This window comes from Leptidea sinapis, chromosome 42 (genome assembly GCF_905404315.1).
Source record: "Leptidea sinapis chromosome 42, ilLepSina1.1, whole genome shotgun sequence".
In the NCBI taxonomy this organism is placed as follows: domain Eukaryota; kingdom Metazoa; phylum Arthropoda; class Insecta; order Lepidoptera; family Pieridae; genus Leptidea; species Leptidea sinapis.
In genome coordinates this window covers 9143275-9287453 of record NC_066306.1, presented here as the reverse complement: position 1 = coordinate 9287453, position 144179 = coordinate 9143275, and the positions used below count along the sequence as shown (strand labels likewise).

General features: G+C 37.2%; 1 protein-coding gene across 1 annotated transcript; it reads right to left on the bottom strand.

The window, feature by feature from the left end:
- Nucleotides 1-23641: 23641 nt before the first annotated feature.
- Nucleotides 23642-130028, bottom strand: LOC126976875 (G-protein coupled receptor dmsr-1-like). Its single transcript, XM_050825502.1, has 7 exons — nt 129920-130028; nt 85761-86152; nt 45998-46156; nt 36940-37076; nt 35558-35660; nt 29700-30262; nt 23642-29290 (listed from the first exon to the last, which is right to left on the bottom strand). The coding sequence occupies exons 2-7, from the start codon at nt 86070-86072 to the stop codon at nt 29269-29271; spliced, it is 1296 nt and encodes a 431-aa protein (XP_050681459.1). The 5' UTR covers nt 86073-86152; nt 129920-130028; the 3' UTR covers nt 23642-29268.
- Between the last annotated feature and the right edge of the window lie 14151 nt (nt 130029-144179).

Here is a 144179-nt window from a genome sequence, read left to right as displayed (position 1 = left end):
CGGTGAAATTTGAAAATTTGTAAATTTAAAAAAAAAAATTGCTACTTTATTTTTCCAATATTTAAATTTTTCTATTTTGTCAATTTTATATTTTACTAAATTAATTTGATTTTTTTGCCCTATTTATTAATTTTGTTTCTAAAATAACTTGCGTGCCGCCGTTCCAGCAATGTCTTCATCAGCCAAATCTACACGCGCGACTAGACTTGGCGACAAAGGGTTGGTGGCCACGGCGATGGCCACAAAACGTCCATCTTCAGACCCGGGAAGAGTGCGTGCAGCAATTGGCCTAAAAATCGACACGGAGGAGGGTTCCTTCACCGGAAGTGATTTCGGTGCGGGCTCGGGAAGTAAGCCGGGTAGCAGTACCCTGGCGCAAGCGCTTCAATGGGAGGCGGGTATGGATTTCCACACTCCGCCTTCTGGAACGCTATCAGTAAGCGCCGGGGAACCCGTAAGCCCGACAGCGACCCTTCTGAAGGACGCAAATCGAAATTACCAGCGGGCTAAAGAAGAGCTTGAAAAATCTGGCAATCTCAAGGGCTCAATAAAAACGACAGTGATTGAGGGCCTCAACTTTCTTTACGAGGCCACTCTTCAAGTAAACAGTGCGCGGCGCGATCTCCAGCTAGAGATCGCAAATATCAAGAGGGGACACGCAGAGGACATCTCAAGAAGGGAGTCAAGCCACGCGGAGCAGATTCTGCTGTTAACACAACGGGTGGAGAAAGCAGATGTGGGCGGGCAGACGGCGGAGTTGCGGAAGGAGTTGGAGGCACTCCGCCGTGTTGTTGAATTCGATGTAATTCAACATATTAACACGAGGCTGCCTGCTCATCCACCCGATGTGGAGCTGGGCTCCCTTCTAGGAGAACTTAAGTCCATGCGACGGGAGGCTATGGATATGCTTAGTGAGGTGCGAAGTCTGGGAGCTACAACAACTAAGCTCCTGGAGGAGCCTGCACAGGCCAAAGGACCACCTTCGTATGCGGCTATGACCGCTAAGGCGCCGGCTAAGTCCGGCCACTCTATCGTGGTGACTAGCAAGTCACCCGATTATTCGAGCGACAATGTTGTCGCCAAAATTAGAGTGGCCGTTGACGCCACTAAAACCGGCGCTAAGGTGGACAGTGTTCGCAAAGTGCGTAACTGGAAGGTGGTGCTCACTTGCGGCACAAGAACCGAGGTCGAGGCTGTGAAAACGCGACTCGGGGCTAATGCGGGCCTTCAAGTCCAAGAGGCGAGGGGGGAAAACCCGATGTTGATCATCCGAGATGTCCTCGCTTGCCTCAAGGATGAGGAGGTCATTGCAGCCCTAAGAGCGCAAAATAAAGAGCTCTTCACAGGCCTGCAGAAAGACCAACAAACGACGGAAACATGTTTCCGTCGGAGGTGCCGCAATCCGCACCTCACAAATGTCGTCCTGCGAGTGGCCCCTCCGCTGTGGCGTCGCATGACGTACGAGGGGTCCGTCCATCTTGACCTTAAGCGGTCGAAGGTCGAGGACTTCTCGCCCCTAATTCAGTGCTCAAAATGCCTAGCTTTCGGGCACGGACGGCGCCACTGCAAAGAGTCTTCGGACCTTTGCAGTCACTGCGGGGGACCACACGTAAGAAGCGAATGCCCCGACTATGCATATGCGTACAGGGATCGATTGGGGGGCCCATATTCTGGAACCTCCTGATCGATCCATTGCTGGGCGCCCTCGAGGGCTCCTCTCCGGAGACTATCGCGCGGACCGCTAATTCCGTCCTCCGGCGGGTATACGACTGGGGCTTGGACAACAAGCTGCGATTTGCTCCACACAAGACCAACGCCATGGTGATCACTAAGAAACTGAAACTAACACCTATTCAGATCACCATGGGCGGCGAATGTATAAAGATGGTAACTGAAACCAAAATCCTGGGCCTTACTATTGACCACAGGTTGTATTTTAAGCCACATGTCGCCGAAGTTTGCCGTAAGGCTACGGCCATTTATGGCCAACTATCTAGGGCGGCTAAGACAACCTGGGGTCTGAACCCAGAGGTGGTCAGGACCATCTACATCGCCGCTATGGAGCCAATCTTACTATACGCTTCAAGCGTCTGGGTCCCAGCCGTAGATCAAGTCGGAGTGCGGAAGCTGCTGGACGCGATTCAGCGGGGGTTCGCGCAGAAGATCAGCCGGACCTAAAAAACCGCCAGTTTGAGTGGGGCGCTGATCCTGTCAGGTATATTGCCACTCGACCTGAGGATCCGAGAGGCGGCAGAATTGTACCGATATAAAAGGGGTGAGGACATTGATGGTATGGCAGACAGGAAGGCTGAACAGCGGGTTAGCTTCCTGGATGCTCCCCATCCAGCCCTCGCTCCTGAGGTAGAATTCTTCTGTCTCGAGGAAACTCAGGCCGGGACCGACGTGGTAGAGGTGCAGGATGACCCAGGAGAAGGAGAGGGTTACCTGCAGGTCTACACCGACGGCAGCAAGATACAGGGCAGGGTTGGAGCCGGCATCTCATACAGGCGGCGAGGCTTGGAAGACAGAGCAAGGAAACTCAAATTGGAGAATTATTGCTCTGTTTTCCAAACCGAAATGTGCGCAATTTCGAAGGCTATCGAGGACATCTTGAAGATGCCCGACATGAAGGTTGAGATCCTTAGTGACTCCAGGTCGTCGCTGGAGCTGCTAAGGGATCGATCATCATTTAACCCGATAGCCTTCGAAATCAAAAACCTGATCCGGCGGGCTCGAGAAATGGGTAAAACCATTCGGTTCCGCTGGGTTCGGGCGCATGTAGGTATTGAGGGGAACGAGAGGGCTGATCACTTGGCGAAGGACGCGGCGCTCCATTCGAAATTGAGGGCTGCATACGATGGAGTACCGATTTCTACTCTCCGCCGCAAAATTAGAGCCAAGACCGTCGACGTCTGGCAGGAGCGGTACACCGCGGGTCAAACCGCAAGTGTCACAAAGGCGTTTCTGCCAGACGTCGCGGCGTCTTACAAGCTGGTTAGGGAGGAGCCCTTTTCCGCATTGATGGCCCAGGTTATAACGAGCCACGGCGGCTTCGCGGCGTATCTCCACCGGTTCGGACTAAGGGATAGCCCAGTGTGCATTTGCGATGGTCAAACTGACGAAAGCGCAATGCACCGGGTGCTCGAATGCCCCAGGTTCGGCCGGTGGAGATGCGACCTAGAGGTGGAAAGCGGGGTGGCCGTTGCTGAGGCAAACCTCCCTATTTTGAGAGCACAGGTTGTCTGCCCAGATCGGGGCCCCGTAGAGGGCCATCGACCGCACCACCCCGGCGTACAACCGGCGACACCAGGTTCGGCAGCAGCCAGCTCAGAGCTCCTGCCGCTCGCAACAGCCTGGGGACCAACTGCCGGAAGTGTTCCCGGAAGTTCCAGCGGCTGTCGAGGACGACGCCCAGGTACCGCATCGTCGACTTGACAGCGATGGAGACGCCGCCGACCACCAATCGGGATCCTACGGGAGGGGCGCGTCGGGCTCCGTGAAAACACAGAGCCTCTGTCTTTTCCAGCGCCACCTCCAGCCCCAGCCGGTGGATTCGGGCCACCACATGGGCCACTCCGGCCGTCGCCAACAGGGCCGCCTCACGGTACGTGGCGCCGCAGGACGTGACGAGGGTGTCGTCGGCGTAACACGTTACGTCGACCCCCCACAGATTGGCGCCCCGCAGCACCCAGTCGTAGCCGATGTTCCTCAGGAGCAGCCCAAGAACCGATCCCTGTGGAACATCGCACGTCACGACCCGGTGGACCCACCCGTCGCGCGTCTGGTACACCACTTCCCGCTCGGAGAAGTAGTCGAAAAGGAGACGTTGAAGTTGGCGTTGAAGTCCCCGGCGACTAGCACCGGGATTGGGTGACTCGCCGACCAGAGCACCGACCTCAAGCAGGAATTGCTCGAATGCGGCCAGGCTCCGATTCGGCGAGAAGTACACGCCGACGATCGTCACACCCATAAGGGTGACCGCAACGCATCCGTGGCCCTTGACTGTTTTGTCGAAGGGCGGGGAGCCGGCGGCCGTGTGCGCGACGATCGCCACCGTGTCCCCCCGGTCACCAACCCAGTTGTCCCTGGCGGGGACGAGGTAAGGTTCCGCCACCATCGCCACATGGATCAACCACTCGGCCAGGCTCTGATACAAGAGGTCTTGAGCTCTGGCACAGTGGTTGATATTCGCTTGGACGAAGCGGAGAGATGAAGACATTTTAGGTATCCATACTCTCTCCCGCCAACCTAATCTAACCTAACCTAACCTAACCTAACCTAACCTAACCTAACCTAACCTAACCTAACCAGTCTCATTCGGATCGCGGAAGAATCAGCAGTGAAACTACCTAGCTCCGCAGTCTAAAAATCATAAAATTGGTATATTTTTCGCGTATACACCATTGCCATATATCTCTAGAAGCGTCTCGCGACGGCGATACTAGTGATATATTTTTTGGAAAAATCGGTGGAAAAAAAGTGGGAAAAAGTGCGAAAAAACAGTGTTTAGTGTTAAAATCTTGTGTTCAAGTGCGAACGCTGCCTAAGTAAGATCTATTCCCCATTTGTTTTTTGGTTGTGCACGGTGCAACTCGGCGAGCTGCACACTTTGAGACCTTTTCCGGATTTTTCTGACCACGGGTTCGGGAGATATCCGGGAGAGAGTGAATTAGGGCGTGGTACCTAACACCAGAAAGCGCAGTCGCCCCATCAAGTGCTATATACCATCGGATGCGCCGCGCAAAGACCAATTAAACGGCGTATCGCAACTAAGAATCGGAACAGGGGAAAAAAGGTTATTCGTGGAAAACCGCTATAACCTCTAAAAGGCAGCATTCAAACGCAATTTACTTCAAATTTAAATCGGTGACAGGTGATTTAAGGTAAATTGGGCGATAGGTCTCGCCGAGACAAATCTCGCGATACCCCATTTTGATTTTTCCCGCCACCCGTGGTGATTTTTTTGGCAAAAATCACCAAAACCACGTGGCACGAGGTCGGGGATCCTGTTGGAGTAGCTATTAGTGCGACACATCTTTGGAAAGCTCCCAACGCAAGGATCAAAACGCCGCTTCGAACTATCGAATCAGATATCACCACGCGGAGCCAGACCGTCGGGAAGATCAGAAGAGAAAAACCGGGATATCTCGGGAACGGTGCGTCCTATCTCAATTCTGACCCTAGACTTGATATATCACAGATATATCGGTTTTTCCTTTTATCCATATCTGTCCATTTCAATCCTAAAAGATTTAAATTTAAATATTTTCAAAATTCTAAAACCTTAACTTGTAAATTTTTAAATATTATAGTTAGACTGGAAAGCGCATAACGTTGCTTTTGCTCTTATTTTTCATTGGCCTTTTACTCTGACTAACATTTCAATAATAAATACGCTGATAAGGGACCCTTAATCCCTTATCTCTAACTTCCCCCCAACAGCCAAATAAGAGTGGCCGTTGATGCCACTAAAACTGGCGCCAAGGTGGACAGCGTCCGCAAAGTGCGCAATAAGAAGGTGGTGCTCACTTACGGCACCAAAAGTGAGGTGGAGGCTGTAAAGACCCGGCTCGGGGCCAACTCTAGCCTCCAAGTTCAAGAGGCGAGGGGTAAGAACCCGATGGTAATCATCAGGGACGTACTCGCTTGCCTCAAGGACGAGGAGGTCATCGGAGCCCTAAGAGCACAGAATCGGGAGCTCTTTACAAGCCTCCAAAAAGACCACGTAACGGTAGAAACATGTTTTCGCCGTAGGTGCCGCAACCCGCACCTCACTCATGTTGTCCTGCGTGTGGCCCCTCCACTCTGGCGCCGCCTGACGGACGAGGGATCTGTCCACCTGGACCTTAAGCGGTCTAAGGTGGAGGACTTCTCGCCCGTCATACAGTGTTGGAAATGCTTAGCATTCGGACACGGTTGGCGTCACTGCAAAGAGTCTTCGGACCTTTGCAGCCACTGCGGGGGGCCACACGTAAGGTCCGAATGCCCCGATTATGTCACGGGGTAGCCGCTCAGCTGCGTAAACTGCAGACATGCAAAGCTGGATAAGACCGACCACGGTGCGCTTAGCAGGGACTGTCCGGTGAGACGGAAATGGGATGCCATTGCCCGCCTTGGCGTGTGTTACGGCTAAGGGCACCGCGGTTGTGTTTCCAGGCGGTCGTGGGCTCGGGGATGCTGCTTCAAGGCACATGATACAGGTAAACCTGCAGCGGAAGCGATTGGCAACCGACGAGCTGATGGCTGAAGCTGTCAGCCAGAAGGTGAGCATGGCAATGCTGCAGGAACCCTACACAAGTAATCAAGCTGCCTTAAAGCGGTATCCGGGGTTCCGCGTCTATCAGATGGACCAGGGGACAAGTAGAATCAATCCCGCAAAGGCCGTTATAGCGGTCTTTGACAAAGACCTCCAGGTTAGGTGTGACCCGAGCCTCCAGTCGGAGAACATAGTGGCAATCACCATTGAGTTCTCCGACTGGACACTTGGGATAGTGTCCGCCTACCTGGAAGGGGATAAGCCCCTGGACCCATACCTGGAACGTCTATCCAGCGTCCGATCCAAATTGGGAACCTTGAGTGTTGTGATCGGAGGTGACTTTAATGCGTGGAGCCCCTGGTGGGGTAGCACGCTTGAGGACCACCGGGGAACCGAATTGGCAGGGTACTTTGATGACAACGAGCTGCACATCCTTAACACTGGGACCGAACTCACATTTCAGGTGGTTCGGGAAGGTCGGCTCTGCACAAGCAGAGTCGACATCACGGTGTGCAGCCAAAGTATCCTGTCAAGTTACAAAACGGCCTAATCCGAGTGGATAAAGTGTCGGCCATAACTGCCCCCTAGGACATCGAACACGTTGTCCTCGAATATTAGGAGGCGGTTCGTCAAGCGTGCGAGGCCGCTATCCCAAAGCTGTAGCGAACATTGAAGTATGAACCACCTTGGATGACCTCCGAACTTCTGGCCCTGAAGCGCGACGCGATTGCCAAAAAGAATCGCGTGCGCTGCGCGGCCCCAACAAGGAGGGAATTCGTCGTCCGCCAGTACCTGGATGCCCGGGAAAAGTATGAGTTTGCCGCACAAGCGGCTCAAACCCATAGCTGGAAGGAGTACTGCACAGCGCAAACGGGCGAGAGCTTGTGGGACGGTATTTACAGAGTCCTCCGTCAAACCTCAAAAAAACAAGAAGATAAACTTCTTGTGAGGGACGGAGTGACTCTGGATCCCAAGCAAAGTACAGAGCTCCTTGCAGCTACATTCTTCCCGGACGACAGTTTGGAGGACGACAGTCCCGTACATTCCGCAATAAGGAGGGAGGCGGACCACCCCCTGTGTGTGTTAGCTTGCGCAGAGGATGATCCGCCTTTCACCCTTGCGGAACTCAGGGAGGCGGTTCACAATTTCAGTGCTCGTAAAGCTCCTGGATCGGATGCGTTCTCTGCAGACATCAGTGCCAAGAGCATTGTGGCAGATGAGCGGCTCTTCCTAGAGATCGCCAACAGGTGCCTCGCTGTGGGGTACTTCCCGAAGCCATGGAAGCGTGCGGAAGTCGTGATACTTTCCAAGCCGGGAAAGTCCGACTACCATCATCCAAAGTCTTACCGTCCGATTGGACTTCTGTCCGTCCACGGTAAGCTGAGGTCAGGGCAAAGAGGGTAGTCCTAATGGTGTCTCTAGACATAGAGCCACCAGGCGCTATCGAATGCCCCATTCGATAGCGCCAGCCAGGAAATGCCCCGGGAACCTGTACTCCGCCGTATGCAGTTACCTTAGTGATCGTGAGATCACTATTCGTTATGCGGGCGCCGAGTGCGTGAGGCCCACGACCAAGGGGTGCGTTCAGGGATCGATTGGGGGGCCCATATTCTGGAACCTCCTGATCGATCCATTGCTGGGCGCCCTCGAGGAAGAGGGCCTACGCGTGCAAGCCTTCGCCGACGACGTAGTGCTCGTCTTCTCGGGCTCCTCTCTGGAGACTATCGCGCGGACCGCTAATTCCGTCCTCCGGCGGGTCTACGACTGGGGTTTGGACAACAAGCTGCGATTTGCTTCACACAAGACCAACGCCATGGTGATCACTAAGAAACTGAAACTAACACCTATTCAGATCACCATGGGCGGCGAATGTATAAAGATGGTAACTGAAACCAAAATCCTGGGCCTTACTAGTGACCACAGGTTGTCTTTTAAGCCACATGTCACCGAAGTTTGCCGTAAGGCAACGGCCATTTATGGACAACTATCAAGAGCGGCAAAGACAACCTGGGGTCTGAACCCAGAGGTGGTCAGGACCATCTACATCGGCGCTGTGGAGCCAATCGTACTATACGCTTCAAGCGTCTGGGTCCCAGCCGTAGATCAAGTCGGAGTGCGGAAGCTGCTGGACGCGGTTCAGCGGGGGTTCGCGCGGAAGATCAGCCGGACCTACAAAACCGCCAGTTTGAGTGCGGCGCTGATCCTGTCAGGTATATTGCCCCTCGACCTGAGAATCCGAGAGGCGGCAGAATTGTACCGATATAAAAGGGGTGAGGACATTGATGGTATGGCAGACAGGAAGGCTGAACAGCGGGTTAGCTTCCTGGATGCTCCCCATCCAGCCCTCGCTCCTGAGGTAGAATTCTGTTGTCTCGAGGAAACTCAGGCCGAGACCGACGTGGTAGAGGTACAGGATGACCCTGGAGAAGTAGAGGGTTACCTGCAGGTCTACACCGACGGCACCAAGATACAGGGCAGGGTTGGAGCCGGCATCTCGTACAGGCGGCGAGGCTTGGAAGTCAGAGCAAGGAAACTCAAGTTAGAGGACTATTTCTCTGTCTTTCAATCCGAAATGTGCACAATTTCGAAGGCTATTGAGGACATCTTGAAGATGCCCGACATGAAGGTCGAGATCCTTAGTGACTCCAGGTCGTCGCTGGAGCTGCTAAGCGATCGATCATCATTCAACCCGATAGCCTTCGAAATCAAAAACCATATCCGGCGGGCTCGAGAAATGGGTAAGACCATTCGATTCCGCTGGGTACGGGCGCACGTAGGCATTGAGGGGAACGAGAGGGCTGATCACTTGGCGAAGGACGCGGCGCTCCATTCGAAATAGAGGGCCGCATACGACGGAGTGCCGGTTTCAACTCTTCGCCGCGCTATAAAAGCCAGGACCCTCGACGTCTGGCAGGAGCGCTACACTGCGGGTCGAACCGCAAGCGTCACAAAGGCGTTCCTGCCAGACGTCGAGGGTCCTGGCTTTTATAGCGCGGCGAAGAGTTGAAACCGGCACTCCGTCGTATGCGGCCCTCTATTTCGAATGGAGCGAAAGAGTTTGAGGCATTCTGCCTCAAGATATTGGTGGACGTGCTTCCGAAGAACGGCAGCAATATAAATGTAAAAAAGATAAAAATTAATTAGAATACATGTAAATAGTACGTAAATAGGATAAATGTAATAAAATTAGGACCTAACAACTAGGATAAGTATTGATGATAAAAAAAAAACAAATTAAAAATAAACTTGTAAAAGCACCCTATGGTATAGCATAGTGGCCTTTTTTACAACCTTTAGAATGTAACATTGTGTGCCTAGGTTAAGTTAGCATTAAGCCAAAATTTTTGTACTTAGATTAAGTGAAACATTGTTTAGAACCATAAAAAAAATAAGTATAAGAAAACTGTAACCTTAAAATAGCACTTAAGTAAATTCTTGTTAGTTAGTAGATATTAAGCGATCCAAAATTAATAAATAAAAGTAATCTGTTAATCACCATCCTACCCCCAATCCCTACAGCTCAATGGTAGGGAGGAAGTAGATCAGTAGCTCCTCGGCCCTGGGACGAAAGTTGCCAGGGAGGTAGGCCACTAGAAAGAAAAAAAAAAACAATAACCTAACCTAACCTAACCCTATTGTTGTCATCAAAATTTTGCGCGGCGGACATCTTGGATTTCAAAAATGATCCCAAAATCATTCTATGCACCCTCGAGAATCTCGGACACGATATCCATATTGCTGAAATCATAATTTTGTGCGGCGGCCATATTGGATTTGTAAAATGATCACAAAATCGTTCTCATCACCCTCAAGAACCTCGTATACGATACCCAAAATGATGAAATCATAATTTTGTGCAGCGGCGATTTTGGATTTGAAAAATGATCACAAAATCGTTCTCAGCACCCTCGAAAACCTCGGATTCGATACCCATGATGTAGTTATCATAGTTTTGTGCGGCGCCGATCTTGGATTTGAAAAATGATCACAAAATCGTTTTCAGCACCCTCGAAAACCTCGGATACGATACCCATAATGTAGTTATCATACTTTTGAGCGGCGGCCATCTTGGATTTGAAAAATGATCACAAAATCGTTCTCTGCCCCCTTAAGAACCTCGGATACGATATCCATATTGCTGAAATCATAATTTTGTGCGGTGGCCGTTTTCGTTTTCAAAAATGATACCAAAATCGTTCTCTGCACTGTTAACCAGTGAGAGAGTCACGATTCTGAGTCGCTCCGCAGTTGAAAAATTATTTATAAAGTATTTTTGTCGAGTTCAAAGTTGAGTGATATATCGTTGAACGCGTCTTGCAAAGACAAATCGAACGATACCTGTTACGCTAGAATAAGAGTCCAAAAAAACTGAAAAACTGTGTTTTGTGTTCAAAATTTGTGAAAAAGTGCGTACGCCGTCAAAACCAAAGCGATAACCCACCACTTTTTGGATGTGAACAGTTGCGTCTCAACGTACTGCACATTTTAAGCCCTCCTTTGGATTTTTCCAACCAGGCATTAATGAGAATATCAAGAAAAAGTGCAGTACCACGTGGCACGTGGTGCCAAAAAACGCAGTTACTCCATCAAGTGTGATACATCATTGTATGCGCGGCGCCAAGACGATCACAACAATATATCATTTTCACAAATTGGACCATTAGAATTAAATTTATAGAGGAAAAACCAAAAATACCCTTTAAAAATAACGTTTAAGGGGTTTTTCTCAAAAAGTAAAGCGACGACATACATATTAAAAATCACTAAACGATCGGCCTTATTAAAACGAACAATTAGACACCTCATACGGATTTTTCCCGCCACCCAATGCGATTTTAACATCTTTTCCCTGGAAACCACGTGGCACGTGGTTGGTGTTACCATGGGAATTTGACATCGCGCGATACCACACTGGAAAGCTCTTGAAAAAAGAAGATTGATGCCGTTTAGAAAAAAGAAATCGGACCATCCTGAGTGAAGCTAGGACGTGTGTAATATTTTAATATATGGACATTAGTTTTTAGCATATATGTACTTATTTATATAGAAATTTATTTATTTTGACCTGAGAATCTTATTCCCTATATTTTTTCAAACAAAACGAGCCCAAACTCGGCACATTTCGGACATCCATAACATTTTTAAATTATTTTTTTAATTTTCCAATATTCACAAAAATTAAAATAATCAAAAAATTCCAACGCCCTAGAGTAAAGAAAATAGCGTTAATTCCCGCAAAAATACTTATATTACCGGCAACACATTTTTGGCGATTTTTGAGTCTTTTTGCGGTTTTTGTTTACAACCCCTAAATTTAAAAAAATTAAATTGAATACAATTTCAATTCAAACTCAAAATTCTACATCGGCTACGAAACTTCGTCTAATTCTTAAGTTAAAATAGATTTTTCCACATTTTTATATAACACAAATATCTTATAATAAATTTTTCAAAAATATATGTTTTTGAAACCAACCGCACAAAAACTTGTTTTGGTCATAACTCAAAAAGTAGGGATGCTAGAGCAAAAATAACAAAATTTTACCCCTCCCCCCCTATCAACCCCCTCATGGCTGCACTTAGGTGAACCCCTTCGGACCCTCCCCGATCATTTCGGCATATTCTCAGCCCCCTACCCCCAAAATTCCCTTTGGACAAATTTCTGATACTTTAGGAACATATAATTAATTATAACTCCGGAGTTTCGTAACCGATTTTGACGGGGATTTAAAATTAGGAATAAGCTTCGGATATAGCACCTAACGCCCCCCCCCTTTTTTTTTTTTCTTTTCCGGGGCCTTTAAATAGGGACTAAGATTGAAAATTTGAGTTTAACGACGTATATAGCTAGATCTATTTATTATTAATTGTATCCACATTAAAATTTTTATTTGTATTTAGTATTAGAGATTATATTGTAAACTGTTATTTACGCGCTCAACGTTCTTGGGCAAGATTCTACATTCAAATATACAAAGTGTCTTCTGCACTATATATATGTTATAAATATATGCACAATTAAATATTATTATTATTACGCGCTCAAAGCTGTTGGGCAAGACAGTATCTCTTTTAATTCAACGTAAATAGGGTCTTTTGCCCTATATACAAATTTTATATTTTATTTTACTGATAAGTTTATAAGGTTATATATTTTATACAATTAGACACTCTCCTTCAACATGTTCGGCATCAGAACCCCCCCCCAAAAAGTCTGACAACGCCAAATCGCCACCCAGTGCAAAACAATCGAGTTCGATTGTAAGAAGAAGTATTGGGAAATGGGAGGCTTCCACAGCCACCACGACTGAAGACACCACAACAAAGCATGTGGATACTTCTAAAAAACAACCTACAGAACAGATAGGTGCGAACCCACAAAGGATTTCCCCAGGCCCATCCAAATCGGGAGACAGATTGTCACAAGCGCGGATCTGGGTTCAAAAAGCAAAAACATGCGTAAACCAATCACGAAATTTGAAGTCCGACCTAAAACAAGGTATTATAACGGCGATAGACAACCTATACCTACTGTTGATAGAGACGGCATTAGTGTAATCAGGAGCGGCAGGAATCCCGGAAACACGTATTGCCGAAAAGACAGTAACGACCCTCCTGTCTGCACATAGTGAACTTATCACAAAAAGCATGGCGCAAATAGAAGAGCTAAAGGAGAAGCTGGGAGACCACCAAGTAGCACTCGGCAGGACTACGTACGCAAGTGTAGTTGCCGGAGGGAAAAAAGAGAAACTCCAAACACCAGTGCGCATGCACTCAGTGATAGTGACCTCAAACAATGAGCAACACACAGGGGAGGAAGTAATAAAAACGGATGGAATCAAAATTGATAAAATAAGGAAGGCTAAGGACAGAAAAATAATAATTGGATGTGAAGATAAGGAAGAGCTGAAAAGGGTAAGGAAAAATATAGGAGAAGAAGGGGGAGGGTTGATTGTAGAAGAAGTTAAAAACAAGGACCCACTATTGATGCTCAAGGGAGTTTTATCAATAAACACTGATGACGACATAATCAGGGCACTGAGAAGCCAAAATAAGTACCTTTTCCATAACCTTGGAAAAGAAGAAGATCGTGTGGAGGTAAGGTACAGAAAACGAGTGAGAAACCCGCACATCAGTAACGTCGTCATCAGAGTATCCCCTGCGATCTGGAGAAGGGCTACCGAGACTGGTTTCTTGCATGTAGACCTGCAAAGGGTTAAGGTGGAGGACCAAACCCCACTGGTGCAGTGCACGCGCTGCTTGGGCTTTGGCCATGGCAAGCGCTTCTGCAAGGACTCAGTAGACTTGTGTAGTCACTGTGGAGGCCCTCATCTCCGTATAGAATGCGCTGATCGCCTCGCGGGTGTCCCACCTACATGCCAAAACTGTTCAAAAGAAAAGCATGAACATACTGAACACAACGCATTTAGCTTAGACTGCCCCCTTCGCCGCAAATGGGACAAACTCGCAAGATCAACTGTTGCGTATTGCTGAGAGCACCCCAAGCGACAAAAACCCCTATAGGATCATACAGGCTAACCTACAGAGAAAGAAATTGGCTACAAATGAGCTTCTTCTGGAAGCTGCAAAACGTGGAGTTGCTGTGGCTCTCCTCCAAGAACCCTATGTTGGTGCTGAGAAGGCTATGAAAAGTCACAGAGGTGTGCGTGTCTTCCAGTGCACTGGGACTGGTGAGGGTATTGTTAAAGCGGCCATAGCGGTCTTTGACCATGACCTAAACGTCGTACAGTACCCCAAGCTCACTACGAAAAAAAATAACAGTAGTGAGAATCCAGACCAGTGCCTGGAAGATCGCTCTGGTCTCCTACTACTTCGAGCGAGACCAGCCCATACAACCCCATATAGAAAAGCTTAAAGTTATTGTGGAAGAAGTGGGACCCGGGTTCTTGGTAATTGGAGGAGATGCCAATGCCAAAAGTCCATGGTGGGGAAGCCTAAAAGAAGATCATAGGGGTGAGGAAATGTCAGGGGCTCTCGAGGAAATGGGCCTTAACGTCTTAAACCATGGGGAAATTCCGACCTTCGACACCATTAGAGGTAACCAGCGGTTCAGCAGCCACGTAGATATCACCGCATGTTCAACCGACATCTTGGACTTGGTGGACGATTGGAGGATAGACGAAGGTCTAACGAGTTCTGACCACAACGGCATCCTTTTCAACATCATGCTGAAGAGATCCATAGGCATTAAGATAAATAGAACAACAAGAATTTATAACACGCGCAAAGCCAATTGGATTGATTTTTGTAAAAAACTCACCCAATTGACACAAGAAAACGACATCACTTCAAACGCAATAGAAAATTATACCACAATAGATCAAATAGATAACTTAGTAAATAAATACACAAAATTAATTAAAGAAGCATACAACGAATCAATGCCTTTGAGGAAAGTCACTGAGGTTATAAGAATGCCGTGGTGGTCTGAGAAGCTCGAAAACCTAAAAAAGGAAGTCGCCACCAAAAAGCGAAGGATACGGTGTGCTGCACCAGTCCGCAGGTCGAAGGTTGTTGAAGAGTACCTGAAACTGAAAGAAGATTATGAACGTGAGGCAGCAAGCGCACAAGTGCACAGTTGGAAAGACTTCTGCGCAAAGCAGTACAACGAGGGGATTTGGGAGGGGATCTAGCGAGTCATTGGACGGACAAGTGAAAGGAAAGAGGACCTGCCACTGATAAGCAATGGAAAGGTGATGGACGCAAAAGACTCCGCAATACTCCTCGCGGAAACTTTCTATCCGAAGGATGACACGGATAGCGATAACACCGACCATTGCGAAACAAGGAGGAGGGCTGGCTTAGTGAACGCTGGTGAACAAAATGATCCTTGCGACCCACCGTTTACTATGCTTGAACTAACGCTTGCCGTCAGGTCATTCAATCCCAAGAAGGCCCCAGGAGCGGATGGCTTCACAGCCGACATATGTTCACATGTCATCACCAACGCGCCCAATATCACACTGTCCCTCTTCAATAAATGTTTAGAGCTCAATTACTTTCCGGTAGAGTGGAAAGAAGCTGTCGTCGTTGTTCTTCGAAAGCCCGGGAAAGGTGATTATACGACGCCGAAGGCCTACCGACCGATTGGTCTACTTCCAATATTGGGCAAGATCTTCGAGAAGATGCTAGTGGCTCGACTCAAATTCCACCTTATCCCCAGGATGAGTACTCGCCAGTACGGATTTATGCCACAGAGGAGGACCGAAGACTCCCTCTATACACTAATGCAACATATAAATGGAAAACTTAACATGAAGAAAATTATAGCGCTCGTTTCATTGGACATAGAGGGAGCCTTCGATAGTGCTTGGTGGCCAGCCATAAGAGTCCGACTGGCTGAGGAAAAGTGTCCACTGAATTTGAGAAGAGTCATCGACAGCTATTTGGAAGATAGAAGGGTCAGGGTTAGGTATGCGGGCAACGAACACATCAGAACCACTAAAAAGGCTGTGTTCAGGGATCCATAGGTGGACCCATCTTGTGGAATCTCCTGTTGGACCCTCTCCTAAAAGACCTAGAAAGTAGGGGGCACTACTGTCAGGCCTTTGCTGATGATGTCATGCTTGTCTTCGATGGCGACACAACATTGGAGCTGGAACGATCTGCCAACGCCGCACTGAACCACGTTCGGATGTGGGGTGCTAAAAACAAATTGCGGTTTGCCCCACATAAAACAAATGCAATGGTGGTTACCCGCAAACTTAAGCACGACGTCCCGCGCCTGTCCATGGGCGGAGTAGGCATCCTAATGCAAAAGGAACTCAAAATTTTGGGTGTAACCATCGACGACAAGCTGACTTTTAACTCACATGTAGCGAATGTATGCAGGAAGGCTCTGGGAGTACATAAACAACTGGCCAGAGCAGCAAAAGCCAGTTGGGGTCTCCACCCTCAGGTCATCAAAACAATCTACATTGCAACAATAGAACCTATAATCCTGTATGCCTCTAGTGTGTGGGTCACAGCGGCCAAGAAGCTCGGGGTTCGAAAATAGTTGAGAACGGTACAACGGGGTATAGCCCAAAAAATTTGCAAGGCATATCGCACCGTCTCCTTAAACTCCGCACTTCTTCTGACTGGGATGCTTCCACTGGACCTTAGGGTTAGTGAAGCAGCCTCCTTGTACGAGGCCAGAAAGGGATTGTCTTACCACAAACTCTGTGGCAGGGAGGTCGAACGGATGGTCTCAGCCGAGAAAGGTTTGCACCCAGCTCTGCATATCGACCTAAAAATCAGAAACCTGGCAAACCAAGAACAGGTTGATGGCGAGAGCGAATATAATCTTCGCATGTTTACAGACGGAAGCAAGATAGAAGGCAAGGTCGGTGCCTCCCTATCTCTTTGGAGCGCAAACCGCGAAATTAAAACTATCAAGCTTGCCCTTCCGAGCTACGGCACCGTCTATCAAGCCGAACTCCTGGCGATATGCAGAGCAACAAGGGAAATATTAGGAAACACCCGACAGTCCTTTGCAATCCTTAGCGATTCGATGGCGGCCCTGGTAGCGATCGAGAACTACAACTCTTTGCATCCCTTAGCCGCTGAAGCCAGGGAAAACTTAAGATCAGCGTCCCTCCAAGGCAAAACTGTGTCTTTGTTTTGGATAAAGGCTCATGCAGGATTAGTAGGGAACGAGAGAGCTGATGAGCTCACTAAAGATGCGGCCCTTAATTTGTAGCGGAGACCCGATTACCATTTGTGCCCAATTTCATTCGTCAAGCGTAGCCTTCGCGAAGCTACGCTTGACGAATGGAATAACAGATATAAAGTGGAAGAGACAGCCTCAACAACAAAGCTGTTTTTCCCTGACGCAGTGGAGGCGTACAGGATAATAAGGAAGCATGTACCAACGTACATTTTTTCCAAATTTTGACGGGGCACGGTGGATTTGCTGAATACTTACACCGATTTAAATGTAGAGACAGCTCATCGTGATCATCCCATATTTAATTAGAATGCCCAGTGTTTATGAAAGAGAGATACGATCTTGAACAACAGCTGGGCATAATACTAAACGTTGACACCATAAGTGAGATCATGAAAAGTACAAATAGGTATAATTTTATAGAGTACTGTGAAAAAATATGTAAGATAGTAATAAATAGGAATAAAAGTAATTAAGTAATGCTTACCTAATATTATGTAGAATATTAAGGCCAAGCAATAGAATATGGAAGAAATGTAGCAATATAATTATGTTTAAGAATTAGATGTAAATGTAAATAAAGAACCCTGAGTAGCACAGTTCATTCCCTTATGGAAATAAATAAATAAATAAGTGTAAAATAATGTAGCGTAGATAGAAATGGGTGCCCCCCCCCCCCATAAGCGGAATGCTTGGCGATGGATATAAGAAAGATATAGTATGAAGGTGCAAGATAATGATCACAAAAATATGGGTATCGTATCCGAGCTTCTCGAGAGTGCACAGAACGATTTTGTGATCATTTTTGAAATTCAAGATGGCCGCCGCTCAAAATTATAGTAACTACATTATGGGTATCGTATACGAGGTTCTTGAGGGTGCAGAGAACGATTTTGTGATCATTTTTCAAATCCAAGATGGCCGCCGCTCAAAAGTATGATAACTACATTATGGGTATCGTATACGAGGTTCTTGAGGGTGCAGAGAACGATTTTGTGATCATTTTACAAATCCAATATGGCCGCCGCACAAAATTATGATTTCAGCAATATGGATATCGTGTCCGAGATTCTCGAGAGTGCAGAGAACGATTTTGGTATCATTTTTGAAAACGAAGACGGCCACCGCACAAAATTATGATTTCAGCAATATGGATATCGTGTCCGAGATTCTCGAGGGTGCAGAGAATGATTTTGGGATCATTTTTGAAATCCAAGAGGGCTGCCGCACACAATTATGTTTTCAGCAGTATAGATATCGTATGATATCCGAGGTTTTCGAGTGTGCAGAGAAAAATTTTGGGATCATTTTTAAATCCAAGATGGCCGCGGGGCAAAATTATGATTTCAGCAATATGGATATCGTGTCCGAGATTCTCGAGAGTGCACAGAACGATTTTGTGATCATTTTTGAAATCCAAGAGGGCTGCCGCACACAATTATGTTTTCAGCAGTATGGGTATCGTATGATATCCGAGGTTTTCGAGGGTGCAGAGAAAAATTTTGGGATCATTTTTAAATCCAAGATGGCCGCGGGGCAAAATTATGATTTCAGCAATATGGATATCGTGTCCTAGGTTCTCGAGGGTGCAGAGAACAATTCTGTGATCATTTTTGAAATCCAAGATGGCTGCCACACGCAATTATGTTTTCAGCAATATGAATATCGTGTCCGAGGTTCTCGAGGGTGCAGAGAACGATTTTGGTATCATTTTTGAAAACAAAGATGGCCACCGCACAAAATTATGATTACAACATTATGGGTATCGTGTCCGTGGTTTGCGAGGGTGCAGAGAACAATTTTGGGATCATTTTTAAATCAAAGAGGGCTGCCGCACACAATTATGTTTTCAGCAATATGGATATCGTGTTCGAGGTTCTCGAGGGTGCAGAGAACAATTTTGGGATTATTTTTAAATTCAAGATGGCCGCCGCGCAAAATTATAATGACAACATTATGGGTATCGTATTCTTGGTTCTCGACGGTGCAGAGAACGATTTTGTGATCATATTTGAAATCCAAGATGGCCGCCGCACAAAATTATGATTTCAGCAATATGGATATCGTACCCGAGGTTTGCGAGGGTGCAGAGAACGATTTGGTGATCATTTTTCAAATCCAAGATGGCTGCCGCACAAAATTATGATTTTAGCAATATGGATATCGTGTCCGAGATTCTCGAGGGTGCAGAGAACAATTCTGTGATCATTTTTGAAATCCAAGAGGGCTGCCGCACACAATTATGTTTTCAGCAATATCGATATCGTGTCCGAGGTTCTCGAGGGTGCAAAGAACGATTTCGTGATCATTTTTGAAATCCAAGATGGCCGCCGCACAAAATTATGATTGAATTGATAATTGAATTTCACCTTCACTCGACACGCCACAAGTTACGGTATCATCCCCACCATATGGATGTGTGGCGTTCCTCCACAGTGCGGTTTTCAAGGAGCTTTCTTCCTCGGACTACGAAGCTGTGGAATGAGCTTCCTTGTGCGGTATTTCCGGGACGATACGACATGGGTACCTTCAAGAAAAGCGCGTAGACCTTCCTTAAAGGCCGGCAACGCTCTTGTGATTCCTCTGATGTTGCAAGAGAGTGTGGGCGGCGGTGATCTCTTAACACCAGGTGACCCGTACGCTCATTTGTCCTCCTATTCCATAAAAAAAAGGCATAAACTGCCGGTCATTTTTTAATCGGGCAAGATCTGCTGGCCGTGCCAGAATATGAGTTAGACATAAATATTAACAGACTGTCGCGTTGGCAGGCTCTGCAACAGATTAGTCAGGCTTTTAGGAAGCGGTGGTCTACTGACTACTTGCATACATTGCAACAAAGAACAAAATGGTTAACATTTAATTCAAATTTGAAAATTGGCGATTTAGTTCTACTTAAATCTCAATCTACTCAACCACTTCAGTGGTCATTGGGAAGAGTGAATCGTATTCACCCTGTTCCTGATTGTATTACTCGTGTAGTGACTGTTAAAACTAACTCTGGTTTGCTCAAAAGACCAGTAAACAAGCTTGCTCCATTACCTTACATTAATTAAATCTATAAGGAAAGTATCAGTCATTAAGTTTTAATATAATTATTCACACAAATACACTTATTTTATTTTCTAATTCTTTGTTTTCATTATTATTATTATTTTTATTAAATTTGATTTGCGGAAATCATTACAATGATTTCGGTGGTGGGTATGTTCGGTCTTTGCATTGTATATTGTTTGGTAAGGTGCCAGCTAATTTCAACTGTGGAGATCGAACTTGCTCAGGTGCCATCTGTCGCTACTGTACTTCAACCCTAAGTTGAAACCGGTAGCAAACGGTGGCGCTAGTCGCGACTTTCGCGTGACGTACGCGTGTGTGGGCGCAACTCATAGGCCTACACAAGCTCTCTTCCGCTTCGACCGCCGTACGAGAAGGTTCCGTCCGAGACGTTCTGAGCCGCCCTTCGAGCCTCGAGGCTCGAACCACGTTGGTTCCTGTAGTGCCGTGCACCGGTGGATGCTGTGTGGCGAGGAGCAGTAAAAGTAGGTGGTACATGCATTGTTCCTTTTTTCACGGTTGCTTTATTGCGCCTACCAAATAATCTACAGTCAATTCTTAATATCGAACACTTACAATTATAACAAAATAAATGTAAAATTACTACTTATACTTTTACATTTCTTGTATCTTACACTTAAATAAATAACTTATAGCACAGAGTAGGGATTATACTTAGGTAGATATTACTTATAGGATTGCATGACGTTGTATTTATTTTAATGTCTTGTAATTTATATAAATCCAAATTATAAGTGTTCAAAAATATATATCTTGTATTAGCTAAAATATGTGCTGTAAAAGTATTTATACTAAATATAATTACTGTTCATCTGTTCTCATTAGTCGTAAATTGTTTAAACTATCTTCATCGTAAATAAATACTTATGTATGTTTCTCTGAAATTTATGTTGCAAATAAACATTACGGACGCTTCGCAGAAACCTTATAGTTGAATAAATTTAATAATCAAATTAGTTATTTCTGTGAATGTTTGCGTTTGTGCCTGTGTACCACTTTGATTTTTCTTATTATTGTAAATGTGAAACATGTGTTAGGACGCATCTATATTTATATTTTGTATCTCTTTCTATATTGTTCAGTTCTTGTGATGTATTTGTTATTTTTCCTTGTAATAATAAATAAATCTCCACTCGACACCATCAATGTGAATGGAGCGACACTTTCGTCGCCGGTGCAGTCTAGTGACTTATACACATGGAGGCAAAAACGTAAGACAAGCAAAATGGAAGCCATTTTGCTAGTCTTACGTGTTTGCGAATTTAAAGTTAAAGTCATTTAATATTAGTATCACATACGTTACCCTGTATGTATAAAACTAGATTGTAAGGATAATATTATTCGAATGTGGTTGTACTTAATAAATAAATAAATAAATAAATAAAGGTTACTAACAATACAATAAATTCATTTCTAAATGATATCACAGATTTAGAATGGAGCGACCACCCGCAGGATATTTTATTAATAAATTTTACTGCAACCAGATTTAATTTATAAAAAGAAGTCCATTGAATTTCTTGCACGTGTTCTTCTCATGTCTGAGACATAAAACGTACGGGTGGTGCATTTTGACATTCACTGAGTGATTTCAAATCCTATTTGGAATATTAACATTTAAATTTGAATAATTTTTTCACGAACAAATGCGTCAGAGCATTCAAATATTTTAAAATCTGCTATGATGTTTTGGAATATCAAAGGAATAATTTTAGAAAAACTGACTTTAAATATTCTGGTGTAGAAAGATGGATTGGGCGGCAATAATAAAGTAGGTACCTACCTAAGAGTAATAAACAAGCGCTTTTATTCTCTTATTCAATTAAAAATGTACGCTCAGATATTTATCATTAATTAGTACTCTGACACAAGAATCAAACTTGTTAAAAACTAGACATTGGTAGGTAAGTGTAGGTGCTAGACAACAAATAACATATTATATACATAATACCTAACTGTCACGTTGTTTGTCCGCGATGGACTCCTAAACTACTGAACCGATTTTAATAAAATTTTGCACACTGTGCACAGTTTGATCCAACTTGAGAGTTAGGATAGTTTTTATTTAGATTCGTTACTCTTCTTTTTTTAGTGACGGTACGGTCACTAGCTAGTATATATATTTATAATTTACCCAATATGTCATATGGAGTATACTTAATGTCGTGTCAATATTCAAAGTGGACCAGTATAAATATTTGTATGCGTGTACACCTCTCTGTCAGGTCTCCAACTGGCAACAGGCCAGCTATATATTATAGCGTACACACGTCTCTTGTATAACGAGACAACTTGTATTCTAACGTTTTCCTCCTTTAATAAGGTTATATTGTGCTTCCTATAACTTATATCTGCAATGATTTTGAATATAATTCAAGCGTTGAACTTCTGGATGTATGGTTTTCATCCACAGTATTTTTAACCGACTTCAAAAAAGGATGAGGTTCTCAATTCGTCGGTTTTTTTTTATGTTTGTTACCTCAAAACTTTCGACTGGGTAAACCGATTTTGATAATTATTTTTTTATTTGAAAGCTGGTGCTTCCCGAGTGGTCTCATTGTAATTTGGTCCAGATCTGACGGTGGAATCCATGAGAAAATCATAAAAGTCTTAAATTTTGCTATACATACGTATAGCAAAGTGGATGATAAATTTACGAATAACTCAATATCGCGCCAACTTCTTTTTATTGGAAAGCATATACTTCAGAGATAGTTGCGTGAGAGTTTGGTTAGGTTCTGATTACGGAATCCATGACAAAGTAACGGAGCACTGTCTGTAATCAACTTGCATAGTACTTACGTTCATTGCTGCATTGAAAAATTTAGTATATTAGCACATATTTAGACAAATTGTTAGTTAGTGTACTTCAAATTCACTAAAAATCATAAAATAAAAAAAAATAACAAAAAAAAAACCGCCTTCAAATACACTATTCAAACTAATTAATTAATCTTATTCTAGTTACGATTATTGTAATTTTTGGAGTCGGTGTCATCCAAGATAGGTTTGTTACTACATACATAGTTATAGGTGAGATGTTGTTAGAGGTGCGAGAGGTGAGAGCGGCCGCGGAAGGACAACGATTCCAACAATAACAATAATCGTAACTAGAATTAGATTAATTAATTAGATTCTATAAAAATACGCATTTATTTTCATACTTTTTAGTGCACATTATATCTATTGTTTTGGAATAGTGTTTTTGAAGGCGGTTGTTTTTTTTTTTATATAGATGTTTTCCCCCGCATAAAGTGGAATGAATCCTTGCCTGGTGTTTCCAGGTCGATACGATATTGGTATCTTCAAAACAGATACATAAATGCACCTTAAGGCCAAGCCTCGCTTCTCTGATAACCAAAGTGCCGCAAAGTTACCAAATTCTAATAAATATTCATAAAGATATAGAATATTTTGGCTACCAGAGATTTTACTTACTCATTTGAATTTTATTACATTTTATAGCAAGGATATTAAAATATCACCTGTTACACTCAGAAATAATGAAATTTTCGATTGGTAAAGGAATTTTATAAGTCATCCAGAGGTGAGCCCGTATAAACTCACACACAAATCCACAAACCTATATCTTTATAATATCATTAATGTAGAACTGTAGACGAAAGATGAATGAAACAAAAGAATTACTGCACCATTTAATTTTATTTACATCAAACCAAGAGGTGTAACAGTGTCTTCAACTTTTGTATCACTTCAAAGTGAAACTTCACAATGGCTCAGATACTAAGTAAATATAGAAGTTATTTTGTTAGAAATATATTACAGACATTAAATTAACTTATCGCGTACAAGAGAAACATCAGCGTCATTTTTGTATCTAGGTACTAATTTTATTAACAACTTTATAATTAATTATATTTAAAAATGGACATGCAATTATATAATATTATTATAATAATAAGTCCTGCCCATTATAATATAGTTGATTGAACAAAACAATCTGATCGGTATCACGTTTCCATCGTCAGTATCGTCACTAACTACTAACTAAAGTAAATAGAAACATATTATTTTCAAAGATATTTCGTTGTTATGAGCAGAGCTTTAAGAATATATTTATTCGCAATAATAATTTTGGATCTCTGACGTTGCTTTAAGTATGTAAACATATTAAGTCACAATTACGTATCTTAACCACACATGTCAAGCCTTCGATAATTTATACGTCAATATAGAGCCTCTTGCTGCTAGACAACCGATGAAAATAGGCCAGGTTTATTACTTTAGTGTACGTGACAAGTTACGTCTTACACTCGCGATTTGTATGTCAATTTTAGTTAGTGTGCGTACATTGCTCTGAATAGAGGTTAATTGTCAAAGTCAATTATTAAAAAAAAATCATCTTTTTCACTACTGTCACAACCTATTAAATTATGTATAAAAGATCTACAAAAGGTCAAACATATAACAAAAAAAGAAACTATATTTTTTTATAAATTCGTATAAATGTAATGCATTTCCAAGAAAAATGCGTTTAATAAAATTTAATATTATGTATTCAAAGCAAATTTCATAACATATTTCAAGTTATTCTGGAATTAATGTTATTAAAGTAAGAATACGTGGATATTATCATAAATATATAAATTATTTGGTTTAAGCTTTGGTACTTACAATACATTTACACAACATACTGTCTAACATTAATTATAAGCACAGTTAATTAAAACATCAAAATATACAACCATACAATATGTATGTAATCAACGTTACCATAATAATTGCCTTCTTGTTTTGATTTTGTATATAGAAACCCTGATCTTATATAAATACTACTTTATATGTTAGGCAAAATAAGAATGATAAATGAGTGTTTATAACAAAAGTGACGAGATGGAGGGACTGTGGGGCTGAGGGCATATCGATCTAGCTGGCTCCTAATGGTAGTTATGACAAATATTGAACAAACCATGGTAGAGAAAACATGCAGAACGTGTCATCTAAAGCCACCAGGGCACTCATGATCTGCAATCGTTTGCCGGAAGGAACTGAAGGCTATCCCCCAGAATCCTTCGTGAAATATACTTATTCTTTGCTAGACCCATCATCACATACGGTTGTGTGGTGTGGGCAAATAAAAAGAAAACATCTAACGTAGCTGTGAAACTATGCCTTACAAAACTACAAAGGCTAGCATGCTTATGCGTCACAGGCGCAATGAAATCCTGCCCAACTGCAGCCATGGAGGTGATATTAGATCTACCACTTCTTCATATAGCTGTAACAACGACTGCCAGAATGGCCAAAATCAGAATAAAAATAGCGGGATTAGAACGGGCATAAATGCAACCAGCGCGATCTATAGCTGGCTGGCAAAGTGCTCACACACGTGGTTTATGCCACATGACAGAATTCCCCCAGAATTTTGCTACTACTGTGATACCACGGTAAGCCTTGATAGTCATACCATTAAGTGGTATACGGATGGCTCCAGGACTGAAGCCGGAACTGGTGATGGAGTTTACGGCCCAGCAACAAATTACCATGAAGCCTTAGGTAAGCAGCAAATATATACCAGGCGGAAGTATATGCACTGGACAGGTCTACAAATGAACCTCGACAGGAATTACCATAATGTCTGATAGCCAAGCAGCTCTCAAGGCATTGACATCCTACGCAATGACTTCACGGTTGGTGTGGGAATGCAGAAGAAAACTGGATATCCTTAGCCAGAGCAACAAAGTTACTCTGGCCTCGATACCGGGACACAAAGGTAATAAGATAGCTGACCGGCTAGCTAAGGATGGAGCCTTATCTCCCTGCATAGGACCAGAACCCTTTTGTGGAGCCGGTGAATCTCTTATCCGCAACGCCCTAAGGAATCAAGAAATGCTGGAAGCAGCCAGTCACTGGTCCTCGCTACCAGGCCAAGCTGCTCCTAGGCAACTATCAACGTAAGCGTGCCAAACAATGCATAGACTTGGACAAGAAACAACTGACAGCCCTCATGGGGTTCCTCTCAGGCCACTGTGAGTTGAACGGGCACCTAGCCAGAATGGGTCTCAGTGAATCAAACCTGTGCGAATTCTCCTGTAAAGCCACTGAAGACCATAACAACTTCCTTCTTAAATGCGAGGCCATTGCCAGAATCAGGCAGGGGTGTCTCAAAACCCTGTCACCCTCGCTCAAAGCAGAGGACGTGCCCTGCCAGGAGACCCTCTGAGGATCCTACGCTTCTTAATTTAAATCCCGGCATACGTTTCCTAGTCAGTAGCCTCGATTTTTCCACAGCTCATTGTTTTTTAGACATAAGAAGTTGAGGGTGGGTGCGCTAGCGCAAGCAGTGGGCACAATAGATCCTAGGATTTAAGTGCATCTAAATTCCCTATTCATAGTAATAAAATAAATAATAAAAATGATATATACAAAGATTGCATGATAATTTGGTCATAAAAAAAGGATAGAGAAAGAGAGGGGACGAGTAGTAAGGCTAAAAAAGTGAGAAGTGATATGTGTTAATTAATTAAAAAAATATCAATATGTTCCGTAAATAGTCTCGCGCAGTCATTAACCGGTTTCACACGCGCCGTAAAAATCACTAGTCCGTATGTTGTTATCTAATTATTTGTGTGCAACTACCCTCATTAAATAATGAATTGTGTAAAGTGTGGTAATGTGGTGGCTGATGCTGTGATCAGTGGCCTATGTGAAGGTCATCTTCACTATGGGTGTTCTGGAGTGGCGGAGTCATCCTATCGAAAGATGGGACTTGAGCAGTGCCGCACTGCCACCGCTTCTACAGGAACATCCTCGAAGGCCTGTAACTCAGACTATCACCTCTCTGATATACTCAGAGAGATTAAGAAGTTTAGAGAAGATTTTACAGTAATGAAGACGGAAATTAAAAACCTTACCTTCAAAACCTAAACGACAAACTATCTAAGATGGATTCAAAACTCGTCAATTTTGATTATCGCCTCGTCGATGTTGAAACAAAGGTCGCTGCTATATCTAGTATGCAAAAAATATTCATGATATGAAAGAAACCGTGTACCATCCAGGCTTAACAATATAGAAATATCGGAATAAAAGTGGCGAGCGGCGAGAACCTGAATAATATATTATATTCCATATGTAACAAGGTGGGAATGACGTTGGAGGACGGTGAAATGGACTCCATAGTTCGGGTACGTCGCTTCGCAAACGCTAAAGGTAAACGGGGCAGTCGGGAGTCGCAGAGATTGCCAGCCATAATCGTAAGTTCTTGCGGCACCGTGCTTAGGACAGCTTGTTGGCAGCTGCGCGCGCGTCGCGGGCTCTCCTCCGGTGATATTGGCCTGCCGGGGCCATGGTGGACCTCGGTGACCACCTTACCCCCCGAAACAAATTGTTGCTTAAACGTGTCAGGGAAGTTAAACTACAACTTGTTTTTACCTATTTGTGGGTCCGTGACTGTAACATCATGATGCGAAAAAATAATAAATCAAGAGTGGTGTATATAAAATGTGATAGTGATCTAGACAAACTGAAATGACGGTATTTATTTTGTTATTATTTTTATACTTGGTTGTGTTCAGAGTCTTTTTGTACAACTACAAACAAACTATCAAAATATTACTTTGATGCTAAAAATGAAAAGAAAGATGTAAAAATAAGAATACAGCAAATCATATTCTTTACAGTTTTATATATATATTATCACTCTTCTAATTTTTTTAATAGTTATGTGCAACTTCTTAAAATTAGATTTCAAAATCTAAAATATTTAAAATTCACTTTTGTCATCTTCATAGCAAATCAAAAAAAATGCTGCTACAACGTTCTTAATTTAAATAAATGCGTAACCATTCTCATTATTTCAAAAGTAATTCGCTCACATCTATTTACTGTAGTTATAATATTGCTTAACATTTTAATTATTTTATTTTTACACGCTTAATTGGTTATTATCAAAATGTGCGGGGCTTCAGAACTAAATCACGTGATTTCTTATCTAAGGTTTCATTGTCCAAGTATGACTTTTTATGCATCACGGAAAGTTGGTTGAATGCCGATTTTTTTGATCGTGAGTATATCGATAGCAGATGTAAGGTATTTCGATGTGATCGCTGTTCGCAGGAAAGCGGCTATGAGCGCGGTGGCGGGGTAATGATAGCCGTGCGCAACACCTTGTTGTCGCAACGCAGAGACTGGCCTACCCCTCCTGCCTCCTCTTCCGAATGGTTGTGGATACACGCGATGGATGGACTGCATATTTGTGAACTATTTAGTGAGCATTTTCAGTCAGTTTTTGAACCTAGTAGCTTAGATCCTTTATTACTAGAAAACTTAGAAATCTTGACATGGAATCCACTTGGTTATCTTGGTTGGAATGGACTTGGTGATCTCCTACGTTGGATCAAGTAGAAAAAAGGACTCAAGCAGTTGTTGTAAAGGGTTTCGCATCACAATATAAAGAAATAAGTTCAGGCGCTCCTCAAGGAACCCACCTTGGGCCGTTATTATTTCATCTCTATATAAATGATACAAGTTCTATAGCCCATAACACTAATATATTACTTTATGCGGATGATACTAAAATCTGTAGAATAATTCAAAATCCTCAAGATTGCGAATTACTACAAAATGATCTAAAAGCAGTTGAAATGTATTGTACCGATAATTAAATATTTCTAAATCTGGATAAATGTCACGTCATTAGTTATAGCAGAAAACACAACATTATTAACAACAGTTATACTTTAAGCGGTAAGGTTTTATCACGTGAAACACAGATTCGGGATTTGGGTGTCATTATAGACTCTCAATTGACATTTGTCCCACACATAGATCATATTTTAGCAAAGCTGGGATTTGTGTTGAGAGTGTCTAATTCTGCTTCTCTAATAGTGCTAAACAACCGAACAACAGATGACGTTTATTTCAAACTTTTGATCCAATTATTATTTTTATCTTTTATTATGTATTTTATCCAAATTATTAGAAAATATAAAATATTCTTACGAAATGGAACTCGAGCCCTGCCTTTCTACCGTAACTTGGCCTACTACACGATACCATGTTATGATCCTTATTGGATCTTCTGTAGAATTCACATCTATAATCTAAGAGATTCTTAGTCTCCATAGAAGTTATAGATTATTATTTTTTATTTAAAAATATTCATCATAAATAGCAGTGTAGTATTCATCAAGTAAAATTTAAAATTAGCCTTATTATTAATGAGGAACTTATATAACTAACTAACAACGATCGTAGTTTAAACAAACTGTTGCATCACATATGCGTGTTTCTCTTGTACTATCTTCTCTCAGGGAACCGATGTCTTAGCGCTGTGAAAATAACATTTGAAAATGAATTAAAAAAGACAAAAATAAAACTATCAGTTTATATGGATTATTCCTGAACTTGGATGGTAAAAACAAACTTTATTGTTAACAAATCTGGTGATAAAATGAAAATAATTACGACATTAATTCTCATTCTAACACTGGCAAAACGCTTCAAAATACGATATTTCAAAACTTTATAATCTTTAGCATGTTGAAGGAATACACAATCAAAAGTAAAATAAATATAACATTTTGATATAGCATGCAATCTGTCGGAAACGCGAAGGTATATACATATATATTATTATTAAAATATTAAAAGTATATTAAAACAGTACGTACAGGACTGCTTATGTAGGTATAATTATATGTAAAATTAAGTAAAATGTAATAAAAGTGTAAAACATACGTGTTGACGCCATCAGAATGTGAAGGTTGAGGCGGCGGCCAGCTATGTAAATGAGCGCGCCACATCAGCTGTCTGAACGTCATCCGAAACTGTCGCGACATTGAGCAATATAGGATGAAATTAATAGCTCCATTAAGTAACGCTAATGCATCCATCAGCTCTCCAAACAAATCATAACAACGCTTGAAGAAACATCGCCCCAAAGCTCCACTCATAAGACCTAATATCCCTTGAGGTAATTCAGTGACTAGGAACAGCAGCAATACTGCGACAAGCATTTTCGTTGTTCTATTAGTCCTTTTATCTCCTTTGTTCTGTCGCTTCAATGTCTTCTCATTAGTCGTGGTGAGACGTATCTTTTTCTGATGTTCATTTGCACTGTATACTTCTCTTATTAACCAGAGACTTATTATCGTAAGAATACAACATGGCAACAGTTTTATAACAACTGCGTGTACCCAGAAATTGATCTTAAATAATTGTCCTTCCTCATCAGAATCTACGTGATACAGAATCATAGGACCATTTGGTTCTAACACAACAGCAGTGTGAATGTCGAAAACCTGTGAAAGTCAAAATTTTTAGTTCAAATATGAAGTCACATTTATTTGAGCTCATTTACGTCAAGCTATGTACAAACAAAATAAACATGATTTATTACGAGAGCTTCCAACTAATAGCAAGACTTTTATCTTCGCCGAAAATCTCCGGAGATTTGCTTTGTATGCTCATGAATACATTATTTTGAATGACAGAACCCCTCCTTTGCATGTTTCAGATATTCAAATTAATTTTAATATCAGGATTTTCCTACAAATGTTCTATGAAGTCATAAAATTGGCGTAACTGCAAATTCAGACTCATGTCTGAAAACTCATGTCTATAAAAATCATAGCTTTTACCAAGCTTATAGGAAACTATATACAGGTAAAATAAAAGTGGTAAACCAATCTTTAACTAGGTAACATAAAGTGTTATATGAGATAGAGCAGAGTATCAGCAGTAGACTATGCGCAAATCAGTGCATTCACCATTATTTAATATAAGAAAACAACTTTATAAATTAATTACAACTTTTTATAAGCATGACAACGTAATAACTGCTTTGTAGTCATAGTAACCAAAAGTCACTAATTTCTTCTTCTATGAGTAAGACCTCTATGATACTCCCCCTCACGATGACCTTCAGGTCTGAGTGACGCCTATCATCTTTAGAAGCTTTAACAATCTTGGTTGTGGTAATGCCTTTGTAAAAAGGTCTGCCTCCATATGCTCTGTGTCCTTGTAACGGATGGTCACTAATTTCTTCTGGACACAATCCCGTATAAAATGTTCCTTTATGCTGATATGTTTCGATCTCTTACCAGTCATTTGATTGTTTGCTAACATCTGTGCAGCCAAATTATCATTATAGATCGTAACAGTTTGTTGAAAAACTCCAATATCTTCCAACAGATATTTCAAGTGTAAAGCTTCCTTCGTTGCTTCTGTCATCGCCATATATTCGGCTTCTGCTGTTGACAAAGCCACTGTTCTTTGTTTCTTTGATGCATAACTGATAAGGCCACCACCATACTTAAAAATATAACCGGTATATGAACGACGGTCAACGGTACATGCCGCCCAGTCAGCGTCAGCCATGCCTGTTAGTGCCATTCCTGATTGTTTATATCTGATGGTTACATTCTTCGTTCCTTTTAAATAACGAATCACCCTTTTTGCAGCTTGCCAATGTGTATTATCAAAACATGTATTATATTGGCTCAAATAACTAACAGCAAACATTATATCTGGTCTTGTGGCTATAGCGAGGTACATTAGAGATCCAATTAACATTTGGTATGGTATATTCTCCATCTCTGTGAGTCCATTACCCTTCTCCAGTTTCAGACCAGTCTCCATGGGCGTTGACACTGGCTTACATTCAGCCATGTTGAACTTATTTATTAAATTTTCAATATAATTCTCCTGTGACAATGTTATTTCTCCCCCTACACGGGTGAATTGTATGCCCAGGCAATGATGGAGTGAACCCATAACTCGTAACTCAAAAACTTTTTGCAGTTTTGTTTTGACTTCTCGTAACAACATTTCTGATTTATATGCTAGTATTAAGTCATCCACATAAATGTTTGCAAACAGCTTTTCTCCTCCTTTTTCTAATATATACAAGCAAGGATCCGCTGAAGAATTCTTAAATCCGATTTCCAACAATTTCTCATGTAACTTTAAGAACCATTGACTTCCTGCTTGTTTCAAACCATATATGGCTTTGTTTAGCTGACATATCCCATTATTTTTATATGTATTTATATCTAAAAGCATTTCTTTTGCTTTTTTAATCAACTCTATGTCTTTTCCATGTGTAATTATGTATTTTAAATATTTATCCAGATTTTTCGGCTTCCTCATATAAATTTGTTCATCTAAATCGCCGTTTAAAAATGCAGTACACACGTCTAGTTTCGATAACTTAAATTTATTTTCAATTGCATGTGCAATAAGTATTCTAAGAGTACTCATTTTTGCAACAGGTGCAAATGTTTCAGTGTAATCAATTCCTTCTTTTTGATTAAACCCACGCGCCACAAGTCGTGCTTTTCATCTATCTATTTCTCCCATTGCATTATATTTATATTTGAAAATCATTTTACTATCAATCAAATTTTTGCTTTCGTTCCTGTGTACAATTTTCATAGTATTATTTTTAAGATGAGATTCAATCTCGCTTATTATTGCATCTTCCCATTCATCCATGTTCTCGTCTATTTCACAGAGGAATGATTGTTCAGCATCCATCTCATAATCTTGATGCCATGCTGGTGTTTTTCTCTGTCTTTTATCAGTAGAACTAGTCGGATCTATTTCATCTGTTTCTGTATTGGCGTCAACAAATATTTCATCATTGTTCAATTCCTGGTCAGTTTCATCAATTTCATGTTCTTTCAAATCTTTATTATCTTCTACATTTTTTTTTTCAGGAGAAAATATAATTTCTATTTCCTTTTTATTAACTACATCTTGTTTTTGTTCTCCTTTGATCTCGTTTTCATAAAATATTTTGTCCAGTATTTTGACATCTCTGCTAATCATTACCTGGTCTGTTTTTGGGTTGAAAATCCGGTATGCCTTGTGATTTTCCGAATATCCTACAAAAATTCCAGGTGTCGCTCTGGCTTCAAATATTCCATTTTTCTTTCCATTTTTATGTACAAACGCCTTAGTTTCGAATATGTGAAAATGTCTTACTGACGGAACTCTCTTTACCCATTTTTCAAATGGAGTCGCGTTATCAATACTTGTGCAAGAACTACGGTTTGCCAAGTAGTTAGCTGTATTAATAGCTTCAGCCCAAAAAACTTCTTTCATATTGGCGTCTATCAACAAACATCTACCTTTATCAAGCAATGTCCTATTTTTTCTTTCTGCTAAGCCATTCTGTTCTGGCGTGTATGGTGCGGAAAGTCTCCTTTTGATGCCATTCTCAAATGTCAAAATTATTGTTAATATATTCTGTCCCATAGTCACCGAGTGATGCATATTTCCTCCGCTTTAGGTTTTCGGCAGATTCCGCTGCTGCACCTCCCGCTCTCGATGAATGTTCAATATGAGAGGGGGCTAGCGTGTCCACACAAGTCGCATCCCACAGCAGTGGCTTTCCACGACTCCAAGGAATCAACGTCATGCCATCAGGCCTCTTACCATCATCACGTGAAATTCCATTCGGCTCTAGGAAAGCCGGCACGTTGACGATAGTAAAGGCCCAACGCAAGACGTCGTTTAAGGCAGCATGGCGTGAGAGACGGCCCGCACTGCGGCGGCAAGATAAGCCATGGTGGCCAAGGCTGTCTAAATTGCCTTCGCAGCGGCACATATGGGGAACTGTTCTAGGGATACCCAGGCGTAAACCAACTGCGATTGAGAAGCTGGAATTATCAAGGAGTGTCCCTATGTTACTCGAAGGAGTGGCCTGAAGCCAGTACCCTGAATCTCGTTCGCTAACAGCAATAAAACGAGCCTGATCCGAAATATTGTGATTTGATAATAATATCCTTTTGTGAATGATTTTGCACTGTGGCTCATCCCAAAGCTTTTGTGATAGACGTTTAAAGGGAAATTTTCACTTGGACAGGCAACTTTCCAAGCATTTTTAGCAGTTTCCGCATACACCATAATGACGGGGAGATAATTTTGTCATATAAAGTGATGACATTGTGAACAGAAGATAAGAATGCTGGTAAGGATATACTAGATATATTTCTGATGCCAATTCCACCAAAACGAATGGGCAGAGAAGCCTGGCACCAAGAAGTATCAGACAATGAACAATTTAATATTTTTGATAGTAAATTTCGTAGAGAATCGTCCAAACTTGACAAAAGTATCTCATGATTCCAAAGAGGGCAACATCGGAGAACATAGGTTAGCTTGGGGACAAAAAGACAAAACCGAATTATATGATAGGCCATGTGGGAATGTATGCATAGTAGGCGGTCTGAATATTGTTCAAATTTTGAATTTTGTTCATTTATATATGCTGAGAAAGACTCTTCCAAAATTAGTGCACCTAAAAGGCGAAGAGATTGCTTTTCTATAATTTTTAAATTTGGGGCAATAATGTTGAATTGTTTAATTATCGCATCTCTTCTATCAAAAGGTACCAAATCTGAGATAAAAAGTTCACACTTTGAAAAATTTTGCTTTAAACCAATTTCATAAAACTTTTTTATCAAAAAACTGAGATCTTTTAGAACTGTATTTGTTTCACCTCCTAAAGTGCCGTCATCTAAGTACCACATATTTAATTTAGAGTTTAGTAAATTTAATAACATTGTCCCTATAAAATAATTTTGACTCCGAACCATAACATTGCCAAAGATAGCTAAATGTTTCTGGAATCGAATTTTGAATTTCTGTTAAAATGCTACTTACAGAATTGAAGGCATTTTTTACATCCACTTTCAAGACCACCTCACCTCCATCATTTTTCAAAAAGGAATGGAGCGCGTGTTATTATTTGACTAAGTTGTTCATCAAAGCAGAATATTTCACTAAATACTCCGCCAGGTGTCTCTCATAATAATAAAATATTACACAAAATGTTCACAATTGATATTCCGATATTCGTTCCTCGTTTGTTCCAATATTTTAGTCCACATACAACTCGGGTTCTTGTTTCTTCGATAGCACTCCGAGTGTTTCACATTTTATATTAACTTTCATAAGTTACCTTCGATTAAATTTTAACAAACGACGTGTTATTTCTTAAGTTACGCAAAACTTCTAGTGTGACCTACGTATTATCATACGTTTAAATATCATATGGATAAGAAGTATTACATCAATATCTCATCAATATAGCTGTATTTGACGATAATATCCGAACTACGCAAGAAACCAGGCATTAGCTTTTTCCTTGCGTGCGTAACGATGCCTATCATTCAAGTACTGCAAGTGTATCAAATAACAATAAAAAAAGCACATTGAATTGTCAAATCACCATGAAAATAAATATTTCGTAAGTGAAGTAGCGGACGGCCGCGTGTTATTAATATTTGCTGAGTTTGGACCACTACAAGCTATGTGAGAATATAAAAATATAATAATAATAAATTTGAAAACGTTGTTCCTGTAAGCTATAATATACTATAAGATACTTTTTAAGATTTCAATTTCTTTCCATTTTGTTTAATAGCTGTAAGTATCTTTAACATCTATATTTGTAACATCTTGGATTTTAAATTCTATATTGCAATGTTTTTCTTCTAATAAAGCAAATGTAGAGGCAAATTTGATAATATCAATTGAATTTAAGAAATATTATTGAGATTTATATGACGTAGATCTGACAGACTCACCATAAATGTGGGTATACAAAGAAGCGGGGGAAGGATGAAACTGCTCAATATAGCTGTACTACACCGTCTCTCCGTACATAGGACGTGGCTTCTGTCTGAATACCTGTTAACATACATACATTTTATGCAATATATAAACCATTTTTTTGTGCTAAACTTGAAAAAATCATTGCAAACACTTACGTTTTTACATATAAATGTTAGTCATAAGGTAGGTAGCTTAGCGCTATTGGAGAACGGTTACCGAGAAACAACACCGTAATAGTAGCCAGCGGAGAGGACAATCTCATGGCCATCGACCAAACCCGTTCTCAGTGGTTTACTCTGCCACGAAGAAACGACCGACGAGACAAGAAGAAAGAAGATAAGTGCTAGGTACATCCGTCGAGTGCCAGTACTCGGAATGTGCAGGTTGAATAAAACTTTTAGATATACAAGATTATTATTGTTATATATTGAATGTCGCCAATACCATCTTTATTAGTTAGTTTATACTTTATATTGTTGCGTAGCAACCCTTCAAAGTATATGACGAGAGTTGTCAGACTTCAAGACATTGTTAATTTTAACAGCTCCGTCAGCAATACTCGTAGCTCACCGGAAAAGTGTTTACTCTAGACGCTGTAGACCCGGGTTCGATACACCTACCAGTGTATGGATTTTTTTGGGTTTTGTAAAGTTAAAGGAAATTTCTAGTAAGTTCAGTATCAAATCGAACAAAAAAAAAGGGATGGAAAATGTGTAAGCAGGATAAAAATAGTTAAAAGAATTTTCTAGTACAATTTAAATTTAAAGATGGAATGGGAGAATCATTTTAAAAATAGAACGGATCCCGGGGTATATAAGCCGTACTAAGCGTGGCCGTAAGCCTACGGCAGTTCTAGTTCTGACTCGAAAGTGTAAAGAAGAAGAAGAAGAAAAGAAGAAGTAGTGAAAAGTGGAAGTGTTCCAAGAGGAAGAAGATAGAAGAGACTTAGTGTTCGGTGGGGTGTGACGCGTTGACGGTACCGCCGCCCACTAGAGGGACAGCGGCAGACCGGCGAAGCGCAAGTTCAGAAAAAGTGAACGCAAATAAAGACTCGTTCCTATAAGCGGAGTATTATTTCCAATCCCTGACCCACTCCCGTGTCAATATGAAAGAATTTATTTTCTGCGTAGATCATCGTAGGACAACTACGGGTCATGCCCAAGTAGGTTAGGCCTAGACAATTGGATGTTGATAGTATATAGTTGAATTTAATAAAAAAATCACAAAATTTGATGAATCAGCGGTGAATTTTAGTGGAACCCTTGACCCTCCATTTCCAATTCAATTATGTACGATTATTCTTATCAGAACTTTGAGTAACTAGAATCTATCAATTGTAAGAATTGTTACTTACTTGATTGCTATATATCTCCAGATAGCGAGCGATAGCGTAAGACATATCGAAGCTGTGTGGAATATTTGAGCGAAGTGCATGTGAAACAGAAGATACGCGGCCCATTTGTACGGCATCTCTCGCTGACCAGGAAGTATCTGTCAATGATCATTTCGTTTATTTACCTTCTCCTACTCTTAAGATTATCTTTTCTTTTCTGCGGTTACAATATTATATGGAAGAATGCTATATAATTATAAGACCATAAACGTATTGGCTCCTCTAAAAACGATTTCGCAAGTAAAATAAAGGGTTTGTGTTTAAACACTAACGAAAATGTTTTTTAAAGATTGGTCTAACATACCATCGTATATAGCCTAAGCACATGGTCGGATTTGGTCTCGCATCAATTGGTCCGGCGACGTACTCAGTGCGGCCCGGACGGTAATAATAATAAAGCCCTTTATTCAGACCGCCTTAGTATCTATTTACAAAGAATTAAGATCTAAAAACTATGAATATAACAAATATATTTTTGTTGCTAAACTAGTTTTAATATATTTTATTCTAAAATTTAATTATTTTTTGTAGGTCTGTTTGCGAATCGGCAAAGGCCTCCTCCAACCTTTTCCATTCCTGTCTATCTTGGGCAACTTTAATCCATGTCACTCCTGCTACTTGTCTAATATCATAACCTTTTCGGTGGTCTGCCCCTTTACTTTTTCCCTTCTACCATCGTGTCGCATTTTTGCTCCATTTCTCTTGACCTCTTATCATGTTCCCTGCCCATTTCCATTTGAGTCTTTTGATTTTAGATGTTATGTCTATGACCTTCGTCTTTTTCTGATGACATGGTTTTTTATTCTGTCCGACCTTTTCACATGCAGTATACTTCTTTCCATTGCATGTTGGAAGGTTTCCAGTTTTCTCGTCTTATTTTGTGTTGAAGGCCATGTTTGGCTTCCATACATTAAGACAGGTACGCAGGTGTTCACTAGTTTTTTCTTTACATTAATGTGAAGAGTTTTGTCTTTTATGGCGTATCTCAGGCCAGACCGACAGCCCGCCTGTTCGATGGATTGATATTCATCTAGTGTTCCTTCTATCCGTTTAAAAATTATCTTATCAAATATCTTATATATATTAGACATGAGACTGATTGGGCGGTAGTTTCCAAAGTCGTGTTTGACTCCCTTTTTACATAGAAGAATAATATTTGATTCCGTCCATTGTTGTGGGGTAATTTCTGTGTCTATTATATCATTAAACATTTCCGTGAGGACCGATGTGATTACCTGCTTATTTTGCATTAAGATCTCATTATTTATACCATCTGGTCCTGGTGCTTTGTCATTCCGTTGTGTGTCTATTGCTTTTGCAATTTCTACGTGAAGGATTTCGGGAATATCTGAGGTCTTGACCAAATTTATTTCTTCTCGCGAAGTGTTTTTATATGCATATAGATCTTTGTAATAGGATGTTGCAATTTCCAATATGTCATCCTCTATTAAAGTTTATTTAATTAATTCTATTAATTAATTCTATGAAAAGCATTTTTACTATAAAGTCTATAGATTTAGTTAGTTTTTTATATGCATTTTTGATACCAACCGTTTTTATTATGTGTTTTTCAATAGTCTCCATTCTATTTCTGTTCCTTTCTATTCTTATGTTTTTTTTTATTTCTTTGTTAATTTCTGTCAGATGTTTTCTTCTGTAGTTTGCATCTCTTGTGTTGATTAAGTGGCTCCTTTTTTGTAGCAATTTAATAGTGGTAGTTGTAAGCCATTGTACAAAACTGTTTAAAAATATGACTTTCAATAAAAATTTAGTTCCGATTAACAGGCAACTTGCAGGTATTATAAAACATTGAAGTAATGTAAATATCAAAGTGTTTGTCTCACTGTCTAACACAACATATCCTAATATTTGTTCGGAATGGCTTCTCATGTATATTATTATTGTAATATATTGCTTCAATGGTTCCAAACGATTCATGGCTCAATCAGTATTCGGCATCATATTTTATACATTTCAGTAAACTTTTTCTTTTACGTGTTTTGATTCGATACAATTGTTACTGTTGATTACAATGCGGATGTGTAGAAAACTACACAAAGTTAAATTGACAATTTTTACAAGTTTTCAAATGTACATATTCATGTTTTAAGTGTATACAAATATTACACATCCAAACTTTTACTTTCAAATACGCTCTGATGTCATTTACGGTTCTAGAATATTAAGTATTATTTCCTATAAATTTGTTAGTTAATTTGTAAATTATTATTCATCATCCAGTGAATTCTTATCAAATGAACATGAATGACTAAGATCTTGAAGTAACACCACTGGATTTTTGAAAAAACAATATTCGTTTTTTTTGTTGTAACATTGAACGGGTCCAACATATACATTTCCAAACAGGTAACCAACTTATTTATTATATAGAAATACAGAAAAACTGCTCAATCTGAAAGTTTTAAGTTAGCCATTCATTTGGCAATTCATTTTGACAGTTAAACAGGACGTTATTCATACCATTATTGAATAGAATAGAAACACTTTATAAACAATAAAAACACACACCTTCAATTTACAGTTTAAACCTTAAAGTTATAAATTAAATTAAATGTAACAAAAATTTAGCGTTTACTTTTAATAAGAAATATCAACCCCAAACAATTATATTTTTTATTGAATAAAAATTATATTGTCCTTACCTAAGATCCACAAAAAATCAACCGACTCCAAAAATTACAATAATCGTAACAAGAATTAGATTATTAATTAGAATGCATAAAAATACGCAATTATTTTTATACTTTTTATTGCATATTATATATCTATTGTTTTGGGATAGCGTTTTTTAAGTCGGTTATTTTTTTTTTTAAATATTTTTTATTTTTTGATTTTTAATGAATTTGAAGTACACTAACTAACAATTTATCTAAATATGTATAGATATACAAAATTGTTCAAGCAGCAATGAGCGTAAGCGCTTTGCAATTTGATTACAGACAGTTTTAATAGTCTCTAAATAAATAAATTGAAATTGAAGGTAGAAATTCTGCCACAGATCATGGATTCCGTTAGCAGACTCTCACCAAACTTCTTTGAAGTATATCCTTTCCAATAAAAAAAGAATCATCGAAATAGGTTGCCGCGATATTGAGTTATTCGTATATTTATGATCCACGTTGCTATACGTACATATGGATTCCATTGTCAAATCTGGACCAAATTACAATGGGACCACTCGAATTATCATTCAATTGAATTGTTTTGTTATTCAGTAGATTTCTCGTGACAGGTATCGTCATGCTCGCTTAAATGCCTCTGCTTGTGGCAGCGACGTGGGGCGGGTCGTTCCCTTCCCTAAAATATGGTCGAGGGAGGCGATGGCTGGTCCATGCGTCATGCTCGTGAACGGGTGCTACTCGTGGGGGCTGGATAATCTTGTTACCGGGAGGTCTGCTTGATGTGTTTTTTTATTATTATTATTTCCTTTAAAATTAAAGTTATTATATATTTTATTTTATGAATAGAATAGAATAGGTATGTGTAGATTGATGCATCTACTATACTCAATAACTCTTGTGTTTATAAGTATTAATTTACTTTTTTTTTTTTGACTTACTCATGTAAGCCTTTAAGTTTTTGACATTTGAGTATTTTTGTTGCGTCACTTTGCATATATTGTGATTGAAATGATTTGTAAAACAATTAAATTGTAAATCTTGACTTAAAAGAGTGGCAATGAGTTTCTTGCTACTTCTTCTCATTAGCTCAACCCTTTACGAAGTAGCGGTAAATTCAATAAGAAACAATATTTTTATATTTTTTTTTGACATTCATAAGTGTCATTTCTGTGACCTACAAGAATAAAGTGTTTTTGAATTTGAATTTGAATCAAAATCGGTTCACTCACTCGAAAGTTTTGAGTTAACAAACATAAAAAAAATACTGACGAATTGAGAACCTCCTCCTTTTTTGAAGTCGGTTAAAAACTGAAAAGTATCAAATAACTAACAATTTAATTTAATACACCTCTTATGCAAACTTTTACCTTTAATATTAATAAAATACTATTATTTGTATGTGCTACCTGATGTGTATGTGTAGTATGTAAGTATGTGATCCCAATATAAAAAATAAAAAATTTCTTGATATACCAGGCGATGGGATAGTAGCATTATCGGATCTTACTTATTTTGAGTTTTACCGGCATGGATTTTCACAGTTTATGCTGCAGCCAGTTGATGAAATCATAGTTTCCAAAGTTATTCAGAATTTGAAGTCTAATGCTCATGGTGTGGATTAAATATCTCTTCAGATGCTGTTACTGACATTACCTCAAACTTTACATATTATCACTTCTATAATCAATTAGTCTATAACAACATCTTCATACCCTGATGCATGGAAAGTAGCTAAAATAATGCCTCTGCCTAAATGTTTAAACCCCCTTAGTTTTAAAGATCTGCGACCAGTCAGTCACCCTGCACATCGAAAATTCTAGAAAAGGTTGTGGCTTCTCAGGCAAGTAAATACATTGAAGAAAATAAAACTTTACCACCTTTCTAATCAGGATTTAGGAAAGGACATAGCACAACAAATATAACATCAACTGTAGTAGATGACATTATAACTTAACTTGGGGCAAGATAATTTGTGTAAAAAGTGTGTCAATATTATTATTATATAAACACGGATTTTCTTCTTTCTAAAATGTCATATTACGGGTTCGATATTTCAACTGTTAAATGGTTTGATAGCTACCTAAGCAATAGAGCACAGTTCGTTGAAGTAAGAAACAACGATGGCACATTCTCAACCTCCGATCTATCCTCTGTAACTAGAGGCGTTCCCCAGGGATAGATTCTTGGCCCTTTGCTGTTTGCAATTTATACAGCCCATATAACGAATTGTATCAAATATTGCTCATATCATCTTTATGCTGATGATACGCAACTCTATATTTTCTTCGATCCTGTGGACACTGTGGCAGCCACACTTAAACTTAATTCTGACTTAGAGCAAATACGTTTATGGGCAAAAAGGAATTGCTTAGTTTTAAATCCCGTTAAGTCTCAGTGTATGGTACTTGGCTCTAAAAGTGTTGTTAATAAAATTAACATGCGTAATCCCATAATATAAATTAATAATAGTATTATTGAACAAGTCAAGGAGGCTCATAATTTGGGAGTTGTTTTTGACACCGCACTGCGCTTTGAAACCCATGTCCTTAATTCTGTCCGCAATAGCCTATATCGCTTAAATTTGCTTTATAAACTGAGGCCCTATATTAGTGTAAAATTAAGAATGCGTCTATGCGAATCGCTTGTATTATCAAGACTGAATTATGGTGATATGTTTATTGGCCTCGACTCTTAAGCAGTACTGCAAAGATTATTCACCGAGTCCAAAATGCCTGCACCAGGTTTTGTTTCAACATCCCTGCTCGCTCACATGTCACTCCTTACATTAATGAAGCAAAAATTTTAAAAATGGAATCACGTAGAAGATTACATCTCGCCACTCTACTCTTTGGGGTGCTTAAGAACGGTATCTCAAAATACTTGCGTGAGAAACTTATGTGCTTGACTGATAGGTCAACAGGCATTATGCGAGACTTTTACCTGACTTTATTGGCTACGCCGAGGTATAGAACTGTCGCATTTAAGGGAAGTTTTAAATTTTGACGCAACTAAGTGCTGGAATGACTTGCCACCACCAGTAAGATCACTAAAATCATTTAAAAATAAATTAAAAACTTATCTTTTAACAACAAAAATTTAAATTAATCATTTCAGCACTTAGGCTGTACGTCCTTGCTGCCTACAAGCAGCAAGGAAGGCTAGCTTAGTAGTCAGGGTCACTAACCATTCGGCTATATCGGTCGTCGGCTATATTTGATCACATACCACAATTATGGTTGCTTTTATTTTAGATTTAGTATTGTTTTATTATTTTTTTTTTGTCAATTTTATTTTAGTGTTTTCAACTGTGTGATCAAATAAAATAATTTCCTTTTTTTTTTTCTTTATACCTATTGATAGGTTTTAAGTCAGTATCAAGCCCTAAACAAAATAAAACTTAATATTGTAAACAGCTTACTAACTGTAATTATTTAGGTTGTGTGGCCACGCGTGTCTGTCCGCTTGCTTCTTGACGAAGCTATCCCGCTCAAAGTCACGCGTGGCGAGTGTAGGTTAGGTTAGCCGACTTCAAAAAGGAGGAAGTTATCAATTCGATCGGTATTTTTTGTATGTATGTACCCCGATTACTCTGAGATTTCATGATATAAGATAGATAGAAGGAAAATATCAGTACGGTTGTGCAATCACACCCAAATGAAGTACTAGTAGTTGGTGATTTTAATTTAGGATTCATAGATTGGAAGTTATTACAACCTTTTAAGTACAACAATAAATTAGGCTTTTCAATGGTAGATTTTATGTCTCAAAACAACTTTCTTCAATAAAATAATGTTCGGAATAGTAGTAACCGCATTTTAGATCTCGTTCTTGGTCGAGAATGTATTGTTAAAGTCATGAAAGCAAGTGCCCCCTTATCAAAACTTGATACTCATCATCCAGCAATCATAATCAACGTAGAATTAAACACATGTAAATACCTTAAACGGAGAACCTTTGTTAATAACGACTTTTATAAAGCTGATTATTATGTAATAAATAAGAAACTGAGCGAACTCGATTGGGAACAGACACTTCTAGCCAGTGAAGATGTTAATGTCATGGTTTTAAAATTATACAACATGCTGAACGATATTATTGCAGTTTATGTTCCAAAACGGAAAGTACAAAATATCCAATTTGGTATAAACCGAATCTCATTAAATTAATTCGCGAAAAAGAGAAAATCCGCAAGCGTTTCAAAACATATAAAAACCCAAGAGATGAATTTGAACTCAATTTATTGAATAATCGGGTTGCTTAATTACTTAAAGCTTGTTACAATGACTGTCATGCCGGAATTGAATCACTAATACAAAGTGACCCTAAGAAATTTTAGGGGCTTATTAAAAATAAAAAGAGCTCCTCGTCCGAAATACCTAGTAAGATGAAATTGAATGACATAACCTCAGAAAGTGGTCAAGGTATAACAGAACTATTTGCTACTCATTTTCAATCAATATTTTCAAATGATAACATCAATGGTTATTATCTTGATATTAAAACTACATTTCCCCAGTTTTCCATTTCTAATGTAGAAACAAGTGAATGAAACATTTTTAAGTTACTTCCTTCTATTGATCCCAATTACATCAAACCTACTTCAGTTTACAAACTACCTAAGTATTAATATAGATAATGGTAATGAAATTGATGCTATTTACACTGATTTTAGTAGTGCATTCGATAAAGTGAACCATGAGATACTACTAACAAAATAAAAAAATTTAGTGTTTCATGGAATTCTTCTGAATTGGTTCAATTCTTATTTGAAAAATAGGATTCAAAGAGTTGTTCTGGGTGGGTATAAGTCCAATGATTTCACTGCAACTTCTGGCGTTCCACAAGGGTCCCATTTCGGACCGACCCTCTTTTTGTTTTTCATAAATGATATAGCAGATATAAATCAAGTGAATGCTCAATTTTCGCTGACGATGTCAAATTATATCGTACAGTAAGATGTGCCAGAGATGTACACGTTTGGGAACGCGCTATTGATTGCATTTACAATTGGTGTTCAAATAATAAAATGGAAATCAATGCAAGCAAGTGCTCACACATTAAATTCTCCAAGCGTAAAAAAATTGTCTACTCTTACAAAACTAACAAGGAGATTGTAAGTCAAGTAACAGTCGTTCGTGATTTGGGAGTACTATTTGATTCCAAGTTAAGTATTGTCAATCATTATGATCATATTATTATAAAGGCATGGAAAATGTTAGGTTTCCTAAAACGTAACTCTAACGAATTTAGAAACACAACTACTCATATTTGTCTATTTAACACGCTTGTTCGAAGTAGTTTAGAGTTATTGAACTCTAAAGTATGAGTATGCTAACAAGCTTAATATGGAACCCTTTCTATAAATGCCACATAAAACGCATGGAAAAATTCAAAATCATTTACAAAATTCTTGTCATTCAAAGATACCTCTCAAATCGATCACGTTACTATGACAGATTAAATCATTTTAAGATTGTTTCTCTGTCCAACAGACGAAAGTTTCTGGACCTTCGCGGCCTTTTTAATATTATACACGGATCCTTAGAACCTAACATAATATCTAACTTAAATTTCTCCATTCCAAGATGTTTACCAAGACAACCGATTAATAAAATATTTTCAAATAATTACTCTAGAACGAATGTGAAACAATACGGTCCTTATAATAGAATATCCACAACATTCAATGATATCAACGATCATTGTTGTCATATAGAAATAAAGTTTTAGAAAACATAACGACCACGGTAGACAATAGTTTGTATTAGATTGTTAATGACTTATTAATTCTTACTTTTATTTTTTGTAATTTCACACTTACCACATTAGAATTAAATTGTATAGTTTCTAGAATTAAGATTCATTACTAAGTTACTTAATTTTTCCTTTTTAAAAATGTTGAATACCTACTTAGAATAACCAACCTAGAATTAGTATGTAAGTGCAAATCAATTGTTAATGTTAAGTTGAGTTATTGTTGGTACATCTTTAATAAATAAATATATTGAAACAAGCTTGCCGAGTACTGACCCGGCATACTGATGCATGTTAAAGTTTTCCATTACTTTTTAGATTCACATTATACATGAGAAGCGCTTGTCGTAATTTTGATATTTAAATTTGCACTGACTTCAATTAATTTTAATATTTTTTTTTTAATATTATACACACTAAATAAGTTTTGAATTCATTTAAAATTTAAGGAACATTACAGACAAAATATTTTATTTTTAATACAAGTACATAATATTTGTGCCTGCTTCAAAATTATTTTTAGCCCACACCACTTTAAAAAGATATGTATGATAAGATAAAAAATCTAATTTAAATAAAAAAAAATAACGGGGCGTTGACAAGTTGAATAATAAAATACATACCAGGTAGCGATACACAGCAAAAGGGACGTACTCCATCATGACGAAGACATCAGCGACTGCAAGCCACTTCAGCAGCCTGTTGATAGGAGCGGCGGCTAGGTCCCGGCGCGTCAGGACCGCCACGTTCAGGGCGTTGGCTAACGACCCGAAGAAACAAACCTAAGAAATGGAAAGAAAACCTTATTAAGACGTGTGTTAAGAACATTGAATAAGGCCACAGAAGGTGCTCTCCTGATTGTTAGTGAAGTAGCAGGTCCAATTCAGCGGCACTAAGAGTTCCCGAGTTATTTGGAGATTTAGGACACATTGTCTTCGAAGAAAGTGGAGATCAATGTAAGACAAAACTTTAGGTCGGACCACATTGCAGCATTCTAGTACTGCTATCATCTCAGGTCTGGACAACCACAGTGTCAGCTCGATCCAATAATCCGAGTGCATCGCAGAGCTTCAGAACGAGGTTGCTACGACATGAGAACCTTAAAAGCTCGTAAACCTTGCTAAAAGGCCAGCACCGCTACTGTGATTCAAATGAAGTTGCATGAAAGTGTAGGCATCGGTATTGACTCGACGTCAGTACACTCATGGTGTGTTCGCACATGGTCCCTACCTTTTACGTGTTTATCACTCCTAGCACTCCTGACCACAAAATCCTCTGATGATGGTATTGTAATAATATAACCCACGAACACGATGCTATCGAATATTTCAAAGTGCTCACCATAGTTATGATGGTTTCGTAATATCTTAGTTACTGTTGTTAAACCAATATTATTAGTTTATAATAATTAAGCGGAAGGTTATTCGTACTGAATAACTGAAATGCTTACATTAAGACATTCTTTTTTTAAATGTTAATAAAAAACATCACATAACGCAAAAATGTTGTAGATCTAACGGTAATTCAAGGCATTATATAAATTAACTTAAAATAGAACCTTGAAAAACTCCAAATTTGACCGTCGTTAATCTAGAACCGATCAATCGCTTAGATTCTATTATTAAGGCATGGCTTGAGTAGATTCAAAAGGGCTTAGCATAAGATTCAATTGATCGTTGTTGATGACCTACACTTATAACTAATATACAATAATATACAAAATATTAATAAATACCTATTCTGTTCTAATGACCATTGGTGACTATTAACTATTAACAAGCTACTATTATTAGCTACTAGTACACGCTGTACTTCGAGCTTAATGTCCTAAACATAACTTGTAGTGTTACATATTCTTTGGTATAACGTAATTTGTCATGTAGTGATGGATATGCGTAGCAATCAGAAGCAATATGCATTGACTGTATTGTACTAAATTTCTAAATTCTTATTTAATTACCTAAAATTGCTTAACACACGTGTCATATTGAACCTACAAGATACCGCTCCATTGAATACATACCAACAGGTTTAATAGACGTAAATTAAACTATAATATTATGTACAACTAGCTGACCCGGCAAACGTTGTTTTGCCATATAATTAATTTTTAGTATTTGACGGTTTTTTCTCCGACGTATTTTACAAATACAACTACTATGAAAAAGTATTTTCATTTTTGGGTTAATATATAGCATATATTATATGACTCTCATAAAAATTTTAATTTCTATTTGTAACAGAATTTTCTAATTCGGTTTAGTAGATCCAGAGATAAAGACTGGCAATGCTCTTGTGATTCCTCTGGTGTTGCAAGAGAATATGGGCGGCGGTGATCACTTAACACCAGGTGGCCCATACGCTCCTTATTCCTCTTTTCCGTAAAAAAAGATAACACTCTAGAAAAATGTGATAATGATTTTAAATGAAAGAAAGCATTTTCTGTTTTCGTCAAATATTTTATATTATTCTGCGATTCCGGACGGAGGCAAATCAAACAAATCAAACAACATCACTACATCAAAATCCGTCCAGCGCTTCTCCAGATATAAGTGTTCGAACAACTAAGTATATTGTGTAATGCATGTTAATTTGTACTAAGATTTTTTATGATGATTTCACCAATAGGTAATACAAAGTTTGTAATGATAGATAGCTACGGATGTATGCATATTATGACGGTTGATAGTAGTGCAAAAGTTATAGGTAGTTACTGCAATACATACCTATGTCCTTATAAATTATGTTAAACGATTAATTTCAGTCAGCATACACATTCAGATTTTGCGATCAAAAACGCGTGAGCAAGTCACGTAGAGTTGGCCGTACGAAAAACATGGCATGCCCAAATGTATGTCTGTTTCTTTTAAGGTTTGACCCTGCGATTTGTTGATATTCCTTGAAAATGCAAATTAATAGGAACTGCAGGAGATTAAAATTAATAACCCCTCCATCCGCAGCCGTCCGGTTGCCCGCAACCCCACCTCACCGCCTGCCACCGGACCGCACCATAATATCGCGCACTCGGTTTATCGTCATCAGCATTCTATTCTATTGTTCAAATAATGTAGTATAGACAGAGATTATCTACATTAAATATCTGCTATGTAAGTATGATTCTGATATGTAAGCTGTAATAAAATCCATTTAGTAGCAAACATTAACAACAAACATACATCCAGACGTCCATACATTCTTACAAACTTTCGTATTTATAATGTTAGTAGATACAATGTTGGAAAGCCAGAAGGTAGGGCTGAGATTTTTACAGGTCCATATATCCAGAGATCGATACATTGATACAAACTTTAGTATTTATAATATGAGTAGATACTTCTTTGGAAAGCCGGAAGCTAGGGTTGACATTTTTACAGGGTTGTAAGGTTAAGTTTTGTATGTATCGATGTATATATTTATGGGATTTTTAAATTTTATAATACTTACACATTGTTTTACCGGCAATATAAGGTGTCTACTTTACAAACTTTACTAAATTAGGTGCATAAGTTGTTGTGTACTAGCCATATGAGGAAATATAGTTTTTTATTTCCTACAGGATCTCGTTCATTTTCCAGGAAGAAATGTATCCAAGTTGACCGACAATATGATTATCAAAATGCTAAATTTTATTAAATTATCTGCATTAATTATTGTTTACTAAATAATATAAGTTACATTAGTTTTTTAACTATCCCACGGGAACTCTTTAATTTTCTGGGATGAAAAGTATTAAAAGTGTTGACCGACAATTTAAGGTATCAACATCATAAATTTTACTAATTTAGGAGCATAAGTTGATGTGTACTACGAAATATAAGTAAGTAGAGGTTTTTAACAGTCCAACGGGAACACTTTAATTTTCCGGGATGAAAAGTATCTAAGATGTTGACCGGCAATCTAAGGTATAAACAATCCAAATTTTATTAAATTATGTACAAACGTTGTTGTGTACTACGCTATCTAAGTAAGTAGAGGTTTTATCTGTCCCACGGGAACTCTTTAATTTTCCGGGATGAAAAGTATCTAAGATGTTGACCGGGGATGTAAGGTATCATCATGCAAATTTTCAATTAAATCGGTCCAATAGTTTCAGAGATTAGCCCGTACAAACAGCAAAACAGACAGAGAAATAAGAACTTCCAAAAAAATCGGGACTTGTTCTATTTCTTCTTACATCCCCCTGACTTGGTTTTAAAAAAATTTTTCTTCGTACAGAAATTTGATCTCTACAGATTTATTATAAGTATAGATATAGATATTCAAATAATATATATTCTGAGTATTCTTATCGTTTTATCCTTTATGAGTACGTAAGTTTTATTTTAATAATGAGTGTTTACAACGTGAGTGTTGGTTTATGTTCATCGTGTCTGTTAGTTTTGTACTTATAAATGATCACCCGTTGTTATAACTGTTTATTTTATACCAAACAATAATTAAGCCAGCTTCCCTTCAATGTCGTTCTTACAGTTTTGAGTGTAATTGGTTTACGAATTCGTGATGAAAAGGCTCTTTCTATTAATAGGTACAATTGTTCGAAGCCACCTGAATCCTATTAAATTCAATTCATTGCTCTCAAACAACTGCTTCGTGCTTATTAATGAAGTTATTCAGTCCATTAATTGATATGTATTAATATTGTTCACGTAAACCATTTATCACGAATTTATCTACGTAAAATACACAAAATAACACTCTGACTTTAACTCCTTCATTACTTTTAAGTAACTAGCTTTGTTTAACAACATTTATATTGAATAATTATTGTAAATAAACCAAAAAAAATACTTTTATCAATTAAATATAGTTCTGCCAAAAATAGAAAGAATAACTAGGTTTTTACGTAGTTTTAAGCTATTGCATAGCTTCTATCGCGGGCCTTGAGCGTGGAGACCGAATCCAGAAATTCCGTAACGAAAATAACCTAACACCCCCCACTCCGACCGGCACAGCGGTGATACTTTTTAGTTTTGCCATCTATCGATGAATAGCAGAACTTTTAATGACTTTTTTGAAATATCACACTTGTCTCTTTAGTTCAGCAACTCGCCTCTAGGTGGCATTGGTTGCATCGGCGTTACTGCGCATGCGTAATCCCCCTCTTCGCCCCACAATCGCCCACATGCTCATATTTTTCTTTGGTTGGACAATGTTCCTGTATAATTTCTGTTCAAAGTGTTTGAAATATGAATAAACAAAGTGCATTTATTAATGAAGAAAGTCACTAAATAAATAGTGAAACTAAATGAGTGTTAACGCCTGTAACAGCTGAGAGGAGGAGACGGCGGGGGAGAGGGGAAGCGACCAGTTTTAGAACCTGCGCCGACACATACGAGAGACCGCCATCGCCCGGCCGTAATGAGAGACGTCCTTGTTTAGCATTATATTTAATCTATACCTAATAATCTTGTTAATATAAATCTAGAAGTTTAAGTTTTGTTTTAATTATAAACAAAAAGTGGCGACCGTGACAGGACGGAGTACTCTAAAAGATAATATTCTTTTAATAAGCATTACGCTGCCGGCGACTTTAAAAGTGCCACGTGATTGACACGACGAACAAGACGTTGGAACTTGGAACATCGATGAGAATTAGATCTACGTTTGATTTTGGATAATTTGAGATTGCTGCTATTGGAGCCTGATGAACCAGTGGAGATCCAGAGGTCTAATCCAAGGAAAGTAAGCCTGTTCCATACTTAAAGCTGTTCCAAAGCATTCCTTTGTTCCACTCATATATCGCATTTAGTTTGTGTGCAGTAGCCGTTATGTTATTCATTTAATTTAGCGATTTTAAATAGTACTCAAGCGTTAGATATTTAATAATTTATATATCTAATCAAGCTTACATTGAGGCTATAATTGTTAAAGCTTTAAATTGCATGCAAACGATAAGCATCATATCAGCTATCTACCTATTGCCTATATTGTATTTGATTTTAATAATTCTGCCAGTTAGCGGCTTATTTATACATCACTCTATTTCTTTATTTCTCTTTATTTAGCAAATCATTTCATTTTGCCTAATTTGTTCCGTATATAGCTTACATTTATAGCTAGTTATAGCATAACAAGGTCATAATTAACCCTTTTAAAATAAATTTGTTCAACACAATATAAAACGTTTTGTCAACTTATTCCAGCGTTCGAAAGATCGAGTTGTTTGGTGTTTCTGTATAATCCGCTGTGCTGTAAGGCGCTGTGTGCGAATACCCGTTGCCGTTGGACTTTAGACTCCGGCACAACAATACATCACGGAGCATCTAACCGTCGGAGCGGCGTAGCGGCGACTGTTATTTGAAGTGATCTGTTTATCTCCTTGTACTCGTCAGGTTTGAGTGCGCTGCATTAATCGTTCTACTTTATTTACATGGTTTGCGCTTAGAATTCTTTAATAAATTCGTACATTGTCTATTTATATTTGAAATATTTATGATAATTTGTATAACAAAATGACTGAATCTAAAGCCGATAGTCAAGGAAAGGTTGATTTATCTAATTTAATAAAACAAAGAGGAATAATTAAAGGAAGATTAACAAATTTTTCGACTTACCTATTTACCTTAAAAAGTTTAAAAGAAATATCTTTAGTAAAATATAAAGAAATAGAATTAAAATTAAACAAATGTCAGACATTACTTAATGATTATGAAGTTATACAAGATAAAATTGATTTATTACATACTGATACAGAGGAACAAATAAAAGAAAGAGATATGATTGAGAATCAATTTTTAAGTTTGATATCTACTTGTCAGGATCTTTTAGATAAACGCCCAAATGAAAATCAAAGGTTAGGGAACCAGGGGTCTGATTTTAGTAGTTGCCATTCCTTTTCGACTAATTCTATTAGGCTACCTACAATAAAGTTACCGACTTTTGATGGAAATTATTTGTTTTGGATGGAATTTAGGGACACATTTGAATCGGTTATACATAGCAATGAAGGGATTCCGCCGATAAATAAATTTCATTACTTGCGTTCATGTTTAGAAGGGAGCGCATCTGTTGTCATAAAGTCGATATAATTTAGTGCTAAAAATTATAAGATTGCATAGGATCTCTTATGTGAAAGATTTGGAAACAAAAATATTTTAATGAACAATCATTTAAAGGCGTTGTTCAGTATTGAACCATTGCGAACGGAATCATTTAAAGCGTTGCGGTTTGTTATCGATCATGTGTCTTAGCATTTACGTGCTTTTGAATCGCTTGGCCAGCCTATTGATCAATGGGATGCCCTTATAATATACATGGTGTCCGTAAAATTGGACATACACACGAGTAGAAAATGGGAGGAGTACAAGGGTAATCTAAACGAGTTACCTTCGTTGTGTGAATTTTTTTCATTCCTGCGTAGTCGTGCTGACGTGCTGGAAACTTCCTATAGTACTAACCGGTCTGAGAAGGTGATAGATAAACCAAAGTCTATTGCTCAGTCTAGAAGTTTTGTAGTGTCACATGATAAAAAGGATAACAAAAGAGGTTGTATTGTGTGTAACGATGAACATCCTTCACATGCATGCTCTAAGTTTAAAAATATGTTTATCGATGATCGTTACAATGAAGTTACTAAATTAAAATTATGTAAAAATTGTCTGCGCAGTGGTCACAACGCATATCAATGCCAGCTCAAAGGACTGTGTCTCACGTGCAAAAAGAAACATAATACACTAATACATAAACCAACCCTGTCGTATGCAGAACTTCAACCCACGACTTCGTCTTCCCTACCCGTGTCTCTTACGCTGTCTTCATCAGCCGGCCAAGTGTTACTGTGTACAGCTGTAGTAGAATTAATTGTAAACGACAATATTTATCAAGCTCGCGCTCTTCTAGATATGGGCAGTCAGTCTTCATTCGTTACCGAAAATTTAAAGAAAAATCTAGGGTTGTCTATTGATGATTCTAGTTCGGTTAACGTTTATGGAATTAATAATGTGGGCTGTAGGATTTATAAAAAATGTGAAATCAAAGTTAAATCAAGAGTTATGTCTTTTGAATTAAATGTCAAATGTTTGGTAGTGCCACAAATAACTGGTATTTTACCAAACTCAGTGATTAACACTGAATTAATAAATATACCTAACAATATTCAATTAGCTGACCCTAAATATTTCTCACCGGCTGATATAGACATACTGTTGGGTGCGGATGTATATTGGGAGATAGTCGGATCGAATATAATTAAACTCGGTTCGAATAAACCGGTGCTTCAAGAGTCTAAGCTCGGATGGCTTGTAGGTGGTCCCTTAGCAACAAGTCAGTCAATCTCATGTAAAGTTCATTGCAATTTTTCTCAGGAAATAAAGGATTCATTAGAAAGATTTTGGAACATTGATGACTTACCACAAACAAAAACATATTCTGCTGAAGAGCAGCTTTGTGAAGATGATTTTAAAAAGAATGTTTGTCGTCTGCCAAATGGCAGATTTTCTGTTCACATGCCTTTAAAGGAAGGACCAGAGAAAGCACTCGGTGATTTCTATTATATTGCTAAAAAATGCTTGGAAAGCCTAGAAAGAAAATTTATTAAACAACCAAGTTTAAAGGAAAAGTATAAAGAATTTATCAATGAATATGCTGATTTAGGGCATCTAACTAAAATCAATCGACCAGAGTTTGGATACTTTATGCCACATCATGCTGTAATTCGCGAGAAATCTGAAACCACTAAATTAAGGGTGGTGTTCAACGCTTCGTCTAAAACTCATACAGGGAAATCACTCAATGATATTCTTATGGTCGGCCCAGTTGTGCAAAGTGACCTAATATCTATATTGCTTCGTTTTCGTGACCATAAATATGTTCTAACAGGCGACATCGAGAAAATGTTCAGGAAAACCGAAATCACACCGTCGCAGCGTCATCTTCAGCTCATTTTGTGGCGTGAAGATTGTAATCAGCCTATTGATATTTTGCGTCTAAATACAGTAACCTATGGTACTGCGTCTGCGCCCTTTCTCAGTTCTCGGTGTCTCCTGCAATTAGCTAATGAATGTGACGATGAATCTATTGCTCGTATAATCAAAAGCGATTTCTACGCTGATGATCTTAATACAGGCGCAGATACCGTAGAGCGCCTGCAACACATTTACAAAAATGTTGTCGAAGTTCTTGACTCAGCGTGTTTACCTATAAGAAAATTTCGTACTAACTGTCCTCAATTATTTCATAATGAAACTGATTCGGGAAAACCCATGGATTTTTATAAAGATTCCAGTGTCTTGGGTCTGAATTGGTCACCTACAGCGGATCAATTACAATTTTCAACAGATCTGACTCCATCCCCTCAGATCACCAAAAGAACTGTCATATCCACGACATGTAAGGTTTTTGATCCATTAGGGTTGCTATGTCCTTGTGTTATTATAGCAAAAATTATTTTACAGGAATTGTGGTCTTCCAAGTTAGATTGGGATGATCCCGTTCCTTTGAACTTTTGCAAAAATTGGTCAAGTCTTTTTAAAAGAATTTTAACACCTGTCAAACATTAAGATCCCGCGACGGGTTCTGTCTGAAAACCCGAGATCTCTAGAGCTGCATTGTTTTGTAGATGCCTCCCAACAAGCCTACGCGGCTTGTGTGTACGTACGTTCTCAAAATCAGGACAGAAGTATCACGGTTAGGCTGCTATGTGCAAAGGCAAGAGTTGCTCCTCTACACTCTACCACCATTCCTCGGCTGGAATTATGTGGTGCTCTGTTAGGGTCTCGCTTATGCTTTAAGGTTTTACAGTCATGGCGGGGTAACTTTAGCCAAAAATATCTATGGACGGATTCAACAATTGTTTTAGCTTGGTTGAAGACCCAAACTAAGGATCTCAAGGTATTTGTGTGTAATCGGGTAAATGAAATTAATAAACTTACCAGCGGATTTACATTTCGGCATGTACCCACAGATAAAAACCCGGCAGACCTGGCGTCTCGCAGCGTAAGTCCCAGTCAGCTCGAAGCTTCTGCCTTCTGGTGGGAAGGGCCGTCGTTCCTACGGAATGATGAATCCTACTGGCCGAAAACCGCTCATACTCACATTCCTATACACTTACCCGAGGTAAAAGACATAATTAAATGCCACGTCTCAGCTAACGATGCTCTAAAATTTGATAAATATTCTAACCTTAACAGAATTAAGAGGATTTATGGCTACGTATTACGTTTTGTATCAAATTGTAAAAATAAAAATAATAAAATAATTGGTCCTTTAGATGCTAATGAATTGAATCAATCTTTACTATTATTAATTAAATGTAGTCAACAGGAATGTTACAATGAAGAGATAAAATTAATTTCAAATAAGCTCTCAATCGTAAGTCTAAATTAATAACACTAAATTGCTTTATCGACTCACACGGCTTGCTAAGAATTGGGGGTCGTATTCAAAACTCTGAATTTGAATACGATAAAAAACACCCGTTGATTTTGGATTCAAAGCATCATTTTACTAAATTACTATTTAAAAACGAACACGAAAAGTTGTTTCATGCCGGTCCTCAGCATCTACTTGCCTCTATAAGAGAGAGTTTCTGGCCCATCGGTGGTCGACATCTGGCACGTAGTACGACGAAGCAGTGCATGATTTGTTTTCGTTTGCGTGGACAAACATTGCAACCTATAATGGGCAACTTACCTGCTGAAAGAACCTACTCTTCGTTTCCATTCTATTCGTGTGGGGTGGATTTTGCCGGACCATTTATGATTTCCAGTCGAAAAGGAAAGGGCAACCGCATTTCTAAATGTTATTTGTGTTTGTTTATATGTTTAGCATCAAAAGCACTTCACCTGGAAGTAGTTAGTGACTTAAGCAGGGAGTCATTCATTTTGTCATTGCGAAGGTTCGTTTCTAGAAGAGGCAAACCATATTCAATATTTTGTGATACTGGCAGCAATTTTAAGGGTGCAAACAATGAGATAAGTAGATTACTCAAATCTAGTCGTGAGCATTTAACCAATTTTGCCTCTAATGAAGGATTTAGATTCATATTTAGTCCCGCTTATTCTCCACATTTTGGAGGTATTTGGGAGGCTGGCGTGAAGTCAGCAAAGCATCATTTGCGTCGTGTCGCTGGCAATGCTTCTCTCACTTTTGAGGTACTAGCGACGCTGTTCACACAGATTGAAGCGATATTGAATTCTCGCCCTTTAACCCCTCTTTCTGCTGATCCTACAGATCGTACTCCATTAACCCCTGGGCATTTCTTAATAAGAAGACCTATGAGCGCGGTGCCTACGCTTCCTATCACGGCAAAGCACCCCAACCGGTTCCAGCTCATTGAGCAATTAAGGCAACACTTTTGGCAGAGGTGGCGCCGGGAGTTTATAGCAGAGCTTCAACAGCGAACTAAGTGGAGAACTAAGACAAAGGAGCTTCAGATTGGAGACTTAGTATGACTTAAAGAAGACAATATTCCTCCACTTCAATGGCGTCTAGCACGCATCGCTAAATTATACCCTGTATCGGATGGAGTAAGCAGAGTCGCAGATGTCCTTACTACAAAGGGCACAATAAAAAGAGCTATCCACAAGATGTGTGTAATTCCTGCCAAAGATGATGTCAAAACAAACTAGGTACTCGCTAGGTAGACGCTGTACTGGGCCACATTCAATCCTATTGAAAGCAGTACTTTCAAGGCCCGGAGGATGTTAACGCCTGTAACAGCTGAGAGGAGGAGACGGCGGGGGAGAGGGGAAGCGACCAGTTTTAGAACCTGCGCCGACACATACGAGAGACCGCCATCGCCCGGCCGTAATGAGAGACGTCCTTGCTTAACATTATATTTAATCTATACCTAATAATCTTGTTAATATAAATCTAGAAGTTTCATGAGTACTCTACATACATACATTTTATTATTATTATCACAAATGCAGTATTATTTTATGTTTTGTTAATTTATATAATATAATACTGCCATAAAGATAACCAAAATTTTTGATATTAAAATGAGCGATATTAAAAGTAGCCCTCTTTTATATACACACACACATACGTATAGTTTAAATTCTCAATTTAGATTCTTAATATGTATGTATCTCTTATATATAAAATTCTCGTGTCACGGTGTGCGTCCTCCGAAACGGCTTGACCGATTCTCATGAAATTTTGAGTGCATATTGGGTAGTCTGAGAATCGGACAACATATATTTTTCATCCCCCTTAATGTTAAGGGTGGTCCACACGAATTTTTATTTTAAATTTTTTGACATTTTTTTTAAATTTTTTGATTATGAGTCAGCATTAAAAAATACATACAATTTCAAGCCATCCACAGACACGCATTAGAGTTGCAATATGGCAATCGAATATAATGATTATTGTAGTACCATAAATTTTATATAATATTGGTGATCGTTGATCGAGTTGTTCCTTCATCTAGGACCCAGTCTCTATATGTATACTAATATTTTTTCAATTTGATTACAGCTGAAATAATGGCATTAAGTATTGACTTTTAATATGATACATCAAATTCAAATTCAAATAATTTTATTCAAAATAGGATTTAAAATCACTTATTAAACGTCAAAAACTACCACCCATTCGAAAGAGACTGCCTCAGACCTGAGAAGAATAGGCGCAAGAAACTCAGCGGGCTTTAAATTTTTAATATAAAATATGGATAACAATGTAATATCTTACAATCAACATTTATAATTAAAGAGCCTGAGGGTGTTCGCTTTATTCCCAGTCCGTGGTGTCATTAAGAAAATCGTTTATGCTATAATAACCTTTCCCACACAAACGTTTTTTAACAATTCTTTTAAATAACTCGACCCAACCGAGTAGAAGGCATAACAAGTTTATGTTTGTTCCTCGTGTTAACATTATGAATGTCACAGTTTCTAGAAAATTCCTCAATGTGCTTATGAACATACAGAACATTATCAAAAATGTATTGAGAAGCAACAGTCAAAATGTTTATATCTTTAAATTTTCTCTTAATGATTCTTTAGGACCTACGTTATAAATCGCGCGAATAGCCCTCTTCTGCAGCACAAAGATAGTATTAATATCGGCTGCACTGCCCCATAACAATAAACCATAGGACATAATACTATGAAAATAACTAAAGTATACTAATCTCGCCGTATCTATGTCAGTTAACCGTCTAATTTTTTAACCGCATATGCTGCAGAACTAAGCCTATTCGCCAATCCTTCAATATGGGGGCCCCACTGCAATTTGGAATCAAGAGTAATGCCAAGAAATACAGCAGATTCCACTGGTTTTACCACCTCTCCATTTAATAAAATATTCGCATCTACATTTTTGACATTTGGCGCGGTGAATTTAATATAGTTGGTTTTATGACTATTTAACAATAAGTTATTGGCGCTAAACCAGTACACGATGTGAGGTAGAGCATTGTTTACTTCGTCGTATAAAACTTGGCTTCGTTTCACTTTGAATATAAGTGAAGTGTCATCCGCAAACAATATCACCTTGTGTTTTTTTTTCTACAAGGCTAGGTAGATCATTTATATAAATGGGGAAGAGGAAGGGTCCAAGAATAGACCCTTGTGGTACCCCATACCGAGAGGAGTCCCAGGAGATCTCCTGCCATTCACCTCGACCCTCTGAATCCTATTATTTAAATATGAGATCAGAAGATCGAGTGCAGATCTTCTTATACCATAGTGACATAGCTTCCTGACCAGCGGTGAATGTTGAACACAATCAAAAGCCTTAGATAAATCACAGAAGATACCAAGTGCATTCTGTGATTCCTCCCAGGCCTCAAATATATTCCTGATGAGTTCAACACCTGCATCCGTAGTCGAGCGTCCCCTAGTAAAGCCAAATTGTTTTATATGAAGTAACTTATAAGTGCTAAAGTGAGTAAGCATTTGGCTTAAAATAATTTTTTCAAAAATTTTACTAAGGGTCGGCAAAACTGAAACAGGGCGATAGTTATTCGGGTCAGAAGTGAGTCCCGATTTAAATATTGGTGTAATTTTACTATACTTCAGAAGGTCAGGAAACACGCCATGTTCAATACAGCTATTAAAAACTAGTGCTAGATATGGTGCTATGACGTCAATAACAGAACTTATTATTTTTACAGATATGTTATATACCATCCCCATATATCAGCAGTTTTTTTCATTTCTAAGGATCTGAAAGTTTTAATTATTTCTGCTGGGCTAACAACACTGAATTTGAAATTTTGTTTACATTCCTTAACATTTTCCAAAAGAAGTGACTCGGCAACACTGGTGGAAGAGACAAGGGTGCTTGAGATGGAAACTGTCAGAAAAAAAATTCTCAAAAGCAGAAGCTACTTCCTGCTCAGAGTGGATTTTTGTATTGTTTATTATTAGATTATATTCAAACTTGCAGTCTTTCGCTCTTCCAGTTTCCAGTTAATAACTTTCCAAGTAATTTTTATTTTATTTGAAGCATTTTTAATTATTTCTCTAATATATAATAATAGTACATACTTTCTTAAATAATTTTGAGTATTTTTTCACATATACAAGGAAAGATACATCATGATTACATGATGATCTCTCACTATATAGTTCATATAACCGTTGTCTGCTCCTATAAATACCAGCTGTTGCCCAGTTGTTAAATGATAAGAGACCACCCGAGTTGACTGTCTTTGAAGTTAATATAGAAGCAAACTCTGTTTTAATTATTTTAAATAACTTACCATACATCTCATTTGGAGTACTGTTATAATTCAAATACAAGTTTGAGAGTTTTTCCGAAACATTGCCTCTATATTTCTCCATTCGCCTATTGTTTACCGGAACAAACATAAACTTTTTAGGTGAAGTACATTTGTTTACTTCAATATTAAAGAGGCTAATTGACCAAAGTGGTCTGAGCTCAGTTTACTAATTATTGATTGAGATATAGGCTTATAATTAGTAAAAATATTATCAATACAACTTTTAGAGGTGCTGGTTACGCTAGTAGGTTCTAAAAAAATATTTGATAAATTATATGATTTAAACAAAGATTTTAATGTAATACTTGTGGTGGATTTTTCTAATAAGTTAATATTAAAATCACCACAAATCATAACATATTTCTTGGATTCTTATAATTTTGATAGAACCTCCTCTAATACACTCTCAAATAACTCATATAATGCATCGGGTGGTCTGTATATATACTTACAACAATGGCACACACAAGCTCTGCACAGGCTATTTCAATGGTACGTTCAACAGAGAGGCCCTCAATATCTTTACGGTCTTTGAATTTAAACGATTTACTTATAAGTATAAGAGAGCCGCCACGTGTTGCCTTTTCTCTGCTAAACACACTTGCCACCCGATGACCACTGGAGTTCAAAATGAGCTCATATTTTCTAAGCCAGTGTTCAGTAAGACATAAGATATCAATATTTTCATATGTTCATTAGTAACTCCAGTTCCAGTTCTTTACCTAACAATCCTTGCATATTTTGGTGCATGAGGTTTATGACTATATGAATAAAATACATTATATTATCGTCCGAAGAATTGTTAAATTTGGTTAGAATCTTATGATCTACCGCAAGCATCCGCTCACGACAAAAAAAGCTTTTTGGTCTTATTTTATCACTGTGTACGGCACGGTGTACGGCAAACAAAACAAATTGTTTCAAGGTAAAATTTCGAAGAGATTAAATGAAAACAAGAAAGGACCAAAATTTCTGATATCAATTTCGCGACGAAATAATAATAATATGGAATCGTTGCTGTTGAAAATTTGTATGAATAATATTATGAGTTCTTCATTGCATTTTATAAAAGTCAAAACTTGTCAGGGGTCATCCGATTTTGACGTTTGAGTTACCATGGTAAAGTACAAGAGTACTGTCACTAGCGATGATTCCCTTCTTTATGGAAGAGGAGGACAAACGAATGATTGAGTCACGTGATATAAAGTGTTCATCGCTGCCCACACTTCCTGCCATAACAGGAGCGTTGCCACACTTTTAGAAAAGTGTGCGTGCTTTTTTGAAGGTGCCCATGTGGTATCGTCCTGAAAAGACCGCACAAGAAAGCTCATTCTATAATTTGATTGTTCGTGGGAGAAAGAACCTACTTTGAAAATGGCACTGTAGAGGGACGCGACATATCCGTTCAAAGAGCACTGGATATTAGAGAGTTCGAGCAGCTCGGTATTCCACGCAGTCAAATAGTTCGAGCTGATACTGAGAGGCACCAATCAGAGATGAGAGCGACCTCCATATACCGCCGGGCCTATACTTTGTACAGCGCTACAATGTACCCCAAGCTTAAAGAATTCCTGTACTTTTAAGTGTTGGATAAACGTACATAATATGAATTCTATAAACGGGGACACATTATTGTGTGGCGATGGATTGCCAGTTGCTGGTTTACCAGTTGGAGGCTTCTTTGCACAGGGTGGGTAGCACAACTGCGCCTTACTCTGTCGCCAAGCTTCCTAGCTTTGTCATTAAGCTATCTATAATAAGAACGAGCATTCAATAAGACATGTAGTTTATATTGAAATCTCGATTTTTATAACGAACTAGCTGACCCGACAGACGTTGTTCTGTATATAATAAATAAAATAATGTTTTTATATGAATTTGTCAATAATATATCACATAACATCAAAAATTACTTCGTAAAATATGCACCCTGCTGTCGTAATGAAATTGTTTCACAGCAGAACTGTCAAACCGTGCGTCAATAAATTCTCTCATAGAAATTATGTATGGACACATCAAAGGAAAAACAAAGAACAATGGCGAAATTTTACCTGACTATAGGAATAACCGTCTAAGGTTAGGATAGTTACAAAAAAAAACTTCGTAGATAAATTGACTTGTTAGATAAAATTGTATTGCAAAAGGAACCGGGGAAATAAATAAAATATTTATTTCATTTTCACATTTTATGCTGCCACGACTATGAAATCACATACATTTTAGGTTAGATCAAGGAAAGCTATCTGTCAAATGACTGATAGCGATGAGCGAGTGATCAATGAGTTTCTAATTTCTATACCTGTCTGTCACCTATGATCTACCTAATGCTAATAATACCTATCAATTATAGTTACCGCTGTTGTGTTGTTTTGTGCTTTCTTTATTTTTATAAGTAGTTTCTATTTTACCTGGCTTGGTTTTGGACTTGAATAATATCTTTCTCTCGTTTTAAACTCTGAACCTCATTTTGAACTACTTCTGCACTCCATTACCGGACTATGATTATGCCCCACGATTTGGTCTAACGTACGCTGTTTATATAAGAATAAACAAAATAAAATATTTTGCTTGTTTAATTTACCTACTTCTACAAAATAAGATCTTGGATTGAGAAAAAGACATTAGAAAACTTGGTACTTATTTTACCAGTTTTTTAAGATTATAAAAATGGAAGTACTTAGTTAAAAGTCGACCCGAGCCTTAAATTCGGGCGTAGGTTAGGCACACTTTAGAAGTACCTACGACTATGGATTGCGCATTTGACTTCCCCTTATAAAATTACTTATTCCCCTTATAAAAGCTATGGACAACCAACACTGGTTTGTTGCAAATAAACTGTTATTACCATTGCATCAAGTAACAAGTTTCCATTTTATCATAATATAATACTCAGAGTTGTTGACCGTAGACGTTAGTAATTAGGTATTTATTAACTATTTGCTTATGGTTACTAGTTAAGTGATCACCGCCGCCCACACTCTCTTGCAACACCAAAGGAATCACAAGAGCGTTGCCGGCCTTTAAGGAAGGTGAACGCGCTTATCTTGAAGGTACCCATGTCGTATCGTCCCGGAAACACCGCACAAGGAAGCTCATTCCACAGCTTCGTAGTACGAGGAAGAAAGCTCCTTGAAAACCGCACTGTGGAGGACCGCCACACAACCAGATGGTGGGGATGACATCGTAACTTGTGGCGTGTCGTGGTGGTGAAGGTGAAATGCGGCGGCAGGAATCAGGTTGAACAGCTCTTCGGAACACTCCCCGTGATAAAGGCGGTAGAAGACACACAGTGAAGCGACGTCTCTGCGTAACGCCAAGTGATCCAGCCGATCAAATTGCACCTAGACTTTTTTTTAATTTTTACGTCATTTTAAAGAAAATTACGAAAGGAATTGAAAAAAATATGGTTGCCAGCTCTCAGTCAGCCGCAACAATAGGGTTGCCAGATGTAAACATATACAATTTTGTTGATAATTTTAAGTCATCTTTCTTTTTTACATTTTTAACATCTTTTTAACGTTGGATGGACACCAAGACAACATAGAAGAAAAAATGGATGAAGATTATGTCTCTGATGATTCAGAAGACATTAATACAAAAACAAAACGTGAATGAAAAAATAATGATATATTTTAACCGACTTGAAAAAAGAGGGAGGTTCTCAATTCGTCGGTATGTTTTGTTTTACGTTTGTTACCTCAAAACTTTCGACTGGGTGAACTGATTTTTTCAAATTCAAATTCAAAAACACTTTATTCAAGTTGCCGAATTTTTTTTAATGCGTTTGCTGCAGAACTGAGATTTTTCGCCAAATTCATAATATGAGGACCCCAATGAAGTTTGGTATCATTGAAGGTAATGCCTAAAAATACGTTTGTATGTACAGGTTTCAACTCACCGTCTTTTACTACAATATTTGTGTCAGCCTGTCTAACATTAGGCAGGGAAAATTTAATACATTTGATTTTTTTTTCATTAAGAAGGAGATTATTTGTAGTGAACCATTCCACTTCTTTGGAGATAGCATTGTTCACGTCATCAAACATCAACCTGAGAATAATAGTCGTAGATTAGAATTTATGGAAACATCAACCTGAGAATAATAGTCGTAGATTAGAATTTATGGAAACAACCTGAGAATAATAGTCGTAGATTAGAATTTATGGAAACAACAACCTGAGAATAATAGTCGTAGATTAGAATTAACGGAAACAACAACCTGATAATAATAGTCGTAGATTAGAATTTATGGAAACAACAACCTGAGAATAATAGTCGTAGATTAGAATTTATGGAAACAACAACCTGAGAATAATAGTCGTAGATTAGAATTTATGGAAACAACAACGTGAGAATAATAGTCGTAGATTAGAATATACTAAGCATAGAAATTTAACAAATAAACTTATAAACTCGGCTAAAAACATGCATAGAAGGGAATCTATATTGAACTGTAACGGTGATTTGCGCAAAATAGCGTCAATAACTGGCTAGGAAGAAAAGAATTTAATGTAAATAGTTTGATAGAGAAATATATGTTAAAACAATATCCAAAAGAAACTATCTGTTATAATTTTTGTTACATGTTCACTAAAGAAATATAAAATTTTAAAAACATAAGTGTAAAAAAAAAGTTTTTAGACAGAAATGGCTACGTCAAAGAAAGCCAAGTAAGTTTTAGGTTCAAGCCAATCACAGGAGTGCATTTATCGAAGATAATTAATAAACTGAATAGCAACAAAGCTTCGGGGTCGAACGGTGTTCGGGTAAGCGATTTAATAATTATTAGGGACAAAATAAGTCCTATCTTAGTATGTGTGTAAAAATAAGTATGTATCCTGATGAGCTAAAAGTGGGTATTGTACGACCTATTTATAAGCACGGATCGCATGTGGAGTACACAAACTGTAGTCCTATAACTATCTTAAATGTAATAAATAAAATAGTGGAAAAAGTAATTGTAAGCCAAATTAATGAATTTCTGGAAAATAACCAATTACTAAGTGATACTCAGTATGGGTTCCGAAAAAACAGAAACACCTACCTTACTAGCTAAATTTTCAAATGACGTTAATGGTTGTCTGAATGGTCAGAATATTGTAGTAACTCTCTTCTAATCTAGTCTGTTCTAATCTAGAAGATTTTAAAAAAAGCCTTCGACACTCTAAACCAAACGTGCCTTCTCCAGGCTATGAAAGACTGTGGAATTCGAGGTCCTATGAATGCTAGGTTCGAGACTTACTTAAAAAACAGGTCACTCAAAGTATTGGTTATTGGGGCACAAAGTGAAAAGGGTATAAAATCACATATTATGGAGTTCCGACTGGCTCTGTTTATGGCTCAACCGGATACATGATGCATGTCAACAGAATGACCAATGTGCTTGTAAAATGTAAGTCATATTATATGTACGCTGATGACACTTGTATTATGTACAGCGGTAAGGATCAAAACGTAATTCAAAAGGGATTGCAGAGCGACTTCAATAATATAATAAGGTGGTCCCATGATAATGGAATTATTACTAATGTAGAAAAAACCAAATGTACGGCTATTTTTCACCCCACAGCCTTACAAGGGCTGTAAAATTATCTATAATAGGACACACGTATGAATGCCTACACAACAACATTGATTTAAGCAACTGTAATTGTAAAGCTATAGCACAGGTAACATCCTACAGATACTTGGGTTTATATATTGACAATCATTTTACGTGGAATTTGCATGTAGAAAAGGTATGTTGTAGATTACGATCCATATTGGGAAAGTTATATAATTTGAAGTATATAGTATATATCACTAGAAAGGTATTGTATATGTTGTACTTTGTATTGGCGGATACTATAATCACTTATGGGCTGGGTGTGTATGCTCTAACTTTCCCCTCACATCTAACAAAATTAAAATATTACAAACTAGAATCCTAAAACTTCTTGTTGTGACCAATACGAAAAATTTGTGTCAAAAAAATTATGAGAAGTTATTCCAAATATGCAAAATCCTACCAATTGAAAAAAATGTTAAATTAGTAATAATGACTGAACAGTATCAGGACAATGATTATAAAATAGAAATTAAGCATACATACCCAACTCGTTCGTCAAAGAACGACAAATTAGTCATCCCCAAAATTAAAAACGACTATGGGGAAAGAAAAAAAACGCTGGATAGTGCCCACTGTCATAAATGAACTGCCACAGGATTTGCTAAAAGATGTTTCCTCTAAAAATCACCTTAAACAAATTCTCACAAAACATTATCTCTCACTGTGCCCATGAAATGGATTTAATATAAGTTTATTTAATATTGAATTTATAATTTTTACTTTACTATGCCGTGTTAATTTACAAATAGAAATAAGTTTAATGCTGTACATTAGGTTTAATAGTAGTTTTAGGTTAATACTGTAAATTTAGTTTTATTGTAAGTAGTATAGTTAGTAATATACTTATTATTGTTAGTATTATCTCTGCACGAGAGCTGCTGCCGACAAACTACTTACGTAGTTTGGCAGACAGTCTCATGAAATTTGTAAAGGCTACTGCAATAAATGAATTAAAAAAAAATCAAATCTGTGTATGTAGTTTAAAAAGTAAAGAAGTATCATCTGCAAACAATAGGTACCATCTCATGGTTATTATGTATGCCTTGGATAAATCACAGAAGATACCGACGGCATCCTGACATTTATCCCAGGCTTCAAAAATATGCTGAATAAGCTCAACACCAGCATCTGTTGTTAAGCGTCCCCTTGAAAAACCTAGTTTAGTGTTCATTAAATTGTTACAATAAAAATGGTTAAGCAATTGTTGTAAAATAAGCTTTTCAAATATTTTACTTAGCGTCGGTAGAATAGATATTGGTCTAAAATTTGTGGGGTCAGAACAACCACCGGCTTTGAATAATGGAATGACTTTACTCTGTTTCATCAAATCAGGAAACACACCATTGTCAACACAAGTAAAATATGACAACCAAGTAGGGAGCAATACAATCAGCCATGGAGTGAATTATTTTAACGGCAAAGCCATCAAGATCAGCAACCTTTTTCAATTCTACTGATTTAAATTTCATCATTGTAAGTATCATGAGTGAATTTGAACTCTATTTTACATTCATTTACATTCGACATCATTATAAGCAAGAGTGGCAGATGACTTTAGGGCATTGGTGGTTGAAACTGGAACATCAGCAAAAAATCTTTCAAAAGCATCCGCAACATCTTGGTCCGTATTCAAGATTTTATCATTTATTTTTAAACTTAAATTTAATTTGCGAGGTTTGTTTCTTCCAGTCTCACTGTTTATTACTTGCCATGTTGATTTTATTTTATCTGAGCTATTTTTAATTTTATTACTTATATACATTGATTTTGCTAAGGTAAATAGGTAATTTTTTACATAGTTAGCAAATCTTTCTGAGTGATTATACAATTTTATATAATATATAATATAATTTCCTCCTGCTAATATGAGTTCCCACCGTTGCCCAATCACTGAAAGACAATGATTTATTTTTCTGTATATACTTTGGCTTAATATAACATTACACGAGTATTCACCTTTAATAACATCAATAATAGAATCATATAGTTGATTGGGGTCCTCACAATAATATGAACTAGGTAACTTCATTAAAGTATTTGATCTAAAATTATTTAGGCGACTAGTGTTCACAGGTACATATTTGACACTGTACTTAAGTTTACTATAATTAAAATTAAAAGTGGTTAGTAGGCCACAGTGGACTGATTCTAATTTATTTATAATTGACTTTGACCGTGGAACAATATTAGTAAATATATTATCAAGACAGGTTGATGTAATCACTGTAATTCTAGTTGGCTCTAAAAATAAATTTACTAGATTGTAGCATCGAAATAGGGATATTAGCTTAGTGCTCAGGCAGGATTCAACTAATAAATTGACTTTAAAATCTCCATAAACAAAATATTTTTATTATTATTACTAAGTTTAAATAATAATTTCCATAATTTTTTCAAAAATGTCATATGATGCAGCTGGTGGTCTGTATACACTTATTACAATAAGCTCTATACAGGCTATCTCAATAGTTTGTTCAACTGACAGGCTCACAATATGGGACGTTCTTTATATTAAAGAAAGTATACTTCAAAGATAGTTTGGTGAGAGTTTGGTTATGTTCTGATTACGAAATCCATGACAAAGTAACGGAACGCTTCAAATCTTAGGAGCAAAATAACGATATTCGGCCGAATCTTTTTTATGCTATCCGGATATTTAAGTCATCTACCATAACATAGTTATGGTCAAGTAATAACTGTCGTAGTCGAATATGATGATCAACGGGACTCCTTAACGACTTACAGTAACGGTGCTATTTGTGGCAGAATTTCAAACAATGATATTATAAATAAAAAAATTGCATTGAAAAATTTAGTATATCCACACATATTTGGACAAATTATTACTTGAAATTCACCAAAATCATAAAATAAAAAAAAAATAACAAAAAAACAACCGACTTCAAAAACACTATTCCAAAACAATAGATGAAATGTGCACTAAAAAGTATAAAAATAATAATACAAATAATGCTTGAGTCATGAGGAGGCGAGAGGCGAGAGCGGGTCGCGGCGGAAGGACACCGATTGCAATATACATCAGAAAATTAATTATTATACTAAAATTTATTACAGGTCAAAGTGCGGTCAAATTTTACAGTAAAAAAACATGAAGCAGATTTCCCGTTGAGAGGATCATCCTGCCACCACAAGTACCACCCTTTCACGAGCATGACCAGCTATCGCCACCCTAGACCATATTTTAGGGAACTGAATGACCCGCCCCATGTTTCCGCCACGCTGCTATACTGTTTCTTCTACATATCAATTATATGCTGCAAATTATCAGTATCCATTGCTATGTAGACGACAGCACAGGGTATGCTACCTACACCGGCCGTGCCAACATGCTCCGGCATAGCGTCGACGAGAACTTGAACTTGTGTTTGAAATCGAGTGAAGAAAATGAAAGGGAATCTGAAAAGAGAGAAAGTCTCGGAATGGGGCCGACAAAATTTAGTCCAATTCAACCCCAAGAAGACACAAGTTTGTGCGTTTACCGCTTAAAAGTCTCCCTTTGTCGTAATCCCCTCTATTCGAGATCACTCCTCTAACTGTCTCAGCCTGTATTGGCATACTTGGCGACGATATATCGAGCGACGTTCAGTTCCGTGGTCACTTGGAAGAGAAGGCCAAACTGGCCTCTAAAAATCTTGGTGTAATCAGTAAGGCGAGACAGTACACCTTGACACCTGATGTTGCGGATGTCCATGGGCTGTTGCCTCACCTTTTCCCATCCTGTGTGCCTCTTGCCCGTTTACGCCCTCTTATATAAAAAAAATGGGTAGAAGCATATGGCGTACAATAATCCTTTATTGAATAAAAATATTTGAAATTTTGGAGAAGGTTTTACTAAATTATATGTGGATGATTACTTATAAAAAACTTTTATTTGGAACAATTTAACAAAGATAATTCAAACAAGTAAAAACGATGATAGCTGCAAACGTATAAACTGCAGCGCAGCTAACAACGCCCTTCTCCGAATACAATAAGGAATGATGTTCCATGCACAAAGATCTAAATAGTAAACAGAGTACGGTTATTAATAAAAGACATTAAAAAATAGTACAGGACATGTGATTTGAAATATATACATCATTATTATTATATTATGTGTTTAGTTTTGGGTGAAGTGTGTGGGTGAGTGTTAGAGATACGTACTCGTATATAGTAAGTGAAGTTTGTTACATTTGTGCTGTGTGTGGTTTTCTTAGGTGTGTGAGGGAGTGATGAATAATTTACACATCCACAAGTTTCTCTGTATCTTCATAATATAATGTTTTTAACCAAGAGTCAAGTTTCGCTTTACATTTCCTCTTGGTCAGTGGGTAGATGTTTAAGCTTTTGTTGATTTTGTTATAAATTTTAGAGCTTTTGTGTTTGTAATGGCGACTTGCAGCTATGGTTCTACGTGAATCAATATTACATACCCTATTTGAGCGGCGTGTGGTACAGCATTTAGGGTCAAAGGTAATTTCGGAGTGTTTGCGAAGAGCAGTTTGAAATATAAATAGCTGTCTAACTGAGAGGACCTGGCAAAGGGTATACAAATCGGTTGTCGGATATCGGATTGGTTTCCTTGCTAGCACTTACAGAACTGCTCTCTGCGCACACTTATCTGAAACATATTTTTTTACTTACTACCTATATATTCACAATACTAATAATTAAGTGTATGACATTTCATTACATAATATTATGACTATAAATACAATGAGCGTGCGTGAAGTTTAATCTACATGACAGAACAATGTTTGACGGACAAAAAATAAAATAGAGGTGACGGCCCTAGTCTTACAATAATGACTTCATCTATAATATTTCCTAAAAATTTCATGACAAACATTGCCTCGTTTAACTAACAAATTTAGAAGTACCTGATTGCTAGAGTATCGGTTGATACATTTTTGCAAGCCCAAGCACTTTGTTGATATTTAATATCATTCCAATAAATAATGGAGTTATAAAATACTGGTATATCAACGTTATTAATGTTCAGTTCAACGTGCCCACTCACGTTGATTAATGGTGATCAATTGTACCGGATGATATGTCATTGTATATAAGGGAACATTTGTAAAAGATCTAAAAGGGGCTCAATATATTTTTAGAGATAGAGTGCCCTATTGATTGAATGGGTACTGGGGCATTAAATCAGGAGGTTAGAAGCTAAGTTTATAAACTTAGCTTCTAAATAAAAATATATTTCAACCGAATATGACAGCAGCACTTCTCGAAACAACAGTATTTTATATAGGAGAGGGCAAACAGCAAATAACAATAAATAAAATAATATAAAATAACGGTAGTTACTACTTGTAAGGTACAGGAGCCATGTCTCCAATATTTATTATTATAATCATTGTCATTCTCGGTGAAGAGTTCTTCATTGAGATTTCAGACGTCAACCAAAGGTCTACAGAAGCAATATTATCGATACAGGGTCAAGGTGAAATATAATATGAGTAAAATACAAATGAAAAATCAGAATTTAGTGACAGAACTAACTAATAAAGATCAATTAATTACTTCCATACAAAAGTTAACAGTTGTATAAAGTTGTATATTTTTACACTTATTTTTAGTTAGTAAAACTCCACCGAAATAAACAGCACCGTGTTTATTTACATTACAGTGATGTTAAGTGTATATATTATGTACAGAGCTAACATCTGGATCTCACCACTACAGTTACTTCGGAGTAAAACAAATTACGTTCTGAACACGCCTCGGAACAAATGCGATTTCGTGAGGTAACTGTCGCAACATTTTATTGTGATATTATTACGGATTGTCGCTTGCTATAAAAGTTAACAATAACATTATGTAATTGGTAGAGTACACTTCAGGGTTTATAAATTAATAATATTTGAAATAACAAATAATATATTTAATAATATGAAGCTGTATTTGTAGACACTACGAATAGATTTAAGTTGAGAGTATTTCCAAGCATGGATGTCTAAGGTACTGATTTAATTTAATTTACAATATTTAATATAATTACATTAAGTAAAAACTATTACTACGAGAAAGTGTACCAAGAATACTGGCAGCATTTCCGTATTGGCTAGCTAACATGATCCGGTGGCCGAAATAGCAGCTGCTAGCGCTTGGGTTTCCACTTGCCCCAATGATGCGCGAAGATACTCTGTACATTCTCCAGGCTTCTGGGCCTCAAGTCTTGATACAAACATCAAAAAATTGAAAGACTCACTGAGACAAATAAAATATGACTGTATTAAACATGTCTACAAAATAAAGCGTTTACTAACACTGTTATTTATAGTTACTAGTTTTCGCTTCATAATATATTTATTACTTGCACTTATTATATTATATTTTACTGTTTTTATTGTCATAAAACAGTATCTCAGTCATTAATATGTACACACAAATCACACTTACTACCAACTACAGATGTGCCTCTAACACTCACTCATCCACCTGTCATAAGACACAAAGAGAGGACACCACAGACAACTATCACACACTATTAGAGTTAATAATAATTATACAAGCATCTTAGTAAATTATTTATTGTGATTCGAAAGGATTGGTTCCGTAAGCCGTAATACAGGTTCCTCTTAGTTCGGCTCAAGCTGCTAAAACTTTTATGTACTTGTACATACTAAGCTTGTTTCATTGCATTTATTTGTTTATTAATAATTAGAATAAGTACTTTTTGTGGAGCAAATAAAATTATTATTATTTTTTTTCTCTTGGGCCGTGCCGAATACAGTTGGAAACGTCCGTCCCAACACCGATGTTCTGCGTATTTTATATAAGAAAATTATTATATGGATTTAAACGAATGTTGTAACTGTGTTCTTACATTAGCTTTTGCGTTAATGTTACCTAATTTTTATTATTATTTTACTTAGCTCGACGTTTCGTGACCATTTCAGAGCACGATTTTAGGGGGACTGCGGTTGACAGGAATTGAGATAGTATGTGTTATTACTGTTGTCATTATGAAGTTTAGCGCCATTTGTCGGATGTGGTATTTGCTGTAGACAGATTAATTTTTGGCAAAATTTACTGAAAGTGTCCTCTTCTTTTTTGGTATGTGTAGTTTTAGGTTTTAATTTAGATATTATTGGATCCCAGGTGTTAGACAATTTTAGACCGTCTTCTCTATTGAAATTTGGGTGTTTTTGATTTCAATGGCTTCACGTACTCTTTTGCCACGACTGTAAGTTGATAGGAGCAGATGTAGTGGTTAGGACAGTCTGTTATGTGTTCACATACTGCTGTCTGTGATTTAGAGTGATGTCTGTGTTTAATATCTGCAATGTGTTATTTAAATCGGCTTGAGACGTTACGTTTGATTTGCAGCATGTAAGACATGCCACAGTCTCAGTCCAGTTTATAGCAGATTACACCCGCATCTTGCAGTGGAATATTACACTCGACATAACTTATACGCAAAAACTAAAATAAAAACACAGTTACAATTACACTAGTTTTAATCCTTTAAAAAGTGTTTTATATAAGCCAGTAATTGGTTTAATGTTACCTAAGGTTGATATTAATTATGATTGCATAACTGTTGGTTCTCCAAACTCAAGTAAATAAATAAATAATCCACTTGTATTTAATAGATGTGATGCCTCAAATACGTTAATGTTAATTGTTAATCTGGATCAATTAATCAATTTGCCATATGTAAACAATCAATAAGGGAATGTTATCAATCGTAATTGGTGACATTTGATCTCCCTGACATGTCCGATATTCAAACCTCATTATGGATTTTGGCATCTAAGCGAAATTTGTAATGTAATTTATTAAACATTCAATATTGAGTGTATGTAGCTGATATATATATATATATATATATATATGTATGTATGTAGCTAATATAAGCTCTGATAAGGATAGATTTATACTTAATTTGATTTGATCTTAATTGATGTTCGAAGCTTTTGTAATGCAAAGCCTTGAAGTTATATACTAATAAAGTTATTAACAGCCGTTTTCGATAACCTATCTATCTTAAGTTCTACTTACTAAAGGTAGACAGATCTATCATTTTACGCTTACTGACGTTTCAATAACTTAACGACAATTAGCATTTTCTACAGAAGTTGTCTATCTATCAATTTATTAGGAAGGATAGTCTACTAGAAATAGTAACTCACATACTGATTGTTCTTAATAGCATTTCAATATAAGTTTCAAGTTACTCTCCGATAGACGTAGCTTAATCAGCTAACTTTATTTCATAATTTGTCAACATCGGTCAGATACGCGGCGCGCGGCCAAATAGCCTTTTGAAAATAAGGATATTTCTAATAAATATTTTATACCTAGATAATGGAATATTTTAGCAGTGAGGATAGTGATATAGAAATATTATAAATTATAATAGATTGTGACGAAAACAGCGACATTGATACCGATTAAATACCGTTAGGAATATAAACCACGTGTGAATTATCATACGACAAAACATAATGACTACGAATTTGCTTACAGATTAAGACTGAATAAAAGTATTTGATTAATTTTTTACAACTATACCTAGGTAACACTGAAAATGTTTAGAAAATGAAAAACGGCATACAATAGAAAGTTGCCACTACTTTTATTCTTTTTCGAAGTAATCTGCGTTCCTCTCTACACATCGTCGCATTCGATGGAACCACTGAGAAAAGCCGTGGGCCCATTCTTCCTTAGGGGTCTCTTCTATGGCATTTTCGTACGCTTTCACCGCATCTTCAGGGCCCGTAAAGCAAATACCTCGAATTTTATCTTTAGTTCTTGAGAATAAATAAAAATCGCAGGGCGCCAGGTCAGGACTGTATGGCGGATGACTCATTATCTCGACACCTGCCATAGTCAAATACTCAACAGTCCGTTTTGCGGAATGCGCTGAAGCATTGTCGTGTTGAAGGATGATCCTGCTTCGAGGGCGCTGCTGTCGAATTTTTTGCAAGACAACAGGTAAACAGCGATGGACATACCAGTCTCCAGTAACTGTCCTCCCATCTTCTATCACAACTGTCGCGAAATGACCTTTCCGACTAAATAATGAGGCAATCATCCTTTTCCCTTGACTTCTTCCTTTCTTTACCTTAGTTGGCCGATCCTCGAAAGGAAATACCCACTGAGCTGATTGTTTTTTGGTTTGGGTTCGTAGCAATATATCCAGCTTTCATCACGTGTGACGATGTCAAATACAGCATTTGAGTCACCGCCGTTGAACTTATCTAACATTTGGTGACACCATTGTTTCTGGTAATCGGTTAAAGCATGGGGAATCCGTCTGGTACAAAGCTTCCTGAAGCCTTAATGTTCGTGTAATATTTTTTAAAGTTGATATGAACCAATGCCTAGGCTTGCCCGTATCTGCTGATAGGTCACTCTTTTATCTTCCTCTATAACGCGTCGCACAGCACTGATGTTATCTTCAGTAGTCGCTGTTAAGGGACGTCCCTCACACGGATCATCATTGAGATTGCTACGTCCCGGCTTAAGTTCGTTAAACCAATTGTAAATAGTGGCACGAGATGGGGCTGCATTAAAAATGCTAATCGCAGCCTATCATAGCTTTGTTGTTGAGTAAGCTCACAACGAAAATCATAATAAATCATTGACCGAAAATTTTCTCGCGTTAGGTTCTTGTTCACGTGTAACAAGAGTTTTAGGTTTGCCGCCAATTCAAAAAAAAAAAGAAAAATGAATGCAATATACTACATTAGTTTACCAAAGAGTTCTAAAATTTAAATTCAAAAAAGTTTTCATTAGCAATGTTTCTAACTGGCCAGTTCTAAACATTTCCAGTACTACCCACGTAGTTAATGTGACATCCAGAAGGTAACGTTAATTTTTATCTAAATACTAGCTGACCCAGAAAACGTTGGATTGCCGATATTGAAATCGCGATACAAAAGTAACTGTTGATCGTAAATGGGTGAAAATTTTATTTGTATGTAATTTTTAATGCTGACTCATAATCAAACAAATTTAAAAAAAATGTACAAAAAATTAAAAAAAAAATTGTCGTGGACCACATTTAGGATCAGGATGAAAAATAAATCCGATTCTCAGACCTACCACTATGCACTCAAAATATCATGAGTATCGGTCAAGCCGTTTCGGAGGAGTTCAATGTTTAACACCATGACACGAGAATTTTATGTATTAGACTATAATATACAGGCTCGTACTATTCTAGTTCTTATTATTCCAGAAATCATGACATATCAGCCTTTCATCAGATACTTTTGGCTCTACGTTTCTATGCATTCGCATAGTAGGTACATGCTGGTGTCTGTTGCAGATTTTATCGGAGATAGACACTCTATAGCATCCGCTAGTCGTATAGTCTCAGATGTGTCTAAGGCTATTATAGCAAGATTGTACTCTAATTTTGTTGAGCTACAAAATCAGTCTCAATAAGACTTATATAATATTGCTGGATTTCTTACAGAATACGGTGCCATAGATTACGGTGGCAGTCATATATTAATACAGTCACCAAGTAAGTAACCGAATCCTAGTCTAGTAAAAATCTAGGTCTCTATTACTATTTCACACTGCTTACTATTTACACTAGGACACTTATTATTTATGTGAAATATCTTCATACTATAATTATGTTTTTGTTGCAGAATCAAATATACAGATATATATATAGAGTTCACAAATAGAAAAGAAAAATTATCAATTCTTATCAATTTTCAAATTTCGTGTTCGGATAGCAATTTATCCCTAACTAGAGAAAGGTTATTGAAAACGGCTGTTCAGTGATATATATCGCATGTCACATTACAATCGATTAATACCTAATGTAGTAGGGGTGAAGTTGTATCATTAATTATTTCGAATACTGCTGACAAGTAACTTTGTCCGCGCGGTCTAAGGAGACAGATTTAAGCTCTGGGTGCCGAGGGCGAGAGTAGGTTCGAATCCTACATCTGACTAAGGTTCTTAATCAGATTTTATTAAATTTTTATAAAGAAGTAAAGCATTTCTTTTTTTCTTACGGTTACTTTGCTATGGATTTGGCCGCTACATTATTATTAATAACTAAATATTAATATGTTGTATTTCGCGCGTGAACGAAGGCGGACATGTACGTTTGTTATAGTGAATAATAGTAATTGCTCAAATAATTAATATAAATTGTTGTTATTCCATTGAAATGGAGACAAAATGTGATGGTTGTAGTGGCGGGATATTTGATATAGCTTATATGAAGTGTTCTCAAGAAACATGTAAAAATTTATACCATGTGCAGTGTTTAGCAATGACATCGGAATCATTTACGATGCTTACTGAGGAAGCTAAGAACTAATGGGTATGTCCTGAATGTATGTGTAGTAACCCGAAAAGTAATAACTCAGAAACTCCAGTCCGGGGTCAGAATTTAAATCAAACATTCACTCCAAATAGTAATTTTGTAAATGTTAACACGAAGCGTGGCAACCGAATGAAATCAAAAGATATATCTAACGATAATATACCGATCTTAAATTTTAACGATAGTCCTTATTTAACCGAGTAACGAGAATTTATAGCAGAAATGAAGTTCTGTATGGAGGTCCAAACAGAATCAAACAAGCAGCTTCAAGAACGGCTAATTAGAGCTGAGCTGGAGTTAAAGGAATTACAAAACAGTGTGTACTTTATTCAACAAAAAGCAGACAGAACTAACATATTGGAAGACGAAATTAAAGAACTTAAACTTAAAAACTCACATCTAGAAGCATGCTTAAAAGAATTTAAGAATCAAGAACAAAAATCCAAATCGAGCATTAATAAACAATCGATGTCGTTTGCAAAGGTTGCAGAACAAAATCAAATGAAGGTGGATGGAAAACCAAGTGTGGCCACAAAAAATGCGGTATCAACAAATATTGATTTATTTTCAAAGACCAGTAGTAATAATAAATCACTGATGGAACTCAATTAAAATATTGTAGTTGAAGAGCGGGTAACTAACTACAATAACAGACAAGTCACTGAGGAACTGCAAATAAAAACTAATGAAATAATAGAGTATGGACAGAAGTTCGTTCGAGAATAAGTAGGTATCCAAATAAGGAGATAAAAAAAGGAGGAATGACAAATTCCATGGACATTGAAGGAACAGAGAGGAAAAAGTATCTGCATGTGTGGGGTCTGAAAAAAGAAACTACAATTGAAAACTTAGAATCATATATTATTAAAAAAGTATGTGGTGGAGAAAAATTAATTAAGGTTGAGAAAATAAGACATAAAACCGAAAGAGACTATGCTTCATTTATAATAGGAGTACCGGAAAGTTTGTATGCAAAATTATGTGAACCAGAAATTTGGCCTGTTAATGTCGAATTTTCTGAATGGGTGTGGTTTCGTCGATCAGATGAAAGATCTAAAACAAAGAAAGCAGGTCAATACGGTTGAGATTTTTTATCAAAACGTACGAGGTCTCGGCACAAAATTAGAGGAATTTTATGCGGGGTTGGCTTCCGCAAATTCAGATTTATTTGCAATCACGGAAACTGGATGCAACAAATCTATTTACGATGCAGAAATAATTCCGTCTGGATACACTATTATAAGGTGTGACCGGGCAGATGGACGTAAGCAGGGCGGCGCGTTTTTCGTGGCCCCACCGCAACTCGAACTGCGGCGAGTACACAGTGACGTCAGCATTGACGCTCATTCCTTCGAACTAGTTTGTGCGAGTGTCTATAGGCGCGAGAGATTCTTATTTTTGTTATGTATAGTTTACATACCGCCTAGCACTAGTGATACGGAATATATGCTACTGTTTAGTATTATTGAGGAATACTGTAAAAAATTTGGTGAAGTAGTAGTTGTAGGAGATTTTAATTTATATTCGTGTTCTACGTCTATTAATAATTATTTTTAATATTTTTAAACTTATTGTGAGTTCATTCAGAGCAACAAAGTAGGGAATTGTAATGGCAGATATCTGGAGTTAGTTTTAAGTTCGCTTTGACGGGGACGGTGAACGTGTGTGCGTTGGCGGCGCCGCTGGTGCCGGTGGACGCGGACCATCCGCCTCTCAAGATTGCGGTGACCTTGACCTCGCATCGGCAGACTGACGCGTGTCCACCCGACGCGAACGTACTAACATCACCAGCCCAGCCAACTGGTTGGAATTTCTATAAGGCTGATTTCCCATCATTGTATTCGTCTATTGCGGCGGTAGACTGGTCTATATTGTATGATTTAGATTTGGAGGAAAGCTTGAACTGTTTTTATGACATTCTTACATCTATCACTGATGACTGCGTTCCAAAAAAAGGCGATGTCCGGTAACCTCGAGGTACATTTACCCCGAATGGTACACGGTTGAAATAATTCGCAACATAGAACTAAAAGCAAAGCTTCACCGACGGTATAAGGCGAGTAAGTCCAGGCATGATTACGAAGCGTTCGCACAGTGTAGGGCGAGTGTTAAAGCCATGATAGATTTCACCCACCGGCACTATGAGCATCGAGTTCAGAACCAGTTAATTAAGGATCCGATGTCGTTCTGGAACTACGTTAAATCAAAAAAAAAATTGGTAGGTATCCGCAAAATTTTTGAAGAATGGGGTGGTATTGACTGACGGGCAATGCGCTGTAGAGTTTGGCAAGTATTTCCATTCTGTCTACAGTTCACAACGAGCTGAACTGAATGTTAGCGCAGCAGTAGCGGCAGCGGGTGGAGTGAACGGAGCTGTGTTTCCTGAGAAGTGGAAAGTGACCCGAGTCGTCCCAGTGCCGAAAAGTGGAGGTGGAACACAGGTTGAGGGGTACAGGCCAGTTGCAGTGTTGTCAACTACAGCGAAAGTATTAGAATCCGCCATTCATAGTCGTATTTATACTCAAGTTAGTGCGCAACTATCAGAGTCTCAACATGGATTTAGGCATTTGAGAAGCACTACCAGCAATCTTCTCGGCTGTATGTCTCATATAGTTCCAGCAGTGGACGGTGGGGGACAAGCTGATGTAGCATACTTTGATTTTCGAAAAGCCTTTGATTTAGTCGACAACGATGTATTGCTCAAAAACTTAGCATCAATCGGGATCACTCCACATTTACTTAACTTTTTTGCGAGTTATATGAGAGATAGGCAGCAATATGTGGAATATAAAGGCCGAAAGTCCGAACCGTATTTCACAAGGTTAGGTGTCAGCCAGGGCAGCAACCTAGGGCCCTTGCAGTTTATTTTAATGATAAACGATTTACCGCAGGTGGTCCAGGATGCTAAATGCTTGTTATTTGCGGACGACCTCAAGCTCTCTTTGGCTGTGAATGCCGAAAATTACTGTGTGAAGCTGCAAGAGGATATAGACAGAGTGGTGACATGGAGCCAGGACAACCTATTACAGTTTAATAGCTCAAAATGTTCAGTCATCACTTTCTCTAAATTACGGGCCCCTATTTTTAATTATAATTATAATATGGAGGAGATACGAATGTCGAGAGTTTCAGAAGTCAGAGACTTAGGGGTCAGGTTAAACACTGAGCTTTCGTTTTGTGATCATAATATTATACATTGTTGTAAGAAAGCTTACAGAAATTTGGGTTTCTTGCTTCGTACCGTTAGTGGTTTCACTAACATAAGCGCTATTACAGCATTATACAACGCGTTGGTAAGAAGTCAACTAGAAAGTAACGCAGTCATTTGGGCTCCACATGAGGCTAAGTATGGTCTTATGTTGGAGCGGGTGCAAAACAAATTTGTTAGATTCCTGTACATGAGGCTTTATGGGGTTTACCCATTTTACCCATTAATGTACCCTACAATATTTGTTTTGAGTATGATCGGATACAATGAGATAAGGTCTAGAAGGGAATTAGCGCTTGTTCTATATATTTTTAAAATTATAAGAGGCAAGTTATTTAATGCGGACGTATTAGGGCAGGTTAATCTTCGAGTGCCGGACCGGTACGTGTGGCGCAGGCTTGAGAACTTGTAGGCCGTCACTGCTGGCATTGCCACGCAGACGCACCAACCTGGTCGAGAATGCGCCGCTGGCGCGCGCGCTCGGTACTCTTAACATCGTGTCCGAGCGGATCGACCTGTTCTGTTGTACTCTCAGTGAATTCACAGGGATTACAATGTGGGCTATATGTTATGATAGTTATACATAATAATTATTAGATTAGGTGCTTTAGTATTAATTTTTTAATATAGGATTAAGTGTATATAATTAGATAAGGTACCATATGTTATTTTTTAGTTTATGCTCATTTTAAATGTTAATTTATTTTTATAAGATGGACGTTACACTAGCGCATTAGGAATAATCCTGTAAAGCTAGATGTAAGTGTTGAAAACAAATAAATAAATAAATAAATGTTATTTATTGAAACAAAGGTTTACTTACATCGTGGTTTCATAAAATCACACAATTGCTTTTTATTTTCAATTTCAAAACAAACAGAAACCGACTGAAACCAAGGGCGTAAAAAGAATAGGGACCTGGCCTAAGGGTGTCGTATGAGGCGGCTGAGGGCTTTTCAATGTAGGAGATTCACGATGCCGGCCGTTGTATGACAGTATGTCAGCACAAACTGGCCAGAACCAACTTGATGAAGTACGAAACTCGCACAATAAACTGGCGTCGTTATGTTTTACTTTTACCTACGCCTGGGCGGAGCGCTAGGGTTGTTAGTCGTCAACGAAGTAAATATATAGATAAACAAACATACATCCGGGTGACCGCGCGGTATGAGATCACCGCTGACCATCGCTCTCATGTTTTTTTTATAACAATAAGGGACCAGACGAGCACGATGTTCAGCGGCTGGTAATTGATACGCCCTGCGGCCTGCCCATTAAAATGCAGTGCCAAGTTTCATTTGCCCAGTAATTTAACTAACTACGGCTTCACAGTAAAAGGCACCGTTTTGGTACCCTTAATTTAGCCGCCATTGTGTGCATAGGGCCTCACATTGGTAAATGCTATTAATCGTCTCTTACGACACCCTTGGGCCTGGGAGTTATTCTTACAAAGTATTCTATTTCTTGCCCCGAGGAAGCACAGGGCTTCAAGGCAGGGTTGTAACACCAAAGGAATCACAAGACCTTAAAAAACGGGGAATAAACGTATTAGCTAAATAGCTTCTAAAAACGAAAACACTTTGGTACGAAGTTGGCGAAAATCAAACCGAAGTGAGTCTCAACGATTCTCTATGTTATTCTTTATATTATTCTTTATAGATTCATTATATTCCTATATCAAGTACCGCAATTTTACCACAATTTATACGGCGTGACAGATGAAGATTCCACGTACATTTATTTCAATAAGAAACTATATTTAAAACAATCTTAAGTGTACGGAGCGGTGTGCGCAAACGGCGCCCGTTGACGAGCTTGTGATCAGCCACCGCTCTCCTCGATATATATTACGATATACTCATTGTTTGTTGAAACCTTTCGACAGGAACTAATATACAATAATGCTCAAGAAGTACACTCACATTAAGTTTATAACTATAAATACATTTCTTATTTAAACAATACGAAAAACAAGTAACGAAAAATTAAATACATATTTAATAACTGTATTGTCTGTATTATGACTCTAACATGTTTGAAAACAATCATTTTCTTTGACAATTGCTATAATTAAATTTAATTTCATTAAAATGAATGGATTCATATTATTTCCATTTAGAAGAGTGTTGAAAATGTTTTGTTTTATGAAACTGTTGTCGTAATTCAATCTTTTTATTTCTAAATACAATATACAAGAAGAATAGAATCGTTTGGAAGTATTATTTATAAAGTATGAGAATATTTCATATTTGGAGCACGAATCTCAATTTTAATCACCCTCAAATCCATAGACATATTAGTCTAAGAGCCCGTGAACCCCAGACCTACGTTATTTTATAAAAGCTGAAAGTGTCAGCGCATGCTCCTGACACAGGTAAGAACGATGGACCATTATGGAGTTTGGGTTACAGTGGCTTTGACAGGTAAACGGTACTAAAGGTTTGTAAAATACCGATCTAAATACATCAAAATAATAAAGTGCAATTTTTCGGTATTACCTTAAGAATATTATTAAAAATCACGAAAAACATAAAAGCTTCTCTAGGTTTAATATAACGCCTTTGTTATTGACATTGTGTGGATAATAAAGTGATGTATATAATATATTGATTGTATGTATTATTTGTCTCCGAACATAGACAAGAGCTGTCTCAAGACATTCGTCGTTTAATGATTCATTACTACTGCTTTAGAGTACATGTAAAATAATAAGTGATAGTCTATTCTTTGTAATGAATACATAATGTTTCATGGAATGTTTGGTCATTTGTTTCCAAAACAAACAGAAGGATGAACGTGGCCACATTAATAACAAGTAATACTGGCTGCACTTTCACGTTGGTGTTGCCAGCGCTCGGTTTTCGGCTCAGCCCTGTTGAGGAGCGTACATAGTACAATGTACATTCTCTGCGGTTCCGGGTCTCGCGGGTCGAGTGTCGACACCAAACGGGACAAAGATGTAAGACTCAGTGATACAGACACATTATAATAAGCTACTTTCGCTGTCTTCGACAGTCAAAGCAGCAGCCGATATAACTTGGACACGAGGAGCCAGAGTGTCGACGCAAGTTGCGTGCCACATCAGCGCCTTCCCCGTGCCCAAGCCACCAGGTTCAATCCATAAGGAATGACTATAATTAATAATTAAAATTTTGAAAATAATATATATTTAAATTATTCAATATCTTTCATATCAGCTCCAAAAATTTTTACTCGATAAATCCTCGACAGCGGTGTGCCGGTTAAAACTATAACTATATATATACGTGGTTTTGTCATTTCGGTACAACCGGACCGATGTTATAAAATATTCTCTTTCATAACTGTTTGTTTGAAGTATTGTTTGATAATTTTCCAGGCAGAATACGGCTGGCTTTTATAAACAAAAAAAGCTATAGTTAAGCCTTATTGTATTTCTGTCTGAAGGGCGCCGTAGCTAGTGAAATGACTGTCCAATTGTGACTTAATATCTTAATGCTTCAAGGTGATGAGCGCAATTGTAGTGCCGCTCAGAATTTATGAGTTTTGCAAGAATCCTGAACGGCACTGCATTGTAATGGGCAGTGCGTATCAATTACCCTCAGCTGATCATCCTGCTCGTCTCGTCCCTTAATGGCATAAAAAAAAGACCACGAACCTTCTTAAAAATATAAAGGAATAAAATGCGATTTGCGTTAACGTCTAACGATTCAGTGTGGTTGTTAATGTATTGTACTGTATAAAAGTATAAATGTTTAAGTTATTTAATTGAAAATAGTAATAAAAATAATTTCATTGTATATTTTACTTTTGAGTGACACGAGATTTAAGCTTTTACTTATGAATTGATCAAAGATTACTTTAATATTAGGCCCTCATTCAACATCTTCAAATAAAGTATCAAGTATTCTAATCACTGAGTTAAGGAACGTGTAACTTCACATACGAAGTTGACGACCTTTAAGTAACACTTCTCATATGATTAACACTAGTCATATTATAATTTGTCATTTAAAGTATATTTCAGCAAAGGAGAGTGGTGAACCAGGTATTTTAACAACTATACATGTTCAGGAATGATTCAATTCTTATTAACATTTTTCAAAGTATTTTTGTCCTTATAAGATTCTCTGGATTTTGGCATTAGATAGAACTAGGAAAGATCTGCAAAACAATTTAAATAGATTGGTGGATTTCATTAGCAGTTGATTTCCGTCAAACATTACCAGTGATTCCACGGTCTACGCCAGCGGTTGAACTCAATGCATGTTTAAAGTCGTCCATTTTGTTAAAATACGTCAATTTACAAAATGATCAATCTGGAGAAATAATTTCTAAACAAATCATCTTGGTAATGAAAAATCCGTGTTGATGATTCGACTGGCTGCATAACATTTATTGTCTATTTTTGTCAGTTTATTGAAACAACAACCGAGCTCATTCAAAAGATGTTCCTAAACGTCGCTCATAATTACAAAGATAATTATTTATACAGAGTGCCATGTTACAAAAAGACACAAATGTAAATGAAATAAACTTGAATAAAAAATTAATTGCGAAAATAATTAAGATGATGTCGTCAACTATCCAACAGAATTTTTAAACTCATTGGATTTGCCACGATTGGTATCCCATATTTTTTAATTACAAGTAGGATCGGTAGTCATAATGTTACGAAATATTTACCCACCGTATCTTTGTAACGGCACACGGCTATTAGTAAAAACTTTCATAACGATGTAATCAAAGCAAAAATTATAAAAGGAAAAGATAAAGCATGGGTGAAGATAAAATAAATTTAACAAAAAACAACCGACTACAAAAACGCTATTACAAAAATATAGATATAATATGCACTGAAAAGTATAAAAATAATTGCGTATTTAATACAATCTAATTAATAAATCAAATTCTAGTTACGATTATTGTTATTTTTGCAATCGGTCTCCTTCCGCCGCGCCCGCTTCGCCTCTCGCCTCCTATGTATGTTAAAAACCTATCTTGGATGACACCGACTCCATAAATTACAATAATCGTAACTAGAATTAGATTAATTAATTAGATTGTATAAAAATACGCAATTATTTTTATACTTTTTAGTGCATATTATGTCTATTGTTTTGGAATAGTGTTTTTGAAGTCGGATGTTTTTTTGTTATTTTTTTATATTTTTTGATATTTAGCGAATTTGAAGTACACTAACTAACAATTTGTCTGAATATGTGTAGATAACTAAATTTTTCAATGCAGCAATGAAAAGTCTAAAAATAAATGTAAATTTATCATCCAATATGTAAAGCAAATTTAAAACTTTTATGGTTTTCTCATGGATGCCATTGTCAGATTTGGATCAAATAACAACGGGAAGCACCAGCTTTCAAATAAAAAAGAAGAAGAATTATCAAAATCGGTTCACCCAGTCGAAAGTTTTGAGGTAACAAACATAAAAAAAGACATATCGACGAATTGAGAACCTCCTCCTTTTTTTAAGTCGGTTAATAAAAAGTTTAAAATGGTTCAATAATACACAATAAAAGTCAATAACCTAAATAATTAAAAGTTAATGAGGCTATTCATGTAATTATGTTATTAATACTTACGATGAGGCTGATATATCCGTGTATACTGTTGTAGGCAAGAATGAGTTCTCTTATATTCCCTTCGCAGTAATGACATGCAGGTTCGATTGGCTTGGTCAAGTTGAGTTTTGTTCGCCAACCGCCAACCAATTTCACTAATGTCCCAAAATCAAGCGATTCATGATTGTTCCTTGTAGAACTTTCCCTGAGCACAGAGATTATTTGAGAACTATCTACACTCTTGTTACCAACAGATTCATCCGTAGCTTGTAGCATCTCTTCAAACAAGTTTGTGAGAGTAAGAGTTATGTTGTTCGTCACTTCGAGCGCCATTTTCAAGATTTAATATCTTTTCATTGTTTCTTTTGTGACTGTTGCGATACATCAAATTTTGTTTTCGCCACATCTGCGTCCTAGAAATAAATAATGTTATATTAGTTATTTGGAAGTGGATCTGTATAAAGTATATTTTTTTCTTTTATTAATAAAATTTTATGTTCCAAAGAGCAATTGGAAAGAATTCCCATTGAAATCCAGGGAAAGTATCTTCCCCAGGTCACTTTTCACTTCACAGAAGCAGTTTGCGTTTGAAGTTACTTTTTTAGCACGGATCAATGGATCTGAAGAGGGCTACAATCTTTGATTAGACGAGTTCAACTAAAAACTTCAGCTGTTTGTCTTGCATGAAGCAGAGTTTTATATTACCGATTAACCCAGTCATTCGGTCAGGGGTTCAGCGCGGGCTGGTTCTTATGTTGGAGGAGACGTAAGGTTCTAAGCCCTGCGGTTTATCTTCAGGTGCATTCTGCAGGCTAACAAATCCTTGCGGAATCTGTTTATTTAGTTTATTGGCCAAACAGAACAAATACATAACATTTTTATCAAATAAGTACCACGAAAGCGTCCCGGGTTTATCTGGGTACCTAGAGCCAGCCATTTTAATTTTCAATTTTTTTCAGGAATCATCTTTTAAGCGTGTTAAAATTTTAGTGGAATACCAAAATAATGGAATGTACGTAAATGTATGTACATTTCTTGCAGTTCTTTGGGCAGTTCGTTAATGTAATCTGGTATTACGTAATTGACAGTTCTCTTCCCATATTTATTATCAATTTTTGGTAAGTAGAATTTGTGATTTATATCAAGTTGTCTTGAACCTAAGGGTCTATTTTTTTCATTTGACAAGGTGGAATTAATAATTTCGGTTAAAAAAGAAAATTTTGCTTTATTATATACTTACATTCATAACATAACAATGTCCAAAGAGCTGATCATAATTTTCCTTATTTCTATTTAGTACATGTTTTGGGGCAATTGTTTTAAGTAATATTAACGTAAGTTTTAAGTACAGGGTGGCGCAATAGAACGTGCATATTTAAAATATTGATTAAAAATAAATACAAAAGGTATAGTTAAAATAAAACTGAGGTATTATTAAGAAATAACTGAAGTTTATTTTTTAAAAATAACATCGTCTAAGTTTTTGACCCTCTCTACGACGACACTCCTCTAATCGCAAACGGAAGTTATTGAAAACTTTCTTCAGTAATGCTGGTGTAATTGCTGCCATTTCACCACGGATATTCTCCTTGAGCTGATCGATGTTTTTCGGATTATTGCTGTAGACTTTGTTCTTGAGGTGTCCCCACAAAAAAAAGCCAGGAGGCGTCACGTCTGGACTACGTGGGGGCCATGGGATATCACCTCTTTTCGAAATCAGTCTGCCAGGGAACATCTGTTTCACAACCGCCATGGAGTCATTTGATGTGTGACAGGTAGCTCCGTCTTGTAGAAACCAAGTCCTAGAATTCACTATTCTTGAATTTTCAAGCTCGGAGCCAAAAAACCTTCCAACATCGCAACATAGCGTTTGGTATTAACAGTGACGTTTTGCCCCCGCGCATTGTCAAAGAAAAACGGTCCAATTATTCTTCTACCAGAGATTGCTGCCCATACTGTCACTTTAGGACTATGCAGTGGTTTCTGGTGCTTGAGTTTTGTGAATCTCACTGTTCCAGTAACGACAATTTTGACGGTTTACGAACCCATTGATATGGAAGTGGGCCTCATCTGAGAAAAGGAAATTGGAAAATCGATTAAGCATTTCATTAGCAAATGCGAGCCTTGCTCCGTAGTCAGACTCTTTCAATTCTTGTGTTAACTGCAGCTTGTAAGGATGCAGTTTAAGATCCAAGTTTAAAATTCGTTGCAAACTTCGTCTCGATAAGTGTAAGACAGACGATCTCTTGCGAGTAGACATTTGTGGATCTCCTCGTACAGACTGCATAACTCTCTCAATATTGTCGTCGGTCCTAGATGTTCTTGGACGGCCTTTTGGTTGTGGTTTAAACGTTGAACCAGTCTCTTCAAAACGCTGTACCCATATTTTAATTAAATTAGCACTCGGAGCTTCACTAATTTGCCGTAGTCCATATTAGAACAATATAAACGCCTAGTAACGATGTATGAACGAGAGTTCTCGTAAAATGCGCGCACGCAAAATGCGCGACGCTTCCCGTCAAAGTGACTCATAGTGATTAAAACTCCATGAGCCCGCCTACCCAACGATGCAGACTCTTCCCGCCCGCGCACTTTCTACCCCGCGAAAAAAGATGATGCAATATGCACGTTCTATTGCGCCACCCTGTATATATAAATATCTTTTAAGTTTGATTTGCAGGATCTACCATAACTACTAATGCCATAACCGATGACAGAGTCAGCTAGGGTCATGTACTGGAGCCGTAATGTCTCGTATGGTATACTAAATGCTTAGTTTGTTCAAGTTTGATCTTAGTTTTGAGCAAACATGCGCTATATGTGGGCTCCAATTAAATCTGTCATCGATTATTAGGCCTAGGTACATTTGAGTTTGCACTTGTTTAATTTTTTCACATGAACAAATTGAACAGCAAGGGGAGTAAGCAAGAGTGGTTGTAGGCAGCGATAGTTGGTGTGATGTCCGACTTGTTGTGCGACGAGTGAATGTGTATGTACTTCGTTTTTTGTTTGTTTATTGTCAGACTTACATCGTGTGCCCCTTTACAGAGTTGATTAAACTTATATTGCAAAATGTCCTGGGCTTGCTTAACAGTTTTTTGAGCTACCACTAAACAAGTATCATCTGCAAATTGCTACACAGAGACCTCGTTTATTATGTTAAGCATATCATTTACATATATCAGGAACTCAGACGGGTCAATGATGGAGCCCTGCCCTGTGCCCTGTGTAGTTGATATTAGTTGATATTTCCTATTACTCCACTGCTGAATATCTAAATGATCGGACAGCCTGGGTCTAGATTGTGATTATTTTATAGCGATAGAAATGACTGTACAATATTGTATATTTTTATTGAAAAGAGCTCAAAAAAAGAATCCTGGGAGAGTTTCTTGCGCCGCTTCTTCTCTCTCAGAGCACCATTTGTATCCGAAGCGGTAGTAGTATCTAGTAGTTATAAGAAATGAGATCAAAAAGAATTGTAAAGGAATCAATTTTGAGAAAATAAATGCCTTTTTATGCCTTTTAGGTCACTCCATTGTTTAGCTAGACTTACAGTGGTTTTTCTATGAAGATGATAATTTTTTATCAGTTCTAATAAAGGACGCTGTATACCACTCCGCGAAAGTTTGTTAAATAGGGGATCATAAATTAATAAATCAAAGGCCATACTGAAATCAATGAATAGAACGAGCACGTGAAGTTTATTGTCTAGGTACGTATCAACTTAGGTTTCTTAGTAACTCTGTTATGCTTTAATGTTTTTGGAAACCATATTGTGTATTATTTACTATCGAATGCTGTGTTAATTTTTTTTTATGGAATAGGAGGACAAACGAGCGTACGGGTCACCGGGGTGGTGTTAAGTGATCACCGCCGCCCACACTCTCTTGCAACACCAAAGGAATCACAAGAGCGTTGCCGGCCTTTGAGGAAGGTGTACGCGTTAAATAATTATTTATTTTTACTCCCTTGTGATGGGCCAGTAATTATTATAATCATCCCGATTATCCCTCTTATAAATAGTTAACCCATGTTTTTCAAATCAATACACTGACTTTCAACACTATTAATTTTGCTTTCATGTAGTTGAATGTGTTCCTCGTAGTCGTCTATATTGTCTGAATAATATAGCAGCGAGCGTTGCAATTCAAATTGAATAATGCCTGTGATTTCTTTCTTTATTTCCGGTTATGCAGGTCAGGATCCGTATTATCGTCGCCTTCATCATTGGGCTCTGGCATGATGCACGATAGACGCCGGAGCTTAGCACCCACCGCGCAAGAGTTGCACTTCCCATCGATGGAGTTTAGCGTGATAATTGATCGGGTGTAAGACCGGCACACGAAGCAGGTAGCCACTTTCACGTTTACCACACGGCAATATTGGTAGTTTTTTCGTAATAAATTTGCACACTTAACACATTTGACCATTGTGATTTTGAGGGTAGTCGTAATAAACTTAATATGCAGTCATACGGGACCGATCGGTGTCGCTGAGAACGAATAACTGTCAACACTAAGATAAGTCATAGCACCTAGATAATTATCACGACAAAATGAATACTCAATTAATAAATCTCTGAAGCTATTCTTGATCAGTTTTCGGCCACCGGTTTTCACTCAGTGATCCACGAATGAATGAATGAAGAACCTGTCATCCACGTATTACAATATTGTGGACTGAGTTTACTTCGCTTTGATGCCAATTGAAAATGACATGGACACCTTGACAAACTAGTAAATTGTATGTCTCATGATTGAATGTAACAACTACCACTCAATCGAAAATGTATGCTTCAGACATGAGAAGGAGAAATTCTAGAAACTGAGTGGGCTTTTTTAATGTTAGTTTGTCACAATATTTTTTTTTAAATAGCCTAGGGGCTCCAATCTGTGGTATGATAACACTCGAGAAGTAATTTTTACATAGGTGGTGGCTGTTTTGGATTCTGTCATCCTGCTTAAAAAGTTTTTGTTATTAGAGCGGCAATATCAAACTTTTAAATATAGTTATGTCGCTATCGCGCCTTATGAGATACAACGATTTACTTATAATATACTAGCGTATAGACACACAACGTGTGCGAGAGAACATGATATCTATAATGAATGTCCGTAGGCAAGATATTCCAATCTATTGCGACTGTAAACGATTTTGTTTGACAAGTCGTAAGCAGCTAAAGCCATTTTGAAATAAGCTCCTTTAGCCTTTGAATACTAAGCTACTAGCTAACGCACAAAATGAAAAATCAAAATTGGTGCCACAGTATCAGGCTGTCAGATACAGGCTGCTGAAAGATATAGGCGGACAGGTGGATAGCATGTGTGTCGGTGATTAGATACAATCAAAATATTATGTGTGTTCATTTTAACTCATATTCCAAATACGAAATCTGATAAATTTTTGAATGTAGTCAACATACATTTAAAGTGAACATTCGCTTGGTTTTCTAACCAGGTTAACGAAATTTCAATCACGGTCTGAGGGTTTTATTAAAGTTTGTTTGAAATTGTTGTGGCCAATGTTTTGCTTGCAAGGTTTTCTATTATGAAAAGTATTTCTAGAAGAATTTTAAATTTATTCATAAAACATTTCAGGGACATATTTCCTGTCTCTGTTTATTTAGTTCCTTGCGCCCGATCTTCTCAGGTCTGAGGCACACTATTATGAATGGGTGTTAGTTTTTGACGTTCAATAAGTTATTTTAAATACTATTTTGAATAAAATTATTTGAATGTGATTAAAGAAACGGAGTAAAAATTTTGAAACGAAATGAATCATTACACCTACAATTGTCATCGTGTCAGTTGTAAGGTGGTTTGGTTTTGTCAGATTGGTCTCACAGCAATGACCTTACAGCCACAGGTTGATACATAAGAATAGTGTAAATGGTGCCTGCTCTCTCAGCCCTGATTATGTTCCCAATGAACTAAGTACGAGTAGATCGTAGTGTGCGTAAACTTATTTATCAATGTGTTATGAGCCCAGCAGCTAGGAATTGAGTACAATTTTTAGATTATATTTATTGCGGGCGTCTAAAGTAGTAAATCTCTGAGAGGTAGAACTAAGTGACAATTCCGTGGTACTCTATTCTTTATTCTGTGGTTAAACCCATCTCTCTTACTCTCTTCTTCTGACACCACAGAAGAGTTCATGGCCAGATTGATTCATAGCCTTCGACCCCTTCGTATTCTCGAATCCATCGAAGTGTAGTTCTCTGTTTATTTCTTTCAAAATACTCTCCGGTAGTTATCTACAAGCCTTGAGACTGTTTGAGTCTATAGCGGACAGAGCCGCCTGACTTTGTGTGTGGATATAAATACACTTGCCGACGTAGCCTTTATTCAGGTTGGTTTCCGTATTATATTATGGCGTATACCTCCGATTAGAAAACGAAGGCAAGGCAAGTTGACAATTTTGGGCGTAAATTGGTGTAGAGTAGTGGATCTATCAGAATACCATTTAAGGCTCTCGTTTTTATATGTAATTCGGTTGTTTAACCTGTCCTTCAAGGTAAGTCCAATGACAATGATAAATTATTTTTAAATGTAAATGTTTTCGTAAAAACAGAAGTGTAAAATGTAAGGTTAGAGATTTGTTCATAAAAAGTATTAAAAGTTTACGCGTCTTATAGATTTGAAATTTGGTTAAATTATAAGTGGAGGTATGGCTGGCTCATGCGTCATGCTCGTGAACTGGCGCTACTTGTGGTGGCAGGATGATCCTGTTACGGGAAGCTCTGTTTCAGATTCTTAAAACTTATTGTATTTTTTGATATAATCGTTTATAAAATGCTCATAGAATACCTTTATTTATTTACAGTGTGTGTGGATGATGCAGCTACAGTACGCAAAACTTTTTTTTTGTATTAATTTTCATTTACTTTTTTGACTTACTCATGTAAGGCATTGACTATTTGACGTAACGTATTTTTGGTTTGAAGTATTTTTGTTGCATCACTGTAGGTACATAAAATATTGTATATTGATAGAATTAGTTTTCAACAATCACTGGACAGCATTACATGGAACAAATTATTATTAATGAATAACGTAAGTGATATAGTTCTCAATTTTACTAGTATTATTATATCTTTGTTTGAGTTTTATGCACCTAATACAACACGATTTACTCGAGATACTCAATACTCTTGGATTACGTATAATATAAAATTGATCTCGAAAATGCGGGATGAAGCATTTAAAAGAGCTCGTAAAACTAATAATGTAGCACATGTACAGTTTTATAAGGACTTGAAACGTTATGTTCCTCAAGCACTGCGTCGTGAAAAACAAGTATACTTTAACACATATATAAATTCCAATATTAAAAAACCGGCCCGACAACACATTTCTCCATACCTCAAAGAAGCAAATATTTTAAATATGGATGCTCGTAGACGACTTCATTTAGCTACGCTTCTTTTTGGTATTATTATGACAAAAACGCCAACATATTTATATAACGGCGGAAGAGGGTCACCGTCCTTAGCAGGGTCCATAGTCCTAGACTCCTAGCAGTGGGCGTCGATGGGTAAAGTCAGTGCAACGAAACAAACTTATTCACACAATAAAATTATAATGTAGAATCACTTTAAATAAACACAACTATAGGATATATGGAACGCGCGATGGTTCAAGTTCGACCGCTCTGGCCGACCGCTGCACAAGAAGTGAAGTGCGCTCCTCTCGGCCGGGGGAACGTTGACTCCATCGAACGTCAACAGATGGCGCTGGCGTTCCGTGTAACGACACGACAGATGGCTCTGGCGTTCCGTGTTACGACACGGCCATCCTGCTAGCACACGTCCCAGTGTGTTGGTTAACCTGCAACCAAATGAAACACCCACGAGAATACCTGTTCACTCGGTCATTCCTGACTACAATTTACAGTTTACGGGCAAAGTAATTAAGTCAACTATTTTAACATGTAACCCCACAGGAGATACAAAATTCATTATACAACAGACAGAGCCACATACCACAGTCGTTCGTCAAACCTCATATTTACTCAGTTTAACCATGCACGGCTTACTGAAATTACGATCAGATCACATAAAACTCCCGAGTAAGACATCTAACGCCACGGCTCTCCAGCCGAACAGCAATCATATTGCTCATACACAACCAGCGCGTGGTTCCAAATCAGTTCGCATATCCATCAAGTGGATCGCCCGTGTGTCACCCAGTGACCACACGATACGATCTCTGCAGACCACGACCTCCGCCAGAACCAAACGCGCACCGCGCACCCACGGACTACCTGAGTTGCCTCAAGAGATACCGATTTCTACCGGGCTACGACTGCGAAATGGCTTCTGGTACGGTCGAACACAATACGGCGTTAGAGTCCCCTTACTCGAGTTTCCGCCACAACTTAAGCTTGATCTTCATTATCATCAACATGATCAACATTATTAACGTCAACCTCGACTGGTATGTGACCTGCTGGCATTTTTCTTAGTCTATCGTGTGCGTATTTGTAAGTACGCTTTGAATTTAAGGATTTCAACGTATAACGGTCACCATTCAATACTTCAACTACTTTAAACGGCCCTTTAAACTTCGGATCTAATTTCGTTTGATTACGCTCTTGATTCGCTAACAACACAAAGTCACCAACCGAAAAATTGATAATTTTAGCCTTTGTTTTGTCAAAACGGGACTTATCATAAGCCGCACACGCTTTGATATTTTCAGACGCGCTTTCGCGAATCTCTTCAGTGTCATCGATATTAGTTTCTACGTCACTGCACATCATCGACAAAGGCCTTGCCACTTTACCTATCAAAAGCTCTAGAGGAGAAGCTTTTGTTACTCGGTTCATAGTACAATTTATCGCTAATTGAACGTCGTCTAAAGAGTCTTGCCACGATTTACTATCACTAGCCTCAACTGCGGTTAACATCGATTTTAAGACGGACATAACGCGCTCTACCTGCCCGTTAGCGCGACACGAACCCGTCGCTATGAGATGCAAGTTTATGTTCTTACTCACACAAAAATCTTGAAATTCTTTACTGGCAAAACAACGACCTTGATCAGCTATTATCCGAGTAGGGGCCCCAAAAAGAGCCACGCTTTTAGTCACCGCGTGAATACTACTTTTGGAGTCAATGTTCATCGTATGAAACAGAAGAACGTAATTTGTAAACGCGTCAATCAAAACAAAAACGTATTCTTTCTTATCGTTTTTCCCGCTAAGCTTGCCCGTCGCGTCTATGTGAACCGTGTGCCATGGAGTCGTCACCTTAGGTATTGGATGCAACTCGGCCTGAACCTTTCCGGAGTGAGATTTCGCTACTTTACATGTAACGCAAGTATCTACGAACTTTCTAACGTATTGTGATATTCCCGGGAACCAGTAAAAATCAAATAGCTTTTCAGTTGTCTTGTCAGCTCCGAGGTGAACGATAGAGTCGTGAAAATTATTCACTACTGACCATCTGATAGCGTGTGGTAAATAAGGTAAACATTTAGACCTCCCATTACGTTGAATTTTACGATACAGAATACCCGATCGTAATACATAGGTTTTAGCTACGTTGTCGTCTAATTTATCATTCTCTAAGTCAGTGATAATTTTAGAGATTTCTACATCGCGTTGTTGTTCTGCTTGAAGCCAGTTGGGGGAAAGCTCAGTAACGTCAATTCGTTTGGACTCTACACGCGGCTCCATTGATTTAGAAACTCACGGTATCGGGTTTCGTGAAAAGAAATCTACGTGCGACATACGCTTTCCCTCTCTGTAAACGATGTCGAAGTCAAACGACTGTAAAAAAGCCCACCATCTATGCGCTCGGGGAGTCAACTCTTTTTTTGTTTGTGATGATTTCAAAGAATTACAATCCGTTACCACAGTAAAATTCCGACCATAGAGATATTGTCGAAAATGTTTAATAGAGTTCACCACCGCAAGGGTTTCCAGCTCGTAAGAGTGGTATTTGCTCTCTGCCGGCGATGTCCTCTTACTGAAGTAAGCTACCACACTTCGCTTGCCCTCAGCTGTCACTTGAAATAAAATTGCCCCGTAACCTAAACTACTTGCATCCGTGTGGAGCTCTACCGCGAGCTCTGGGTCATAGATTTTCAACACAGGGTCGTTTGTCAAAATCGAGATGATTCTCCGACGAATGTCTTCATGCTCAGGCTTCCAGTTTAGATCGCCTTTCAAAGAGGTCAGTCGATACAAAGGTGCCATTACTTTAGAAAAATCGCGCACGAATTGACGAAAATACGAAGCCAGTCCGATGAATTGCCTTAACTGCGTCACAGTTTCAGGAGGTGGTACAGACGTGAGAGCTACTATTTTTCTTCGGTTAGGTCTGATCTGACCGGACTCTACCTCGAACCCTAAGAACTCTACCTTCGTCTTAAGAAAGGAGCATTTCTTTAGGTTCAAAGAGAAACCAGCTTTCGTCAGAGCTTCCAACACAGATTTAAGTCGCTCTAGGCCTGATTCTACATCGGGAGAGACAATTAAAATGTCATCAACGTTCCCTATAACGTAATCATGGGCAAGATCACCTAGTGCTTTCATGATAGCCCGTTGAAAAACTGATATCGCATTCCTAAGGCCAAAAGGCATGGTCAGAAACTCATATTGACCTTCGTTAGTTATGAAAACAGTACACTCTATGGACTCCTCATTGACCGGAATTAAATGAAAGCCACTTGCGCAGTCTAATTTGGAGAAGTATTTAGCACCGTGAAGCCGTGAGATTTGATCGGAGATCAAAGGAAGTGGATAACGATCAGGAACAGTGTTACTGTTAAGTTCGCGGTAATCAATACACATACGGTCTGAACCATCGTGCTTTTTGACAAATAAAGCTGGGCTTGCAAAAGGGGAGCAGCTAGGTCTGATAATATTCGCATCTAAAAGTTCTTTTACGCGGTCACGAATAACACTACGTTCGTCAGCCGACATCCTATAAGGTCGACGCAGTACCGTGCGAGTGCTATTTATCAACCTAATTTTAAGCTCGCCTGTATTTACACGAGTCGTAGGCAGACCTGTGATAAAAAAATCAGAGAATCGATCTAACGTTTGCAAAAGTCTCGACTTGTCACTACCTACTACATCCGTCTCAATAGCGGTTAAATCTGGTTTACGCGCGTTATCGTTAGTCACCGAATTGACAGAGACAACTTTGGACAAACGAAGATTCGTAGCCGTCATGTTCATAGCAAAACCCTGATTTAAAATCTCACGCCCTATCATGACGTCACTCTGTAGGTAATTATCGGGCAAAACGTGCAACAAAACTTCGAGATGGTGATCGTTAATTTCTACACAAGACAAAATCTGTTCTGTACTGAACACTCGCGCTTGACCAATACCAGTCATAGCAACAAGATTAGTAAAACGCTTGCCACTAAATTTGACTGCAAAACTTTCTTTGACTAACGAGCATTCAGCACCCGAATCATAAGTAAAGCAAATCAGTGCACCTTTATGTTGTAACGTGCCCGACGGTGGTTGCACGACGCAGACATCTACGCGTCGCTCGCCTCGTGACGCACCGGCGCCGCCGTCGCTCGGCCCGCCCGCGCTGCCGCCGCCGGTACACCGAAGGGCGATGTGGCCCGGTTTGCCACATTTGAAACACACCAAAGGCCTTTGTGTAGGCTGCTGCATCACTGGGCTTGACGTTTTTGATGTTATAGTTCATCCTTTTATGTCGATCGTCTTGCTTCTACATTCTGCTCGCTTATGGCCGGTTTTTCCACAATTGAAGCACTTCAGAGTGGTCAGCTTCGCTCGTTTAAAATCGAGTGCATTTGATGAGTCGCCGCTGGTATTTATCTTGCGTTTCAATTGCGAGAATGCGTTTAGTTCTTGTTGTAATTTTTCTCGCGAAACAATGCTAGCAGTAAACGCCAAACGTTGAAGTCTCAGGTCAAATTGCGATATATGAGCCAGTACAGTAGCTACCGCGATTTCTTCTTTGTTAACATCTTTCCAACGATTCGTCAAAGAGGCTATTAATCGACTTGCATACGCTGGTAGCGATTCTTTTTCACTTGGTTTTTGTTCATTTAATTTAATGAGGGTACCTGCCAATGTTTCCGTCGAAATAAATCTGGCGGTGAAAAGTACCTTGAATTCGGTCCACGTCATTCCTTCGTATGCAATTTGAGATAGCCACGTGGATGCTTCACCTTTGAGCGCCTTGCTGACGGCTAGCACGAGTTGACCGCCACTTGGTGGATTTTCAGAGAAACACAATTCAGCTGTTGCGCACCACGATCTTGCATCCGTATCTTGCTTGTCAGGGTCGAATGTCGGTAGATTGTCAAGGAAAACAGGTTTCGGCGCTTGCAGGGCTTCGATCAGCGCTCGCATGTTTTGGTTTTGTTGTTCGAACATGGCACGCCAAATACTCGCTTCGTTATTTTTCTCATTTTGCACCAACATTGATCCCACTTCTGATAACGGCGGAAGAGGGTCACCGTCCTTAGCAGGGTCCATAGTCCTAGACTCCTAGCAGTGGGCGTCGATGGGTAAAGTCAGTGCAACGAAACAAACTTATTCACACAATAAAATTATAATGTAGAATCACTTTAAATAAACACAACTATAGGATATATGGAACGCGCGATGGTTCAAGTTCGACCGCTCTGGCCGACCGCTGCACAAGAAGTGAAGTGCGCTCCTCTCGGCCGGGGGAACGTTGACTCCATCGAACGCCAACAGATGGCGCTGGCGTTCCGTGTTACGACATATATAATAAATTGGAATGGCTAGGTCAGCGCAGCCAGTTAAATTTTGAAACAAAGTCCACTTTCAATGTCCTATCAGTCCCACTCCATCATCCGCCTCTTTTAGAGGAAGTTTTAGGTACAGTGCCACCAAGTGCTGGAATGATATACCACCACCGTTTCGCAGCTTAAAGACTGTTGGAACTTTCCGGAAAAAGGTTAAAAACTTTATTCTTCTGTCTGTTTAATTAATAACGTATATGCTTATAAATTGTGTGCATAGTCTGACTTTATTAGATATATCTATTAATATTACATAATGGGATCGAACTTTTAGTTTGTATTGTTGCCAATATTTTTAAAACTGCAATTATTTAAATATTTATGTACCTAATATCTGAACAGTGGTACCAAATTTCATCTTTTAAAAGTAAATAAGTTAATGGAACCTTGAATAAAACAAAAAATATTTTACAATAGTAGTTACTCAATGGGTCACCAAGGGGCTGCTGAAAATCAGCGCTGTGTTGGTATTATACCAACGTAGCATGACGCTGAGTCAGCTCCTTTTAATAACAATAACTGCTACACAGTACTTTTAAATTAAGATAATTCCTATAATATTATACATATACTTGTTTTTTTTTGTCATTTTTTATTATTTTTATGTTATTAGTTCTTAATTTTTTTTTACCTCTGTAAGTTCTTTTTTACTTTTATTATTCTGTGTGGTTTGTGTTTGCTATTAATAAAGTTTTCATTCATTCATTCATTCAAAATATTGTGGAAGCATATTAAGGACCACATTAGGCTAAAACATAAAATTTGTAATTTACCTCATCATCTTAATGATCCAAATAATCAATTCCCACTTCCTTCAAATTCCAGGCACTGGCCATCTGATATTATCAACTCTGAGTTACTATGAATTTCACAGACACAGTAATACAACATTTGAATTTAAAACGATTGATGATAATATAGTACGTAAAGCTCTTTTTGAACTTAAATCGCAAGCGATATTGACGATATTTCACTTGACATGTTACTACTGACAATGCCTAAAATACTATCCGTACTAACACATATAATAAATGTCTCCTTTCAAACTAACTCATTTCCAAACTTATGGCGTCATGCTATTATCCGTCCTGTGCCAAAAAAAGACAACCCCGATGACTTTAAAGACCTCCGACCCGTTAGTGTTGTTCCTTGTTCTTTTAAAATAATTGATAAAATTGTTTATAAGCAATTAATAAATTATTTAGAAACCTATAAAATTTTACCAGAACATCAATCCAGGTTCAGAAAGAAAAGAGGTACCATGACTGCACTCTTAGATGTAGTTAACAACATTCTAGCAGCTCAGGATGTGGGTAAAGTAACCATTTTAGTATTGCTTGATTATTCTCGTGCTTTTGACACCTTAAATTTAACTGTATTACTATCAAAATTAGCCTGCTATGGACTCAGTGAAAATACTATACAATGGTTTCATAGTTACCTCAGTCATAGAACTCAGAAAGTTGTAACCACAGAAGAAGATGGTAAAGTTCGCTATTCAGAGTGTAGTAACATAAAAAGAGGAGTTCCACAGGGTTCTATATTAGGCCCTCTTTTATTTATTTTGTATAGTACGGACATATTGCAAAATATAAAGCACTGTAAGTATCAAATGTATGCAGATGACATTCAACTATATATTTATCTTTCAATCCTCATGACATAGTTGATGCAATCAATTTAATTAATTCAGATTTAAACGAAATTTACAAATGGTCAGAGAAAAACTCATTAATTCTCAACCCAGGTAAAACATAATATATGATTTTCGGTACACAGAATGGTTTAAATACAATTGAGCGATATAATCTTGTTATAAAATTAATAATTATAAAATTGAACGTGCATGAAGCAAGAAATTTAGGACTGATAATGGATGAAAGTCTGCGATTCGAAAAATATATAAACTTGACAATTTCAAATTGTTTTTTTTTATGGAAAAGGAGGACAAACGAGCGTACGGGTCACCTGGTGTTAAGTGATCACCGCCGCCCACATTCTCTTGCAACACCAGAGGAATCACAAGAGCGTTGCCGGCCTTTAAAGAAGGTGTACGCGCTTTTTTTGAAGGTACCCATGTCGTATCGTCCCGGAAACACCGCACAAGGAAGCTCATTCCACAGCTTTGTAGTACGAGGGAGAAAGCTTCTTGAAAACCGCACTGTGGAGGACACATCCAGATGGTGGGGATGATATCCTAACTTGTGGCGTGTCGTGCGATGGTGAAATTCGGCGGCAGGAATCAGGTTAAACAGCTCTTCGGAACACTCCCCGTGATAAATGCGGTAGAAGACACACAATGAAGCGACGTCTCTACGCAACGCCAAGTGATCCAGCCGTTCACAGAGCACTGAGACCCGACAATTCGAGCTGTCCTACGTCGTACGCGGTCAAATGGATCGAGCAGATACTGGGGTGCACCAGACCAGAGATGACAGCAATACTCCATGTGTGGCCGGACCTGCGCTTTGTAGAGCGCTAGAATGTGGGCCGGCTTGAAGTATTGCCGTGCTCTATTGATGACGCCCAGCTTCTTCGAAGCCAATTTGGCTTTGCCCTCCAGATGGCCACGGAATTGGCAATCGCTCGAGATTTCGAGACCCAGTATTCCGATACTAGCCGCGGCTTTAAGAGAAGTGTTCTCGAAGAGCGGTGATACGACAAATGGGGTTCTTTTAGTGGTAAACGCGCAAACTTGAGTCTTCTCGGGGTTAAATTGGACAAGGTTCAATTTACCCCATTCCGCGACCTTCTCGAGAGAGGACTCGATAGAAGACACAAGTTTCCCCCGGCACTGGTCGACGATTTCCCGAGAGAGACCTGCATGGCCCGTGTATACGGCATCACCAGTGCTGTCATCTGCATAGCAATGCATGTTGGAGGTGTCCAACATATCATTGATATGTAGAAGAAACAGCGTAGGAGAGAGCACACAGCCTTGGGGCACTCCAGCATTCACGGGCTTCGGGTTCGAGCAATATCCGTCGACAACGACCTGTATGCTGCGCCCAGTGAGGAAGCTGGAGGTCCACTTGCACAAGCTCTCGGGAAGCCATTTGGGCTTGGGGTGGAAGTTTTGAGAGGAGCGCCTTGTGCCATACACGATCAAAGGCCTTCGCTATATCCAGGCTAACTGCCAGGCAATAGCCGCCGCCCATCTATGTGTTAGGTATACCAGAAGATCACCTGCCGACCGTCCATGGCGAAAGCCGTACTGTCGGTCGTTGAAGCTGGTGGCTAATTATGCTCTCCATGATTTTGGAGAGCAGGAAGGTGATAGCAATAGGCCTGTAGTTTGCCGGATCCGAACTGTCTCCTTTTTTTTGGATCGGATGGACAAGGGCTGACTTCCATGAGTCAGGGACTACGCCTTTGGAATAAGAGTGCCGGAATAAACGCGTTAGCACCGGCGTCAACTCAGGGGCACACGTTCTAAGCACGATTGGAGAAATGCCATCCGGCCCGCTCAACTTCCTGACGTCCAACGAAAACAGAGCTCGCCTAACAGTTTTCTGTCTGAACTGTACTTCAGGCATAGAGCTCTGACACCGCGGGATGGTCGGCGGTGTTTTTCCGTTGTCGTCAAGAGTCGAGTTGGAGGGGAAAAGAGCGCACAGGAGCTCGGCTTTCTCATTTGCCGTATGGGCCAAGGCCAGGGTGTCATTCCTCATGTGCAACGGCGGCATGGACGGCTGGTTGAAGTTACCAAGAGCAGCTTTCGACAACGACCAGAACTTGCGTGTTCCGGTCGGGTAACTGGAAAGCTGCTCGCCGATTTTGACGACGTGCTTAGACTTCGCACGGGCGATTTGCCGTTTAAAAAATCTGGAGGCACGGTTATATTTCCTCTTAAGAACTTTGCAGTTCGGATCCTTTGTGCCCAGCGCCGCAACCCAAGTTCGATACGCCTGTTTTTTGCAGTCAGATGCTGCTTTAACTGACGCATCGAACCAGGGCTGTGATCTGCCACCGATCGGTACTACAGAGCTTGGTATAAAAATATCCATGCCCTGCAGTATCACATCGCCTACTGCAATGGCGCAGGCACTAGGATCATCCGAAGGGAAACAAACCTTGCCCCAAGGGTAGGATGCAAAAAAGGAACGCATCCTATCCCAATCTGCTGACTTGTAGTGCCAAACGCAGCGGGTCGCTGGTGGTCTGCGACGTTGGCGTCGGATAGGCACTACACTCCTGACCAGGCAATGGTCGGACGTTCCGAGAGGGGCGTCGACAAAGACCTGGTAACCATCGGGATGTGCAGTCAGCAGAAGATCTAATAAGGACGGCATGTGGCTATCCACATCCGGGAGCCGCGTTGGCGACTCAACCAATTGGGACAGACCATACGCCAATGCAAAATTATGCACAGATCGCCCTGCGTAGTCTGTGGTACGTGATCCAAGCCATTCGGCATTGTGCCCGTTGAAATCACCCAAGACCACGATTTCAGCGGAGGGGATCTGTGCAAGCACGACGTCAATTGCCGCTTGAACGCAGCCCATGAGATGATCGATTTCTGCGTTACCACTATGGGACCTGTAGACACACGCATAGATACGGACGCGGTCGTCTAAATCTACGCGGAGCTAGAGAGTAGACAGGTCCCTACCCTCAAAATTGCCGAGACGGCGACAGCAGATATCCTCCCTAACGTACACACATACCCCGGCATGAGGCAAAAAGTTGTGCTCAACTTTGTACCCGGGGTACGTTAAATATGACGTATCGCTAGGTCGAGATATCTGCGTCTCCGTAAGGAAACACAAGGCCGGCTGCGCCGTCTCAAGGTGGTGGTGGACGGCGATTAAATTGGAGTGAATTCCCCTGTAATTGCAAAAGTCCACGTTGAGCGTGGAGCGGGGTGCCGTGGTGTTACTGCCTTGTTTTTTTTTATCGTCTTAAAGTGTTATATAAATTAAGACAATACTTCAATTTAGAAACACGCATACGTCTGTGTGATGCTCTCGTCCTTTCTAAATTTAATTATATGGACACCGTTTATGGCCCACGACTACTGAGTAAAACTAAAAATGCCATTCAGCGAGTGCAGAATGCGTGCGCTAGATTTTGTTGGAATATTCCTCCCCGTAGTCACGTTACAACATATCTCAAAGAGGCAAAAGTACTCAAGATGGACGGAGGAAGGCATTTAAAACTTGCTGTGTTACTCTTTGGCATAATTGCTTGAAAAACACCAGCATACTTATATCAAAAGTCAGAATGGCTTGGACAGCATAAAGCTTTGAATGTGGATACGAGGTCCGCTTTTCGTATATTAGCTATTCCTAGCCACCGCACTGCTACGTTTCGGGGAAGTTTTAGATATCAAGCCACCAAGTACTGGAATGATTTGCCACCTCCACTTCAACTTAGTAATACCATTCAAAATTTCAAAATAAAAACTAAAAATTACCTACTTAATGATATTTATAAATTAGTTTAACTGCTTGTACCTCTTTTAAATTTTATATTATAATACGCCAATGCAAAATTATGCACAGATCGCCCTGCGTAGTCTGTGGTACGTGATCCAAGCCATTCGGCATTGTGCCCGTTGAAATCACCCAAGACCACGATTTCAGCGGAGGGGATCTGTGCAAGCACGACGTCAATTGCCGCTTGAACGCAGCCCATGAGATGATCGATTTCTGCGTTACCACTATGGGACCTGTAGACACACGCATAGATACGGACGCGGTCGTCTAAATCTACGCGGAGCTAGAGAGTAGACAGGTCCCTACCCTCAAAATTGCCGAGACGGCGACAGCAGATATCCTCCCTAACGTACACACATACCCCGGCATGAGGCAAAAAGTTGTGCTCAACTTTGTACCCGGGGTACGTTAAATATGACGTATCGCTAGGTCGAGATATCTGCGTCTCCGTAAGGAAACACAAGGCCGGCTGCGCCGTCTCAAGGTGGTGGTGGACGGCGATTAAATTGGAGTGAATTCCCCTGTAATTGCAAAAGTCCACGTTGAGCGTGGAGCGGGGTGCCGTGGTGTTACTGCCTTGTTTTTTTTTATCGTCTTAAAGTGTTATATAAATTAAGACAATACTTCAATTTAGAAACACGCATACGTCTGTGTGATGCTCTCGTCCTTTCTAAATTTAATTATATGGACACCGTTTATGGCCCACGACTACTGAGTAAAACTAAAAATGCCATTCAGCGAGTGCAGAATGCGTGCGCTAGATTTTGTTGGAATATTCCTCCCCGTAGTCACGTTACAACATATCTCAAAGAGGCAAAAGTACTCAAGATGGACGGAAGAAGGCATTTAAAACTTGCTGTGTTACTCTTTGGCATAATTGCTTGAAAAACACCAGCATACTTATATCAAAAGTCAGAATGGCTTGGACAGCATAAAGCTTTGAATGTGGATACGAGGTCCGCTTTTCGTATATTAGCTTTTCCTAGCCACCGCACTGCTACGTTTCGGGGAAGTTTTAGATATCAAGCCACCAAGTACTGGAATGATTTGCCACCTCCACTTCAACTTAGTAATACCATTCAAAATTTCAAAATAAAAACTAAAAATTACCTACTTAATGATATTTATAAATTAGTTTAACTGCTTGTACCTCTTTTAAATTTTATATTATAATATTAAAATTTATAGTAACCATAATATATATTAACACTTATTTATTATTAAAAACCTCATATTTTATGATTTCTCCGTCGTTAAGATCTAAATGATCTTCTTTTAACGTTCATTTTTTTTTATTTATATATATTTTTTTAAGAGTTAAATACAAAAATTAGATCTATACTGCCTTTATTTATTTATATTCATAGACTTATATTCATAATTATAATTTAAAAATTACTAGTCGCCACTACTCCCAGACTCAATAATGTTGGGGTACTGAAAACCAGTGCTACATTGGCACCACGCCATTGCAGCTTTTACTGAGTTAGCTCCATTTGGTGACATTCACTGCCGCACAGTACCTTTTTCATTATTTTATTTGTTAGTTCTAAGAAATTATTACTTATTTTGGTTTGTATCATTTTAATAATTGTGTGGTGGTGGTTTTTGTTATCAATAAATTTTTATTCTATTCTATTCTATTTTATTCTAATTAAAATGATTTGTAAAACAATTTAAATGTAAATCTTGATTTAAAAGAGTGGCAATTACTTTCTTGCTGCTTCTTCTCATTAGCTCAACCCTTTACAAAGTAATGGTAGATTCAATAAGAAACATTATGACATTCATAAGTGTCATTTCCGTGACCTAGATGAAGTGATTTTGATTTGATGTTAGCCAAGCTGCAAAAAAAAAAGATCGACCAAAGATCTGTTCGTAGAGACAAAGTCGATATCCCTACACGCGTCTCACGCTGAACCTGTCTTAATCGTCGCTAGTAGGAAAGATGTTCTTCTAGGTACCGCGCGCTCCAAGTATTGAGTATATCCCAGACATCACGCTTTAAGACTTTCGTTCTCGTGAAAACCTATGAAAATGATCCAATGAAGTGTAATTAAGATGTTTTTGGTACTTAAGCTAGATACCAAATTATAACTGTTAATTACATCCACCAACACTATAACAGATTTACATTCAGTATCTACATAGTGTGAATTGTGCTTTTGATTGACTTATGAAAAAAAACAGCTTGTGAAACGAATTATCTTATATACTGAATGTGTTGCATTTGTGAAAATGTATTGCTAGAACCAAGCTTAAACTTAATTTCCACTGACATTGTTAAATAATATAAACTTCCATGTATGGGTTTAAATTCAGTATTTTTAGTAAAGGAACGCGTTCAAACTTTAAAAATGAATATGAAACGTTGAATCAGTTTATGTGAGAGTCAGGAAGTTGCAACTTTTCATATTATAATAGATCAAATGATTATAATATCAAACAATATGTATTATTCACACATCATTTACTTTTTGTAACGCGCCATCATTGAGCCGGATAAGCGGCGATCATTTTTAATAGTAGTTGAATGAATCTCTCTCTCAAATAGTATCTGTCTATTGTGTGTTGTGTGTGTATAATATAAAACAAAGTCCTCAGACGCGTCTGTCTGTTCACGATAAATTCAAAAACTACTGCACCGATATTCATGCTGCTCATTCATCAATGGATAGCGTGGTTCTCGGGGAAGGTTTATTTGTATACATTAACGAAATTTTTGGAGATGTGGGAAAAAATAAACCATACGGGAGCTTTTAAATTGTGTATCTTATATTATAAATAGGTCTACAGAAAAGTCCACGAAGGCATTTGTCTATCTCTTAAGGTTACATACTATATCCATTGTTTCATTTTTAAGTAATAATATTTTCCGATGGCTGTAGACTGCATTATTTCCGAATACTTACATCACATATTTTACTTGATTGACAGAACAGCGTATGTCGTCGCAGCGTACGTCAGTGAGTGTTATCTATATATTATTGTTATTCATGTCATATCAAACATTGTAAACATCAAATATAATTATCAAAATTTAATCAACAATTAACAAAAGATGACTCATAATTTCCCGGACTCTTCATTTCGTTAGAAAATAATAGTTTTATTTTTATTATTTAGAATTAATAATCTTTTTTTATTAGGAATAACAAACGATTATAAACGAAATCTTAATTACCCACAGATTACTTATTGGAGTAACAAATTTTCTTCAATCAGTTTTATAATATTGTGATATTAAATACATACCTACATAATATATACAAGTAGATATATTATATTAATATCCACACAAAGAATCATATACGAGTACATATATACATATTTATCCGAATATAAGACATTATATTTTAAAATATTAGTCAAAAATTACTTAATTTTTATGAAACTTATTAGTATTTAGAAAAACAACGATATACTAGTATAAACTGTATATAAGTAGCAGTGGTAGGGATTCGCCGGTTCTGGCTCACAGTAGTGGGGATTCGCCGGTTCTGCCTCCCCGGTTCTGGCTAACTTGATCGTGATGCCTACTAAAAAAAAATTTGGTGTCAAACTGGGGGTTTTGATGTATTTCCGAGCGATTGCGCTGATCCGTTTTTCGATATCTCTTATAGTTTCAAAGTTAGCTTTTTAAGTTAAACATATCCATACTCATTACTAATCAGTGGTAATTAATCTAATGATTGGTGAGCGACTCAATGTCGATTCTTTGAAAGTGATAGATGTAATTAGTAAATTACCTCTCACATTCGTTACTACGATTAAAACGACAGTTTTGTTCTGTGTTTATTATAAAGTTAACAGATGATATAAAAAAAGTATATTATAAAACATCGTTGCAGATTGTATCATTTTAAAAATATTTGATATAACGCCCTGTTATATTGTCAGCAATGTAGATAGTGAAAATAAGCCAGGCTCTCACTGGGTTGCAATACACATTGGTGAGCAGGGTATTGGACAATACTTCAATTCATATGATCGTCCAGCTCAGGGATTCCAGCTGAGGTTTTTACAAAGCAATTGCAGAATGTATATCCACAATACTACAAGAGTAAAGTAAAGTAAGTACTGTTTAATGTATCTATACTTTAAGTTTGTAGTATAATATACTATAATACTAGACAGGTTAGTCAATCTATTACATCGGATCAATATGGCTTCACAAAAGGTCGCTCAATTCATACCAATATGGTACACTTTATATCTGATCTTTCCAGGCATGTGGACCACGGTGAACAAATCGACGTCATATATACAGATTTTTCTAACGCGTTTGATAAAGTGAACCATCAAGTCCTAATAAAAAAACTTGCCAGTTACGGATTACATGGAGCTCTTTTAAATTGGTTTGAATCATATCTTAATCAGAGGCCTCAAGTAGTTTCAGTAAATGGATATGACTCGAATACTACTTTGCTACGTCAGGTGTTGGTCCACAAGGATCGCATCTTGGACCGATTTTATTCACTATATTTATTAATGACATAACTAATCATATCCATTACAGTCAAGCTTCCCTGTTTGCCGATGACCTAAAGATATATAGAGTAATTAGTAATAATAGTGATTGTAATTAAATTCAGTCTGACCTTAATAACATACAGTTATGGTGTTATAATAATAATATGGTATTAAACACAAAAAAATGTCATGTGATGAGGTTCACCAAGAAAACCATTCCTAATGTATATATTTATTACATAAATAATTCTGAGCTCGAGGAGGTGTTTGAAACAAAGGACCTTGGAATTATCGTGGATTCAAAATTAAACTTTAAGGCACACATAGATTCTATAGTTTTAAAATGTGCACAAATGCTGGCTTTTGTAAAGCGAAACACGAAAGACTTCAGACTAATCAATACTAAAATCACTTTATATAATACTCTAGTTAAAAGTATTTTAGAATATGCTTGCTAGTCTGGAGCCCAAGCTATAGCATTCACTCGCATAGACTGGAAACCATACAAAGGAGATTTACTAAATATTTAGCATACAGTGCTCAGGGTATATCCCACAGAAGCTCTTATAGTGACAGAAGTAATTTTTTTAAGTTGAACACCCTTTATGACCGACGTAAGAATTTAGGTTTGGTTTTCTTATATAAATTAATAATTGGTATTATTTATTGTCCTAAATTATTAGAAGCTGTTAAAATATACGTCCCTCACAACATGCCTCGTAAAGGTAATTCGTGTATTTTTGATATACCATGCTATCGAAAAAAATTAGGCTCATTTTCACCAGTACCACGACTGCTTAGGCAGTACAATGAAATACATAAAGAAATAGTGAACATAGACATATTTTCCAATAGTCTACAAGAATTTAAACGTAATCTTCGGAAACTTAACAATAAATAAAAAACACTCGGTATTTATAGAAATAAATAAATAAATAAATATCTTTTTTCCTTTTATATGTAATAATTAAACTTATGTAACTTAAAGTCTATAATCAACTTTAAATTGTTATTAAATTTTATTTTAAATTATATTGGTAATTAGTTAATAGTTAGTAATAATAAGTATGTAATAATTAATAATAGTCACAGCAGCAACTGTGAATGTTGTGTACATCTATTATTGGTACTCGCATCAGTAATGTAATTTCCTAGATAGTGTTATATGTAATTGTTATATGTGTGTACTGTTGATGTACCTTTTAATAAATAAATAAATAAAAGTTTAATAAGAAGAGTTTGAATGATTTAATCAAATATTTTTAAAATGTTACAATCTGCAACGATGTTTTATTATATACTTTATTTATAACATCTGTTAACTTAATAATAAACACAGCACAAAACTGTCGTTTTAATCGGAGTAACGAATGTGAGAGGTAGGTAATTTACTAATTACATCTGTCACTTTCAAAGAATCGACATTGAATCGCTCACCAATCATTAGGTTAATTACCACTGATTAGTAATGAGTAGGTATGGATCTGTTTAACTTAAAAAGCTAACTTTGAAACTATAAGAGATATCGGAAAACGGATCAGCGCAATCGCTCGGAAATACATCAAAACCCCCAGTTTGACACCAAACTTTTTTTTTTAGTTGTTATCACGAACAAGTGAGCCAGAACCGGGAGGCAGAACCGGCGAATCGCTACTACTTATATAATAATAATGTCTATTGATGTTCTAAATTTTAAATTTATTTATTTTATACTTTGTCAGAAAAAATATATTATAAATGATTCTTAAAATGACCCAGTGTATATATATGTATAAATATTGAGAATAAAATGGTGTTAAATAAAAATAAATGGTGTTAAATAAAATAAAAGTGTTAAATACGGTAATTATCTAAAACGTTAAAGACGCCACACCGCGTTGCTTGAACTTGTTATATTACGCGCTTTCATTGATTTCTGAATTTCCACCTTGACACTTGGAGCGTTTTCACGCGTAGTTCGAAATAGGATGAAAAACATATAATAATTTGCATAACTAATTATTTTATTGATGAAATAATATTTTTTCGAAAACAGTAACGTGTTATTAAACAGGAATTCGAAATCTGTCATCGTTATGATGTTAATAGAAAGTTACATAGTAAGTATACGACACTGGCTAGGACCTTTATTGTAATTATTAGCATTTTGTTATGTTTTTAAAGTGATAACCCTCACTTCTAGGATTAATACACAAATAAAACTTGAAAAACAAAATTTTATGAACGATGCGGGACTCAAACCCACGACCTCTGGCATTCCTTGCCAGTGCTCTAAACCAACTGAGCCAACCGTTCGCGTGACGTATCGTCATAAAATCTTGTATGCTTTGTTCAACTCTCACGCTGTGGCCTCATAATAATAATTATTAGGTTTACTTAGGACATTTAACAGTTTCTCATTTATATGTAGGAAGTGTAATAATATTTAAACAGGACGGTCTTCCCACTAGCTAGTTAGATATAATTCATAATGAGACATTTTTGATAATATTATGAAGTGATGAAACGACCTTGAGGTTCACCTGATGATGGATACAAAGTTTCTTATTCAAACGATCAGTCCATTAAAATTGAAGCACCAAAAGTTTGTTGAAAAAACACCACTATTGTGGTTTCCCATCTAGCCGGTACTCTCAGCAATTAGCATTATAATATAGATATGGTGTAGAAATAATTTATAATAATTATTATTAATATAGTCATTGAGATACTTTATTTGGCTTTTTCTGTACTGATATTTGTACAACATCTGTAATAATTTATAATTGCATTACCTATTGTTACTCAATTAGTTTTCAATTACATCCAAAGAATATAAATAAAATCTATATATAGTATGGTTTTCAAAGTATCTGCTACTGAGTCGATTTAAATCTTGATTGTAACCATAAGACGTAAAGCACGTCCGCGAGGTATTTTGATGCCTAACTTTATTGGCCGTATCGAATTAGTTACGTAATAATCAGAACAGCTCTATCGTAAAACAATGACGTCTCTTTTATGATAGCACCGATACATTATAGCTATCATTATTGTACGGTAGTTATTTATGCCAGAGCCAAGTAACGAGTGCTGCCTGAATGTTATTAAAAATATTTAGGTGCGAATAAAATTTAAAAATGGAACACGAATTGGCGGTGTCTACTTGCGCGATGTCGGCTTCGCATCTTGCACAAAATACAATAGAAATTTGGTCATCAACAGACACTCGCTTTTGGAGCCATTAAACTTTTTTAAAACTGTTTTATTGTAGTTCAGTTGACGCAATTGGAAATTATTTGAAACTAGCTGACCCGGTAAACGTTGTATTGCCATATAAATTATTTTTAGAGTTCGACCGTTTTTTCTCCGACTTACTTTTTAAATCCGACTACCACGAAAATGTCTTTTAATTTTTCGGTTTAATATAATATAACCTAAAAAAAATTAGCTTTCTCAATAGAAACAGTTTCAGTTAACAATGTGACTGAAATTTAAAAATCAGTTGGGTAGATCCAGAAATTACCATTGTAAGAAAGTATTTTATTTTTTTTGGAAAGTATGAGATTTATTTATTTATTTATTTATAAGCATCGCCAACATAATAATCACTAACCAATTACATTATATTAGGTCCTTACATATGAAATTGGCGTTTTGTATGGGAGGAACAAAAAGTCGAATATTTTTAAATATAATAAGTCGTGAAGTAGCAGTGGCGTGGAGCGATTGACCAGCCTAGGTTGTTTAGCCGCTAGCTTTTCCATCATGGTTTGCTGACAATAGACATCAGCCGTAATAGTCTGGCCAGATTTGAGAAAACTGCAATGAACAATACCGGCACTAGTCCACCAAACGCTTACAAGTAACTTTTTGGGGTTAATTTTCGGTTGGGGCAGGATTTAGCTGGCTGGCCACGATCCAACCATTGCGCTGAGCGCTTCCGATTATCGTAAAGAATCCATTTTTCATCACAGGTAATGATTCGGTTTAAAATACCTTCATTATTGTGCCGGTTCAGTAATGTAACGCAGCAGTCGACTCGCGATTCCGGTTTGCTTCAGTCAATTCGTATATTACATTAAATGAATAATTTTTGTTGATCAGCAAATTATATTCCTGTCTAGCAACATATCAATTTCCGAAGTTAATACCGAAAAGCGGAGAGATTAATCAACAACCACAAACCTTCTTTCATTTACAAATGAATTTACAAATGAAAGAAGGTTTGTGGTTGTTGATTTACCAGCAGAAAAACCATGTTGGTTGGGGTCCATTGAGTGTTTTAAATGCCAAAGGATTTTAGGGTACACTAATTTTTGAAATAATTTTGCAAATATGGGCAAGATTGATATTGGTCTGTAGTTTTTGACAAGATTGCGAGAACTGTTCTTAAACAATGGTAAAATCAAAGATTTCTTCCAGAGCGAAGGAAAGACACCAGTATCAAGGGACTTATTAAAAACAATAAAAAGAGGATGAACGAGAGCATCTGCACATTTAACGCCGAAAACAGAAGGGATTTCATCAGAGCCTGCACCCTTAAACTTATCAAGTCTTTTTAAGCCTGTCAGAATTTCCGTTTTGCTGATAATTGAAGAAATTGATTTGTTGGAATGGCTGTTTGCATTACTACCAGGAGGAATTGTAAGATTTCCATTACTGTTATAAACAGAAGAAAAATGTGAGGCAAAGAGATCACAAATGCTATTTCCATTTGAAGCGCTATATGTGTTTAAATGAAATTGGGAAGGATAGTAGTTGCAACTGGAATTCTTTTTATTTTTTATAAAAGACCAAAAAAGCTTAGGGTTAGATTTCAGATTTTCTTCTAATTGCCTTATATAATTTTTATAACATGTGTTAATGAGTAATTGACAACGTTTTTTTAATAAGTTTAAAACCAATACATCCCTAGGGTTATTGAAGTTGCATACGCGTAACCTATAGCTATACTTTTCTTTTATAAGATGCTTAAGAGCCGCAGAAAACCATATCGGTTGTTTAGATCGACATACATATTTTGGAACATACTTAGAGATAACTTAATTAAGTATATCATAAAACCGGGATAGCACAGAGTCCACGTTGTCATAAACTTTTAAAATTTTATCCCAATCGGTACTGTTCAATTCTTTGATAATGTTATCATAATCAGCTTTATGAAATTTTAATTTTATGTTATTATTATGGTCAAGCATAGAATAAGAGCGAAAAGGAAGACTGAAGTTAAGCGGGGGATGTGCTGGGTCAACAATCGAGAGAGGTTGAGGAGATGGTGATAACTCTAATATTGTTTTATTACAAAAAACTAGATCTAAAATTTGATTTTTGTTATTAGTTAAATAATTAAATTGTTTAAGGGAATGGAGAGAACTATAATCGACGAGCAAATTGTTTAGTGTACTATTAGAAGGATAAGAAATAACATATGGTTCATTGGGAACTTCTGACCAAGAAAAAGAACCGAGATTGAAGTCTCCAACTATTAAAATATTATTAATACAAGTGGATGCTATATTGCGAGTTGAATTGTTGATAAATTCTTCAATTATATGAAATTGTATCGGTGGTGGCAGATAAACACCACAGATGGCGAGCATGTCATTATTTTTTTTTTACAATCAGTCGATTTGATCTCCACCCATACATCTTCGCATTTGGATTCAAGATGCGTTAATCTTTGCGATTGCAATGACGTAGAGACTGCGATAAAAGCCCCTCCTCCATTCTTTTTACTATGAAACCCTGTGGATTCGCGATCTCTCCGATAGACTACGTATTGATTGACATCAAATAATTCACTGTCATAAATACCGGTAATAAGCCATGTTTCGGACAAGATAATAACATCATAGTCGCAACAAGATACATTCTTGAAAAAATCAATAGTTTTAGTTCTAAGACCTCTTACATTCTGATAATATATTTTTAAGGTATTGAATTTAAAATGATAAATATCAAACTAGAACACCAAGCGTATTATTACAAAACTAACATTAACCTAAACGAGATAAAGACTGCATATCACGAACAAAAACATAATTAGTATTTTCATGTTTTCTCATAAATATCTTTCCATTGCGAACCCAAACAAATTTGTATCCCAGTTCCTTTTTTGTTCCTTTTTTTGCCTCGCAGCTCCATGCAATTGTTTGTTTTCAGGAGTAAGATGTTCCGTAGCGAAGACTGGCTGTTTATTAGTTTCTCCTAATCCAAACGTTCAATTTATCAGTCTTGTGCTTCTTATTAAATTTCAACTCCAGCTAGAAAGTTATCTCGTGTGCCTGGACTATTTAGTAAGTTTTAACAAGGATCGAATGAGGATGGTTGCTGTTTGGGTTTGAGTTAGCAAGCCTAGTCACATAAAAAAATTCACTGTCAGAGACGGGGACATTAATAGTTTCATTGAGCTGTTTTATTATGGAGAGAAGATTTTCATTTTTACGTTCAGGCAAGCACTGAATTTCTACGTTTGCATTTCTTGACAGTTGATCTACTTGCCGTTAGCGAGATGAGAGATCATTATTGCACAGCGGCAGTGAGTCGAGTTGTTTCTGAATTTCTATGGTTTTCTTTTTGAGGGTCTCATTTTCGGCAGAAATACTGTCAAATTTATTACTCAGAAAAGATAGCAAATCCTCAAAAGTATCAGTTTCTCTTTTATTTCCTGAAGTTGGGGTAGTAGCCCACTTTGCAATTCTTCCCTTATTATATCACGTATATGCTCGGAGGACACACAATTGCAGTTTGATTTTTTAGAACGTAGTGTAATGTTATTCTGTGAAAAATATTCATCACTCTCTTGAGTGAGTGTTGCATGTGTTCTAACTGGAGTATTGTTGTTGTCTCCCTTAGGTTCTTTGCCTCGGCATAGAGAGCATATCCATGAATCCGGAGCATATTTTATCCATATTTTAGATTAAAGAATATATATTACAAAAAATATATCACTACAGTTCCAACAGAAAAAAAAGGGTGCTCTATTTATGACCCCCAGCTTCTTGGAAGCCAGTTTGGCTTTGCCCTCCAGATGGCCACGGAATTGGCAATCGCTCGAGATTTCGAGACCCAGTATTCCGATACTAGACGAGGCTTTAAGGTAAGTGTTGTCGAAAAGCGGTGATACGGCAAATGGGGTTTTTTTTCAGTGGTAAACGCGCAAACTTGAGTTTTCTGGGGGTTAAAATGGACAAGGTTAAATTTACCCCATTCCGCCACCTTCTCAAGAGAGGACTTGATAGAAGACACAAGTTTCTCCCGGCACTGGTCGACGATTTCCCGAGAGAGACCTGCATGGCCCATGTGTACGGCATCACCAGTGCTGTCGTCTGCGTAGCAATGTATGTTGGACGTGTCCAACATATCATTGATATGCTGAAGAAACAGCGTGGGAGATAGCACACAGCCTTGGGGCACTCCAGCGTTCACGGGCTTTGGATTCGAGCAATAACCGTCGACAACGACCTGTTTGCTGCGCCCAGTGAGGAAGCTGGAGGTCCACTTGCATAAGCTCTCGGGAAGCCCAAATGATGCAAGTTTTAAGAGGAGAGCCTTGTGCCATACATGATCAAAGGCCTTCGCTATATCCAGGCCAACTGCCAGGCATTCCCCCTTGCTTTCAATAGCCGCCGCTCATCTATGAGTTAGGTATACCAGAAGATCGCCAGTCGACCGACCATGCGGAAAGCCGTACTGCCAGTCGTTGATCAACTGATGACCCTCAAGGTATACCAAGCACTGGCGGTTAATTATTCTCTCCATGATCTTGGAGAGCAGGGCAGTGTAGTTTGCCCGACCCGAACTGTCTCCTTTTTTTGGATCGGATGGACAAGGGCTAACTTCCATGAGTCAGGGACTACGCCTTTTGAATAAGAGTGCCAGTGAGAGGAATAAACGCGTTAGCACCGGCGTCAACTCAGGAGCACACGTTCTAAGCACGATTGGAGAAATGCCATCCGGCCCGCTCGACTTCCTGACGTCCAACGAAAACAGAGCTCGCCGAACAGTTTTCTGTCTGAACTGTACTACAAGCATGGAGCTCTGACACCGCGGGATGGTCGGCGGTGTCTTTCCGTTGTCGTCAAGAGTCGAGTTGGAGGCAAAAAGTGTGCACAGGAGATCGGCTTTCTCGTTTGCTGTATGGGCCAGGGTGTCATTCCTCATGTGCAACGGCGGCATGGACGACTGGTTGAAGTTACCAAGAGCAGCTTTCGACAACGACCAGAACTTGCGTGTTCCGGTCGGGTAACTGGAAAGCTGCTCGCCAATTTTGACGACGTGCTTCGATTTCGCACGGACGATTTGCCGCTTAAAAAATCTGGAGGCACGGTAATATTTCCTCTTCAGAACTTTGCAGTTCGGATCCTTTGAGCCCAATGCCGCAACCCAAGTTCGATACGCCTGTTTATTGCAGGCAGTTGCTGCTTTAACAGACGCATCGAACCAGGGCTGTGATCTGCCACCGATCGGTACTACAGAGCTTGGTATAAAAATATCCATGCCCTGCAGAATCACATCGGCTACTGCAACGGTGCAGGCACTAGGATCATCCGAAGGGAAACAAACCTTGCCCCAAGGGTAGGATGCAAAAAAGGAATGCATCCTATCCCAATCTGCTGACTTGAACGCGGCGGGTCGCTGGTGGTCTGCTACGTTGGCGTCGGATAGGCACTACACTCCTGACCAGGCAATGGTCGGACGTTCCGAGAGCGGCGTCAACAGAGACCTGGTAACTATCGGGATGTGTTGTCAGCAGAAGATCAAATAAGGACGGCACGTGGCTATCAACATTCGGGAGCCGCATTGGCGACTCAACCAATTGGGACAAGGGATGGCCTCCGGTCCTCGACACTAACCTATGCGAAACATAGCGGCGCTAGGCCTCTACTTCACGCCGGTATTCTGTGCGGGCGTGGTAAGTAACCCGGACGAGTCTGGCCCGATTGTGCTGACGCCATAAGACGGCAGCGTGACTCTCCCACTTTCAAAAAGCCCGTAGTCGCCTCTTACGACACCCTTGGGCCTGGGACTACCCTATTCTTTTTACGCCCCGAGGAAGCACAGGGCTCAGAGGTATCACGCTTAGATACTCATACGGATCTGTGGTGTGTACGTGTCTACTCATGATTCTACAAAGCGTCCCAACGCTATCTCTTGTGGATACATTAAGGATTTGTGGTCATCACAAGTGAATGGCGGGGTTAGTTCAGAGGTACCACGCTCGAGACACTTTATTTCATAGATATTCCTCATCTAATGTACAGGTGCCACCTTGCAGCACCATACCGCAGCATGGCAATTATTCCTCGCACCATGTCAGTTTTAACTAAAACTGTAATTAATTACGTTAACTTGCTTTAAATTTACTTCTATCTATCTTAAAATTATTTTATTAGTAATAGCTTTGATAATTATAATTTGTTTATCTGGTTAGCTTGCTTTTTATGAGTATAAATTTAAGCTCCATAATTCAATTTCAATGCAGAAACGAATTCTTTCTGCAAAACTTAATGTGGCAGTGGTCTTCCAAAACTGGAGTCCATTCAGTTATAGTTGTGTACATACATTATGAGTACAACACTGATTTTCAGTGACCCCATTGTGTGACGTTTGGAACTAAACTTAAATGTGGCACTAAAATAAATATTATACAATAATAGATTTACAAAAAATGTTACTAAAAATAAACAATGTAAATAACAAAAACATTAAAAAACGTATGTGTGTAAATATAAAAGGAAGAAAAATAAATAAACACGAGTACCTGTTTTACATAATACTATGAAGTTTAAACAGTGCTCACCTAGCCAGGATGCAGGGAGGTAGTGGTCATTAATATGTATTTTTTCAAAAATTCGAGACTTCATATAAACCCCGTAGTGGCGGTGATAAATTATTCCAGCACCGGGTAACATTGTACTTGAAACTTCCCCTGAAAGCCGCAGTGTGATGCTTGGGAGGACAGAGCTTAGCCTTTACAATGTTCCTTGTTACAAAATTCAACACCCTGCCCTCATTTGCCCATAATAGTTTCGAAAAGAGATATGCTGGCGTTTTTGTCTTTATAATTCCAAAAATCATACAAGCGAAGTGCAGCCGTCTGCAGCTTTCCATGTTCAAAATATTGGGTTCTCTATGATACGGACTCACATGAGATCTGTGTGAATTATTCCAACAAAATCGGGCGCAGGCATTTTTCACTCGCTGTATAGTGCTTTTGGTGCGGGCTCGTAGTCTAGGACCATACGTAGTGTCATTATAATTAGATTTGACAATAAGATTTGTATTTAAACAGTTCCTAATGCGATACAGTACTTTTAAACTATAAAAACAGTTCGCAACAGTAGAGTTTATATGTTTCTCAAATCTAAGATTGTCTTCAAATATTATTCCTAGATTACGAATCTCATGAACTCGCTCAGTAACTTTATTATCAGTAACTATTTTAGGATTGAAACGTTCATATTTTTCAACGACTTTAAGGGTTCCCAATATTATAAATTTGGTCTTAGATGGATTAAGAACCAGAGAGTTATTTACCGACCAAGTATAGATTTGGCTTATATCTGAATTAATAAACTTTTTCTTGAGCTTGAAAGATATGTAAAGTTGAATATCATCTGCATATATTTGCAATGTTTAATGTTTTTAACTATATCGGCACTGTACAAGATAAATAATAGCGTTTCTAATATTGATCCCTGAGGTACTCTGCGCTCAAGAGCATTACAATCAGAGAAAGACTTCCATCTTCCTGTGTAATAATTACAGTTTGGGTTCGATTACTAAGGTAACTGTGCAACCATTTTGTTCATCACAATCCATAGTAACTTAGTTTGGAGAGCAGCAGACTCGAATTTACGGTATCAAATGCGCGCGAGTAATCAAGTAGTAATAAAATCATACCCCTTCTTGTGCACTAAGAATATTGTCCACTACGTCCGTTTACGCTATAGTTGTCCCTCGGTGTTTTCTAAACCCTGACTGGTAATTCGGTAATATGCCATTGTACTCCAGAAAGCTCATAAGCTGCGTATGCACAATCTTTTCAATTACTTTTGATAAACAAGGAAGTATGCTGACAGGACGACGTTCCTTAAAGTCTTTTGGATTGTCGTTTTTTGGTATGGGACGCACTAGAGCATGACGCCATAAGTCTGGAAACTTACTTGACGCCAAGGATGTATTTATGATATGAGTAAGTATAGTAAGAGTTTTTTTGTAGTCAGCTTAAGCATATCCAAAGAAATATCATCAATTCTCACAGCTTGCGATTTCAACTCATTCAAAGTCTAAAATACCGTATGTTCATTTACTAGTTTAAAATAGAAAACTAAAGAGTCACTATGGCGATGGAAATCATAATATGCCTGAGTAGACAGAGGAATCTCAGCACTGCTTGATTTAGTTATATCCTAAATTATTTTGAAGTGAGTGTTTGTTGTAAGTAAAGTGTGACTTCTTTTTGAAGCAGTGAAAATACTATTCGTTTAAATACTAAAAAAATTTTGTTGAACACGTTGAACAGCCACAGCAAAACCAGGCAGTAACCGGTTTCTATTAAAGAGGCTTACGGATTTGTGTTAACTCGTATCGAGTACGTAGTTCGCTTATAAAATAATTATGAAGTGCAGCAGTTGCGGTAGATTTGTGGCAACTGGGGAACGAATTGCGTGTGTGGGATGCAATAGTATATATGACAGACCCTGTTTAAAGATACCAGAATCTGCAACCATACCACCTAGTTGGCGATGTCCATTATGTGTTGCTAAAAGAACGCGCAGCGATAACACCGATACTCCCGTTAAGAGTGCACTCCAGGTGGACTGCTCAGTGATAGACCAAACAGACATAGATCAAAAACTGCATACCTGAAAAGGAAATAGTTCGGGAACTACGCCTTTTTAGGAAAGAAATGTCGTCAGCAGTTTGTCAACTTTAATGCTCAAATGGAAAGGTTGTTAACATCTGTGGACGGCCTTACAAAACGTGTGGAGTGCATAGAAACTAAGGTATCTGTGCTGGAGGACAAATATGCATCAAACGACATTACTGGTCTTGTCGATACGGTCGAGAGGCTCAAATTTGATTTGGAATGACCGCAAGGAGGAACTTCTACTCACAGATGTGGAATACTTGTGCTTTTAGTAGTAATTAACTTAAATTTGCTGTATATTACCGCTTTATACGTACGTCTTAATATTATTGTTCATATTTTTATGAACAATGCCAAATAAATTTAACTGAGACTGTGCAGAGACACAGTCTCAGTTAAAATTCATTAACCTACATTTGTCATTATTACATATTATGGTCAACATTCTTATTTAACGATATTATATTATATATTAATTTATAACAAACCAATGGCCACTTATCCTAATGACATACAAAATAACAATGAGAATGAAATTAAATTATCACAGTTGACATATTATGAGTTCCACCGCTTCACAGAATCTGAGTTCCAGCTTAAAACAGTAGACGAAGCTACCATTTTTAAGGTGATAAATCAAATTAAGTCTAACGCTGTCGGAATAGATGATATATCTCTGGATATGCTACTTCTATCTCTTTCTCACTCTTTAAGTACAATCACTCATATTGTTAACACATCTATTCTGACAAACACTTTCCCAAACGCCTGGAAGTCAGCCATTGTTACACCGTTACCAAAAACAGCAGATGTCACGGAGTTGAAAGACTTGCGTCCGATAAGTATTCGTCCTTGCATTTCGAAAGTCTTGGAACGTGTTGTATATATGCAGTTCGCGACTTACTTGGAAGGTAATAAACTCCTACCGGTTCATCAGTCAGGCTTTAGGAAAAATCGCAGCACCTCTACTGCTCTCATAGACATTGTCGATAATATCTTGTCTGCTCGTGATCATGGTCAAGGGTCTATCATGGTGCTCCTAGATTTTTGACGGGCCATCGAAGCTATTAATATTTCCATGCTCCTTTAAAAAATGAGCGCTTACGGTGTCAAACCTGACACAGTAAAATGGTTCTCAAGCTATCTCAGTGGCCGTTATCAGCGAGTTCAGCTTCGAGATGATAATGGATACCCATTGCTGTCAGAGCCAGTACAATTAAGTAGAGCAATCCCATGGGGCTCAATTATGGGACCTTTGCTTTTCATTCTATATACTGCCGACGTATCGAACATCATAAAGCATTGTAATTTTCACATGTATGCAGATGACATACAACTATACATCTCATTTCGACCAGAAAACACTACCGATGGAGTAAATAAATTAAATAGCGATCTGAAGCGCATTCATGTGTGGTCTAAGGCTAATACTTTAGTATTAAACCCATGTAAAACAAAATACATGATTTTGGGGTCTAAATTTCAAATAGATAAAATCGTTTCATCGCAGCCTAATGTAAATGTAAGGTACACAATTAGAACGGGGACCGAAGCACGTAATCTAGGAGTGTTAATGGACGATGGCTTAAATTTTGAGAAACATATTGTGATCGAATTGAGTCGGAGAGCTTTTTACCGGCTCTAAATATTATATCGTATCCGAGACTTCTTAAGTATAGATCATCGCATTACACTGTGTGACTCGATTATCTTATCTTAATTACGGTGATACAGTATATGGTTCGCGGTTGCTTGCGCGTACTGAACGAATCGTTCAGAGGGTCCAAAACGCCTGTGCTCGATTTTGCTTTATCTTACCGCCTCGAACTCATATCACTCCACACCTAAACAACGCCGGTATACTTAAGATGACGTTACGTAGGAAGCTTCATTTGGCCACTCTTTTGTTCGGTATAATACGCAAGGGTCGCCTGTAATATCTGTACGAAAAACTGAAATGGCGCCGTGCCTCAGAAACAAGGTATCCTATCAGAACAGGAGGTATTCCAATTACTATTCCTCCTCACCGCACTTCCGCCTTTCGTGGTAGTTTCCGTTACGCTGCCACTAAGTGTTGGAACAATATACCACCACCAGTTAGGAATAGTTGCTCCATAAATAGTTTTAAATTAAAATACAAAAACTATTTAGTAAACTATCAAAAAGATTTACAAATAGGTGACAAGATAGTCCCCACTTATCTTAGGTAAACTGAATATATATATAATATTTATATTTTCTGAACTGGCTTTATTTTATTTTAATTTTATATTGTAATCGCAGCGTTTGTATTTTTTGTTGTGTATCATATTTGTTGTCAAGTTTTGCATATTTTGTGTCTTTTATAGTGGTAATTTTATCTTTCTTTATTCTTTAATGTTTGTTTTTCTACGAATAAGTAATTAGGGTAGGTTTTCAGTTTTATGTAAGTATGTGTTATGCTGTAAGTATTTAAAAATTTTCAAACGTTTCTAACTCACAGCGCGAGTTTGTCTCGTAATGGGCTACGCTGAAAACCAGCGCTGTAGCATTTGCTGCATACGCTGAGCGGTGTCTATGTTCGCATCATTCTTGATTGTATTGTTAATTTGTTCATAAATATTATTTTACTTTAAGCGATATTGTTATGTTTTACTTTAAAGTGTATAATAAAACTTTGTAAATTTAATTGTGTGATGATGATGTGAAATAAAATATGTCTATGACTTAACATAGTTTTTTATTTCTTTATAAAATTGCTAATGAGGTTAAAGCTTACTCTTGCTTACTTGGGCTTCATCACGACACTGCATCATCTTCCTGATATTGTATGTAATCCAAGGGTATATATTACATCTGATTTTAACATATTTCTTTAGTGCATAAAAATCGAATAAAGATAATAGTATCGATGTTAATGAGACTACAATTTCATCAACATTTTCTAATATTAATAATTTCTCCCACTGGATGTTACTTAATGATTGCTTAAAATCATTCATGTTAATTTTTTTTATAGGTCAACACCCAACCTGTTTTGAAACAAGTTGGTCTTTATTTATATTTAAAACACATGATATAAACACATTAGCTGAGTAAACGTTAGTGCAGTACCCTTAGATCTCCTACATCCCAATACAATGCAATAAAATTTTCAAACTAAAGTATACGACTACAAAATAGTTTTGACCCATTATTAAAAAGCTAGGTACTCGTATGTACACAAAAAGACCGATATTTGGGTGTCACACCAATGATATTATAATATTACAAGCTGACCCAGCAAACGTTGTATTGCCTAAATTAAAATCGCGATACAAAAGTAACTGTTGATCGTAGATGGGTGAAAATTTTGAAGTTATATGTATTTTAAATGCTGACTTAACATTTAGGGGGATGAAAAAAAGTTTATTGAGACGATATAGAACTGAACTTATTTTGAGAGATTGATAAATGGTAATTAAAAATGAATCACGTTTTACAAGGTCGTGGTTAAAGGTGGGATACTCATAGACTGAGACAAAACCTGGGTTTTATTTTACCGCTTAATCACATTGGAAAATTTAAGATTTAACCAGAAGTGGTAAGAAATTGAATTCCATCATCAGCTGTAAGACGTTCACTGCTGGACAAAGGCCTCCCTCAAAGATTTCCACAACGATCGGTCCTGCGCTGCCCTCATCCAACGTACTAAAGCGATCTTGACCAGATCGTCGGTCCATCTTATGGGGGGCCTACCAACACTAGGGGGGGGTCTTCCGGTTGTGATCGGCATTCGAGGCCTATGCTACCCCAACGGCCATCTGTTCGTCGAACTTTGTGTCAGTTTTGCAACCATGTAGACTGTGTCAGTGAGTTTAGATATGGATCTCCTCATTTCTGATGCAATTTCGAAGAGAAACTCCGAGAATACCCGTTTCCATTGCCCTCTGAGTGACCATGAGCTTTTGAATAAAGAAACTGAATGCCATTCTATTAAAATAAATTTACTGCTTCAGCGTTTTGCACAATATGTATTTAAAATGTAAGCAAAGACGCAACAATCAAATAGAAATATTTGTGGCCTAATATTCCTCGCCTGTTTGTATATCGGTTGTCTAACAATAAGAGACTATACCTTGACATATAAATTATCTGAGATTAATCCTTATCATTTTAATAATATAATTATATAAAAAAATCATTCAGAAATATGGTTTTGATTCTTTTTAACTCATTAACTTTGATAACACATTTCCGATAGCTTTAGACTATATTATTCTCGAATACTAAGATATTTATTTTGACAAAACAGCGTTCCTCGAATCAGCTACTTATTTCATTTAGTAATCACATTTACAATATAATCAATATATTATGATGATTGTGTATACAATACTCTGTTAATGTATGATCGCTATTGACTCCACTGTTGAGGCCACTCAAAGTCTCGCCAGAATAAACTCCTCAATTCGCCTAAAGACCATAATTATTTGAATAGATTTTATACGAGGCTTGCTGGGTACTTATTTATTTATTATTACAAGGAAATACAAACACGTCACAAGAACTGAACAATATAAGAAGAGATACAAAAAATAAATATAGATGCATCCTAACACATATTTCACAGATACAATAACAACAAAAATTTAAATCAAATGTACAGTCACAAACGCAAACATTCACAAATATAACTAATTTGATTATGCACATTGATACAAAAGACCAAACAAATTAAATTAAACTTGGGGCAAGGATAACAACGATTTTGATTTTAATTCAAAATTGTTTTTGAACGCAGCCAGCAGGTGAGTACGAAAATATGTCGATGTCAAGAAAACGATTGTTATCAGATTTAGACACCTGTGTAATGGCACACGAAACCCAATGATTGTTGTTGGGGACGGTAGTTCTAAAGTAACATGAGCAGAGATCTTGCTGGGACGTGAAAGCATACGAGACTGAGGAGCTCAGAAGATGTCAGCTCACCAGTACATATCTTGATTAAAGTTACACAGTCTGTTATAGTGCGGCGCTGACATAGCTAAAGAAAGTTATATTCAAGCAACAAATCGTTATAGTGGGCTCGGCTCCTTTTACAAGATAATTTAATGTGCGTAAGAACTTTTTATGAGCAATCTCGACTCTTTTTTTCATGATTATGAAGCCTAGCATGCGAAGAGAGTTATTTAAAATATGGTGAACACCCAGATGGTAGAAACTTACGTCAGCTGTTGATTTCCGAGCTTAAAGTGAGTCGTGATAATATTATTATTTTTTCTGGTGAACACTAACGGTGATATTACAAACAAATAATTTAAATGTGGCTTAGACACGTGTTTTCTTAGACAGTCATCTAACTATAACAATACCGATCGAATTGATAACCTCCTCCTTTTGGAAGTCGGTTAAAAAGTGTAAAAATAATTGCGCATTTTATACAATCTAATTAGTTAATTTTATTCTAGTTACGATCATTGTAATTTTTGGAGTCGGTGACATCCAAGGTTTGTATAGGTGAGATGTGCTTGAGTCGTGAGGAGGCGAGAGGCGAGAGCGGGTCGCGGTGGAAGGACACCGATTCCAAAAATGACAATAATCGTAACTAGAATTAAATTAATTAATTACATTGTATAAAGATTCGCAATTATTTTTATACTTTTTAGTGCATATTATATCTATTGTTTTGGAATAGTGTTTTTGAAGTCGGTTGTTTTTTTGTTAAATTTTTTTGGAGTTTACTCCTTAAGAATCGATTTTCATATAAGGCGCCCGGTATGAGAAAATTATGGAGAGTAAGACCTACTCATCAAATGGCATAGTAATGTTTTTGGTGTGCATCATTTGTCGCCCATCTTTCACTTTCTTGTATTTTGAAGCTTTATTATATTATTGAAATTGAATTATTATTATACTTTAATAAAGTTAAGTGAAAATTCTATAAATATGGGAAAAAAGCGTTGTAAATAATAATAGAAAGTGGTATGCCGGAAAATCTGATAAGCACGTGGGTACTAAGTAAGTTTCAATTCATATATTAATATGACATGACGTATTGTATGTAAAAACATGTGTGCTTTATATTTATTAAATATTGAATTATCAATATAGTTCATACAAATTTATATGAGCTATATATTATTTATATATAGCTCATATAAATTTAATGTTTAATTTAATATATATATATATATAGCGCATTTCACGCCAAATAGACAATTTTTAACCTTACCTATTATTTTATGTTTTTAATATCTATAATTTTTTTTAAGTTATTATTATTTATTTTCTATTAACTATTTTTGTAGTTTCAGTTATGATAATTAATGATTCGATAGTATAATTATAATGATGTAATCATGTAAGATCTATTTAAATGTAAAATATTTGATAAATAATATTTCGCCAAATAGTCGTAATAAATGTAAATAAAAAAATATATATATTCTTTAAGAATTTTCATTAATGCGTTTATTTACTCTTACATATGATGTCGATCATTTTTAATTAATACGCTTTTATTAGCTTCTGCTGTATGTTTGTTTGTAACCGACTCCATTGGACTTGATTTTGTTTAGTACCTGTTCAAAGACAATCGTTCTTGAGGAGTAAACTCCAGTCGTGCGTCGAAGCTGACACACACACTTTTTTTTCTTTTGCTTGTAGTTTCGCCGGAAATCGCGTAAAACCTTTTTTAACCTTACCAATTATATTTTTTATTTTCACCTTTCATTTTTGTTATATTCTCCTCCTTTTCAAATGGGTTTCATCGTACTTTTTTTTTTTGTTTCATAAATTATGGACTCTGCTCTACTTATCACACCACGCTAATTTCTCGATAACATTTAGCCTTTTCACGATATTCAGTAAATTTAAATCGTTTATTGTTAGCGATGTTACCGTTTCTCTCATTAAGAAATGTTAAAAGTAACCACTGTTGAATGAATTTTTATATCTTCATGTAATATTTACAACTATTATTTTCTCACTTGTTGTTATAATCTCAATTATATATATCATATATTTATAATTTTATCATAATATAAAATAAGAATCCTACTTTGAAGAGATATAACTAAGCTCGAATTGGTATAAATAAATGCATACAGTGATAATAATAGATTACGCAGTTGATATTAATGCTTATCATATTTGATGTAAATCTTAACTCATGTTTGAGAACATTAAGAAATAGGTTACGGCATTACAACTAAAGTCATCTTTAGTTGGCAACTCTGTGAATGGAACTGAAATAGTTATAATCCTTTGAACTTGCTGAACGCAATCTGGCTGAAGCTATTCGAATGAATTGTTTAGACATTAATTAATAATGAATTAAATAATTTTATTCATGAATTCAGATTACCACTGCGGCGTTTCATTAATGTAGTGATTGGGGATGCACGAGGATGGATGAGTAAATAGCACGGAAAGCTGTCAGTTGATGACAAAAAAATCTATTGACGAGCAAAAAACGCTCCGATAGGCTTGAATATTCCGCACTGCTGAAGTTGATGATTATTGAATATTAAGTTATTAATTTATTATATATTTATGTTTTTTTTTATTGGGGTCTTTAACGTGGTATATACTGACTTCAGTAAGGCTAGTCGCTAGTCTGGTGTACCATATGGCTCTCGTTTAGGGCCTGCTTTTCAATATTTTTATTCGAAATGTACCTAATAAAACGAATTTAAAGAAAAGCATTTCGTAGTCTATTGTAGTGTAGGTTCAGTTATGTAAACATATCACTGTACATAAACGAGTAATTACCTGGACGTCATACGAATTGCTTTGATTTTGAGGTTATGTTACATTTTATCAAATAACACCAAAACTCGGATTTTGATTCAAAAATGTTTACCTATCATCTAAAAGAACTTTGAATTTGATGTAGGTCTTGGAGGCGGTCCAAACATTTTTGGGCATTCTCCATAGAAATTCTATCATTACTATAATTATTTCGTTTTTCTCTGTTCTTGTAATGAAATAATAACACAGAAGAATAACTGTCAAACCGTGCATCAAACATATACCTCATAGAATATTTGGTACGGAAATAAAGACGTTTGAAATTAAAAATATTAAGGGTCACGCATCGAAATAAAGACTATCCTATCTCTCAACTTGGATCAAACTATACACAGTGTGCAAAATCTTATTAAAATCGGCTTAGTAGTTTACAGACTTCATCGCGGACAAAAAACGTGACAACGGACGAAATTTATATATTTGAAGATTGAGGACCATCTCTCTTTAAGTAGGTCGTAAACAGATGATACCGCATAGATGTATTTGTAAAATTAAAACGAACCATAGATAATTTGCAATTATGATAATTTATTAAAAATGCTTGGTTAAAGGAGCAAAGTTGTAGAACCAATGAATATAAAACATTTTACTGCTATTGAGGTAGTCTAGCTAGATAGTTTTCTTATTAAATAATGTTATTATTTGTAAAAGTGGTTATTGCATAATAAATTACATTAGAATATTACTTTCTTATATATTTTATTAGTGTTATGTGTAATTGTAATCGGTTTGTGTAAAATATCTGTTTATCTTAATTATGAATTAAATAAAAACTAAAGCAACAGCTCGTTCAATTCAATGAAAATTCTCAAAAACGATGTCTTCAGAACTCCGATGAATATTCGAGTATTTCTGTGAATATTGGGCTTGAACAAATATTACAGTTCCGCTGTAAAAGATTTAAATGTACTTATATTATGCTCCAAAGTAACTGCTTTCGAGTGTTTTTGTAAAAATTATACAAAAATACAAGTTTTTCTCAAATTATTACTTCACTAAAACCCTAAGATTCCTGTCGACCTCTTTTTAAAAAATTTATTATTCTGTCGCTGCCATGCCTGTACATTTATGAGATAAGCCTATTTGTTCAAAAACATATGTCTGATTTCTATACAAAAAAAAGTAAGAAGCACAAGATATCCAAATAGTCTGATAATTCCCTTCTGTAGAACTGCATCTTGTAGTAGAAATCGTTACAGCATGTCTTTGAAAATATATAATAAATTGCCTAATGAATTGAAAGATTTACCTTTCAAAATTTTTAAAAGAAGACTGCATCAGTAGTTAATAAATAAGTGCTTCTATAGTTTAAATGAATTTTTCAATACAAAATGAATTATTATGTATTATGAATTAGTCTATAATTTAATAGTTATATAATAGTATAATTAATTAGTTTGATAATAATATATGTTAATTATTTACCTTTATGACATTGAATATTTTGTTAACATGATACATAGATACTAAATGGATTATTAAATTACTTACGTCTTATAATATAATATCTTAAAATTTTATAAATATGTATAAATGTTTCAGTATAACAATAGTGTGTTGGTATTTAGACAATTTTCTAAAATATTTTGCATGTCAATTGACGAAAAATATTGGATTATGAATAATATTATGTTAATATCATGTGTCCTACAATGTTTCTTGCAAATAAAATTTCATTTCATTTCAAACGTTAATGTACGGACTTCCTACTTGCTCATTTACGATATGTTAAATTTAAAAATAAAATAAATAAATACATAAATAAAAAAATCATGATTTTTATTCATAGAAGCAATAAGTTTTCAATTTATTTATCCGCATTTTTTTATGTACTAACTATTGTCTATGTACTAACAGTAAGTCACTTACATGCATATTGTTATCAAGTTTATTTGTCACATCACATTATCAACACACGATGTTTCGATCTCCACGAATCTTCCGTCCACGGCACACGAGTACTCACTCTCAATGTCCGTAACGAACTGAGACTTGCCAGAACAACCAATTCATTTCGTGTTTACATCAAAGCTTATACAATGAATCCGGATGAAATTCCAAATTATATCTTCCGTAGAAGATTTGTAATATGACATGTGATACATTGACGGTTGACCATTGGTCCTGTACAGTTAAAACGGTTTCTGGTGGTCTACTCTCTTTGTCCGAATCGTAACTTCGTGAACGAACGAAGCTTAGATAGTGACCCAACTCTATTTTGTTTTCGGTCACATAAATGTACTTCGGAACTATAGACAATATTCATGAACGAATGGTGAACGATAGAAATGAATGTTATTTGTATCCAACCAATATGAAGAGTACTATTTCATGCCAACGATGGGGAGTAACTAAGGACCACCAAAAGTATCTGTATTAGAAACGCAATGTAAGCATGTCAAATTAGTACTTCAGATTTTTCTTTGAATTCTTTAAGAATAAAATTTTTTTAGAAAATAAACAACCGACTTCAAAAACACTATTCCAAAACAATAGATATAATGTGCACTAAAAAGTATATAAATAATTGCGTATTTTTACACAAACTAATTAATTAATCTTATTCTTGTTACGATTATTGTTATTTTTGGGATCGGTGTCCTTCGGCCGCAACGCGCTCTCGCCTCTAGCCTCCTCACGACTCAAACACATCTCATCTATAACTATGTATGTAGTAACAAACCTATCTTGGATGACACCGACTCCAAAAATTACAATAATCGTAACTAGAATAAGATTAATAATTTAGATTGTATAAAAATACGCAATTATTTTATACTTTTTAGTGCACATTATATCTATTGTTTTGGAATAGTGTTTTTGAAGGCGGTTGTTTTTTTGTTAAAAATTTGTTTATTTAATGATTTTTAGTGAATTTCAAGTACACTAACTAACAATTTGTCTAAATATGTGTAAATATACAAAAATTTTCAATGCAGCAATTAACGTGAGTACTTTGCAATTTGATTACAGACAGTGTTCCGTTACTTTGTCATGGATTCCGTTATCAGAACCTAACCAAACTCTCACCAAACTATCTTTGAAGTATATGCTTTCCAATAAAAAAGAATCATCGAAATCCGTTGCCGCGATATTGAGTTATTCGTAAATTTACTATCCACACGCTATACGTATGTATAGGAAAATTTAAGACTTTTATGGTTTTCTCATGGATTCCACTGTCAGATCTGGACCAAATTACAATGGGACCATTCGGGAAGCACCAGCTTTCAAATAAAAAAAGAATTATCAAAATCGGTTCACACAGTCGAAAGTTTTGAGGTAACAAACAAAAAAAAATACCGACGAATTGAGAAGCTCTTTCTTTTTGAAAGTCGGTTTAAGGAGTTCTTAATTATGCTAACAAATTATATTTTAAAGTGCTTTTTAACACACCTCGCATTCGCGATACCTACTCGTTCTATAAGAAAGTTTCAAGTAAATGTCAGTTATATTGTTATTTGTTTTTTTCCCTAAAAATATTGCCTCTACATATAACCATCCTTTTAAAGGTACATCTATTAAAATACACATGCGCATACGATGGTGAAGCTATAACTTTTAATTTATGTCTGAGTAAACTCCATGTTACCTTCTGCACTGACATGTCTTAAGCAAGTTTAGCTACAAGCCTACAACAAGTATAACAGCTAAAAGGTGACAAACAATTTCATCAGACAAGTTTCATACAAATCTTGTCTAATCAGAAATCACAATCATATTATAAATGCGAAAGTTTGTATGTTATTTTATTGGTTTGTGTTTATGTTGCTCCTAAAAGCTCTAAATAGATTTGGATCTTATAAGATCCAAATCTTATCTTATCTTATCTTAACTTATAAGTTAAAGTGAGTCCCTTAACTTATAAGATCCTCTCATTATACGAGTGTATACTGAGAGAAACAAACACTTAAATATTATATTTTTACTGACATAAAATAATTCGGTAAACTGGTTTATATTATAATGTTAAGTTCCCTGAAATAAATTGTATAAAAGCTTTTGTCAAATTATAAACGTGGCTAAATTGGAATTTTGTGTGTGCGTCAATTTAAATAAATATATTTACATTCGAAAGAGATTTTAATACTTAATGTTAAAAAAGTTTTATAATACTTTTTGAGCATGAATTTTCAAACGCTTAAATCATTTAGTAGTGAAGTTTTTTTTTTTTATGAAATAGGACGACAAACGAGCGTACGGGTCACCTGTTGTTAAGTGATCACCGCCGCCCACAATCTCTTGCAACACCAGAGGAATCACAAGAGCGTTGCCGGCATTTAAGGAAGGTGTACGCGCTTTTTTTGAAGGTACCCATATCGTATCATCCCGGAAACACCGCACAAGGAAGCTCATTCCACAGCTTTGTAGTACGTGGAAGAAAGCTCCTTGAAAACCGCACTGTGGAGGACCGCCACACATCCAGATGGTGAGGATGATATCCTAACTTGTGGCGTGTCGTGCGAAGGTGGAATCTGGCGGCAGGAATCAGGTTAAACAGCTCTTCGGAACACTCCCCGTGATGTCTCTACGCAGCGCCAAGTGACCCAGCCGTTCACAGAGCACTGGGTCCCCGACAATTTGAGCTGTTCTGCGTTGCACGAGGTCAAATGGATCGAGCTGATACTGGGGTGGGCCAGACCAGAGATGACAGCAATCCTGCCGGACCTGCGCTTTGTACAGCGCTACAATATGGGCCGGCTTGAAATATTCCGTGCTCTATTTATGACGCTCTACTACTCAATAGAGGACTCGGCAGAAGACACATGTTTCTCTCGGCACTGGTCGACGATTTCCCGAGAGAGACATGCATAGTATGCGAGTATACGGTTTCGCCAGTGATATCGTCTGCATAGCGATATGTGTTGGAGGTTTCGAACACATCATTGATATGCAGAAGAAACAGTGTGGGAGATAGCACATCGCCTTGAGGCACTCCAGCGTTCACGGGATTCGGGTTCGAGCAATAACCGTCGACAACGACCTGTATGCTGTGTCCAGTGAGAAAACTGGAGGTCCACTTGCATAAGCCCAAGTTCTGGAAGTTTTGATAGAAGCGCCTTTTCATACACGATCAAAGGCCATCGCTATATCCGGGCTAACTGTCAGCTGAGTGTAAGCTATCTGAGTATAATCATTTATTTCGTTTTAATAGTCAATTGACAGCTGAAATTATGCTGATCTTGAGCTATGACAGCAAAAATCAAGTTCTTGTCTTATCACACTCAGCAAAGTTTTACGTAAGTAAGGTCTGAGCAAAGTGTAAGTGCGCTCTATAGATAGATCTCTAAGCCATGCGGTTGGGCTTTAGCTGCATTCTGTCTGTAGACTGACAAATGTTAGCGGAGTTAACAGTTGTGATAACTCGTAACATTATCATTAAAGATTTCCGTAAAATAACGCCTTATTCAAATAATATTTTTTACTTTATTATCTTCGTTTGGAGGTTCTCCCTCTATATAAAACATCCGGATATTGCCGTTGTCGATATTGATTGCCTCGAGCATTTCAAATATACAGCGAGAAAGGAAAACCTTTTTGGTCGAAACTTTCATTTGAATTTCCAGGAATAATTACAAAAACTTTTTATTTACTCTACCACATACAAGTTGGCTTTATAATTTTTAGCATGTTGTTAAATTTTGAGGCCCGCTTGTTTTACCTTCAGCGGTTTCGACGAATTATGTCTATAATACTTACTTTTTTTGTGAAACGATACGAATGAACACACAATATAGCGGTGAGCTTGGCACAACACATCAATAAGAACCATATTCATTTTAGTTTAGCCATTTCTTTTTAGAAGAAACAAACTTTACAAAAACTGTTTTGTATAGCCCCCGGTTACCTAATTATTTTTAATATTTTCTGTAATTGTGTTATTGTTCACACCAATTAGATAACATATGAAATTAAAAAAATGCACAAACACACATACTACTTTGGTAGTACCAATTTGTACCAAAAAATTGAAATTCGTTTTTTTTATTTCACAAATTGATTCAATCAAAATATTATAATTAACTACCATTATTATTTTTACGATATGGAAGATCATTTATGTCTTTGCGATAGAACTGTGGTGATCTTGATTGAACAAACTGTGTGAAAGCATTTTGTACTGCTTCCTGAGAAGAAAACTTTTAATCACCTTGAAAATTGTCCCAATCATGAAACACTATTATGCTGAGATCACCTAACAGTTACCATTTTATTTTAATTCACATTCACAAGAACTAAAAATGACTGCACAAATATGTGCAGTATATAATTATAGTTACTTTAATTTTACATTTAACTTATACTTTTACAATATCTAAAATTTTTTGTTACTATGGGTCTTATTATGCCTGAATTAAATGCCTTTTATTTATTTTATTTATTATTTATTGGTAAGCTTTGCTTTAGGATACTGTTGCGGTGTTTGACTTGGGGTCAGCCATTGCATTTTTCGCTTACGGTAATCATAAAGAATCCACTTTTCATCGCATGTCACAATTCGGTCCAATATTCCTTCATTTCTAAATCGATTCAACAAGGCACCACAAATTCAACACGCGTTTCTTTCTGCAGATTAATGAATTCAAGAGGCACCCATTTTTCATATTTTTTTATTTTATTGATCTGATGCAAATAAGTCAATACTGTTGGTAAGATAAAGTTAAACCATGCCGCTTATTCCTGGGAAGGTTGGCTCGGATTGGCTTCCACCATCTCTTTCAATTCATTGTTATTCATCTGTGTGGGCGGTATTCTACGTGGTTCGTTCTTCAAATCAAAGTTTCCATCATGAAAGCGTTTAAACCAAAACCGCACGGTGCGTTCATTAGCAGTCCCGTCTCCAAACGCAACGCTGATATTGCGAGCTGTTCCTGCCGCAACTCGTGTCCAAAAATTACTCGAATTTTCGAAGTATCCATCTTTCTTGTCTATATTGAATAAAAAAAACAACTGAAAGTCAAAAAATTAAATGTTGCACATCTTTTAAAAGATGAACCACATTTACCTTCCATTGTAATTTTTAAATGGGTCGTCCACTATTCGTCATATTAACACCCAAGTTTTAATATTTAATTCAATTGTACCGTTGTAAGATTACCAAATTAACACATTATATCTGCCTTTTTCTGATATTTTGAACACATAATGTTTTTGAAACGTTTTACTGATATGCTGTAATAAATTGTCTATACATTTGTAACACAATAAAATTCACGTTTCATGGAAGAAGAGGACAAACAACCGTAGGTTATATATAATGCCTGAACAATGGCTGGGACTTTATTATAAAAGTGTATATATTTACCCTTTATGCTATTATGTATCTTATGAAATAAAACAATCAAATGTAGCAATACAAAAAACCAAAAATTGTATTTAAATTACCATTTTGAATGAAATATGAAATTAATTTTAAAATTATTAAAAATGTCCTACACTGTCACCTGGTGTTAAGTGATCGCCGCTGCCCACATTTTCCTGCACACTTAATTAGGAGCCACACGAGATATTATCTCTAGGTTCTTCCCAGTCCAGGTGAAAAGTTGATCCGCTTAGGATTTTTAATTGAATTTGAAATTCTGAGTTCTCACCCTTTCACTTTGAGACGTATGATGTCAGTCTCCTCAGTCCAGTAATATCACCAGTTGGGGCACCCTTCAAACCAAACCAATAATGTTTGCACATTACTGACCCTTAAACAATCATCTATTTACGATAGCATGGTTCTTGTCTGGTTCTGCGTAGGCCAACTAAAATTGTATAATATTAGATTAAATTGGATAATTTTTTATGTGATTTAAAAGATGAGCTGGGAGTTTTTTATCCATTCTTCTCTCCATGTCATAGCCCCTTTACAAACTGATGTAGCGAACACACGTTTCATTGCAGATAAAATTAAAAACAGTAATAATAAAGTAAAAGCGACTTGGAGTGTAATTAACAATGAAACTGGTAGATCGAATTGCCGTAACACCTCTATCTGTTTAAATATTAATAATCGGGTTATAAATTCGGAAATAGAAATTGCAAATGAATTTAATAAATACTCCGAAATCTCGATTGTCACCAAAGACCAAAGACCTTAACTCTTCGCCAAAAGCAGCATATGCTTAAATTACACGTACCAGTATCTTCCACTGATTTGAAATTTAAGTATGTTACAGGTAGCGATATAATAAAAATATTCAAATTAATTAACCTAAAAAATACAAAAGACCTATGGGGAAATTCGAATAATATTGTAAAATACATACTTGACATTATAGAACCAGAATTAGCAATTATATTTAATGAATGCATAGATGAGGGTGTGTTCCCTGACCTCATGAAATACAGTTATACCTTTTTACAAAGTTATACCTTTGTTTAAATCGGGCAGTTCTTTTGACCCTGCTAAATTCAGAACTATTTCAGTGCTGCCTGTTTTTAGTAAAATTTTTGAAAAACTTTTGCTTTAACAGCTACAAATGCATTTTTGTAAATTAATGAACAAAAATCAGTTTGGTTTCACTAGGGGCTTATCAACAATTAATGTGGGTACTAGACTCATTGAGCACATCTTTGACGCCTGGGAAGAGTCACAGGATGCATTGGGCATTTTTTGTGATTTGTCCAAAGCATTTGACTGCGTCCACCATGAAACTTTACTCCTAAAACTAAAACATTATGGAGTGAAAAATAGAGCCCTAAATCTGTTAAAATCATATTTAAGCGAAAGAGTTCAGATAGTTGATGTAAATGGCAAACGGTCTTCGGGTAAACCTGTGGGAATAGGTGTTCCACAGGGTTCTAGTCTAGGTCCTTTCTTGTTTCTTATATATATTAACGAACCGTTTGTGGTAGATAATAGCCATGAGATAGTATTGTTTGCTGATGATACTTCACTTATTTTTAAGGTGAAGCGAAGTGCGGATACGATGACGAGGTAAACAATGCACTCACAAAGATAGTGCGTTGGTTTGAGACGAATAATCTGCACTTAAACAGTATAAAAACAAAGTGTTTACGGTTCATTACACCAAACACAGTGGAGGTACAAACCAACATACTTATAAATGACCAGAGATTGGAACTTGTGGACACTGCGGTCTTCTTGGGTATCACGTTAGATAAAAAGCTTCAGTGGGGTCCACATATTGCCCATCTAGCAGATAGACTCAGCTCTGCGGCATATGCAGTTAGAAAGATTAAAGAGTACACGAATGTTGCGACCGCTAGATTAGTGTACTTTAGTTATTTTCACAGCATCATGACGTACGGTATATTACTATGGGGTCATGCTGCTGACATTGATATAGTGTTTGCACTGCAAAAGAGAACTGTTCGTGCTATATATCAGCTTGGTTATAGACAGTCTCTCAAAGAAAAATTAAAGAAATAAATATTATGACTGTTCATTGTCAGTACATTTCACAAAAATCGTCACCTTTTTGCTCTTAATAGTGATTTTCATTATTATAACACTAGAAATAAGGGATTTCTTGTAACTAATTCTAGTAGGCTTCATAAGATACACAATAGCTTTAAGGGTAAATGTATACACTTCTACAATAAAGTCCCAGCCACTGTTCAGGCATTATCTATAAATAAATTTAAATTTTTATTAAAAATGGCTCTGTCGTAAATCCTATTACTCCACTGCTGAATATCTAAATGATCGGACAGCCTGGGACTAGATTGTGATTATTTTATAGCGATAGAAATGACTGTACAATATTGTATATTTTTATTGAAAAGAGCGCAAAAAAAAGGAATGCTGGGAGAGTTTCTTGCGCCGCTTCTTCTCCCTCAGAGCGCCATTTGTTTCCGAAGCGGTAGTAGTATCTAGTAGTATAAGAAATGACATCAAAAAGAATTCTAAAGGAATCAATTTTGAGAAAATAAATGCCTTTTATGCCTTTTAGCTTCATGAGCTTTACTAAGCGTTGTTGCAATATATTATATTATTGTCACTTCTTATGGTAAATATAATTATTCTATTCTATTCTGTAGGTGTGACGGATAGTCTTACGAAGGGGATGCGTGGAAGCCAAAGAAACGCCACTGCATGTGCTTACAAAGTGCAGGAGTGTGGCCGAACAACGGACACAAATCTACCATCTCCAGTATCGCTACTTGAAATTAGTGGAAATCGATGAATGATGTATACGGAATACGGACTTATTAATTTATTTGGTATGAGAAACGGAACGCAACGGAAAGACAACAATGAAAACGGGAATTTTAAAACGTCGAACTACAGTAATTGTGATGACGTAAGAAATTGTTGTTCTCTTTTTTTTCGAGTTATACAATGACGTTCTATACATATAAGAACGTCGTTGGAGTTATAGTCTTAGTTTTTCGTAAGTCGTCGTTATGGTGGACTTAAACTTAAGTTTAACGTTCACTCAAAGCGATGTTTATAAATACGGACTTCTACTTATCTCTCTTAATAAGTCTGAGAACACTAACATAACTAACTAACATTTCTGCCTAACGGCAGAAAAACGTGGCTGTGGTACAAAGTGGTGGTGTGAAGCGGCTACCATGTTCTGATAAGATAAGATATACAAGAATACATAAATATTGAGGACATACGTAAGATATATTTATTGAAATCTGATGTAGACACATTTTATATTCAAATTTTATTAATGAATTCACAAAGTGAAGCCGAACCGACAATATCAATTCCAAATGAACAGTCGAGTCATTGCCTCAGACTTATTTTACATTTCAATTCGATTATATACACGTCTAATAACATCGTATATTTTCGTAAATTCATCCAATAGGTTGCTGCGACAATTGAATAAACAAAAATTTAGTATTGGTATTTTATTCAATCCTCCTTTTTATTATTTTTCATATTTAAATGCTTACTTCAGGAATGAAAATATAAAGCTCTTTGTTTTTTACTGGTTAGAAGGACTTTTAGGTGAAAGTACGCATTTCAGGTTGCTACATTGAATAAACCTGAGATATAATAATAACAATAAAAGCCTTTATTTACCTTCCTTATACTGATGATATATATATTACATAAAAAAAATATTGCGTAGTTTTATGCAATCTAATTCATCTAATTCAATTATTGTTATTTTTGGAATCGGTGTCCTCCCGCTGCGGCCCCACCCGCGCCTTGTCGAAAAAAAGAATTATCAAAATCGGTTCACCGAGTCGAGAGTTCTGAGGTAACAAACATAAAGAAATACTTACCGACGAATTCAGAACCTCCTCCAATTTTGAAGTCAGTTAAAAATATCAACAACTCGCTGGTATGTCTCCAATTAGAAGTATCTTCAGACGGACAGATGAACAGATACCTGAGTGAATCTACAATGATGACATTAAAAGTAGTCAATATAATAATTTTAAATGCGATGTCAGTGACCCTAACAACCTGGGGTTAAGATAATCAAACAATGATAATAATATAATAATAAATTTATTTATTTCAGGCAGCATTGCCCATATATTGTTAGTATTAACTTATTCTAGGATTAGTAATATTACAAAGATTTATTTTTAGATTTAAGAATAATATTCCATTTTCCATTAATAAAATTATGTACATTATTTAAGACTCTTAATATACTATTTTCATTTTTATTAATTCTGTCCCTAATTGAAAAAATCTTTTTCCTCAGAATAGCATAAAAATCATCTACTCTGTATAAGGCAAACATATGAGATGCACTACAAAAACGTGGTAATCCCAAGAACATCCTAAAAGCATTATTATATTGAACTCTAAAAATGTTCATAGTTTTACGTGTATACTTCACCCACAAGTTACTTGTATAAAAGGACTGACAGTAGGTGGTGAACAGTAGCTTTTTGACATTCCTACTGCACTTCTGAAATCTTCTAATTATCATGTTCGCCCTAACTGACAAATTTCTTCTCTCTCTCTCTATATCATCATCATCACTCAGAGTGCTGGTAACAAAATGGCCTAAATATTTAAATTGATTAACATTTACTAACTCTTTTCTATTGAGATATATTGGAGGGACGCAGTCAGGACCTCGCCCCGACCGAAACACTAAAACATTACTTTTTTTTTTCATTATAAAGTAAACCATGGTTACTTGCATATTTTTGACAGATTCCCACTATCACTCTGAGTCCTCTGATTGAGGGACTGAGGAGAACCATGTCATCTGCGTAGCTCAGGTTATTAACATTAAATCCTCCTATATGACATCCAACATGAGTCTCACTCAGTTCATCAATCAAGTCATTAACATACAGATTAAACAACAATGGAGAAGTTAAACCACTGTCTTACTCCACAGTTTAGAACGTTGCCATTTTACTACATTTTGTTGATTTTGATACCAATACCTCAAAATGCGGATAATGCCGTCTGGCACGCCAGCTCTTTCTAACTTACCCCATAACTTATCTTACACCACACGGTCAAAAGCTTTGCTTAAATCAAGAAAACAGGCATATACTGATGTTTTTCTTTCTGTGTAATAAGCAATACAATTTTTTAAAGAAAATATAGCTAGATCAGTTGAAAGGTTAGGCCTAAATCCAAACTGTCGCTCATTAAGTTTTATTGTATTCTCCAATAATGGTAACAAAATCTGTTCAAAAACTTTAGAAAGTACAGTTGATAAAGATACTGGTGTATAATTATTGACATCAGAAGGATCACCCATTCTGTTTTTGCTTACAGGGACAACTGTAGTCCTCATAAAACCCAATGGCAATATGTTATGCTTTATGAAATAATTAAACAAAGCAGCTAACACTGTCATTAGAGAGGGTCCAGCATACACTAAATGTTCAATATTTAATTTATCGTGGCCGGAGGATTTACGTCTTTTAAGACATTTAAAAGATCTAACTACATCAGAATCCTTAATTACAAAATCTACCTGCTTACAAAAATCAGTTTCATAATATACATTATTCACCGCTAAAGAATCAACATGAAAATGCATTTTAAAGTTATTCGCGATATTCGTACAATCATTTTCACAACCAATAGTAGTAGGGATTGACCTAGGCCCTTTACAAGAATTTGTGATATGCCAAAATTTAACAAAATTTTTATTAGTGTGATATTTAGCCAATAAATCATATTTGAATTGTTCTTGTCCCATTTGACACTTTCTTAATGCGGATCGAAAGCTATTCCTTGACGACCGCATCAATTCATATAATGTACCACTACAATTATGGGTTATAGCTAATAAGCCTCTATTAGCTATAACCCATAATTTAAAATACGTCCTTGCTGCATCATGGTATTTCTTGACATGAATATTCCACTTAAAAATACACTTATTCCTTTTTTGTTTCTTATTAATATATGTATATATGGCGCCTTGCTGCAAAATGTTAATTATTCTATTATATTCTGATATAATAAGACTTAAATGCGTTTTACTTAAACAATACGAGCTACAATTTTGACAATCAAGTTTTAATTCCGTATTTTTTAATTTACTTTCACAAAATTCAGTATATGATTTAATTTGCTGTAAAGATCTATTGCCCCAATGTATTTTATTAAGCGCATAATTATCACTCATAACGATTTTGAGTGGCGGAATATTCATGTCAAACTTACAGCACAACCGTAAAGGTAAATGGTCAGACCATGATACATCATAAAGGATTTCATATTTTACAATTGAGCGTGAGGCTGATATTGTACAAACACAGTGATCTAACCACTTCTGTTACCCATGCGCGTCACTTATAAACGTAAACGTCGACTGCATATCCAACATATCAATGTCAGAGCAGCGCTAAAATAATGATACTAATGGGCGGCGGTCGACTTGGATCTCGAAAATTTTAAAGGTTGGAATCCATGATGTGTTTTATATAAGAGGGAAGAATCGGCCAAGAATGTCACGTGATGGAGCGTGGTGAGGATCACGCCACGACCCAGGGACATCCGGGTCACCAGGGTCCAGAGATACGTTGCCGGCTCTTAACTGCTTGATAAATGTCAGAAGTCAACATGTGGAAATTCGCATTTTGACGTAATGTCCGGTGGTGGCTGCCGATATCAACCTGAAACATCCGTCTGATAAATACTGTTATATTTTAGTGTAGAAAAGTGTATAAATGAGGTCCTAACAATATGATAACAACCCACATCTATTATATTATTAATTATTGTAATATTAGTTATGAGTCTGGGCGTATGTGAGATACGAGAGATCTCACATCTAACCTTAAATTCGTTGCAAGCCATTCTGAGAACCACGCAAATGATCTTCATTCCTTCATCAGCTTTCTTTCATCATTATTCGGTATATGTACACTGCGCTTAAATCCACTATCGCACTCCCTCGGAAACTCTTACAATTTTCGGGATAAAAAGTACTATACATCCTTTTCTATGTTCTTTACAATGTGCGTTTCAGGATGATCAGATTATAAGTTGAGGAGTGAACAAACAAATATTAAAGATAATCAAACAATGTCATATTCTCATTAACAATATTGGTAAGGATTTTAAATCGATGTTCTTTGAAATTTATCTATTACAAATAACATGAAATACATTGTTTCTCTCTTTAAATAAGAGTTAAAATTTATATATTTCATGTCCGATTCGCTCTGGACAAAATTTGACATTATCAATTATTCTGTTTACTTATGTGTTTAACTAGGTTTAACTGTTATTTTAAGTAATGAAATCTTCTGCCATTAATTTTAAACTGTTTGTTTACTTATTGTCTAGATCGTCTAGACTAAATGAAGATTTATACGCAATCGTAAATATAACTTTCTATTTTCATTCAATAACACGCTGCAACCTTTAAAAATGGGAGTTATCTCAGGAAACACTATTTCAATTCGTTTATTATTATGGATGCCAATATTTTAATAAAATGGGAGTCGTCGCTGAATGTTTTATCTAATTGTATGATTATTATAATTTCTATAAATATATATTATTAGACCTATTTCTTGTGTTGCTTGTGCAATGAAAAAGTGAAGTAAAATTATTAATTTTTTTTATATATTTTGTATATATGTATATATATATAAAGTGGATAAAGGGTTGGCTAAGAAGTCTTCTTCCCATTTTATATATAAACTCAAGACATTTTTTGCCAATACCACCACAAAACTATGCATGACAGGTCGTTTAGTAATGATAAGTTTTAAACGGGTCAAATGTACTACAATGTAAGCTTTTTAAATAGTTTCGTAGTATTGGCTACAAGTGTATTCAAAGTTCACTGCATGTTATGAAAGACAAAAGTTGAAAGTCGTCGATCTTAATAAAACCTCACGGATGTGTGCAACGTCACTGCCTCATATTATAATATCACACACACTCAATATACTCAACTGATGCGGCCACCGTTCCCAGCCATTTTTGAACAACTATCCGCACCTAAATAAATATATTTTTGTTTATTTCATGGTCTTGGAAAAAGTTCTTGCCCATTTACACCTTCTTATATAATACAATGTTTTGTAAGTTACTGCACGTAATTAGTCATAGTCACATTCGTGCTGTTATTATGTTATAATATATCAATCATCACTTGGCAGTGACATAAAATACTATTTGACGTTATCGGAGGATGATAATATAATGGTAACATAAGTATATACGGTTCAGCTGATCGTAAATAAATGATCAGTGCCTTCAATCTTCATTTACTACACCTAAAAAATTATTGTGTTTTGCTCAACTAATCTTATACTTGCCGATGAAAAATTAATACGTGGGTAACACTGAAAATATTTAGAACTGACCAGTTGGAAACATTGCTAATGAAAACTTTTTTTGAATTTCAATTTTAGAACTCTTTGGTAACCTAATGTAGTAATGTATTGCATTCATTTGTCATTTGTTTACGTGAATTGGCGGTAAATCTAAAACTCTTCTTACACGTGAAAATGAACCAAACGCGAGAAAATTTTCGGTCAGTGACTTATTATAACTTTCGCTGTGGGCTAACTCAACAACAAAGCTATTATAGGCTGCGATTAGCATTTCTTAATGAAGCCCCATCTCGTGCCACTATTTACAATTGGTTTAACGAGATTAAGCGTGGCCGTAGCAATCACAATGATGATCCGTGTAAGAGACGTCCTTTAACAGCGACTACTGAAGATAACATCAGTGCTGTGCGACGCATGATAGAGGAAG

What these genes read in the sequence shown, in the direction of transcription:
- LOC126976875 (XM_050825502.1), bottom strand. Translation starts at nt 86,072, where the DNA reads ATGGCGCTCGAAGTGACGAACAACATAACTCTTACTCTCACAAACTTG. An exon ending in TTGCTGTGTATCGCTACCTG is followed by an intron (nt 37,077 to 45,997) that starts GTATGTATTTTA and finishes GATCATTGACAG; the next exon opens with ATACTTCCTGGTCAGCGAGA. An exon ending in CATTCTGATGGCGTCAACAC is followed by an intron (nt 29,291 to 29,699) that starts GTATGTTTTACA and finishes TTATTTTCACAG; the next exon opens with CGCTAAGACATCGGTTCCCT.